Below are 144,179 nucleotides of genomic sequence, written 5' to 3'. Positions count from 1 at the left end.
GCTGCAAATCATAATAATATACATTTGCGTACATTTATGTCTACGTGCTTGTGCATTTTTGCTGTTGTAACTAAGAGTACAGTCAATGACTTACATACATTACACTGTATTTTGAAATTGTTCTTGCAAACAGCCAGCGCTTCCATGGTCAGGAGAGCTGTGCTCTGCTAAAGATACCTTCATCTCCCTCCCAGAAAGACCTGTCACCAGATAAGAATATCTCCACCTAGGATGTTAGTCAGATCTGACCCTAGGTTAGCCCAGGGGCTACAAACTCAGAATTAAGTGGTTATTTCTTCTGACACACTGCATGCCCAACACTGCTCTGAGGGGACTAGTCCCAGTAAACTGGGACTATTCCCCTGGGTGCAGGATGGAGGCTGAGGAAGGGATGAGAGAGTTACTACCGTCTGAATAATGTAATCCAAATCTTCCCAGGAGTGGTGGCAGATTGCTAAATGAAAGCAAAAGAAATGCCCTAGGCAATGCATCCTGTTGGGGCAGCTTGTCCCACCTGGGAGCACCAGCTAACCGGGATAGTGTTCTCAGCAGGGGCAAGGAAAAGGTTCAGAGCAGCTCCTGAGCTAGGGCTTGTGCTAATCCTGATGTGAAGACATGCCTGAAAGTGCCCACCCCCCTTCTCAAACGTGTGCTGCAAGGCTTACATTTGTGTTTGGATGGTAATCACAAGTAGAAATGTCATCAAAATGTTGCTTTAGTTCTGAAAATTCAGCATAATTCAAAGCTGTTTTTATGATGCTGCCAGCCTCATTTCCATTGATGGAAATTAAGGTTTCCTGAAAACCGAAGAGAGGAGTGACAGTGTGCCAGTTTTAGTCCTCCTAGGTGGTGACACTGGTTGCTGAGTCTAGTATCTGGGCATGCAGCAGATATTCTCCACAGCTTCACATTTGGCTCTTGTGACTGATGGCCACATCCTTGAACCCCACATAACCCAGTCTGCTAGTCTCTGATAGATCCGCATGATAAAATCCAGCTTCAGTGGGATTTATTTTCATCCTTCTAATGAAAGTGTTTTGATTCAGTTTGCAGCATGGTTTAGAGAACAGGAAATTTAAAACCAACTCAGTATGCCATAGTCTTGAACGCAGTGATATGCTGTCAGCCCACCCAACTGGGGTGCAGGCTGGTGAGTGATGGAAAAGGCAGTTTGGGGGCTTCAGAAAATCTTTCCTAACTATACTAGTGATTCACTCCTCAAAGTACAGAGAGTCATCTACCATACCTCTCTCTGTCTGTGAGTGAAAGCCTGTCAAGCAATTCAGTAATCCCAAAAACTTGACTGGGATACTACTACAGGCTCAGAAAGTACAATTAAAATGCAGCATTATGATGAGAGAGAAATTATCAGCTATGATTGCTTGAATAGGAAAATGCAGCATTTACAATATGTATCAAACAAACTGGTATCTTTTAAAACTTGTGTCATCTAATATATTCATCAGGCCTCCCTATTCAGTCCCTACATGTTATTCTTAAAAGATTAGCCTCAACAAGTCATAGAGCTGGGGGCATAGAGCCAAGTCATCACAGAGCTGAGTGGTGGTAGATGAAGGAGGATGTATAGGAGCTGGGTCTTCAAAGGGACATCTATGCATGCATTAGACATGGGTGCTGGTGCTGGGCTGTTGGATTGCTAAACCCAGCTTGCTTGACAAACAAGGGACTTCTAACCTGGGAATTATTTTCTGAATATGTCCTGCTAGACCTGATGGTACACAGTGAACTGCTAGAGAAGAGAGTCAAGAATGTCCCTGATTTGCTTAGTCACAGACAGACAGGAAAGTACAGCACAAATCCAGCTCTGCATCTGCCAGAAGAAGGATTTGGATCTGAATCCAAAACTGTGGGAACGACCAAGCTGTTAAGTGTAAAACAAGGGGCAAGATCACCTGCGAGGGGGAGTACGTCCTCCTGCTTCTGATGGTGTGAGGAAGGTTATATTCAGGTCCCCCACAAAAGGATCTGCTGATGTGGATTTCAGCTGCCGTCAGGTATCTCCCTCCAGCCCAGAATTAAGCACTTTGGCTCCCTGAGGAGGACAATGGTGGCATCACACCATGGCCACCAGCACATCCTATGGCTGGTCTGGGCAGCTCCCTGCCCAGCAAAATTGCACTGTGACCCTTGTTTTAAGGTGCCCAGGGCTCTCAGCACCTTATGCCTTTTTCTGGGGCAAACACATCCCTCACTTCCTTATGGGCAGGGGGGAAAGGTGGTATGAGCAGATCTTACTCTCCCATGCCTTTTCTCCCATCTCCCGGCCAGTTGTCACTACTGGTAAATGTGAAATAGCTTTTGAAATCCTGTTTTTCCCTCTCAGAGCATCAGCTGAAGTTGGATGGAGTTTAGAAAGCTACCAGCAGAACTGGTTTTAATTTTAAGGGAGTAAAAACAACCCTCCTAAGTTTGAATTTGTTTTCCAACTTCCAAGACAGAGACCACATCCTCCCTGTTTTACTGCTTCTCCTTATCTGACAGACGGGGTCATGCTGCAGGGGTAAAACAATATACTTTCAATGCAGAGGTCTCGCATGTTTATTGGGAACAGCTTATATCCCTAGCCTGCTCAAAGTGTTTTTGAAAACATCTCTTTTTTCAGAGTTTCTTTGATGGCTGGTATTGGGGCTGGGTCCCTTACTTCTTCAGAGAATAGTGACCTTTAAGTCTCCAATTTTGAAAGCTGTTCCAAACCATGGAGCACCGAGTGCCAAAACCTTTTCACATTCAAATCTCTTTCAAGCAGAACAGGGAGAGGAAGACCAGAGTTAGTGCACTCAAATGACCTCATTTGCCACATCAGAGCACAGAGCATTTATTCTATAAAGAGCATCAGTATGTGTGCAGTATCCAGGATGTCTTGTTAGCCAGTTTTTTCAATATTACTACTAATAAGCCAGCTTTTATATGGTATGGTTTGGCTGGGAACGAATGCATAAATTCTACAAAATGCAAAATTTTGAGGTCCCAATCAACAAAGCCACTTTAGCACATATGTAGGTTTAAGTACACAAATATGGAGATCATCAAAACTTTCCACAAAAGATGTTTTCCAGTGGAAAATTAGCTGTTAGGTATTTCGGGGGGGGGGGGGGGGGGGTGTGTCTCTCTTTTTTTTTTTTTTCCCCAATATTAACTTATTTGTGAAAGTTCTGCTTTTTGAGGAAAATGCCAAGTACTCCTTCATAATTGAAATACTTACTTTGAAAATAAAATGTTTAGATTCAGCTTGTTTTCCACAGCAAATGGTGAGGGTTTCAGATTCCTTTATATCCCCATTTTCTTTTATGGGCTTGGCCAAGTTTTATCTCCCAGAACACAATGAATTTTTTGCATCATGAGAGAAGACTGTGGTGTATCACAGAAAAGAGAATCTGAACGAGTCTGGTCAATTAAGGCAAATATGTGTATAAGGCACTTAAATGGCAGTTCCTGAAGGGTAGCACATTAGCATTTCTAACTTTAAAAAAAAAAAAAAAAAATTTAAAAAAACAGCTTTCAGCTGCATAAAAATTTGCCCTTTATTGAGGAAAGCTTAAACTTCCACTAAAGTGGAAAAAAAATAATGAAAATAGCACCGCTTTCATATTTGTTAAAACTCTCAAGAGAAAAAAAAAAGCATTTCTGAAAAAGTTCTGAAGAAGCAACTTCTGAAGAAAGTCAAATTGGGTCAAAGAAAAGGTATTTCTAGGTAAGTCAAAACAATCAATTTTCAAAATATGTGTCAAGCAGTGGCTTTGCCTCACAAAGTCACTCTAACAGAAGCAACTCACGAGAAATACACTTTTCTAATCTTTGAACTGTGCAAGTTCATCATTGAGAGTGTCAACCTAAGTGAGGAAGGCTTAACTATATGTAAGGGTAGCAATTCCTCATAAAATAACGCATCATGTGCTTTGGGACCATCAATGTTCATGAGACTGAGACTGCAGGACTATTAAATATAACCATGTGTTGGCCTACTGGTTGCAAAGAATACAGCACACTATGAATAAATCAATATCTGTGTGCGATGGGGTTGTACTATGGGAGCTGTTACTGTGAGAGATGTCTCACATTTAGTTAAATGCTGGCAGGCAGCTCAGTCCTGACCAGGATGCTATAATAGAGATAGCGCCATCTCCCAGGACTTGCACTATCCATGTCAGGCCTCGGAAAGGCAGGATGTGGCTGAGAAACCTGGAGGAGGGATTTGTTTGGAATTTTTCTAATTATTTAAGACTTAACTCAGCCCTTACACACACTCATTGCTCTGCAAAACATTTCATTCACCAGCAAGGCTCATTTTGGTGCAGAGCTCTGAAAAGATTTGACTCACCTCATGCTGCCCTGAAACATACAATTAAGGGTAGATAATGTCATCACCTTCTACCTGCAGCTGTCCAGAGATTTTTGTGGGATCCTTAGCCCTGTATTAGTGAATGGTGCACAGCCGTGACCTCAGTATATAGGAGACCTCATGGTTCACCTGGGAACAAAAGCACAAAACCAGAAATAGAAGCAGTGCTTATATGGGTGCTTAAAAGCTAAAAGCTGTATCTGGTCATAAATCACTGCTTTGTTTGGTCAAGAGAAATCCTAGCACAAAGCACTAAGAAAAACAAGCAAAAGTATCAACACCTGCTTGTATTTCAGGAGAGAGAGGGGAAAGAGATATGGATGGAGACACTTTTCATGGAGATCTGCGTTAGTGGATCTGCACTTGACCAAGCATAGGCAGGATCAGTCCCATTTCAGCAGCTCACATTCCCCAGTTGTCTCTGAGAAAGGGGCAGGGCAGATGGCAAACATTTCCCTCTAGGAATGATTGAAATCCTGGCTACCCCTCACTCTTAATGCAGGATTTCCACTGTATTTTAGACTTTATGATGATTTGTCCATATTTCTACCAACTCCATGACTCAGGACTTAGCAAATAGGGACAATAGAAAATTATGGCACCAATGTCTGGGCTTGTATAGCTGGTAAGCTGGGTGCAGATTGTTTTAGGGGAAGAAAGCACTGCTGGAAAAGTCTTCCTTTAATGTAGGAACATCTCACTCCCAGGATACGCTTGCAAGGCACTCAGCAATGCCCACTGAGGTACCCAGGCTGGTGGGTAGCCAGTGTGTCTGATACGAGGTCAAAAGGACATGGTTCGGCACTGTCCAAGTGGATAATATAACATTTTGCTTTTTCTTTTTTCATGTTTCAGGCTGGGGGAAAAAAAGCTTTTCCAGTAACTACTAATATTTGGAGCCTGCTGCTCTGTAAGCAGATGCACTGTACAGCTTTCCTGCTCTTCTGTCAGGGAGTAGGTTTACAGCAAGTGACTGAATTTTCTAGAATAGCTGATATTTATCCCAAGCAGTACTATACTCTCCTCTCCTCTAAAAGTCTAGGACACCTTATCTAATGCAAACTCTCACTCCATGGGGACACAGGAGACAATGCTGTCCTTTACTGGTTGCATCTTACTTTGCTGTAAACTCTCTCTGATTACGTGGTGTCTTAATCTTCACACCTCTTTCTACTGCAACTATTGTGCTAGCACAAAACACTTGATTTAATCACATCATGAAACACAGATGTGCGTAAGAAAAGTTCTTCATCCCTTCAAAAACACAGGTGTGATGGGAGCCGCAGACAGCCCCTCAGAGTAACCCAGAGGACTCACTGCTTCATCCCTGCCCTTGGAGATTGCTGGGGTATTTAAAAAAAAAAAACCACAGAGTGCCAAGACCAAAACCACCCCACACCTCATTCCCATGGTGTACAATGTACCTAACAACTAGCTCTTTCAGAGCAGAGCCATTAAAATAAAAAACCCTCATCAGCTTTGCTGGCACCAAACACAGTGTTTTCCAAGTATCACTGATAGCTGGCTGACATTTTAGCTCTCTGTGCTTCTGAGGGAGGAAACACTGGACTCCTTTTTCTTTAAATTGGAACTGCTGAAAGTTTATTTTGTTGTTGTTATCACTTTCTGCTAGGTGTCAAGTGAAAGGACACACAGACAAACAGAAGGGCTCCTGGAGAGAAGTGAGGACCCCAAATACCTTCCTCCTCTTCTGCTTTGAACCAAACTGAGCAGGAGACAAGGGGAGTTGCAGGGGGTACTGAGGAGATCACTAAATCCTCTTGGAGCAGTCAGTCATCTCCCAGGGTCACAGTGGCTCCATGCCCCCTTCCACATCCATTTCAAGGGGACCACAGGACCCATGGACTGTGCTCCTCTCCCTCCCCTTCCAAAGGATGGGTGGGAGAGACGGCAACCTTAGGGATGGAGGTGGTGACCTCCCTTCCTCTCTGTTACTCCTTTGCTGTCTGTAGGTGTCTTGCTGCATGGGTGGCATGTTCCCGGGGGAGCCATGCTGGAGCTGTGGGAAGCACAGGGGGAGAGTGGATGCTGGAGCAGGAATGGGAATGGCGGTGGGAAGGTGATCATCCTCTTGTAGGTTGTCACCATCCTACCTTCAGTGGCAGGACAGTCCTATCCCATGCACCTTTGCTGCAGGCTTAAGTACTTATGGGTATGTATTTTTAGGTATTTATCCTCAGCACCATTCAACTAGCCAACAATCTGCAAAACAGGAGCAAGTGTGAAAAATCAGGTTCCTCTGCAATACATCTAATTCAGGTGACAAGGTGGATTATCCCCAAAGCTTTTGGAGCAGCACTTTCTTCCCTTCTTTGACTATATAGGGAGACCTATTTTCAGTTCCCAAGTGTGTCAGGTTGGATCCAGGCCTTGAATTCCAGTTCAGCTGAGCACTTTGGCATGTGCCATGCTTTAAGTAGCTGCTTGAGACCCTGTAAAGTTCATAACACTTAATTGTGTATCAAGAGGTGAGTGAATACTTACCAGTTTTGCTAGATGAAAGCCCCAGCATTGGGAGCAGACAGCTACAAATCTGAGGTGCTCTCAGGGAAGAAGTGTCCTCTCTTGCTCTCTTCCAGGGAAGGCAGTCTCAGAAGAAAAAGTGGTATTTTACTCCATTCCTCTACCAATCTTTTGTCTCAGCCTCATCTAGGACCATTCTCAGGGGTGTGCAACTGTCTCTGAGAGACACATAGACATCATGACTGATAAAGTAGCCTGACTGATTAGCAGGGGGTGGGGGGTGGAGGAAATAAAAACAGAGAACCAATTATTAGCATTTGGGCACATAAACATAATATCTAAGACAAAATAGTTTGTTTCCACCGAGAGAAGGTTCACTTTTGCTTCTGGAATTAATTTTAATGTAATACATGTTCACTTATTTATTTAGCACTACAATAGTTAGTAGCCTGGTGATAAAGATCTTTAGTGTTATCCAGGGTTTTGATTTGCACAAGTTTCTTTATAGATATTTTTCTCAGAATCAGCATGATATAATAAACAGTACTAAATGTTATCTTTTTTTTTAATTTAAAAAGGAAGCATATCTTAGGCCAAAGTTATTTACAGAGGAAGGAGATAAAAGGGAGCTTTAGGGATTTCTTTATTCTATCAAGGACAAAACAAGGAGAGAGTCAGAACAGGACTGAGACAAACAATTGAGACTGCAAAGAATCATCTCTGTACTCTGGAAGGTCCCAATTCAGCCAGGTGTTGCAGTATGTGCAGGATTTTTAGGATTTTCAGGGGTTCAAGTCTGGCATAAATCTCAGTGTCCTGCCAAAGTGGTCTTCCATGGAGACTGGATGGTCTTTGCAAAGATCCTTTAGTTCAGATTTTCATAGTTTTTGCTTCTGTGGTCCAAAAGAGTAACACATACACACACAAAACCACAAGGAGTCATCGGGTTAAGTTTTCAGACCTGTTTTATATGGCAGATCAGTTCACTGCCTTCTGGAGATGCCTTTCTTTCTCCATCCTCTCCAAGGGAGCTCAGGTTATGTCTTTTTTTTTTTTTTAAAGTAGCAAACAATAAAAACAAAACAGACCACCATGACCTATTGGAAATCTTGCAATATCTTCTGTTCCCCCAGCTCCTAGGTGGGAGTTCCCATTAGGGCTGGATTAGGCTAAATCAGATTATGCACCACAGTCAATGGTGTCTGCAAGCTGCAGACAAAAGGTGTCAGGGCAAATCTCTCTTCAGACCTACTAATATTGTAGTGCAGCAGGACTGTGAAATGAGTCCCCTAAATCCATGCTCCTCTTGTGGGCAGACTGTAGTGTAACAGATCAGAAGCCAGCTGTGCATATTTTGTGTTAATTGAAATAAATATTTGACAACACACATCTGTCTCAGGTGAAAATGAATGACAAGTGCCAGCTATACCAACCAGCATCTTTTCCTGATTATTTTCCTTTATTTCATTTATTCTACCTTCTGTTGGCAACCATGGAGCAAAGCTGCACGCCAAATGCACATTTTGGGCAAAGTACTAAATTTGGCCAAGCCTCACCAAGACTGCCCCAACCTTTTTCAAGTTTCATTGGAATGGTGCTGGCATTATAATGCCTGGATGTGCAGTTGCAAACCAGCAGGAGCAATGCAGGAGGAACATTTCAAGACCCCTCTGTGAAGGGCTCTGTGGGGTTTTGTGATGCTGCAGCAGTTTGAAACACCAATTACCGGATATTTTTCCATGTCTGTGCGTGTACAAGTGTGTGTGTGTGTGTGCTGTATGCATAAAGTCTTCTTTCTGAAGCTCCTTAGATAATTGCAAAAAGTATGAAACTTCACAGGCCTTGTTGAATCAAAGCTTCTGATTTTTTTTTTTCCCCTTAAAGCATGGCTGTGGGTTTAGTGATTTATAGTTTCTCGTTAAGATAATCATGAACTATCTGGGCTGTTTTTTATGACTAAAGCCATTTATATATGTTTCTCCACTTTAAATCTTCCTCCCCCTAACAAATGACACTCCTGAGCGGGCATGGCTACTAGATTAAGCAGTTGAAAACTGTGGTCTTTAGCAGTGCCTTGAATAGAAAATCCCACTTGATTTAAACGTTTACAGTTGCCTAGTCATAACTGTTAGCATAAGAGTAGTTACTTTAGACTAACCCTCTCTTTAAAATAAGATGCCCTTATTAAGGCATTTGGAAGCCAGTACGGTCTTTTCTGTCCTCTCTCAGGTTTTGCACAGCTGAATGCTGACCTACATTACGTCACCTAACCTTGAATTTGATGTAGACCAGGATGAAATCTGGCTTATCGCCTGTCTTAGAAACATAGAAGGCCTGAGAGCATTTTTCCCCCTCAAACCTGGGTTGATGTCACTGTATTGTGTGCGTATTACTCATGTCAGAGACTTCTGCAAAGAAACTTGATGCCTAAGAAAACTACAGGGCAAACTCTACCAGTCACTGAATCCATCCTTTGCTGAGCGGTGCTAACAAAGTTCACAAGTAAAATGGAGAGACCATTATCACTATCACTCCAGCAATGCAGTCAGTACTCAGTGGAAAATTTGTCTTCCCTCTTGAATTCTTGTACTATTTAAAAAAATAAAATCAGCACAATCTTTTGCAGTAGAGCAGCTTTATATACTCCAGACCAAATGGGATCCACATACAATATATTTTTATTAACAGATGCCAGATTTTAGTTGCCCCTGGAATAATGATGAGAGATATCAAACCCTCCAGTGGCAAAAAAATGGCTGAAATAACTTGGCAAAATTTTCTTCACTCCTCTTTCTGAGATAGGAGGTAAATACACCATAGAGGAGACAAAGACATGGTCCTGCAAACCCAGAGGGTGTATTCCTGGAAATGTCCACACTCAAAATGCCAATGGATGACAAGCCTCCAGAGGTTGCTGAGAAAACATTTTTCACAGTTGCTGCTCACAAGTTTGGCTCAAGCTGACATAGCCAGAGCCATGGGTTTTTAGCATGGCATGCAGCACAGGCTGGCTAAGCTTCATCTGCTCCAGGTCTTCAGAGACTGCTCTAGCAATGGATGGAAAATGCTTTGGGCATCACCAAGAGGACACCATGGCAATGTCCATGCAGAGGAATTATCTCACCCATTGACTTCTCCCTCTGGAAACAGCTGGAGGCCTGAAGGAGCAGTGTGGGAAACTCAGTGTGGAGAATCTTCGCCCCCAGGTAGTCAGAACAGCACAACCGAAGCAGTATATGGACTAAAACCAAAATACAACAAAATAAAAACATTTATGTCCCAATTCAGCAAAGTTATTTGTCCAAGGAAGATTGTCCTGGTAATCTTAACTATACCTCAGTCTGTGCAGACTGTGACAGTGTGGGGTTGTGCCCTACCACCAGTGTAGCGCAGGGCAGAGGCAAAGGGACCCCATCCGAGGAGCAAAATGAGGGCTACTGCCAGCCCAGTGCCTCCTCTCTCCAGGTTGGTGTTGGACCTTTTGAGTTCCTCTGAACAGCCCCATCACCTACTGTCCCTGACCCAGGAGGTCGTCCTAGTTTGGACATTCCCACTACAGGAGTCGTCTGTGCATTAATGTAAAATACTTCACTTTGGCAAACAAAACAGCACATTTTTTTCAGCATTATTTACTCTGAAACATGTGCTTTGGCAAGGGCGTCCTCTTTATTTCTGCGAAATCCAACTGAAGAAACAGAAGATAAATGAGTATGTCTAATACTGCAGCACAGTTTAGAAATATGGTCCGGTCTACCCTCTGATGCAAGACTGCACCATTTTTAAACCTTGGCTAGAGCTGCTATATTGTCAAATACATGTACACAAAGGTCATTAGAGTTCAATCTGTTTTTTTTTTTTTTTCTCTTTTCTAGCAGCTATTTAGATTGGTGCTTGAAAAAATTTACTGCTTACATTTGAGCATAGAGTTTCATCATGGGCAGGGAAGGGGAGCATATTTTCTTCATTGCCAGTCGTTGATGGTTTTTCAAAATGCTTATTTCTCAGAAAATTTCCACAAACTTTCCATTGTGATCAAGGGACACTTATCTTAAACCACTTAGGAGTTGACATGACTGCACAGTAGGTCACTCTGACCACATAAGAATATGTAGCCAGGAAGAATAAGGGGGAGGATTATGACTCCATCTTTGGTACTCCTGACATGCTGGCGCTGAGAGTCGTGACTGCATAATCTGTCCTTCAGTGTATTTACATTCCTGAAAACACAGGCAGTTTAAGACGTGTTTTAAGCAATTTGTTGGAATCTAGTAAAAGGAAAATCTTTTAACAGATCTGCTGCAGTAATTCCTATTTATTTTATCTTCCATTTTCTTTTTTTGCAGAATTGTGAATGTTGAAGTTGAGACAGAAACAGGACTTTATTGGGACTGCCAGTGGTTCAAAGATGAAAAGGTCTCAAGAGGCTTTTTGTTATCAAATTCCACTTACCCTCCCTGTTGTAACTTTCATCACAGCTGAAAGGACAGTGCCAAAATCTGACTTCACTTCAGAAAGTGCCAGGATACGCCACTGGAGTTGCAACAGAAAAAAGAAAGTGGTAAGGAGGCAGAATTCAATGCAGGCTATGGCCCAGGAGAAGGGAAAAAGGCTGGGGGAGAAAGAAAACAGTTTAGTGTTGCTTCCCAAATCTTCCCTGAAGTTGCTAGGCAGGTGGGGGAGATGAGGCCAGCTTCTCTCTTTCCAACAAGTGCTTTTCAGACCATTTTTCCTGCCAAATGGGGAAAAAGGAAGAGTTCCCACCAAATTACTGCAAAGTCTGCCCTGTTTCCTGCCAGCTCCCTCCTCTTCTCTAAAACAGATGAGAAATTTCAGCCCAACAGCAGCTGAGCAGGTAGCATCCTGCTATTTTCCTGAGCATCTCAGAGCTGGACAAATCTTATTTTTCTTCACCTCACTTTCAGCCCAGTGTCTCTCCCACTGATTTTGTGTTGTTGTTTGGAGAACAAGCTTTTGGGGCCAGGGACCACTATTTGCCATATGTTTGACAAGTGTGTAGAGCAGTGAGAATGCCCCAAGTCTATATTTGCATACAACCATACTAATGATGCTAATAATAATATAAGCATGACTAGTTTATAAACCAACACCTTAAGGATTGACAAGAAAGTTTTGTTGCCTCCAGCCTTGGGTACCAATAGAGGACCCTTCAGAAGGTCTGGTTTTCCAAGTGTAGATGCTCACCATTATTTTAAGGTCAGACTCTTCTTGCTCTCCACTTAGGTTTCGCCCAAGATGGAGCATCTCAGATTATTCATAATTGTAGAAAATCATGCCTTACTGTGTTTGTTCCTCAGTTTTCCCTGATTGTGCAATGGAAATAAGACTGCTTACTCCACCGTGATTTCTCAAAGTACTTTCAGTGACTCCAGCAAAGGCCATTTGCGAACAAAACATTATTAATATTGTGAAATGATGAATAATCAACATGTGCCAGCTCTTACCACATAAACTTATGTCCTTGGACCCCTTTACACTTGATAGGTCTGTCAAGTTAAAGGTGAGGTGAATTCAGTGAGCAATAGCTATTGAATAACACATAGGTGAAGACTCTTATTTGGTAAAAAGAGAGACATTTTAGATTAGTCCACCAGCAGAAGATTCTGGTAACTGGGAATAACAATGTCCACACATGGAGTTACTCAGGGATAGTTATTTTGGGAACAGCTACTCCTTCAGGGCGATTCTGGAATAACTTCATGTCTACAGCAGGGGGAAGCCCCTGATTAATGTAAGACACCACAGCATAGAGCATCCTGAAAACAGCTATTTTGCAGGCATCCAGCCAGTAGTGAACATTGTGCTCCATCTCATTGAAAATAAAGCTATTCTTCTTTTCTATTGAAAAATCATGGGAAATTTTGCAAGAGATTTTCTGCTTCTATTTTGTATTCTGTAAGAATGGAGATAGAACAAAAGTGCAGCTCGCCTTGTGTCCTTCTTCAGAGGTGGCCAGGAGCAGACATCAAGAGAAGCCTCAAGCGGACAAGCATGACACCTCCTGCAGCACTTGCCTGAAGTTCCTGCTGGCTGTAGCTCATGGATTTCCTGCTCTCCTGAAGACAACTTTTTTGCATCTTTATATTTACTAGGTCTTGAAGGAATTTTCCTTCACAGTTTTGTCTAAATATTTTTGAATACATTTATACTTTTGGCATAACACCCCGTGGTGGTGAGAACTACAACGTTTGTGTCATCACTTCATTTGTAGGTGGTGGAGACTGGGTAAAAATGCCCAATTCTCTCCTCAAACTGCTCAAGTAAACCAGACCTTTCTCATTACCTTCACTGGGAATTGGATCATGCTCTAAAACTGATCACAGATTCCTGTAGCCCCTAGAGGAAAAACTCCACCTTGCATGCTCATGCCTGCAAGCTTCAGAACTCAGCTGGAAATGGAATCAATTCTCCTCTGACCCAGACTTACTTGTAATCACTGGGAATCTTTTACTACACTTTAAAGCAAGCTCTTACCTGCTAACAGCACTTTTCCCACTCAGTGTGTGGAATTAGCCATACAGTTTGTCAAGGAACATAAATAATAGTAAGATATATTGAGTGTCTAAAATGGGTTTATATCCCATGCTTTCCTCCGGCTCCCTGCTACAAATTTACCTGTTACTTTGTATTTCAGTACCTGACAGACTGAGCTTGTTTAAGGCAGCACCCAAAAGAGAGACAAACATCTTTTGTCTGGTGCTTATCTTCTTCGCTCTTGCTCTCTCTCCACCCCTCTCTCTTGCTTGAGATAAGTTCATCGCTAATCATGAGAGATGTCAGATAAACTTACTGTGAATTGAAATCCTGTAAGGCTGAAAGGAGCACTGTTGTTCCTTTCTCAAGCAGGTATTGTATTTATACAGTCAAGCGAACAGGCGATGCAAAAAAGATAATTCCCTGAAAACTTGGCCTGTAAACTCCCCAGAGAAAGATAAATGATATTTAATTTTTTTTTTCTCTTGATGTAGAGCCAGCAACATGCCCCTGGTGCAGCTATTACAATCTGCTTCCCTGGCCTTGCAAATGCCTTGGGTTTTGCTCTGGAGCATCCAGGTATCCCCCGTGCCCTGACTGGCTACTAAACAGCCACTGAGAGTGCCCTGACTGGCTACGAAACAGCCACTGAGAGAAGCCTGCAGGATGGGGATGGCAGCCCTGGCAGACGTCTGCTGTCTTCACTCTGGGCAACTCGCAAAGTTACCTAATGCCATCAGCTGCTCATGCATGATATATCTAAAATAAATGGGAGCCCAGCTTTAACCTCGATGTGGTAACCCACTTCTACACACACTGGGAATGAAATCTATTCCTGTCTTTTATATAATGACTACACTTCTTCTAGGGACACAAACAGTTAAAGGGATGTTGCTAATGTTTCACTCACTGATGCCTCTATAAACAGTCCCACTCTACTGAAACTGATGAGTTTTGATACTATTGTTTGGTGTACAACAATGATCTCTGGTTAATTAGTAATATGTGTGTTTTTCCTCCACCTATTTGCTCAGTTTGACTGAACAGTGAGGAATTGTTTAAATTGGAGACAACAAGATGAAAGAGAGCCCTGCTTTCGTGGGAACCCGTGGGTATTCCAGCAGTGATTTTGTATTCGTAATGAATAGTGATGGAGTGTTATTACACCTAAGCCCTCCCTGTACCAGCCACTGTACACAGAAACATGGCAAAACGTCCATGACTCAGATCTGCATGGCCAATGAGCAGAAATATATGGGAAAAGCAGAAATGCCAAGGGAAAGGTAAAACTCAAAACAGATTTGCATTTGCTCTGAGCTGGCATTTGCTCCAGCTTTGCTGCACTAAATCGTACCACTGCAGTTTCCAGCTCCATGGCTTTGCATGTTGTTGGGTCATTTCTTTATGGCCTTGTCTGCCTTTCAGCAGCCCTTTATTTTGCAATGTCAAATCCCTGTAAGCTTTACTAAAGTCAAAGCAGGTTCTTCCAGCATAAAATGGCAAGTCTCTACTCAGCCACAGACAAGGTTTCAGACCCTTATTGATTTTAAACTGTCCTTATCTCAGTACTTCTCCAAGTGTTGGAAAAATCTGCAAGCTGGTGTTCTCTGAGGGTAGATGGAGATACTGCCTGGCCAAATACTGTCCCCAGTCTGCATTGCAAAGCTTTCCTGAGATCAAAGCAAACAGCAGGACTGAAAATATAAATACGGTCATATTGAGAAATGTGAGGAAAGACTGCTGAGATCAGATCTAACCCCACACCAAACATGAAAACCTCCCCGTTCACAGGCTGATGGAATTTCACACAGGTACTCTGCTAGCTGATGACTGCTGCTCCACATCTTGCAACATGGCTGCAGCTGGAACAGCTCTGCGAGCAGAGGCTGCATGGGCCAAGCACGGCATCTTCCTCTGGAGCTGCCCAGTGGTGCTCTGAAAGCATCAATTCAACTTGTACCAGCCATCTGTAATAACCACTGCCTAGGTGCATCGTGGAGTTACTATGCTACATCACTTTATTTAGGATGTTGTGCCACAGCCAAGGGACAGAGCAGGGTAGAAATGCGACGTCTATTTTTGATTGAGCTGGAAAATCCCCTCTCACTACACAGACTTACTATTCCCAGCTGACACAGTGTGATGAGGTGAGGCTCCTGGGAGAAAATACTCGGATTGGGCTGGAATATGGCCAATCAGTAATTACTTGAGAATTATCTTTAGCAGACAGTTCCTGAGAGGTGCAGAGCACCTGCCCGGCCCATCAAAGCCAGAATGCACGGAGGCTCTCATCACCCCCAGGGGAGCAGATCCCCTCCTTCTCCCTGGGTGTAAACCCCCCCTGAGTGATGCTATCCTGAATCTGCCCCTAGATTTGCAATGCCAACAAGCTTCCAGTCAAGCATTACTCATTAAAGGCTCATCCCTTTTCTTTCTGACCACACTTGAGACACAGAGCTAACGCACAGAGAGGGATCCTATTTATAAGACATTGTGTCATATGGCTAATTTAAAAATGGCATTTGTCAGCGAAAGCAGTAATTTTTTCAAGATGCTCACAGAGGGCTCCTGAGCAAATAGCCCTGAAAATTACAGGCCTATAAACCTCACTTTGACTCAAGTAACTTGACAATGTTCGCTGCAGAATTATTTGGGGATGGCTATTTAAACACAGCGAGCAGTTCATTATCATTTGTGTTTTCCTGCTAAGCTTTCACTCTTTTGTTAAACCCACTTCAGTCCTGGATTGAGACATTCACAAACCTGCCAGGTCACTCCTGCTTATCTTTCCCATGACACCCCCCCGTCTCCCAACGAGCCGAGGGCCATGTCAGTGCATTTCCACATAAAGCAATTCTTCTGGCTGAGCGGAGGCATTTCCCCTGCGCCTCTTTTCGGGGCTGGTAGCCCGGTTTCAGTACAGACAGTATGACAGATGCGGGGTGCATTTCCCAAGCAGAAAAGAGATGGAGGCTACGGACTGAATGTTAAATGTACCATACGGCCAACATAAAAACAGACCAAACATGCTTACGAGATTTATATTAACGCTTACTTTCTCCGGCTGGTCAAAGGTTCAGGCTTTTATAATAGTTTCCCAAGGCACGTTGACTGTGACAGATTTTAAAGAAGAGACTCCTGAAGGAGTTCAAGGCATAAATTGAATTACAGTATGCTTGGCCTGCGGTTGCTAGGGAGATCCCAGAGCCGAGGAGAAAGTTCCTGGTGATTTTTCACTGTTGTTTGAAGGCTGTGAAATTAAGGCTTTGTGCGGCGCTCACTGAGACAAGGCTGTGGTTGGCGTTCACCATTGACATCAAGCCGGATTGGCCCGGAGGGGGCAAATTTTTATGAAATAGATATGACAAAGCAGCATTTTGATCAAGTCATCGCTCTCTTTTAAAAGAGCCACTTTCGCTTTTATTCACACCGAGTGATGGACGTTCCTATTTAAACACTTTCAGCTGCAGAGGCCTGAAGCTCAGCCCAGGAGCCCAGGCTGCCCTAAGCTTTGGGAAGAGTGTGGACTGGGATCAGGGCTTCACAGCTAATCCCTTTACCTCTGGCATGGGTGGAAGCAAATTCCCAGCATTGAATTCACTGAGCTCTAAGAGAATTCAAGTCTGGGGCTGTTTTGCAGACAGGGTCTAATTTCAGCTCATCACAGAGGCTTGGGCTTTTGCAGGATTCAGGAGGGATGAATTTCAGCTCTTTGGGATTACACAGGCAGAGGGAACCTTTCAAAGAAGACAAGGATTTCTTACAAGGGAACCAGTGGCTAAGCAGTGACAAATGTTCTTTTTTGAGAGATCATGCAGAGTCACCTACAATCTCTTGAACACTCTCCTCTGCTTGCACTAAGCTACCTGTGACCATCACCTGGACTTAGATAAGCTTTCCATGGGCTGTGCTTTCCATGGGCTGTGCTGTCGACAGCATTATCAAAGGCCAGCTTAGGCAGGAGGCAACCTAGGCAGTGGCAAAACATGGCCCAGGGCAACATGACCTCCACGTTTCCCCTCCCAGGGGTACACTCCTGAAATGGTCCCAAGTTATCAGGAGGTATTGGGTCACTACTACATTTTTGGTACCTCTTCCCAGCAGTAGGGCAATTACTATTTCCATCTCAGGACCGTGGAAATATATCTCCATGCTACAGAAAAGTCAGAGACTGAACAAATAAAACCAGATTAAGGAAATGGTGTACTCTCTTAGGGCTCCAGAGAGCTGGGCTCATGTCCTAGCTCTGCCATGGGTTTCCTGCATGAACTCAAATTGATCAAGGGCTACATGCACAGTCCTAAATAACACAGCATTGTGGGACAAAGTCAGGCCCTGGACAACTGATCAGCCACATGGCTTCATGGTTAGCAGGCTCCCTGGTTCTGTGTGGACCAAGCCCAGCCTTGGTTCTTGGGACACTTACCTCCCTGGACCATGTCGAGAGAACAACACTGCATGGGAGTGCAACAACACCAGGTTTGGATGCCACAGCCTGGCACGGTCCTCCAACCACACTTCGTTCTCTCAAATACACCCTCATGTCACGCTCCAGGGCTTGGACTACACTATCTCAGTATTATGCTATAAATAATACTACAGTTGCTGCCTCAGCTCTGCCCTTATATGTATTTGGACACCATGAGCTGGAAACACAGAAAGGAGCTATATGGCATAGGATGATGTGGAGTTTAGGGGAGACCCAAAGCAAAGAGCTATAAAATATGCAGTATAAAGTAGGCAGTATGGATGGAAACCTGTCTATCAAACTTGGCTTCAGAAACAGGGACTATTACACACACCTCTTTTTTGGCAATATAAGCATAGCCACACTCTGAAAACATGGTGACTAAACCAGCTGTGAATATGGTACCTTCTGTTTGATTTCTGGCCATAAGAGTGTTTCAAAAAGACCTGGCCTGGGTACGGTCAGCACATGTGTGCTCTGGAGGATATGTTCTAGCCATATTGTGTGACACCCTTAGACAGTAGAGATGTACCATCATTCTGCCTTTCAAAAGAGGAATGGGTTTTTTAATACCCTGGGACAGGAAATTTTGTTTGGGTTTAGATCCTTGTGGCACATTTGTCCATATCACAAGACATCAAGGTTTTTTCAAATAAGTCTTTCTTTACACTTGCAATTTTCATATGCTGCCAGTTTTATGTAGGGAATTGTTCATGGCAGCTTTTGAGGGCAAGGTACAATGGATGTTCATGCTTGCAAAGCAGGTGCTGAAGGCAAGTCAAGACTAAACAAGTAAGGGACCTGAATCCTAGAGCCATCCCCAGCAAGCCCAATCTAGTTCCAATATCCTGTGTTCAACAGGACATGCTGAAGGTTTCTCGGCCCTATATGCAAAGCTGAATGTTGCCAAATCATGGATGTCAAGACCCTCTCTGTGACCCTCTCATAAGAAGGTGAGAAAGAGAAAAGGGTAAAATTGGAATAGGGCACTTGCAGAGCTGAGTCTGCTGCTCCTGCTCTTACTGGAGGGATGTTACTTGGGAGAATGAGTGACTGTCCTATAGACATCAGACTTGCCCTTTCCCTTTCTTTCCAGCCAGCTTTGTGTCTCCTCACAGCCCTGGGCTGCTCCTGGTACCAACAAGCCCTTTCTCAGCTGTGGGACACCAAGAGCCTTTTTCTTGGAGAGGAGTCACCTTAACTGGGAAGGAGTCCTTCCCTTAGGATAACGTAACCCCCTACCCAGAGCCATACCTGGAGTGGCCTAGTTAAGGTGGTTTCCAGGACTATGAACCCATGGGTATCAGACCAGTTATAATGTCAGATGACTTTGGCCAGCTATCACTTGAGCTTAAGCAGCACCGGTCAGCATAGTAGGTAGCAGCTACAAATACTAGAAAGAGAGTTGGGATGAAAATAAAACACCAGGATTAAAGTAAAGGAGAAATCAGTTTAATAAATCTTAGCTGGAAACTTTATTTTCTCCAATTTCTCCTAAATCAATTTTTCTCCATCCTCTGATCCCATCCCAGAGGGATTAATGCTGCCCCTTAGCTAACAAGACATTTGGCATGTCACTGGTATTTGAGGCCCAGCTGGACTTGTCTTCATTTTATAAAATAGTAGGAGAGGTTCACAAACACAAAACCCCTCCCAGAATGAGCCCCTCTATTTCTTGTGTTGGCCTATTGTGCACAAAAATGTCATCTCTGTTTGCTGAGAGGAGCGAAGTGAGTAAAATACAGACATGGAGAGCTTGCTTTCACTCCAGCACTGTTTGCTCCGAAACATTATGCAATGCAGATTAATGTCTTAGCACAAGCGAGTTCAGATGAGATCCTGACATTATGCCTTCTCAAAAAAAAAAAAAAGAAAAAAAACAAAGGAGGAATCTTGTATGAGAGGGTGAAACACCTGCAAAAAACAGGCCACATTTTGAGAAGTTGAACCTGCAGCAAAAGGAAGGAGGCTTAGTGAAAATAAAGGAAGCAGACAGAGAGTTCTCTCAGGGTTAAACCCAACAATATCAGCAGCACACAGGGAAGCTGCCTGCTGTACGCATGGGCTTCACTGAGGTCTTGGTTTGCCAGCAACCACAGCCTTGCTCTGTTCTTGGTGCAAATCATTAGTGATGCCAACAGGATTAAATAGACGTGATAAAGCAGGCATTGTTCTTGACCATAAGTCCAGACTGTTCTGCAGAGCTCATCACTCAGAGCCTGCTGAGGATGCGGGCATAAGCAGGTAAACCTCTTCAAACGCTATTTTTAAAAAAAAACATCAGTAAGTATGCCACTGTAGTCCCCATTTCTGCCCTTCAAGATCCTTTGTACACAGAGATTTCTTACCAGGAGAGGCTGATATTGGTAATGTGAATTTCAGCAGCAAATCCATAATCATCCTTTGATTTTTCATCCTTCCATGGCTATATCCCTGCCTCTGGCTGCAATGTCTCTGCCAGCACCAAACTGTGTCAAACTGTCGTGCACTCCCTCTTACTTCACTCCCGAGTCAAATCCCTCTGGTGTCAGTTATAAGTTATCAGCTGCAGGTCTCAAAAGCAAGTGTACCTTACACCCGTGAGTGGTTAAAAATTTCCTGTGGAAGCATTTGTCTTGTTTGGAGGTGAAGAATAGCCATAGAAAACATTCATTTCATTCTAAGTAGTCATGTTTTGCTAGGAAAATGTACATATCTACACATATGTATGTATATGTACTTATATATGTGTGTGTGTGTGTATGTTCAAAGTTTTTAAACATTGGCAATGTTTTGCTGCTTTTTTGTTTCTAATCAATACCACAGAAAAAGGCAGTGAACATTTCTGGGGAAAGTTCTTCCCCAGAATAAGTGCTCTATTGATGAAAAATTCCCAGCCATAGCAGATTCCGCACCTCCCAGCAGAGGAAGCTGAAGCAACGAGAGGATGAGCAAAAGTCCAAAGGCAGGACCTGCAGTCTATGGCCAACAGTACCTTGGCACCTCAGTCCCCAAGCCATGCTGGCAGTCTGGCAAGACCTTGCCCACGAGGGCCATGTGCTAGTCCAGACATGGTGATCTCCACTGGCTGCTCCACCAAACTGCACAACAACCACTTTGATGTGAACAGCTACCCACCTCACTGCTATAAACCCTAAATAAATCTCTGCTTTTGGCCTCCCTGTTACACAGGTGGAGAAAGATCCCATTGCACGCTGCTGGGAACGGCTTGTGACTGAGTTTCTCAGTGCTGCAACACCTTTATGTCTCTTTCATTACTTTCTAATCTACCCCTTCCCCTCTCCACATAACTCTGGATGGGGAAACATCTGCAAATAAAGAGGGGATTTTCTCTTGTCTCTTAAAAGACCACCTCTCATTCATTCTCTCTTTCAGTTGTTATTGTTGTCGTTAAATGAGACAGATGCCACATATTTATGTTTTCTGATCCAGAGCATGCTGGCGACAGTGGAATGACTTCCATTCATTCCCATGCACACTGGATAAGTGGCAATACCTACAAACTTCATCTCCTTATACACTCCTTAATTTACATCATTTCTTTTTCCAAACCACTGAGTTAGTCCATGCAAAAAAAAAAATGAACAATATAAAATGCACCAGGGTTACTATATTTTTCCTTTGGGCATCTTTATCTAGAATTTAAAAGCCATTATTAAGTAATGCTTTCACTTTATTTTATGTTTTAAAATAATGAAGTCTAATAAAACTGATTTCCAAAGCCATTCAGTTTTAAATGTAATAAATCAAGCTGTAGAGAGATAGTGTGTTTGTATGTCTATATATGCCAAATGCAACTAAAATTAATACCTTGATGTTTTACGCTATTATAAATGTGGTTTTATATTTTTTTAAATGCCAGCTTGATTAATTGGTCCCCTAACTGAACATTCAGGCTGCTACTGTGACGAAATGTTTTGTAGGTTGACTGGGCGATGGATTACTATAAAGACCTGAGTAATTAACTCTATTGGGAGTCTTATATCAGGCATTGGGGTTCAAGCTAAGCCATGATGACTTGGTGTTAGAAATGAGCCAAATGCTAGGGGGTAAATTCATACCTGGTGTAATCCACTACGCAGTCCGCTGGAGTTACTGCAGGAAGGGGTTTTACTTACACCTTATGTTTTCACTTGCATAGAGCAAAGGTTAAGGCTGTCAGGCCAGGCTGTTTGAAAGCTTAACGATTAAGTATTATCACTGTTTGCAGAGTCATTCTTCAAATGTTTTCAACATAAAACAGTTTATTAAATGTCTGGCAGACTTTCACTGAGAAATGCCAAGATGTGATTTCTCCCCTTCCTCACTGTTATTTTTATACTTAACACCTCTGCAAGCAAGGGGAGAGAAAGAAAAGAAAATCCCCAAAATAAATAAAGCCTGATACTCAAAACGCAGCTACTCAGGACTCCAGGAGGGATCCAGGCCCCATCAGAGGCCTGCACTGGGAAGGACTGTGTGGACCAGGAATTGTCAGTCTGTGCTACCAGCCTGCAAAAGAGACATACAGATCCCACACACCGCATCCTCCTCTGGGCTTTCTGATAACCGCTGTCAGCTCTTCAGTGGGGCATTACTCTTTTGCATTACATTTCTTGGCATTTCACTGATTTTTTACAAATTTAAGGACAACTCTGGCCTGTGTGATGCACTGCCTGGTCCATCACCTTGGGCTGAGGGCACCAATGGAGCCAGCCTTGTCCCCACCATGTTGTGGGACTGACTCATTCTGTACGTGGCAGTGTCAAAAAGGCTTTCACAATGATTTCTAAGACTCTGAAATGCCAGCAACCTGAACACCCGTTGATTCTGGCCCATCATTAGATAAACACTTCTTGTTTCCTAGAAACAAATGATGATTTAAACTTTTAAGAACTCATGAAAGAGAAAGGGGATGCCTCTGTATCCCTAAATAATTCCCAGGAGAAGAGTCCAAAAGGAAGAACACCATAATGGAGAAATGTGGAAAGAGATTAAAGAGACCCTGGAGAAGCCTGAAACCCATTTTACAGATGTTGTTTTATTGTGTTGGAAAAGCTTTTTTCCTAAAAAAGAAAAGGCAGCATAACATGGAGAGATTAAAAATTTATAACTACAACAGTGTAAAGAACCTGGGCCAAAAACTACGCCTAAGTTAAGGCATTGCTCCCAGCCTTGGGAACAACAGGGGGAAAAAAATGAAGTGGGAAATTTTGGACACCTTCTGCATGTTGCAGAGTGGGAGAACCTGCTCATATTCTCCTGCATGGAGGAGAGGGGTGCTAGTAGGTGATTCTTACTGTGTTGGGACAGCAGCGATGCTGGGGGCTAACAAGCAGAGATGGGCAGCTGGGCACAGCAATGCAGGCAGCAGATACGGTACCCTCGGTTGAGGGTCTAACACCATAAAAAATAATGACATGAGGCAGAGACTGGCTTTCTGTATCTGCAGCCCCACCGCTGGGTCCATGTCCTTCCTCTGGTGCCTCTAGCTCTCAGTATGAAAAACTTGATAGAGATGCAAACAGCTTCTCCCCTCAAAAGGAAGAGGCCTTTCTCTGGATAAGGGGCACAGAATGGCCTCTCTTTTGGGCTGTTTTATGTTTTTTTCATTTTTGATGTCTTTAATTTCATGAAGACATAACATCCTATGCTGACGTCTAGCTGACATTCAACGTGTTGCTACTCGCTGCAAACTGGCACCAGTTGTTTATGAAGCAGTGGCTTTCTACTAGCACAGATATTTGTTACGATCTTCCAGGAATTTGATTAGACTTTTAGCATTCAGATAGCATACAAACAAGCATCTTTTCTTTCTTAATGTGGAGTATGATATAACATGGTTTTCCACCAACAACTTCACCAGGACCCTTCAGAAACCAGGGCAAAGTGAGAGGCCTAGGGATTCAAATACTGTTTTTTCAATTTGTTTTTTCTTCCAAAAAAAATACTTTGAAAGTTAGAAAAAAGCTTCTAGACACAATAAAGAAGTGGTAATGAACAACATAGATTTCCAGATCTGTCATGTAGCTTCATCTTCTGTATGGAGTACTGTGTAACAGCTACAGTCACACTTTGGAGTGAGTTTTCATTAAAAACAGTTAATTCTGTAGACTAAGGCCCACATCACAAAACTTTACACAACATCTTGCTGCAGGAGATAAATCAACTTTACAGTGGCCAGTAAATAGACTAAAATCTTTCCAGGCTAACCTCCCTTACTGTTTCCTATCACCAAAAGTACAAGCTTCCTAACACCAAAAGTACAAAATTCTGGATGCTACAAGGAGAAGAGGTCATTGCTATGCTTATTGAGAACACAGAGAGTTGGACCCATTTTAGTAACTTTGTCGGGTCTGTCTGAGACAGATTAAAGAAAACAATGATTTATCATCCAAAAGCCTATGCTTGTTAGGGGAGAGATGTTTCATGTTTTCTCAGAAGCATGCATCATTAGGGAAATATAGTCTTCCTCCATTAGAATAAATTACTATGCAGCAAACATATGCTACTGCTAATTGTACTGGAAAAGAAGAAAGCATCTATTGCTTCCATGATTAACAAGTTAAAATGGATACGGAAAATGAATTAGCTTCATAGCCACTCTTTCAGTTATGTCTTGAAAGCATAGATATCCATATTGGGTTTACAAAAGAAAAGAGAAACTTAATTTACAGGGACCGTTTGAATAATTCTGCCAAAGCCTGAGCAGGAAGAAATAATGAAGAAGGTAGGATATTTGATTACTTGTCTAGTCTGCACCATGCCAGCTAGAATATTTTTACCATGTCCGGTCCCTGGGGTCAAAATTTATTGACATACATTGATGTAAGTCAAGAATAAGTCTGAGAGGCACATGGACTTTCTCCTAATTTACATGACTGTAACAGCAGACTGCCTGCATACCTGGACAGCTTCGTCTGATGGAGTTACAGCTGCAACCACTGGAATCATAATGTGGCACCCTCTGCACATGGGTGGGAGAAGTCAAACCACACAGGAGGGCCTGAACCCACAGCTCTAAAAGTTGCTGGGGTCTCCATGGTGGGGGCACCTACGGCGATGATACAGATCACAGTGCACTCTGAGTCACCGTCACCAGTGCTAGGATCCAAGAAAAACCTGGGGTTTTGCCACTTAGGGAGAGCAAAGGGGAGCACAGAGCAACTCCCTTACCTTTCAGTGCGTCCCATAGATGCACCTTACCTTGAACAGGAAGATCTTTCATTAAAATAATCCTCAAATTGCAGAAAAGAGGATAAGAATGGTCTCTCCCTTCATCTCCTGTGTCTGTGAGCTAAAGCTCTGAGGGAAAGAAGATATCTAGGAAGGCTATTTAAAAATTTAAGGGGAGGATGTCCACTTAAGTGACACAGCCAAAACCCAAAAGCATTGCTGATGTTGCCATTTGGAAAGGCACTTTAGTGCCTAAATCTCAAGGAGTTATGCACAGACTGCTTATGAAAACCTGGGTTTACTTGTCTATCAGACTCTTGTTATCTAACCAGCTATGGCAGCATCCAGCCACCATTTAGTAACAACTTAGACAATCCAAGGCTCATGAAAACTCATTGGTGTATCTCCCATTTTCCCTTCAAAATATGCAAATATACAATATGCAAACATAAAATAAGCATTCATATGTATGCATACAAATTACTGTGAGTAGCAAGCACAGATGTTTAACTTACAAATTTATAGGTTGATATTATTATCTCATGTCAAATGAGCATAATTCAGAACTGGAACAGAGTCCAATCTACATCCCAAATATGAGAGTTTACATTTGGAGTCACTCTGGTGAAACCAAGGACTTTTCTCTTATTTACACTGAGGTAGTCAGGATCAGAATTTGACCCATTCATAGCATGGAGGAGTAAAAAATGAGATGCAAATCTTAGGTCGTTTCACTTCTGCTTGGATGCAAATGTCACATACTATGTTATGAGAAGTAAAAGTGCTCAGACATTATCCTGCCTTATCAGACCTCCATACAAACACTGGATTTATGAGCTGCACATTAAGTCCCATGATTTACGCTGTTTTCTCTGCTCAGGTTTGCTGCCTTCCCCCAGGGATTGTATCTGTATCCATAGGCACTTTCTAAGATTTCTGTGCACTACCTAAACAAAATGCCCTTTCATGAGGCCAAATACATCACATCAAGAAAGCAACTGTATTTCTTTCATAAAGGTTTAAGCTCCATCAGCTATATGAGGCTCAGTAGCCAGTTTCTGGAAAATAGTTAGCCCTGTGTGTACCAGAGTGATAAATTAATACAGAAATGTTCTTTTAATTTAAAACTGCCCGTGTTTCTGTCGCTGGCCATAGGGCACCCTGACAGGCATACAAGGCCCCTCTGTTTGTGTCACCATCCTTAATGTAAAGTAGGTAAACTCTGACGCAGGCTCTTTTCCAGCAACGTAGCAGCTTTTTCCTTTTATTTCACTCCTGAAGTGGCATTTTGATGTACTCAAAATGTGCAGGTCCAGGAGAAAAAATTCAAGGAAATACCAACTCCCACAGTTTCTTCTGTTTTTCATGCAATAGCACACTCTAAATGGACCTAGGAATTAAACAGCGTCTGCAGGAGAACTGCACCTCACTTGAGTTTCCTTAGACAAAAAATATATAGCTGGCAGAGAGAAGACCCTCTATCATATTTTCACCCACCACTACATGTAAGCAGGATTTTACTGGCATGTGTGCCACAGCTCAGGCTTTGTTGCAACAAGGCATCTGGGAAGTCAGGATTTTAATGTTAATAGCCAGGACTCTGCTGCTTTGAAATAGTATATGTGTTATATGGGATGTGCATGCCATATCCAAAGATGGAGGAAACTCAGATAAAAAGATGTGCAGCAGAAAAATGGTAAGGGTAAAGAAGGTTTTTCTGTCTCTAAGCACTGACACACCTTTTTGGTTGAAACAGAGAAATATAAATACATTTCTTTTAAAAAATAATCATCCATCTGGGCACTAGCCCAGTTTTCCAATCTCTCATATTTAGAGCTTGCCTTACAAGTTATTTGTGTCTTTTTTATTACGAATTCCCCAGCTTCTGGGGGCCAAAACCTTGACTAATAAAAATAACAATGATGATAAAAAGTTAATGATATGCTTATTTTCTTTGTAGACTGCATCCCTATTCCCCACCACTTGCTCATTCTAGGCAGCATCCAGAATTGCACTCAGGGACCTAAAATGTAGCTTAGGAAGAGTTTAAGCTCCTATATTCAGAAGAACAATCCAAAACCAACCCTCTGAAAGGCTTTAATCACTTTAATGGCCTTTATTTTCTGATTAAAAAGTTTTTAAGCTGTTTATTAAGGTGAAGGAGGTTCTAGAGATTGTGTCTTTCTGTCTTCATGGCCTGAGGAGCTCTAACTGGTAGCATAACAAAAATGTGAGCAGAAGAGAAAGGACCAGTGGTCTTTCAACAGAGAATAGGGATCCTGTCACCTGCACTGAGATATTTGATTTTGGTGCCTGTTCAAAGAACAGTTTCAGTCTCTGAACCCTTATTTTATGTAGGGGCAGAATGGGACCCCTCAATTATGAGCTACTTCTGGATAAGAGAATTTTTTCCTTTCCATGGGCTCATATGTTCTCCCGCCCACTCCCAGTAAATCTCTCAGCAGTAGAAACATGGGGATCACTCAGCCTTCCATGTTTTATCATTTTCAGGTGTTACAGCTCTAAATATCACAAATGCCTACATCTCTTGTTTGGATACAATGTCTACAGTGCTTTTTTGCTTTTTTCTTTTATTTTTAGATTGTAAGGTGAGAAACACAGATAACATCTCTTCTCAGGCATAGGCAAAGTGCTTATTCTTAGTGATACAAAAATTTACATAATAATGTAATGAGAGAAAGAGGAAGAGGAGCTGGTGGGTCTTGTTTGTTGCATTTCTGCTGCAGAGGCTAAGTAAAGCAGGAAACAGAGCATGGTCACCACCTGTGAAGGCAAAGGAAGCTGTTCTGGAAGTAGCTGCCTATGCAGGTACATATGCACAGTAACATGTTCAGCACACGATGCCCAGATCAGATAAGTTTGGTGTATTTTTCCCACTTTACATCTGTGGCACATGCAAAATCCTTGGGCTAGTGTATGAACCCTCTATCTCCAGAACGACTTTTTTCTCCCCATTGCCCATAGAGAGAGTCTGGACAATTAGTCCAGGTATGGATTCAGCATTGCAGATGTGAGAGTTATTGAGAGGAATCCTGCCCATCGTGCCTTCAAAATATTGAGTGTTCATCTGCAGCTGAAATGTGCAACCGGACATCTTGAGTTAATGTGTCTGTCCTCTTTCAAAGCAGTGCAGGATAAAACCTCTGGGCCAGCTCCTTCCCACTTTGCTGCCAGGGGAGTCCACAGTCCTTTGCACCAGCTGAAGTAGTTTACACCAGCACAAGCACCAGTGTCTGCTGCAGGGAGATAGTTTATAGGAGAAAAAGCTCTTCTGTGGTAGTACAAATGCCTGAAGTAAAAGAGACCTATGAAGGTGAGATCCAACTCTGCTGCAGAAATCCCAAGCAGGTACAAGTCAGGTCTGCGCTGGGTTGAACTGTAACAAATAAACAAGTTTTTCCTTTCTCTAACAGACAGAAAGCTTTTGTTCTAGTCCAGCAAAAAGGACAAGGAATTCCCATCATTGTTCCATGTTTCCCCTCCTCCCTTCTTTTTTCTTTTTAAGTCCATTTTTCAAAAAGTAATTTTGAAATGTTCTGGGAAATGCAGGGGGTAGCGGCGCTAATCTATCATCCTCTTCTGATAACATTTAATTAAAAAACACAGCTATTAGTCATCTGCTACTCCACCACCAGGGCTGACCTGACAATATCTTAACACACTGGTGAAAGAAAAATTGAGAAGATTCTTTTTAATTTTATTTTATCGTAACAGCAGGGGAGCATAAGCATATAATTTAAGGGAGGGCAAAGACAGCTTATTCTGCCAGTTTCTCAGGAGGTTAATCCAGGTTTTTTTAACATAAGGGGTTTTTTTCTGCTGTTGTAGCCATTGTGGTTGTTTTTTTAAAAAAATATCAGAAACAGCTACCATGGAAGAAAGCTCTTGTGTGACCAAAGCTACCACCGTTCCAACAGAACCTCTGTAACTTGCATTTTCAACCTCTGCAAGAGTTAGACTTTTCCCTAAATGGAAAGGGAAGCCAGCAAAAATCAGGTTTAGTTGTAATAGAGAATATTTCCCAGACCCCAATCACTGAGTTGGCCATGGACTAATGAGATCTGGGCTCAGCTTGGCCCATCTGCTCTCAAACATGTCTCTTCATATACTTGTTGGCTGGACACTTGTTATAGTGGAGAAAGCCCTAAGGTCACAGTACCAGGAAATGGGCAAAAGTCAAGACAGTTTTAATTTGCCTTTTCTGTGGTTCAGCTAAAAATAACCTAAACTGAAAGGTTCAGAATCACATTTCAGAGGTTGATGAGAGACAGCAGCACAGTTGATCTTGAGACTTAAACTCATGAGAAGTATAAAGGCCAATCATGACATTTGGGTCCAGATCCTGGTTGCATGGTAAGAGGGAGATGCAGGTATAATTTCATTCTTGGTCCAGTTTCCTGGTCAGATTTGAGTAACACTGACCTTAGTCTGAAGTTGGACAGAACGTCTATGGGTGTCAGAAAACCACCTGAAATAAACAGTGAACTCAATGAAGAATTAAAATTTCCATCACCAGATTGCAGAGGTGGAAATTGCCAAATTACTGAGCAGAAGAGATAAAAATTATAGAATGGATGACCTCAATTATGAAGTATTTAGATGTGTCTTAAAAAACCAGTTCTGGGTTCACTTGCTCATTTCAGACCACAGGTCTCCCCTCAGGGCATGAATGAAGAGATAGGAGAACAGCCATGCAATCCCAGATCAAAAGTCCATTGCTTACAGGATCTAGGTGCAGCTGCTTAGGGAACACTGCAAAACCAGACAAGTACAACACAAACCTATCCCCTCAGTACCTTCTCAGGGAATTTCAGTTTGCAGGTAGGTGCTTCCAGTCTCAGAGGCTTCATCCATAGCAATGTGTTTAGTGGCCTTGATGAACTTACCTTCCATTAAGGTAAGCTTAAATTGCTTTTCAGTTCACTTAATACATTGGGCATTTGCAACTTTCTGTGACAGGAGGCTCCACAACTCAATTCTTTGTTCCTTGTGGCTTTTTCCTGATGTTTGAGAGGGAGGTGAACACCATTCCACACACACATGAAACATGTGGCTAAACACTGTGAGAAATGTCTTCTCTGCTTTCTGTGCTGAGATGTGGGAGGAGGAATATATTTAAAATGCCACCTTTTACCATGCAACGTTTTTTCTGGCTACTTCACACATGAAGTTTGTGAGCCCAAGGAGGTATTCGTAATAGGTGAACAATCCCACTACTGTAAATCTTGGTGCCTTGGGATAGATGGAAGGATAGACAGGGTAGTGTGGACTTACAATATAAATATCTCCTTGTGTCAAAGCAAAACTCATACTAGTTCATGTTTCTCAGAGTGTAGATGACTCAACTGCAGGTAAATCACAGGTGGAGCTTCCTCTTGTTGGGCATGAAGAATAAACACTTAGACTTGGGAGACTGTTAAAATGGAAAGAAGGGGAATGAATCACTGAAAGCAATATTGCATTTTCTTTTTTGGGTGACTCCTGAGTAACCAGTGCCACAGAGAACTGACATCTTTCCTTCATTCAAGTCTAGATCAGAAACTACTTGCTGTCATTTTTCCTCTATTTCCATTCTTCCCCAACAAGTTATTCATGGCAGAGAAGGTGTACTCTTAAGTCGCATTATGCTAACTAGGATTACAGGAACAGTGAAGACAAGACCTTCAGCAATCCACATTTAAGTGGGAGTCTGAGGTTAAGTCTGAGCTGTGAAACCATACTAAAACTCAAACCATATTATCCTGTGTTTGCAGCCACTATTTCCATTTACTTTCTTGTTATCCTTTGTCTTAAAAAGTTACTGGAAAATCTTGCGCAAAGTAGAAGTTTAAGGCTAAGGCTCAGATGCTCAAAGGCATGTTAGATGCCTAATTCGCATTGCATATGATGGCAAGGTGCCTTTGTCAGACCAGAGTCAAATGGTTAATGATGGAAACAGCTGAATCCTTCAAGACAGACTCACTGGTCCCCTCTTTGTAGTATTCAGTGAGGTGCTTGGTCTTGCCATTTATGTCACCTAGCCTGGTATGTGGGTTTAGTTTGAGACTGCTATGAAAAGAAGTTATGGTTTTACTTTGCTCACATAATTGCCAAATCAACTCAGCACTCAGCTTTCAAGAAGCCGCCAAACCAGTCAGCAAAGTGTGGCCACAACCATGAATGCCCTGGAAGACTATCACTGCAATAGCTAAAATGAGAATGTGTAGCTACCTACTATTATTTTTATTATGACTCAGACTTGGGTTCAGGCTCTTCACAGCCGTTACAGTACTAACTGGTAACCTATCATTATGAACAGATTTCACAGCCTGCACACTCTACAGCATTAAATCATCACAGAAACACATGATGAAAGATCCTGACAGTGGCAGTGCTCTTGTTCACATCCTGAGACTTCATGAACAAATGGCAAAGCCCCTTGTTCCCCAGACACTGCATAAATATACTGGGCTGGAGTCTGAAGCTCACCTTACTTTCTTAAATTATCAGGGTAGTTTCATGAGCAGCAGAACATGGTTTCCTGGTATCTAGTCATCATCTGACTGGTGTATCTAAGAAAATGTGAGCTCTGACTAATGTCTCTCTGGTGTTTGGAGCAATCCCAGCCTTTCCGTCTCCCTCTGGTGAGGATTCCCTGGTGTGCAATAGAATTGTATTCATGCTACAAACTTCTCTCTGATGCGAAGATGATGAGGTAGCTATCTCTCTTTCTTCTCTACAGAAACATTGTTTTTTATGAAACTTCTAAGAATTTGGTATCTTCAAGACCTTTATGACCCTGTCAGCTTTGGCTGAAACAGACAAAAGGATTCAAAAGTTTTTATTGATGAAAAGGGAGTTAAAGAAGACCAGCAAAACCAAACAAGTTAAATATTAAAAAATCATCAGAGGAGGATGGTTCTGCCATTGTGGGGTTTCCTAGAGAGCCAGGAATGGTCATCTTTGTTTTGTATCTCTATTCTTCCCAAGTCTGAAATCACAGCAATGGACAGTTCAAATAGTGTGAGACCCACTAACCCACAAACCAAAATAGACCCTTCTTCTCTTTACTGATGCTGTTGAGAAAGGTGAGATTACAGCAAGAGCAGACTTCCCAAAGTCAGCTGGGACTGAAACAAAGACATTCACAACACTGGACTTAGGCAACTTGTGCATTTCCACAGACTGAGTTCTTCTGCAGCTCATGCCCACCTGCACGCTGCTGTAGCCACGTTGCTGTCAGTATTTGGGCTAATGCCATGTAAAGCTACCTCAGGTACGTGTCTCTGAGCTGTAGTCACACCTTTGACTCTAGTGTAGACACACCTGAACAGACTTCTGAAGCCTGAAGCTCTCATGGGCTGTTGCCGGTCCAGCCCACAGCATGAGGTATGCAGGGTGGTAACCCAGATGAAAAGTAACCCCTGCACCTTGAGCACATCACAAACAGGACCTCAACTTGGCTTTGTACCATTTGGGACTCCAAGCTCATATGAAGACATTCCACCTGTGGCCCTAGGTTTTTGTGTAAATGCAAAATACTAAGACTTGCATCTGCAAGTTGTTTTTCCATGTGGAAAAAGACACCTCCAATATTTGCATTTTGCAGTCCTCAGCTGCAAGTGTATCAAACCTTTCCAGACCTAGCAGACATATGAAGCGAAGGCTTAAAACTCACAGATCTCCTGTTATGGGCACAATTCTGGAAACATGGTAGCTTTCAGACATACTTCATTATTCTTTAACCAACTCTAAATTTTAAATGTGAAAAAGGTGAATTGATGCTCTGTGTTTATTTCTATTTTTCATTTGTTAGTGTGTGGTTTGGTTTGATTAAGAAAGTAGCTATAAAGAAATGAGACCATAGCCCACTGGTTAAAAAGTGAAGAATAATCATGCTAATGTTTTATTCATGTGGGAATGTTAATTAAGATGCAGCTGTAATTACAGTACCATCATCATCTAGTGGCCTGGAAGTGCAAATGTTCTTCCTGACATATGGAATAATAGAAACCAGCTCAGTACAAATGCTGCTAACCAATACCCGGACAAACACTCGGCTACACACGTCTCCTGCCCCTGGGGTGCTCTTCCAAAAGGCATCAGTCACTGCCACTCGCACAAACTGTTGAAGACAAAGCTGCATTTTGCATCTCCAGGCTTAAAAAAGATCACACAGCATTCCAAGATCGAAAACAAATAAACACGCAGCTAACCTCAAAGTCCTCACTGACACCAGAACAAATGTTGGGAGCAAAAGTTAGATGTTGGGGCGGTTTCTTTATGTCCACTTTCACTTGGAGAGTTTGTGGTGCTGATAAAGATGCTGGGCAGCAGGAGCTGTGTTTTCATGACTGTGCGGAGTGCCCCATGGCCAGACCTCACTGGCACATGATATTTGTCTGAACTGAATAGAGGTACTGACATTTGGCTGCACCTGGTATAACCTCTCCTCCCTCGAGAACAGCTCTGAGCAGCACAACAGGCATGAGCTGCTTGGCATCGTTCTTCTCAGCAGTTGCTTTTTCATAAATAGCAAGAGAGCAAGGAGCAGAAAATGCACTATTATTTGCTACTCTCTTGGCATTAAGCTGAGAATTAAATTAAATTTTACATTATCCTACAGTGTTCTGTGGATATATTTCTGCTTTCCTGAAGACCTGGCTTAAACGGTGACTGAAATCTAGAAAGGTCTGTGTAATGAAGTATGTACCTAGCTCTAAAATCTCTGTAAAACTTCATTTTGTCACAGGTGATACAGAAAACCCTAGCGATGCTTAGATTTCTGGCAAGCTTATTTTGCTATATACCATTCTGACCAAAGCTTTTTCATCTCTACACATCTACTGTCTTTGCCTTCAAATACATGTAGATCATAAAATTTCTTGTAGCGATTGTCTTTTTTACTCCATGTCCATGACTGGGATTCCATTCTTCAAGGAAAAATACAGTATTTCAGGGGAGAAGATCTAAGGTTTTGTCATTGTACATCACAGAAGTTAGAAGCCAGGCAGAGAGTTCAGGTTTGCACTGGAACAGCTTTCAAGGTCACAGCCTGGTTGAGACCCATCCATATTAAAAGCAGTCATAGCTGTTTGGGAAAACATATTTTTGATTCTACTACACATAACAACATATCTAAATTAGATTCTGTTACAGAATGGAAATAGTAATCAAAATAGTAAAAAAAAAAAAAAATCTCAAACCAAAATGTCAACTCAGGAGCATAAAAACAAAATAAAGAAAAGCACTAAATATAACAAAAGGTTGTTTTCAAAATTCTGAAATTATAAACAGTATTTTGTGGCAAATGGTAAGCCCAAACCAAATTTTTGTTTAAAATGCAACAATTCAGAAAACCTCAACATGTTATTTGAAAGTTCCCTGAAGAAAACATGTATGCTCACAACACTCTCTAGTGTTTCCTCCACAACGTATCAGCCAGGCACTGCCATATGGTCCAGCAGGAATCTTTCTATGAAAGATGTTTCAGCCAGTTTGACCAAATGTACAAGGGATGCTCCTCTGTGCATCAGCTGCTTCACTAGTATTTGCCAATCACCTGCTGTGCCTGAGCACTTTGTTCTTTGGATGGACAGGAAAACCACAGTCGTTCAGTTGTCACTGCAAATTTCTTGCCTAACGGTTGCAGGGTTTAATTGTCTTAATTTCTCAGTAGTAGAGGGCCAATACTTCATGCAACCAGTTGAAGGAAACAATTAGAATAACACTTGCCAATCATGAGGTGTGTCACATATTAACTATGGCTCCTGCCATAACACAGAGAGCTGCTTACCAGCTCTCCAGAAAGACTGTACCTGTTTCCATAACCAGAGCTCTTGAGCTCATAGACCCTCTCCTAAAGACTGCTGGTACTAAGGGGAGGGTAGCAGCTCTGGCCTTTACTGCAATAGAAATAAGAACAACAAAGAGGCCCTGAAACAGGTGAGAAAAATGATACAACAGGATGATGGTTTGGGGGGACCTTCTATGGGAAGACAAAAGTTTTGACTGTTTTCCTTACACATGTATTTAATAACTCATAATTAGCAGGTAACCTTCTTTGGGGTGCAACAGGGAACTGCTAATTGTGCCTCCGGCTGTTTGTTTAGGAGGAGAACATAGTCCTTCCTTCCACACTTCCAAGACTCAATGAGATATTCACTTCTTCTTTCATTTAGCGCTGCTGCCCTCATCTCCATGCTGAAAGGAATGTACCTCCTTCCCACTGCTGCATTGACCGACCCATTGACTCTCTTCTGAAATAGCCCTCTCCACTTCGAGGAAATTCTGATTTCTGTTAGAAAACACCACAGTGTTCATGAGAGTCATCTCCCTGGTTATTTCTGAGGTCCTGCTGAACTCTTCACCCAACATATACATGCAAGCAGTCTTCAGACACTTTCATAGGTGATCTATGAGACTCGCTGTGGATATCTTCAGGCTGGTATTTAAGTACCTGCACCCATACGGGCAGACTGAGCAGGGCATGTGCACTATTGCCTGATCATATGCACCATTAATTTGTTGGCACCCCTCCTGGTATGCTTCTGGCCTACCACTCTCCCAGATAGCACCTAAGTCCAGTTCACACAGACAAAAGCCTCACTGTTTTGGGAAGGGAACTAGTTTAGCTGTTAAGACATGAGCTATGCCATGTTATTTGCCTGAAGGCCAGGGAAACAGGCCCTTGTTCATTGTACTTACTGCTGGAGATGCAGCCTTGAGCTGGTGCCTGAAAAATGACATCCCAAGAGTGTGCACAGACACAGAAAATGAAGGCTGCTTTGGAGTAGCTGTTTCTGAAGGTAAATCAGCAGAAGGCCCAGGCGAGGAAGAAGCAGCACTGCCTGGGCAGACAAACTCTCAGCCCTGGCCTAAATATTAATCACATTTGCCATTTTGTGATTCTTTTGGCAGCTGGGATGAACTTGCCTATATTTTGTAGGAAGAAATGCGTGTGAGATCTTGGACCTGACAGTAACTGCTACAGTGTGATCGTGCTGTGCTAAAAACTCATAAAAAGACTCATCTCACCAGTCATCACTGTCAGAGCAGCTTAAGACTGAAGAACAGCCTGGCAAAGATACCTGAATGTGGAGGATATCTAGTTCTGAAGAAGAGCAGTAGCTTCTATTAGCTAGATGTTCGGAAGAGCACATCTGGCATGCAGCAGGACTGACCAGTGGAGGGGGAAATGATCAGGACATACCATCGCCCAAAGAAGAATCCCTCAGATCTCTGGCACAGCTTGGCAATACCCACCACAACCACTTAAAATCAGACCTTACTAGCATCAACCTCACCTATCTGTCCCCCAAAACAATAAGCCTAGTAATTAGCTTGATTCTTAATAAATGCTGAATTCTTTCTCTTCTTTTTTTTTTTTTTTTCATTTACTTTTTGGACTTACAGACCCTAAAATCCACTTAGTTTTGTTGCAGCTTTCCTCAACAACCTTGGCTGAACCAGCCAGCATGGACCTTTCTCCCTCCAGAGGTATGTGAGACAGTCACACACAAGCACAATTCTGTCTGCTGGGTTTCAAGCAAGGCATTCAGACTGAGAAGATTCAGATGACAACTTGAGGCACAAACATCTCCCTCTACTTGCCAGGAGTACTGTTTCCACTCTGAATACACAATGCACTTATGTTTAGCTTGCTGATCTAGTTAGAAGTGAGGGGAATCTTCTTTCTTTTATTTTTTACTAAGTTTTTTGTATTATTATGTTGAAAGGGAAAATTATACCAGAAGAAAGTCCTGAGCGATATTCAGACCTGAAAAATTTTGCAATTTCAGCTGTGCTACCTCTGGAATTTAGTTCCACTCCTTACACTCAAGTAATATCAACCCTTTCATGCAATCCCCATCCTACATGGGAGTTCAGGCTCCAGATGTTTTCATCTTGGTGCAGTTAAGCCCTTACTGTCTACTTGTCTCTTGGCCCAAGTAATTGGGAAGGCCTGGACCCGTCCTTGTCATGAGTCAGAGCATTCTCAGAGTGTTTTGTGTTAGTTCAAATGACTCTGTAGTGAGCCCAGTTGCTTTAGTGAGGCAGTCTGGATTCAGACTGAAGAGGAACCCACACCAACAACCATACCCTACACATATGTGTATATAGAATAGAATAAAATATTTCAGTTGGAAAGGATTTACAATGATAATCTAATCCAACTGTCTGACCAGTTCAGAGCTGACCAAAAGTTAAATATTATTAAGGGCATTTTCCAAATGCCTCTTAAACAGTAACAGGCCTGGGGTATCAGCCACCTCTCTAGGAATCCTGTTCCAGTGTTTGACTACCCTTTCGATAACGAAATGCTTCCTGATATCCAACCTAAACCCCCTCTGGCAAGCTTTGAACCATTCTTACATGTCCTGTCACTGGATACTGGGGAGAAGAGATCAGTACCTCCTCCCTCTCTGCTTCACCTCCTCAGGAAGCTGTATAGAGCAAAATATGTATATATGTGTAGTTATGTATATATAAAAAAATTAACTATATGGTCAAACATATGGACAACTATCTTTTGCAGTACTAGATGGGGGTTTTTTAACAGAAACATTTTCCCATTGACTATGGCTATGTAGCTCCCAGTGATACCTCCATGCTGTTAAGAAAGGTAGCAGTAGATATGGGAACTAAGGGAAAAGAGTGAAGGCTGAGAGCCCCGAGGAGTAGGACCTGACTTCAGCATCCTTTTCCTGAAAGCAAGGACAGAGTTATCCCATCCAACTCAATGTCTACAGTATCTTGTAATGTTGCCACAGGGAGCTCACCCCCTACAAGAGTTTCCCCCTGACTCTGGCCCTCCTTCAGCATGCCATCACTCCAGCTCCCGTAACAAATGATGTTCCCATTTATCTCTCACACCAACAGAGCCAGTGTCAAACTCCTTCTGGCTATTCCCAGGCTCTTTCTACAGAACTAATATATTAACAAAAATATTTCTTGCTGCTTTCATTTTCCCACTGTTACTTTCTCCACTGATTTTAATTAAACACTCCCTGGTTGTGAAAGTGGGCAGGGAGGGTTTCTTTCCCTTTCTGTAAAAAAGTCCACCAAGAAGATTTCCTTAATCTCTCACCGGCATAAAACAAGCTCTCCTTATGCCAACAAGTAAGCTTCAAAGTTTTAATTAATTTCTCTGCTTACATAAGTATAACAATATTAGTCATGTTGGCCTATAAATTGTAGCAACCAACCTGGGTTTTTAATTAAATTAATGCCACTACATTCAGTGAGATGAAATTCATTCCACCACGTGCCCTATCTAAGCAATACTTTCCCTTCTTCTTGACTCCCCCTCAATTCTTTGTGAACTACATAGGTGGGTTTAAAGCTGGGCACAGCAGATGAGCTTACCAGCAACCACTTATAAATTAACCACCGTGTTTGGAAAAGGTATTCCTTCAGAAAAGCAAGACTCATTCGCATATACTACAAGCCAAATGAAACAAGAAACTACAGGGATATGGGGATAGGGGGGAATAAATATGCCCACATATAAAAGATACTCCTAGCTGTCTGTAATTTGTGCAATATTGTACAAACACAACTTCAGTTTGCTATTGTAGCAATTTACTGGTGCCTAATAAAACATTCATTTGTGTGGTGACCTCTATAACAATTCATAGAGTCATTTAATCATGGAAATGGAGAGCTCAAAGGAACCTCAAGAGATCAATTACATCCCCTGGTCCTCTCTCAAGTTATATAATAAATAATAGCAACAAGAAGAGCAAAACCAAAATGCATAAAGAAAGTGGGTACAGTTTATAGTTTGGTCTCCTGCTGTGTTAACGGTTATCACAGATAAATTCTCCTTGGAAAATACCTCCTCTTATTTGCAACATGCTTTACTCAGTTGTAACTCATACCAGATGAATTAAAGTTTGACAAACAGTTCTGATGTTCTTCTTACTTAGGCTTGAAGAGTGTGTATTTAATGACTAAAATGTGTTTATTTAAAAATTACATAGCAGAGCAATGACAGTTTTTTGTATACTTCAACAACCAGTCTGTTTCGCTGCCTGCAGTTCAAAAAAATTGCCTTCCAAACCAGACAATAACCTTTGGTCTCTGCAGCCACATCCCACAGAACAAATGATTTTGCATTACATATGCACAGCAACACCACACCATAGACTCATTTACATCACTACTGCTAAGCCATTTCAGTCAGAGGTGCTATGGGTTCTTCCAGTAAGTTTGTACAGGGAGCAAAAATTCTATGTGTGTCAATTTCGAGCTCTTGAGGGTACACATTTTTATATTTGCTAAACCTGGGGCATGTCCATACAAAGGTGGAAAAAATGCTCTACAGTGTGTGGGCTGCAGTCCCAGCCTCATCATCATCCCTCTCACTCCCTGCCCCACATCTAAGGGGTGCAAGAGGTGGGCTGTTCACTGAACCTGAAAGAAAGTGGTAAAAGCCACACATACAGTGATCGGAGAGTACACAAACTGGGGACAGAGCCAATGAGGTCACCAGTCCTTGGGTGACATGGGTCTGTCCTAGTGTAAGACGTAGATATAAATGTAGATGTAAATAGATATGGATAAGGATTTGGTTACAGATACAGGTATACTATTATATTGTGGTTTCATTATTATTATTGAATAACTATGAAGATGATTCTTAATTGCTCCCTTTGCCTGTGTACACACCAGGCACCAGAACCAGCTGTAGTGTTGTATGACCCCTCGGTCTCCTTGTCAGTGCATGAGCCCAGACTGCAAGACTACCTGGAAGGAGCACTGGCTTAGGCTTACCCAGTAGGGACCCCAGGGTGTTTCTCACTGGAGGAGTAAGAAAGGCACTTTCCATCCTGCAACCAACAGTATGATGTACCAGGAGCAGTTTTGCTTTCTGTTCAGGCAGGAACAGCTTCTCCCCCAAGCATCCCCCATACATTATTTCCTGAGATGGAGTTCTTCCCAGCACCTGGGAAGGGATGTGTCTGCTCGAGTCTGTCAGTGGGAAGCCAGGAAACTTTTCCTGACCAAGCCAACAAAGTAACTACGTTCCAGCCCCTTCAGGAGCTAAACAGGGCTCAGAGTCTTGGGCTAGAGACTCCTTTATGGATGGGTGTATGGCTGGAAGATACTTCAGCCTTGCTGCAGCTCACCTCATATTTACGTATGATCTGCACTCTTCCCAACCCAGGTGCATGGGGCTCTGGTTTGGGGGATCATTCACCATGATGAAACTAGTAAATAAAATATTCATTCAGCTGGAGAAAGGCTGACTCCTAGTGTAGTAGTGATATCATCTACACCTGAAGGTGGGTGGGGAATCATCTAGGTCTGCCTTCTTTTGCATATTTAGACATTAAGATACAGAGAAGTGGCTTTAGCTAGAGAAACCAGGAGCAACCTCCCAGTAAGATAACAAATACTTGGTCCTGTCTCAAGGGGCAAGATACAGCTTAGTGCCCAGGAATGAGGCAGGCTAGGAGCAGACCAGAATCTGTGTTAAAAACCCAAGAGGAGTTTTCAAATAAGTAGGGCATGATGGGGAAAGAGGGACGAATATAGGGGTTTTTTTTCCTTGGTGTTAGGTTTTTCTTTTATTAATCATGAGTGAATGAAACATTTTGGGGTTCTTTAACTTTCCATCCTGCTCCCCCCCAAATGAAAACTTCCCCCCAAAAGCACTGGTAATTTTCCATTCAACTTGCAAACTGCAAAAAACATGGCCTTGGTGATGAGGGCACAGCACCACTAATAGAAAACAGGAGTTAGGATGCTATTTTAGCTGGCTTTTGCCCTCAAATCACCATGCTATGAAGACCAAATATCTCTGTATGACAACACTAAGCTATAAACTATCTGACAATTTAGTATACAAATAGTAGAAGTCTAATGGCAGAACTGTGAAGGAAAGGCGGGTTTGCTGAAAGATCCCAGAGCCGGCCATAACGCCAAACAAAATCAGCACAGAGCAAGACCAGCTCTGGAGTGTGGTGAAATAACTGCTGATCTAGCCTGTGCACTACATACATATCACCTATTCCTCACACATTGGAAGTCATAAAGCACTGCAGAGGTGGAAAAGTGGTACTTATCTGTGAGCAGAAGCTCTAAGCTTCCTTGACACTGCAGACTAGTTCTGTAAAGAGGTGATGGATGATCAGTCCTGCTAAGGAGAAGTGGCCACCATAAGCAGCCAGGGATTTCAGCTTTCTTGTGTCAAAAATGAAAAATCAGAGTGGAAAAAACAGGTACAGAGCTTAAACTGTCAGACTTGTAGGAATATTACACCATCCATTTTTGAATGGTCATCTTTGAGGCCATGAATCCTGCTATTGCTATGGTATAGAAGGATATAATATAGCAGCAGATGGTGAAACTAGGTCACAGTATTATAACTTTCCTGTGAAAATATAAAGTACAGGTAAATTTTGCTTTTTTGAGGGGAACATATCCATTGGAATGGTGGAGGCAAATCATTAACTGGAGCAAAATAATGCAACAGATCTACTCCAGTTTAACCCCACAGACAGCTGAGCTCAGACACATACAAACTGCTACAAACAGTTAAACTCTCCCTGAGTGAGAGTAATATTTGCAGAGTTGAGGTCAAATTATAAAACCGTAATCTGGATTTTGGCTGAAACTTTAAAGTTCAGGAATTTTCATAACAAAGGTTTTGCTTCATTTTGACATTAAATGGGGACATGACAACTCACTGAAGTGTGAAGCGGGAGATATTCTTGAGGAAATATTTGAGCAAAACAAATGTTTTCCAGCCAGACATCAGCTTTTCCAAAAAGTAGAGTATTAATTTTCAGACAAACACAAAAATTTGTGTCATTTTAAGTGTTTTTTAAGAAAAGTTTTAAGGCAAACATTTTAGAGAAAGCAGGACCTCTTCATAATATTATTAATTTAAGTGAAAGTTCAAATTCCCACTGGATAAAGAGGAATGTGAAATACTGAACTCAGTGGAGAAACCCTGGTAGATCAGGAAGGATTTGTTGTCTGAAGGTATGTCTGCACTGCAGCACAGAAAGAAATAGGATGAGATTAAGGATAATTTATCTGCAAGGTCTAGATTTGAGGGAAGAGCAATGCATTTGTGTCTACCAAGTAGAAAGACAAAATGGGACCATAAATTAATTCAAGTAACATATCTAAATGCAAAAATCCTTTCACTATGTAACTATTCTTTGGCCGTTACAGATCAGGCAGTATTTAGTTTGGCTGAGTCAAGAACTGAGATGACTACAGACATAGCGAATAAATAAATATACAAGGGCCTGACACTGTTTTCAACTGGACCAATTTAACTCAAGACCACTTGTTCTGAAATTATTCGAGTTCTTTCAACACACAAATGGTAAATGAGATTAAACCTGGAGTGCTCAGCATCAGAGAGGACTCTCTGTGAACTAAATATAACGATTCAATCCTTTATGTAACCAGGAGGTAAAGAGGGCCCACAGCTTGCTTATGTTCCTGAACAGAAAACAAGGCTCAAAGAAGCAGATCTGTGACTTCTGGTATATACTGTTGGGTAATTGCATCTTTCAGATGTAGACATAGGTAACAGCTAGAGAGTTTGTGATTGTTAGAGGACTGTGGAACATAGAGCAGATTTGTATAGAAAGTTTAATAGTATGATCTCAGATAGATCAGAGTAACTGCTGACGTGGAAAATTATCTCCATGAGTTGCTTTAGATAAGTGGGGAAGGAAATGAAGAAATTCAGATAATGGCTGCCCAAAGCCAAAGGTAATATATCCCCATGCAAAGGTAATGTATCCCCCCCAGTGTAAGAGAGACCAGGAGAGAGGAAGGAATAGGATTCTGAGCACTTTGCTTCCAGTGTGCTTTATTTACACAGCACCTATTGCAGTCACAACCCCATGAAGGACCTGGATTTATAGAAACTGGTGCAGTATGGATAGTAAAAAAAACCACTCAGAAGAAGGCTTTTTCCCTCCTCTCAGGTGGTATTTTGCAGCCCGATGGTGTGAATTACATGCCCACTCCTTGTCAATGCCCTCACGCTGACAGATGATAGGAAGCATCCACACTACAAATGGGAAACAGGCCCTAAATGCCAGAAAATAAAACTGTGGGCTTTTCTGAATGCCTCAGTAGTTGGTAATATGGAATTATGTAAATTTAGGCTAATTAGAAGGATATGCCAGTACATACACATTTTCTGAATCTAGAAAATAACATGTTTAAGAAATCAGGAGTCTGACTTTACTGGGGGAATGGGGAAAAAGGCCTGGGGAATCCAGACCCACAGGTATTTCACAATGATGATATGTTACAGTCTTTCACCTGTTTTCCATGTAAGTAACTTTGCCTTTTATCTAAGAAATTGTTTCCATGCTTTTCTTGGTTTTCCTTTATGTCTTTTTTTACCAAAAAATCATCATGCAGACATACTACTTTCTTCAAAATACTTAAGAGCAGTAGTGCATTCCCTAGACACTGTCTTCTTTGAAACTAGCAGTCACTGTTTGCTTTTTGGCATAAAATTCTGTTTATGGTGAGCTCCAACCACCTCCGGTCACCCTTCACTCACTCCTGACCAGGTCCTTAGCCCTGTGCATTGAAGCCACTGACTTCCCAACAGTTTAAATTAGCCAGATACCTGACGCTGTCTCCCCTTTGAACTCTTTTAGATGAAAAAATGTACCACCAGCACTCATGCTTTAGATAGATATGAAACTCATCACCACCAGGACTCTTTGCCCAGAGAATTATTTGCAATGTGAGGGGTTTTCCCCATTCTACAAAGTCTCCACCAGTAACAGAAAGTATCTGTGGATTATCAGTCAGACCAACATATTAGTAATTCATAAACTTGGCTTTACAGATACTATGCTGAGGAGGTCTTTGGCATAGGTAGCAGAGGACTCCTTCCTATGGAGATGGCTTCCCCATCTGCCCTCAGAAATACTCTTATGAAGATCATCATATCTGAGGAAATGAGCAAAATATGATAAATACAGTAGGTTAGAGTTGTGGAGAGTCTTTTGGATCAAATGCTAATAATTTAATTCCATTGAAAATACTCTTAATGATAGAGAAGAATTAGGTGATGCTTAGCACAAGGAGAAGTAGCTTTGCAGGGAGACAGGGCAACACTGGCAGGAGCCCAGCTTGGGCTGCCTGGGAAATCTGCCCCAGGCGAAGACCTTATCTCCCAGGTGGAGATTAGTTTGCTGTCTTGCCAGGGTTAGAGCCACAGAACAGCCACAAAAATTAAGATTTTTCTTTAAGTAGGGCTGCAGGGTTCATGACTGCCTGCTTCTGACCTAACAGTCCCCTGGGTTCATCTCTTGACAGAAATGGGGTTTTTTACCTATCACTCAGTGTTTTGACACTCTACAACAAAATGTTGAAGAATTTTCTGTCATAGTGTCTTCACTTGCAAGAAAAACTCTGAGGGTAACTTAATGACTTTACTTCTCCCTTGGTTGCACCAGTGCTCACACTGAGTGTGCATTTACAGACTTCTAGTGAACACAAAGAAAATTGCACTTCAGTTGGGCAATGTGTTTTTTTAGTAATTAGAAGAAAATTTAATTTATTAGATCAAAAACTGAAATATTCAAAAAAATCTAAGAAATTCCTAGGCATGGCGTCATTATGAGGAAAAAGAGAATTGTGCAAAACAAAACCACAGTGTACAGCTATTTTCTATGATTCTTGGCACAGTTTTTTTGTAGTGGGATTTTACACTATGGTCAGCACTGCTGTGCTACTAACAAGCATGTTATCTGGGTGTCTGAAGCTACCTGTGCATATAGTGGTTCAGATGGAGCTGTAATTGTTATGACTGCATGAAACAGTAAGGATAAACAGAGAAAATCACTGAGCTCCACCCTAGATGCAGAAAACCTTCAAAAAAATTTGAACTTTTTGTTTTTCTCACCTTCTAATTCAGACAAAAATGTAAAATCAGCCTTTGCCACATCAGCAAAATGAGAACTGATTGACTGCAGTGCTTATTCCACTTCCTCTTCTCACTAGGAGAGTAATGGTAGGCAGGACACTAGGGCAAACAGCTTCTCAGCAACCCCAAAGGAGCTACACTTGGAAGTTGCACTCTTGTCCTACCTTCCCCAGCTACAAGACTTCGATGTCAGTTGTTTCATTAATGATGGAAATGTGCAAGTCATGCATAACTGCATGATGACAGCTGGACAGCATGTGTCAAAGACACTTCAGTTCTAATGAACACATCTCCCTGCCTTTACAGGCAGATTAAAGGGAGCTCTGGGAGGCAGGTAGCAGAGGTTAACCCACTTCTGTCCTCAAGACAATGATGTGAGCGAGCACAGCATGGTTATACAGCTTTGAGATCCATAGCAAAGTGAAGGAGAGCTTGCATCAGCTTGTAGATATCCCCAAAGGGGACTACAGGTATACAGGTATGTTTGTTCATTTGTGTCCTCCTGCATGAGCCATGTATTCCTGACAGTAGGAGCACACCTTCAGCAGCAGTCATAAAACTTGCACCACACACTTGCCTAATTGGAGCTTCTGTTTTTCCACCTGATGAAGTGTTTGCATGTACAACACAGGTAACTGCAGAAGCAAATGTATACTTAATTATCAATTTGGCATAAACAAATGTGCTGTCTCTGCACAGGTGCATGTATTTGTAGTCAGTTACTGCTTAAAATATTATCCTCTGTGTCCTCGCCCCAGGAAATATGCAACATAACTACTAGAAGAAAAAAAAAATTTAAAAATTGTATATTTTGTTATACTTCAGAGGGTTACAGATCTTTCTTCAGTCAGTTTTGCACATGTCTTTTAGCCTAGCCCAAAGACCTACTGGGAAAATTGCCTTTAACACCAGGAAAACAGAAATTGTCACGCTTCAGAAGAAAAGCTGGCTACCATCTATGAATATAAATGCATTTTTCCTTTTCTGCTATCAAGTTGAGCATTAAAGGTGTTATGATACTTCCTTTGAATCAGGTTTTGGTAAAATTAAATGGATCACAACTGTATGTAGTTCACTGTCATACACCAAACTATTCAACTCCAGTCATGGATGCAGAGATAAGCCTGTACCACAATAAGAGGCTTGAACAACCACTTGAACTTCATCTTCTACATATAATGTTTTAGTCTAATAGCTTTATAATGAGCTCTGCAGCACTGAAGGTCCACTAGATCTATACCGGAATTTCATCACCCCAAGCTAAAAATGGGCCTTTCCAGTAACCTGGATCTAGATTAGCTCTCCTTCCAACGTATGTAAGAGAACATCTGAATACATATTTACAGTAAGACAAAGTTTCTGTAGATGTCATCATACAGCTAGTGTTAAAGGACATTAATTTCAAACACAGAGTTTTGACTCCCATAGTTTTAAGTTGTCCTACCGAGTTTGTTCTTTACCAATATGATGAGCCCTCAAACCTTAAATTGACTGTCCTAGACCTCTCAGTAATGCAAGGATTGTGGTTTCCATTTTGCTGAGGGATGCAAAGTGTCCTCTGGAGACCAGCTGTGGAGTTAGGCAGCTGTAACATGGTCAGCACCACCCCAGGAGGCAGGTAGTATGCCAGCAAAGATACAGGAATCTAAGTCAAGATCCTGCCTGAAGTTCATTCTATCTGGGCTTGGACCTCACAATCCTGGACAAACAACAGGGTATTCCTCTGCCTATTACAATTTTCTTCATGTTTCTCCCAAATTCAAAAAGTCCTTTCTGTAGGGCTTTTCAAACATCTAATTCTCCTCTTGATGAGGTCTTTAGGCTACATCATGTTGTTACCAATGCCTTTGTTTTCTTCTGAAAGGCCAGTAGAAAGGAAAAAAAAAAAGAGATAATATGTCCTAAGTACTAAATCCCAGGATGTCTACTAATTATATTAGAATCTCTTGTCCACTGGGGAGAGGACAGTGTCTGCTGCTGACCTGGGTCAAACTCTAGAAAACTTTTGAGAGCTGCTTGTTAACGACTCACTTCCTTCCATCAAAAGGAGGAACTGTAATTCAATTTTTAAAGGAAACAATTCCAAAGAGAATATGTGCTACCATGACTCTCAGGTCACATTTTAAGAAAGCTAAAATACCAGAGCTGCCAAACAAGAGCTCATCCAGACCACTAGAGAAAAATCAGATGTTTCCAAGCTCATGGGGAAAACAGTAAACCCAGCAAAGTATCCTGGTTTTGTCACAAGTTGATTAAGAAGATGCCCTGACTCACTGATACTGAGTTCTGCAAATCTTGATATGCCAGGAAAATCCTGTAGAATACCAAAGGCAGTGTCAATATTAAAAACAAGACTGCAGAAGGTCATCAGCCTGCAATTAAAAAATACAGCTGATATTTTCAAAAATGTTTTCAATACAAGAAGAAAAGCTCATACACTATCCAGTAAGCCATAGATCCTAAACTTTTCCTTCATTTGCAACCATGTCTTGCTCAAAGCAAACAGCATTATCTTAGTGGAGGAAGAGTTAACATTTTAACTATTTAATAAAAAAACGGCAGCAAAGCAGGAAGTGGTGAATGGTAATTGATGTATGAACTAATTTAGGCTACAAGTTAAAATAAAGTCCCTAACTGGAGGTCCTACTAGGAGCAATGACAGAAAAACAAAAACAAAAGAACATTTACTGGGACTTGATAAGTTTATGACCAAGACTATATAAGGCTGTTGTCTCTGTGAGCTGGAGCTGAACTCTGCTGGAGCACTTCCAGTCCTGTGAACTGTGTTCCCATGGAACAGATTTACCCTTGCATCCCGTTTCTCCCCACTGATGTCACCCAAAGCCATGTATGCTCCAGGGTCTTGATAGGTGTGCGCTGCACAACTTCTCTCTTCCTGCTGCAGCACCTCTTTGAACTGTCGTTTGGCAGAGCATGTATGACTATGAAGGAAGCCAAGGAAACTATACTATTAATCCATGCATATCAGTTTGCAGTTTACAACTACATGCTGTGAAGCTTCTTCCCCACTCTCAACCTCAAACAGGGCTCAAATTTCCCACTGTCACCATGTTATCATAAATATTCAATGAAAAGCAGTGATGGCAAAGACATCTTCCCTGAAATACGGAGCTAAGAATCTCTGTGAGGGATCTCCTACCCCTCAAAAACCGCTCCCTAGTTTTTAGCTTTTAGTTTCAGACAGGTCCGTTTCAAGCCCAGCCCCACATTGCTTCAACCTTTGATTGTCTGGGGTGTCAGAAGATAAAAAGCTTTTGTGCTTTGACATTATATGCAAGAGCAAAATTACAGGACTGTTACAGTAGTGAGGTAAATTTCATCACAACCTACCATGGAAGGATGAGATTAAACACAGACGATAGTGCTAGTAGGATAGTAATGGAAAAGACCAGTAATGTCATTGAGTGTTTAAAAAGGTAACTGGAAACACATATCAACAAAGTTATTTTTCATGAATAGTTGTATTGCTTATCAATTTGTAGTTGGATTATTACTCTGGTGTCATTGCCAATGCAGTGTCCAGCACTAAAATATCTGCTGTGGTTTGTACGGTACGAACAAGGGGCACAAAGACAGTCCTCTCCCCAAACAATTTGCAACTAACATGGCAAACAAAAGACCAGAAGTGGATTATGATGTAAAAACATGGAAACAAGTAGGAACATGACACAAATAATAGTTTAGGGAAATGATCATTGCTGGATTTTGAGGTTCTCCTGGGTGAAAGGGGAGTGTCACGAAAAGGATGTTTTTGAATGTGTGACTGTTGAAGAGTTTCTCAGGAAATGTGAGTAGAAAGAGAAAATGACAAAAAGAGAGCCCAAGAGACCTCCTCCTCACTGGTGGGACATATGCTGAAGGGACTCTAAAAGGACTCTACAGACATAACTCGAGTTGTCTTAAAAGATCTTTTGTCAATGGCAGCAAGGAGGAGGGTGTTCATGAATCACCATGGAGTCAGGAATTGCTGGTGAAACCCATAAAAGGTGAGCTGTCATCGCTGGGACACCTGTCCTTATGTCTAGAAAGAATGAGCATCCTAGGATTCTCATGAACTCTCCAGCACCTTAAATATCATTTGGGATACCCTTTGGGTCCTCTTGGTAGGGTTTTAACTTGGACCAGCCCTAAATCCAGGGCAACCCCAAGGAGCTAAACCGATTTTCCTTAGGCAAAGCAATGTCCTGTGAAGTCCAGTTACAGAGCCAAAGAGTTCATATTTTAATTAGACAGAGAGGAGAATTAATATGAATTGTCGATATGGACAATACCTTTTGATATGCTGCAGTTCAGTAGGTTTGGAAGTGTCACCATCATCACTTTCCAATCTCAGGCTTACATCGTAGCCCAGTGTTGTGTCAAAGGAAACAACAGCATGCTCAGAAACAGCCCAGATCTTTCATGCCAAGGGAACTGCTGAAAGTAAGAGTTAAAACATCAGACACATCCGGACCTAACCCATAAGCAAACTTTCCCCTGAATTTGAACTTGGATTCAAAGAATAGAGGGTGGGGAGGGAAGATATAAACCCTCCTGTGATGTGATAAGTGAGGGTTGTTCTCATTAAGGTGATGCTGTGCTTTTAATTAGATAGTCACTTCATTTGGCTCTAAAGTGTCAAGTATAATTAATACTACATTGATTACTCCATGGTAATCTTGGGAGTTGAATTTTTTTTTTTTTTTCATTCTTCAAAGGCCACACACTGATCTGATGAAGGGGAATGGTCCCTTTGCTACCAGTCTGGGTTATCTCTAGTGTCTGTGCTTGTATCTTGTCCTACTGTCTATCTTTTCTTCCTTTGCTGAGGAAGAACTTTCCTATCAAAGGCTTTGTTAACCTTTGTGTTGTTACAATACACTTGATTACTCCAAGAAAGCCAGGGACAGGCGCAGGCAACCAAGTGTCTAACTATCTGCCTGTCTAGACATGAAGACACTTGCTTACAGGGGTTGAGTGATGTAATTTCAACATGTGTACACACATACACATGTATTGTGGGACCAGCAAGATGCAATATCATTGCTGTAGTGAATCACAGCTGTGCCCACCCCTGTGTGTTCCTACTGTGGCTTTCACCTACATTTTTCTACACTACACTTTTCTCAAACTTGACTCATTTCTTTCTGGTTGTTCCCAGAGAAATCAAATACTGGTTTCTTTCCTCATACTCTCTCAGAAGGAAAGACATGCATGAATTCATACTTTGCATCCTTCCCCATTTTGTAGAGATGTCTCCAGGTGTGTAATGAGAGCTGGCTTTTGTTTTTCATCTCCATATAATGTTCCCGGCCACCAAAGTGGAATGTCATAACTGACCTGGAGACCTTAACACCCAGGTTTTGCTGTGTGAATTCTGGTGCCAGCTCTTCTCATTGCATTGCTAGACAGTGTGAGAAATGTGGCTGAGTTCGGCTCTGTCAGTAGGCTGTTCCCACAGAGAGGAGTTCTGGGTGCATTGCATTGAGGCCTTCATTTAGCTCCAAACCTCCCCGAGGAACCATGGTTCGATCTTACAGATGTTCTCTGCCTGATTTTCTTCCTGTGATATTTTTTACTCTGTTTCTTAAGGACACACCTAAAGCTGTGTTTCTCATTGATCTTCCAGTGCTTCATAAACATAAAACCACATTTAATAAGTACTACCTGTTGAATTGTAGGGCTCGTGGGATTACACAGCACGGACCAACGTAATCAAAGAAACACAGACCTTCCTAAATGGTTTATTAAGCCCAAACAACTGTGCCGGGCAGGCAGACCCACAGACAGTGAGCCAAGGCTTTCTCTCCTGCCCAAGTCCCAGCTTTGTCTTTGCTCACCAGAGACCCCAAGGTCGGTGGCCCCTCTGCGCAGCCCGCAGAGACATCTAGTGACTGAACCACACACTGCTGGCAAAAGCAGGATTGTGATGGGCTGCTCGGGTAAACCGTGAACTTCTTATTTTCTGTAGATATTTTCTAAATCTAAATATTTTAAAAATAAATAAGAAGAACGGAAGCCTCTCCTCATCGTGGCACAACAGGATGCTCTTTTACTGTTTATCTTGGTCGAGCGCAGGAAGTTGTGTCGTAAGGAAGTATTGCTCAGCCTGATGCAGATACAGCTTGTTAGTATGTTGTATTTGCCCAAAATGCCTGGATAGGATTCAGGGTAATCTGCAGACATTCAGCCAGATAGATGTGTTCCTTTGGGCTGGTATGAATCATGGAGCACTGAACTGCTGGGGACGGAAAGAGATTAAATAATTTACAGTAAAAACCATTCTGGTCTTTGTAGCTATGTGCACATGCAGACCTGCCTCATCTCAATGCACCAGAGACGACTCACAAGCTCTTCGAAGATTATGAGAGCTCTGATTATGGCAGGCACTGAGGAGATCATGGTGCTCCTCAGGGTTCAACAGGACTAAATGTTTCCAGTTGAATCATAAGATTAGGACCAAAGGATGTTGCTATTGCTGCAGGCGCAGGCACAGAAGCACGTTCCTCTGATTCAGCGGGAAATAAGCTTAGTTATGGTAGCTGAGGTAGGCTATCCTCACCCAGAAAAACTGAATTATTGCCATCTAGCTTAACCCAGAGTGAAAGGAGTTTAAGATAAGTTGCATTCTTTCACATTAGCCATGGGCTGAGAGCACACACCCTGACAGTTACTACATCTCAGCTGACATTCAAGCCTAAACAGGATTTAAGTGTAACACAAGTTGTCCATAGATCTTCTAGCAACCCAAAGACTCCAGATACCAGCTGTCAGGAGAAATGGTTACTCTCTATGTGCTTATCAACTCCATCTTGTATACACTATCACAGATGCCCGAGATCACTCAAGCTCATGCAAGCAATGCAAATCCATGGCACATACACATCAGGTCCAGGAATTTGCAGCAGACCTACGTATTCCAGACTGGCTAGTGCATCAGGACCTGAATTAGATGAATGTTGTTGCTATTCACTTGTTCATCATTTTTCTTAGACACAAGAACTTACTGGATCAGCATCCATGCAGTTTAGTATTCTACCTATGACTCATCTCTGAATGCTTGAAAGACCTAGAGCCACAGTGGAGACAGAAGGGAGAATAACCTACAGAGATCTGATTTATAACATTTAGAAAGAGTACGGTAAGCTCTGAAGCTCTAGATTTAATATCCCTCCCAAAATGCTTTTTATCATTAATTATAATGGGATAGTCTGGATGTGAATATATATTTAAGACCTGGCTACAAACCAGAGGAATAGAGGCAAGAGAAGATGAAAAATAAAGAGGGAGAAATATTGAACAGATTTTTTTTTTTATCTCAACATTTCTGACAGAAGCTTGAGGATGGTTTTCATTTCATCCCAATTAGCTCAGCCTACCCTAGTTATGGAAAACTGGAAACCACCCAAGCTCTTACCACAATTCGGTAACATTAAGAAATAATTTTATTAATAGCTTTTGTGTCTCTGTGTGTGTAACGTCTGGGCACATATAAGTGTTAACGATCATCAATGTTTGCTTCTCTGCTGAAATAACTGAAACCATGCTCAACGTGGCCAAACAACCTGACCTCACTTTTCTATCCCCACCCCAGTTTTGATATAAATGAGGTCATTATCACTGCCAGCAACTCAGAAAAACAAATCAAAACAAAAATGTAAGGAATAGATTAAAAACCACCTCCCTTTCATAATTTAAGGCCACAAGATTCTAAAATAAGCTCTTAAATAAGTCCCTGAGGACCATTTTGATCTGTTTGAACAACACAATGATTTTGTGGTGATTTGTAACTCTGTCTGCATATCTTGTTTACCAGGAGATGGCTTTTTTCCTATTCATCAACAGGACTAATAATGGAAAGGAAATAATCCATATAGAAAAACAAGTGTGGTCTCAGCTGTCAAGTACCCTACAGGCAAGATCATATGGATCCAACACCCAAACAGCATGGCTGACAAGTATTGCTGAGGTCACATCACTGAAGGTACTTGACCACCATGTGTTTTGACCTTATAAAAATTTTTATTTATTTATATTATTTTTTTTAATTATATGACAGTGTGTTGTGTGTCTTCCTTACTATTTTAACTTGCATTGGGACACTAGGAGAAGGAATTTAATCACAGGGATTTAATTATATTTTCAATTAGTTTTCTAGAAGCCCTAGTAATAATAGAAGTCATAACAATCCCAGTAGGTTTGGTAGTCATAAGCACAATACTAATTCTCTGAGATATTATGAGAAGTGACCTTCATGTGGTGGCTTCTCACAAGAGCATTGCTGAACAGGAATGATGACTCTCTTAGGAGGACCATACACTTTCAGAAAGTACATTTGCATCATTAATGTTAATGCAAATGCAGGTTTGGCTGCACAGTCGAGGCTAATGATGGTGTTCATTTCTTTATTCCAACTGGCAAAGGATTGAACGCATTGATATAATTTGAACACATTGCTCACCCTTGTCACCCCAGACTGTCCCACCTGCATTCAGAATGCCATTTCATCAGTCTCTCATATGTCTTCTCCCATATTTGTCAGTTCTATGTTAATGTCTCATATGGCACTGGATGAATTATCGCTCTAAAACAGGTTGGATGAAATGTGCCCCTTTCTCTTCAGTGATTTTAAACAAACTTCAGCTGGAGACTCTGGGCTCCTCTGCTTAGCCAGATGATCATAGGGAACAATCTACTTCTGTTTAGAAGTAGAGCACCACAGATAGAATAAATGCTTTCAACAGATATTTTAATAGAGAACAGATATTTTGAGAGAGAAACTCTTTAAACTAGATGCCCATCTGAGAGCACAGCCTGTGCCTGCACATGATGCAAATGCTGTCCATTTGCAGTGGTTCTGCAACTAAGTTCTTCTAAGTTCAGCCGCACAGTGATTTCTTCCCTTCAGGATATAGATAAGCCTCTTAACTTGGGGTGTCCAAATTAAGCAGTACTTTCCAGTGGTTGGAACACACATGCAAAAGACATTGTGCTTGCTGACGCCTTTCAGACACACAGACTGCCATCATAACTCTTCTCAGTGAGTGTGAAGGATCAGTCACTGAGTTATTACACAGAGCTGGTGTTGGGGCCCCTGAAACCATGCACTGCACTACAGAGCAGGGGCAGAGCACACACTGCTTCCTACCACTTATTTATACAGAATAGGCACAATTTGCCCAGTGGGAATGTTTGTGCAAATGGTCCATTTTACACCTAAACTTAGTAGTTTGGGGGTCTCTCCTTGTGTCCGCAGCTGAATATATGAACTATAGATCTATGAATTTTTCAGTTTGATCTGGGCTTTTTTAAGATGAAAACAAGATGTATGCAATAACTGGGACATGGCAGTGACAGTACCGTTCCAAAATAAACATCTTAACAAAAGAGCCTGTAGTCAATCATTATGCCATAAACCACAGCCAAATAAAAGGGGAAGACAAAACAGCGGAAGACTTTCCTTCCAAATCCCCGTTAGTTTTCTGATAGTTTCTTTGCCTTATGATCACCCGGCCATGATTTTCTCTTCTACTCACAAGTCCTCAGAAGTACCTTTGAGGAAGTCCTGTAGTCCTCTTTGGGGGGCAATGACACAGGTTTGGTGTGTGAGAACGTTGTCCTTATCTCTGTGATCAGCAGCTTCTCCACTTTCTCTACATTTCAAGCACAGAATTAATTCTGTGAAAATACATTATTATTATTGTTGTTGTTGTTGTTACTATTATTATTATTTCTTCTAAATCCTTGCACAGGATCCCTCCATTCCCCCTGGCAAGTGGGCTCATTAGCTTTCAAACAACTGGGTGGTGGCCTCCAGCTACAAGACCTCCTAACCAACATATACTGTGTTCGTAAACAAAGTTCACCGGATATTCAGCATCCAGCTTGCATGAAGCTCTGCCAAGTCTGTGAGCACTAAATGTTGAACTAATAGTGAACTTTCATAAAGCAGGTCATACAATAAACTTCCATGAATTACTGTAGTAAGCTGTTATAAATTGATCTGTGGCAGGTTCCAAGCAACGTTTTTACTGTCCTTCCACTAAAACTGCAGTAAATCCTTAGAAAGAAGAACCAAATAAAACGTGTTCTACCTCCAGACCTTGCAGCCTTGCCACACGGTTTCTAGCCCACCTTCAGTCACACAACACGAAAGTAGAGCCACTGTTTGCAGTGTTGATCATGGCAGTTTGTGTTAATCCTGTAGACAAATAAGAACAAATCTCTGGTTGTTTCAGAGTCAAGAACTTTCTCTGAAGAAAGTGGAAAAAATAGGTTTTATAAAAATTCAAAGACCTTGACTTTAGACAGCAGTTGTTCACCTCCAGCAGGAGCCACAGGTTTACAGCCTTCCTGAAACACAAGTTCAACAGTGCAAGGAACTTTTATAACATCCAACTATATTATCAATTCATCTGTGATATTCCTTGTCCCTTGGCTCTTCCACCCTTTGACCAACCCCAGACTCAAAGGAAAGAGCAGATCTGAGAATCAAGTGAATACAGATAGAGTCACTTCTCTTTTTTTTTTCTCTCCTCACCTTTCCCTACTTTCCTGTCCTAACTAGCTCTCTCTGTCAGTGACCTTCGTGGCTGTGTGCCACAGCTAGTATGGCATCCTCCACCCACCTTACTGGGACAGCTTCTCCAGAACAGTAACCTAACAAGTTCAGCTTCCAGTTTATTTCAATGATAAAATTAGTATTTTATTATCAGTATCTTTCACTGGGAAGTGCTTCTGTGTGCTACAGGTTAATGGGTGGGGAATCCTGCACTCTGTTTAAATATGGCCAGCAATGTGATATGTGGGCCTCAATAGAAGAAAACAACAATGAGGCCATGATGCTGTAGTTCAGCTGCTTGGGAAGTGATATAGCTTCTAATTATACTCCCCAAATTACTTCAGTCTTTTGTCCCAAACTATTCCATGTAAAACCCTCTCAAAGCAAAGTACATAAGAGTAAGTATTGTGATGTGTAACTTTGAGACACTGATGTCCTTTCCTGAACCTGTCACTAAATGTCCAGCCCTGCAAGATGTTGACTTCCCCTGGTTTTCACTAATATCAACAGAATTTGAAGGAATCTGGTGCTTTCTTGCAAGGACTAAGCAACCAGCAAGACCAGGCTCTAACATCTGAAATAGATGTCCCATCCCAACTATGTGTCTTATCTACAGCTCCTGATAGTAAAAATGTTCCTGGACAAAAAAGATAAAATCTCAACACAGCCAAATGTCTGTTTATCATTTTTCCCTTTCAAATTGCAGCCGTACTTTGATTATGGTTACTGCAGCCTCCCTATCTTTTCTTTCCCCTTTGCTTGGTGACATTCAGTATCATCTGTTATAGGCAGCACTGTTCACTCTGTTTCTATTCATGAAACATCCTTCAGTCCCAAGTATGAGGCTAAGAAATTTCGCAAAAACACAATTGTAATCTGTCGAGGAGGAAAGGAGATAGCTAGGAGCCAGGCAGGAGAGAGGACAGAATGTGTTCAGTCAGCAGGTCCCGTGGCAGCTGAGAGGAGAGTCCCTTTGAGGAACTCCATCCTGTTTCATATCTTTTCCAGACAATTAATTTTTTAGGAGTTGAAGAGGGCTGCCAGGTAAAAGGTCATGAACACCAAAGTCTTTTGCTTATCCCATGCAACAGAACAAGATTTCCTCCCAACACTGGGCCCATGGGCCCCAACCTTCTCCCAGAGGATTCATCTCTACAGAAGAAGAACTGTGTGACTCCCCTCCCCACAGCCTCGGGGCATGCTGCCAGCTCTTCCTGTGTGGAAGGCGCCAGTCCACGAGGAACTGGACAAGCATTAGCAAACTCTCTCCATGCTGACCACTCAAGAGAAATCACAAGCAAGAACTAACTCTTCATTTATCCTAATTACACGTGGGACAACTGGCATTTTCCAGGCTGTCAGACAAATGAATTCTTAGAATGAGTTCCATACACAAAGTATTTAGACAGTAGAGTATGTATGGACATATAAATCTTTTCTTATGCATTTCTGGAATGCATAGTTGGCAGGAAAACTGCAGTGTTCTTCAGCTGATCTGGAGAAATGTAAGGGTAGCTCATGCAGTCATTGCAGATGAATCTGCAAGTGTTAAATCACTAATTAGGAAAGTGTTGTGAAAAATACTGTGAAAGAGAAAACTTTTTTATTTTAGTATCTCTGCAGTAAAGGGATGGGCATAGGCAATGGGTAGGAATGACCTCTCCATAAGAAGGACTGGATCCAGCACTTAGCTCAGGTCTTGGAAAGCAGCAAACACAGGTGTAGCCATGCACTCAGTAAAGACTGCAGCACTGAGCACCAGGCATGCCAGGTGGCTATGTATTGCTTAGATCTCACCACCACAACAGGACTCGTAGGTGGGGAGGAACAAAGTTCTGGGTTGTAAGTGTGGGGAGCAATGATATCTTTGCCAACAGGGTTGAAGATAACATAGCACATACATCTTTTTCTAAGTCTTACTAATGTACGCAGACCTGCCCCAAAACTCACTGAAATCACTAGGAATTTCTCCACTGACCAACAAGCTCCAGATCCGGCCCATAAAGAGCTGTAGCAAGACTGCAACCATATGGAATTATTTCTGAGTCACAGTAGTAAGAGATATAATGAAAATATGTTGGCTTGTTTTAGTTGGTAAACATACAGTCTTGGCAGGCTCAGCAAAAGACCAGATGCTAAGTGGCCTGGAAACTGTCCTCTCGTCCTTAGAGGTGGCTACTTCAGATCAGGGTGAAGACCATGAAGAGGGCAGTGTGGGCATGTCAGTATTGCTACTGGCTGTTTTCTACCTGTCTTGTGAACATACAGGGCTCTCCAAGTCTGGCAGTTTGAAAGCTAAAAATTCCCTGTATCCAAACAAACCCATGGGAAAGAACATACTGAGCTAGATAAATTACAGTTATGAAATACAAGTATTTAATTAAATCTTGTCTGGCTGTATTTTGTACCCTCCCAAAAAAACGTCCAACTTCAAAACTAATCTGGAACTGACTGCCTATGTTATAATTTACTAGAAACTCTGTTGTCATCACTTCAGTTCATAGAAAGGAAAAATAAGAACAGCAACAGCTTTCATCAGTTCCTATTTAAAACCAAACTGCTGCATTTTAAAGGAAAAGAAAGAAATACAGAGATGGAGCCAAGTCCAAGTTTGCGGTAACTGCAGGGAGGTTAGCCAGGCCAGCCAGGGTGGAGAAAGGTGGGTCAGGTTAGCAGAGGGCAGACAGGTTTCCTAGTGTCCTCCCGTGCCTGGCCTGGCAGCCCTGGGGATGCCCCTCCTGAGCCTGCCTTTGGCTGTATTAACTCCTCTGGCTCCAGCTGAGACAGGACATCTCCTGACTCTCTGCCAGCAGCTCCATGTCTGCGTGATGGTGCATAAAACAGAAACTGCAGACAAGAAGAAGGTGTGGAGAGGCAGGAGGATCACACCATGTCAAAGGCTCTACCAGATGTGATTTGGCTGGAGGGGACTGCCACTACTGCTTTTGCTACAAATGCCCTTGGGGATCCTGACTGGTCCATGTGCAGGTTCCTGACTGAAAGGTGAATAACTCAACTCCTCTACTCTCCATCTGTCCTGTCTAGGAAGCTTATTTACATTTCAGATCTTCCTCTTAACAGCCATTTGTTCAGGTCCTACCAGAACAACATCCAAGGCTTGTGAATATATTTAAATAAGAAGAAAAATGTCAAGGGCAAAACAGAATTGCAGCTGATTTACAAAGTAATTTATAAAATCTGCACTGCCCAGTGGATTTTCTCAAGCATTGAACTGACATCTCAGGTGAAATAGAGATGGGGTGGCAGGGCTGGTGGCCTTAATTGTTGTGTAAAGGCAGATGCATCCCAGCTAACTTTCACAGAGCGTCTCTCTGGAGATTAACGTTTTCTGTGTCTGGTTTCAGCCAGCTGGTGAACTGTTAAAGGAAAATGTCAGCACACACTATTCCCCCACCAACGCACTGCTCAGCTTGGGGTGTGTCAGAAAACCCTGCTCACATCTTCCTGTTTGAAATGCTACTTCATTTTATGGATGGACCAAGTTTATTCGGACTTCGCTTGCTTTCATAAACGTCATGAAACAATGCACAGTCCTTGTTTCATGTGTGTGTGTGGTCAATAGACTGTTTATTCAAACCAAATAGTTAATGTGCAATAGGATCTTCTGTTTGTCCCTTGCATGCAAAAATAGCATTGTGTTGGTTTTGTTGTTTCTTTTTTTTCTCTGGAAATAGCAATGACATCAGGAAGAGCAAAACAAAGGTCATTTTTACAGATTTCATCTGCACAGGCAGCATGTATTCCTTGTGACTAGATACCTAATACTGAATATTTACACTAACCACCTTTCCAAAAGGCTAACATATAACAAGTCACAATTTTTAAAATAGATATAGAACATAATGTCAATCCAGCTCCTTTCCTGTGAAAGACTGCACGTGAGAGAAAATATGAGTTTAGTCAGATCCTGAGATTTCAAGATGCTTTTACAATATGGAAGATCTCTCCCAACATTCTGATTTTTTACAAAAAGTGTAATTTAGGGGCCATATGGAAAAATTTTCAGCAAAAATTATTTTCTATTAAAAACCACTTTATCTAATTGAAAAAATTTTGTCCACTCTGTTTGAAAGCTCAAAACAAGATCAAGGCCTCTTATTTAAGACACCATACAGACATGAGAGCAGAAAATTTATAGTCCAAGAAGGTGGTAATCTAGGGAAAGTAAATAGATAAGAAAGAAGCACCAGGACCATTCTCCTAAATAAAGAACAAAGATACAACAGAATTAATTGACTTACATAGAGTCACCCTAGAGAGAGAAGTGCTAAACCTCAGTCTCCTGACTCCAAGGCCAATGCCTTAACCACAAGACAGTCCTTCCACACTAAGAACAGGATTATTCTTTTACTGTTGGAAGCTGTTCTTTTTATCTTATTGGTGTTTAAGAACTGAATGTTTTGTCAACCATTAATTTTGGATGAGTTTGCCATCTGAAATCTTATAGCACTTACAGTAGTTTTTGGAGATTTCCCTTGTTGGACCATTCATACAAGTAGATATATCTTACTCTTTCCTTGGCTTCTTTCTGTGTTTGTTTTGGCTACCATTGCGTTCTACTTACAAGAAGAATAAGGGAAACCTTTCCAAAAAATTAGCACACTTACTTATGAGAGAGTCGAAAACATATCATGCCCTTGCAAAGAGTGACAGAGAGTATTCCTCTTTTTAATTATTTTTCCTAAGCTCAGAGGAAGCAAAATATTTGAGAGAAAGAAAAAAACTGTTTACCATACCCAAAATTTGGCAAATTTGAAACAGGAGAGGGCTGCACACACTTGTGTAAAGTATCAGCCTCACGGGCAGTACCAAAACTCATTCAGCACTTGAAAAAAAAATTTTCTTTAGTTGGAGGCCAAGCACAACAGCAATGAGTTTCCACACACACACTCACTTTGCTTTCATCTGACAAACACGGGTCAGTGAATTTGCATTCTAACTATTTTTTAGGAGAGTCAGTACTTCTTTCCACTTTGCTTATGGCAAAACAAATGAAAATATCCAATGGAAGAAGGGCTACACAACTCCAAAGTCCTACTTAAAATGAAATTAATTTGTAGCCTACATCCTTCATGTTAGATATTTGGTTTATTAATTTTCTTCCTTTTATGTCCATGCAGAACATTGTGACATGTTGGAAATTGGACTGGGACCTTATTTAGAAGATCTATTTCATCTGTTTTCCATTGGATATTTATTTTGTCAACCCAGATGACCCACCAGAGATCCTGGGGTGCCTGAAACCATCACTTGTCTCCAGGTCACCTACAAGCACTAGCTGCAGTAGCTGGCTCATAAACACATTGTCTTTGTAACCCAGAAGGCTGAAGGCAAGGGCTGAATGGGATCTGCCCCACAAAATTGCCAGCTGGCTTTTCAACTGTTTTATTAAACACACTGGTCCAAAGCTGCATTTTGTTGGGAACAGTCTGGATAGATTCTGAGGACTTTGGGATGAGGTTGCAACGAAAGGGTCCAAGACACAAACACACACAGAGTGATTCCCACCATGAGATGTCCCCTCGCCCACAGAGATACCTATGTCCCACAATGCCTTATACCTGCCTGCAGGAGCCAGCCATAGAAAACCTTCCTCCTTTCTTTGTCCTGACAATTTAGCCCTTGTAGCAGGACAAAACAGTCACTGATGAGTTCTACACAGCCTGCAGGGAATGTTCTTGGCTCATCTCCCTTCTGTTTTCAAATGGTTTCAGAGGCATCAAAACTGGATAACAGCAGACAAAGGTTTAAACTTCTTCAGGCATCTCCTCTGAAATGCCTCAACACTCACCCACCTACCTGCATAGCTGTGGACTCAAGGTGCACTGTCTCTAAGGTCAGCAAATCTGGTCTCGAAGTGAACTTCCAGGCAGCCCTCAAATGACATTGAAGACAAAAGCATCCAGTGCTTGTGGTCTAGCATTTACCAAGGGTTTGTCCTTGAGTCCTTGATTTATTCCCACAGTAGCTTGGTTTTCCATGCAGTCACCTGTCCAAGTATTATACAGCTCCAATGCTGCTTTGCTCCTTGGGACAAACAAGATGAGATGGGTTCATCCTAGGGTGGAAAAGTGACAAAACAGAGCTGTTTTCAAACAGTGGAAAACTTGCTACCCTCCTTACAGACAAAGTAGACCTAGATTAAACCTTCTTTTTCTCATGGTAGTGTTTAGCACTGCAATGGACTGACAAGCCCAACAGCAGGGAGTCAGGTCAGATGGGATCAACTCTCCACAAGGCATTAGCTATCCCTTCTTATTTTATTTTTGATCTATGAGAGGCCAGTCATAACTTTTTTGCATACCCTAACTAAGAAAGTTATTGGTGTATTATTCCCACCAGAAACAGACTCCTTTATCACTACTTTTAATTAATTTCAGGATCTTTAAATCAAGTCCATATGAATGGCATGTAGAGTCTGATCCTCAAATGCCCATGTGTATTAATTAAGTTCTTATTTTAATAAAAAGAATCCTCATTTAAGCTATGGGAAATTGCAGTGTGTGCATGAATGTGATCCTTGTATCCATGCTGCTTTTTCAAGCACGTTTACCTTGCACGCACACTCATCCAAAATTAAGTTAATGGCCCCAGTCTGCCCCTCAGGACTCTGCAGATGGCAGAGACTAGTCATAAACAATTTCTCTGAGAAAGTACTAGGGGAGCATAAAGAACAGACCTCTTGAAAAGGAGGAAGGATGAAAATATAATTAGGGTAAATTGTGTTACTCTGTGCTGCAGAAGGAGAGTAAGAGAACAAAAGTGGAAATAGCCCTTGTAAGGTTGTTTGCAGGTTACTTTCTGCACCCAGTGGATCTTCTGCCATTTGCTTCCAGGGTACCTTGGCTGCACACTGCATTATTCCACAGAAAGAGAGGTGCAAATATGAAAATAAATATTGCAATCCAGAGGAAATTCCTACAACAGAGAGCATGGATGTTGAAATACTAGTGGGATGACAACTGCACTTATCAGCACATCATTTGGCTTTAGATTCCCCCAGCTTTTCAAAAAGGGGAGGGAGGGATTTTCCACCTCATCATGACAAGTATCAAGTTAAAATAAATAGTTTTATAAAAAATGAGCACACAGAGAACTTTTCTTTTACATTCCTGAGTGCCTTTTTGTTTTTTTGGCCACAATCATGAATCTTCAAGATCCCTGAAGCACTATGTAAATCTGTTGCTAAACAGATCAAGAGAACTGTCTGCTTTGATGTATGCAGCAATGTCTAGAGAAACAAATAGAAAGGAACTGGGTTTGAATTCTTGAGTATGGCACCCTCATACAGTCCAGCTTATTTAGTTTTTGATTCATTCTGGAAGCAGGTACTTCACAAGCAGCAAAAAGTCAAGTCCAGCTTTGAGGGAGGTCAATAGTTTGCAAAATTGCAAACTCCAGTTTTTCTTTAAGTATGTTTTATTCTTCAATTTATGAATCAAAGCCCTGGTGTTTGCAATGTGGCGGTTAACCTCTATCACCCAGCTTTATGATTGTGAATTCTGTGCTGGACCATGAATCCATCATGTTTTATTGAGAAGGAGACAGTCTTGCATTTTAAAATGTGCAACAACGATCTTTGACTTTGTCCTTTTGATTTGGGTCAGCTAACAAAACTGGAGGAATGTTTATGATTAAGGAAACTTATAAATCAGAGAGAAAGGAGACAAATTCATTAGTTATTGGTTATGGCAACTCTGAAGTTCTGAAGTTCCTTTTTTTTAAAGTATTCAAATAAAATCTATAACGGTGTCTAAATAAAAAATTCTTCACAATAGATTCACAATGTAGGTTCTCTGAGATAAAATCCATATCTAATTTAGCCACATTAACTTCAGCTGACATTTATCTTTAGGAGGTAGCCAAGGCTTCGCTTGTTTTTTTCTGCTATTAGCTAGCATTTCTCTTGTATTTGAGCTCTTCTACAGAAAGCAAACAGAAATAATAAACTACACAGTGATCATATAAATACTCCCTGTGGAAAAGTCCTCAGAAACTCCTGTACTATGCAGCCTTTAAATTTTCCAACAAGTTTTGTTTGGCTAAAACAACGCTTTCAGAAAGTCATCCAGTTTTAACTGAAGACATTGGGAAATGAAGGAATCTATCAATCTTTCCATGGTTCACTGCAACAGTTAATCAACCTCACAGTTAAAATGTGCCTTATTTCCAGTTTGGAATTGCCTTGTTCTAGCTTCCTGCCCTGGATAGGCAGCACATTCTTCCTGAAGAAAAACAATGAATTACACACTACAGTGAAGTCCTCTTTCAACTTTTCTGATAAACTGAAATAAGGAATTGGAGTTCACCAAGGGGCTCACTGCACAGCATTTCCTGCAATCATCAAATCATTTGGGTTTGGGTTTTGTGGGTTTTTTTCATGCACCTGCTCCAATGTTTCAGGAAGGTTTTGAAAGGACAAACACCAGAGCTGGGTGAGTTTCTCTCCCAGGCTGGCATGGAAATGTAGCACTCCCGGTGCCATGTGGAGGTTGGGTTATTTTCCAGCATCACTGTCTCCCTCCTTTTCCCATGCCATGTCTGAAGGTGGGGCCCATCCTCTATAAATATTGATATTGGGTTTCTGCTCTCCATGGCATGGATTTTCCTAACTCTGTGTTGTGAATGATCCCAACTCTCAAAATTTCCTTGGTATTTGTGAGAAGTGGTCTTGACAAAAAGGCAGATAAATGACCTTAACGTAACCTGTTTCCCTCTTTCTTTATGAGAGCAGTTTCTCTGGCATAACACTCTGAAAACCTTAGAGATGGGGAGAGTCTCTGTAATTGTACTGTGGTGTTGTCTGCAAACAGCATTTGCTATTTTTGTAGCACTCAGGAGCCTCAGCCAAGTACCAGATTTCCATCTTCTCTCTTTGGGTTGGTGCAGTTTTTTGAGATGGAAATGGGGGCTGAGGCAATTGAGTCTGTAGTGTAAGCTCTTCCTTGACTCAGGACTACTCCACATCTGGAAAAAGGAAAACATAACTTTGTTGGCTGTTTCCAAAGATATTCCTTAGCAGCGGATACTTCATACACAGTCACTGAGACTGCCAAGGTGGGATGAATATCCCATCTCACCAACTTTAGGTGCCTTTGAGGTAAATGTCAACATCTGGGCTAGCCCCTTTACAAGATGTATAGTCAGTGGACAGAGGCATTTTTAGGGTGTAGTTCACCCAGCCTCTATTGAACATTTCTTTCAGAATAATATGAATCACACTTTGTAGGTGATTTTCTATCTCCCTTGACTATGAAGAATTTTTCTGTACATTAACTCAGACATAAACCCCTTACAGTCAGGCAAGATTAGTTCCACAAACTTCAATGGCCCCAGATGAGCAAATAATTTGGAATAATTTTCTATTTTCATTCAGAAATAAATTATTTATTACACAAATTACTTCTTTAAACATATTAGTAGACATAGGTGTCACTGATTTCTTTGTCAATGGTAGCAGCGGTGGGAGAAAAGGGAAAGAAACCTTCAGACCTGTGCTGTATCCAAACACGGGAGTTCCCCTTTATATCATGGGCATGTCTTAGCAAGAGTATCATGTTTTAGGGCTTACATGGACTCGGGTATTGGACATATGTTACAGCTTTGTAAAGGGTAATTTGATACGGTGTCAGCTCTGTGTTATCATTCGCCTCACTGGCATGTTAAGCCTCATTCATGTAGAGCTATTGAGGAGAGAGACAAAAATCAATATATCTGTACAATGATGAAGATACCAAGCCAGAAACTGAGCCACCACCACCTGCTTTACAGGGACCTCATACAGCAAAATATGTACATGTGCCCAGATATTTGAAATACTCAAAGAAAACTAGACATTATGTTTAATAAAACCACAATCAGGAAAAAAAAAAAAAAAAACATATTGTCATGGCTTTTATGTTACTCAGTTGAGCACAGAAATCAGGAGAACTGCATCTAGCCCTTGCTGTCTGGAGTGAAAGCTGCTGGCTCTGGGTTCACTGTAAAGTCACTCCTGCTGCCTGGGTACAGCAAAGCTGAGAGCATGGGGTGGTCAATGGCCCAGAGCAGACAGAAATGGATTTTCCAGCCAACTGCCCCTGGCAAGGGCATTTGACACAGTCTGGGGTGGGAATTAGTCTGTACCCACTACAGGAGTGAAGGTTTGGATGATAAATAGCCTTCTGCCTCTGCTGGGGAACAACAGGAAAGGGTCCTTTCCCTGGTAAAGAAAGGAAGTGTGTAGGATGGGGCACAGCACAGAACATACAGATCACTAGGAATCCCTCAGCATGCAAGGTTTGGCATGGCTGCTACAAAAGGCTGTATCACAAATTGAGGGGCTGACAGGAGAGTAGCCCAGAAGGGTAAGTCTTCCTTTGGGAATGGATGAGACCAATAACAACTGCTCTGTTTGGAAAGATAGAGCCCAGTAACATAATTCCCCAGGATGGTGTGTACCAAGGAAGCACCCTGCAATGTACCTGAGCTTGGTACAGTGCCACCAATTCCTCCATTTGGCATTCACTCACTCTAATGTTAGGCATGTATCACCTAGGAGTCCCCAAGTATGTCTAAGTTTCCATGATATTTTGATGGAGAGCTAAAGTGTGATTAATCTACCTAAACAGTCTGAAGCTGTGCAAGATGTCCTAGGGCATTCAAGACATCTGAATAAGCTTGGCAGATATGGCACAGGGGTATGTCCTATTAATTGTGCCTCTGACCCATACATGCAAATATAGGTACCCATAAAATCCCTGATCAAACCTGACTCACCCTTCCAACACTTGGATGGTGGGAGGTCACTCAGAATGTGGAAACCAAGGTTCAGTTCTTGTCCTTGCCTCAGAAAGATTAAATCCAAATTCCCTCCTCCTCTGAACAGTGCCCTAATTGTTAGCTACAAGCCAACTTGAATGGGAAGCAGCTTCCTTTTATCCAGTAGGAGTTCTGCCATTATGTACAAAACCGAAAGATTTCTGTGAGTATGTGGGAATGAGTAAACATGACATTATAACCTAAGGGCTCTATGTGGGAGAGCAAGACCGCGATGCTGACATTGCTCAAAAGACTGTTTCTGTACTTTGCCAAATGCAATGTAAAATACTTGAACACAACATCAAGCAAGTTTTGGAGCACTTACCCCACCAGTCACAGTCAGGCTCATCCATGTTCTTTCTGGTCTCATAAATCTTTTTCTTCTTCCCATAATTCACCAAGTGAGAAACCTTCAGCTCTCCTCTCTCCAGAAAAAGCTACAGCACTGGGGCTATGAAGTGGACTTGAACACCATGAGGAGGACTATAAGGCTTGGGCACTGATGAAGTGCAGGTCACCCTGACACAGTGATGTTCTGAAAGTAAAGACAAGTCCCTCCTTAGTTCTTGAAAGAAACGACACAGAAGTCCCTTTGGGGAAGGATTTGAGGCTATGAATCCCAGAGGACAGACAGAAACTTCCTAGGATCCTGGACTCAGGTGCATAAAACCCATAGAAGAGAGATGTTTAAGGTACATTCCTACCAGTATTATTCCCTGTGAGTAGCTGAGGATCTCTGTCTGGGGACCATGTGTTATAGGCAAGGACTGTGACTCCTTCCCTCTGGAGAAATATGTAAGGCTTAGTATGGTACTTGTGTCCCTCTGCAGCCGGATTTGTACTTTGGGAGCAAAAGCAATTGCCAAACCCATAGGTCTGTGTGTATTAAAGAGTCTGGTAATAGGGAACATAACTATACTACAAATTAACTTTGCCTTCCTTCCTTGCAAAGGCCAGTGAACCTTTTGGTACAGACAGCTTTGTTGACACTGTGCAAAATATTTTTTATCAGAAAAGAACACATTTGTCATGCTTTGCCATTGTAAACTCACTCAACTCTTCCTCTTCTAACCCATCCTTGAAAATAAGCTTCTTATTAGTAACAAAGAAGTGGAAATGAAATCTAGAAGGTTATTTCTACTTGTATCCTGCATGGGAATAAAATAGCTTTAAACAACACACATTATTTCTCCTGGTTCTTATCAGAGAAAGCAGAGCATGGATGGAAAAAGCTGGAACACTGGCCTTGTAGAACATGCATTGCTGAGCGATTTCACTTGGCAGTACTCTGACCATTATATCCTTGGCAGTCATACCCCTCTCCATCAAGGATGCCCATGCCATAGTCTGGGAAGCTGGGAGATTTTGGAGCCTGACAAAATGGCCCTGAGAGGCAGCACTTTCATTCTCAGACAGGACTAAATTTAATGTCTGTGTCCCCCCTCAGTATTTTGGCAATTTTTGATCTGCCAGTTAACATGGTAAATTGTCCAAGGGAGCCAATGGAAAAATATGTTCTACTCAAAAATGTGCAGAAAAAAAAAAGACAGCTGTCTTAAGTTTGGAAGAGATTGCCTAATACTAGGGTAAACATAGGAAACTACACTCCAGAGCTGTTTGAGAGGTTATTGCGGTGCTCCAGCCTCTGATCCTGCCCTTCACCACAAAGGTTAGTGTTGGAGTAACTGAGTAGTATTTGGGAAATGATATGAACAAATATGGCCCATTCCCATCCCCTTTTCTCCTCTTTGTTTCCACCCAATCACTCACCAAGCAGCTCTTCATCCGGAGATCTCAAAGCCTATCATGACAAAGGCCATTTTTATTACACTTTTAGTATTCTTTTTCTTTGCGAAAGAGGTTACCTGGGGCATCTTTCCTGTCTCAATGATAGACATGAAGAAGCTTCCTTGTGTGCCACATGTAGGTGAGCATATTTTACAGCTGCTAGACAGTGCTCAGAACTCATGCCAGAAAGCACAGTTATCCAAACTGGGACTAGAGAGATGTGAGGTTCATGTAATGCCACCTTTGTCCCACTTCTCCTCTACACTCAGATTATTTTAGGAGCAGCTGGGACCAAGCCCAAACTGAAAGACACCCTTTATATACTAGCAGGACAATCTGGGAGTTAAAAGTTTCAGAGATTTTCTCCTATAAACAACTCTGTGCCTTAAAATTAACATGTCACTTCATCTGTGGGTGTTCACAAGAAGCACAAGTTTCAGTCCTGTTTCCACAGACCAGAGGGATTTTCACAGCTAAAGATTTTTATCATGTAAGAAAGGTCTCTGATCTCCTCTGAAGAGTTGTTCTTCACCATTTCTTCATTCGCTCCTTTGTCATCCTGCAGGCTGAGAATAGAAACTCAGAGAACCACATTGTCATGTTTGTCTCTACCAATTGTTGCATCAAAAATAATTTTGTTCAAAAAAATGACCCAACTTCAACATGTGTCACTGTACAGAGCTGCACAATATGTGCTTCCTTAAAAAAAAATAACCCAAATTTTCACAGACAATTCATTTTGCCGTAAATTTTTAGACACATGATCTATCTCAAAACAAATCAGTCTAACAAAGGCTGTATCAGCCCTTTGCTTTACTGACAAAATCCTGTACACTAACAAGTCAAAGTCTTGGTCCAGAGGTAGAGCACATGCAAGTTTAAGTATATCTGAAACCCCTGGAAAATCAAGACTGCTCTTAAGATTGGCTGAACTAGTGCCTAAATATAAAATGCTGCATACTGAATCTTCTTTTCTTATCCTCTGTGGAGATCGCAGTATGTTCTGAAATGTCAGATAAAGCCAGAATCCAGAAAGCCAATATTTTGTTATATGACTTTTGCATGATGCTTTTTACAAGGATGCCTTGTGAGACCTATTCACCTTCTAATGATGGAACAAATCCATGGCAGCTCACTACAGCAAACGTGGTAATGGTAATGGACTCCCTCTTCCCTGCCTTCTCCTCAGCTGTGCCTTAGCTCCCTATATAAATAAACTCCTGCAGCAGCAATAGTACAATGAGGTTGACAGGCAGCAAACACAGTAGGAAAAAGGGCAATTATTTTGTATTTTCTTAACAAAATGCAGTAAAAATCCTAACTTCCACTATGACATTTTCCTTAGGGCTAAATAACAGCTGGGTCTTGGCTCTTAGTTTCTTTGCTCTTCCACCTAGGTCATACCACCAAGAAATACTGTCTTTATCAGTCGTTATTCCATAGGCCCATCACTCATTGCTCACCTTTCTCAAAAACTTCTCTGCAGTGGATAACTAAAAATATCAGCTGTAAAATGGTTTTGGCACCTTTAAACTCAATTTGTTTGGAACAATGTTGTCATTTCACTCTTCTGGACAAAGAGGACAAGTTCACTCCTGCAGAGAAAGACTCTGGGACAGCTTTCAGCATGAGGGTGGCTTTTCACTACACACACAAAAACAATAGCATTTTGCACAGATATAATAAGTAGAATAGTCAAAAACAGTACCCACAAAACCAGTCAACTCTTGAACATTTTTTAAATTTGAAACAAATATATAAATTATTGGGAGGAACCAATAGAAAATGTATCAAAATTTCTTCTCACTTGAAATAATAAATAACAAGTAGTGATGTGTCACCCAAGAAAGTTTCTTTTTCAACAAGAAGAAAAGCCAGAAGGCAGCATTTTAGCCTGTTTTCTCTCATATACCTTCAAAGTCTGCAGGGTGTAATCCTGAAAACCAGTTAGTAGACCAGGGTGAAATGACAGCCTTTGGGGAACAAGCAACACCCACATCCAGTTAATGTTATTGTATGATCTATTTCATGGTTTGGAATTAATTGCAATTGGGGCATGGAAAAAAACCCAAAGCCTAAAGTGGTTTTCAAATTCATAAGGAAGTATTTTTCTTTGAATAATAATGTTATTATAAAGTTATGATCTTTCTCTTTTTTAAATAAACCCTTTATTTTCTTTCAAATTTCTGTTACTTGTGGCCAGAGGCTGTCTGGTGCTCTCATCTTGTGGGAAATTGCTGGCTGGAAGCAGTATCGTTTCTGTAATTACCACTTTCGCTGAAATAGTTCAGGGCACTTCACAAATACCTTCAAGTATTTGGTCATAGGCATTAAAAGTTGGAGGGACAGTTAATAGCTGATGGTTCCTAAATGCTAGAAAAGGGTAAGCTCATTTGAAAACTTCTTTTTAAACATCTCAGTATGTCTCACATTTCTAAAACCAACTGCGTTTGTTCTCTTGCCTGTGCATAACACAGAATGGCACTGACATTTACTGCTTTGTAAATACTGATGGTGAACCTCAAAAAAAGCCAGGTGAAGATTTTTATTCTGTACTTTCCACCATAAAACCCTGCCTGTGGAGATTCCTCAAGCATTTTATACATGAATGAAGCTTTCCAGCATGGCCCTGGGTCAACTAGCCACCCCTCCTCACACCTCTCTAAAAGTGAGGAATCCAGCCCAACATCAAGGTTTCCCTTGTCATCCTAGGGAAGGATGGGTACCTCCAGAGAGAGATTTAGGAACCCTAAGATGAGTATACAAGGCAGATAGGTGTATCCCCTATCAAGATCCTTTGGCAGCACAGGGACCTGTGTCCCACTCAACATCCAGCAGCAAGTGCTGGGTGAACCTATCCCACCTTCAGGTCCAAACTAAGAATTGGCTTCTTCAGTCATCTGAGGCAAAACAAGGAGTTTAGGAGGGCAAATGGTTAGATCTGTGTGGGCAGTGGAGTCTCAGGAAGACAAACAAAATCCCAAACTTTGCATGCACAAACAGCAGTTCCCAAAGAGAGACCATTTTGAATCACCTGCCACATCATTGGGGTGTTATCTATGGCAAGGGTTGCATCCACAAATTTTCAGTCTTAGAAACTTATTTTTTTACCACATTATTACAAAATGTGGCCAAAATTAAAGATTAGGAATCTTGCTGTTGGCTTCAATAGAACCAACATTTAATTCCATTTTTCTTTTCACACTAAGCTGCATCCCAATCTGATTTCTGGCAAAAATACATTTTAAATAAATTGTTCTGTGTCCCCCTGCATCACACGCACTCACCCCAACTCTGTCCCATATCCCCTGAGATATGCCCAAGGATAAGAGGCAGGTCATGCTACGGCAGCACTGGAGCTACCCACATGCACCTTAGTCAGTGGTAGACATCAGCCCTTTTGTTAGTTGGATGCTGTCAAATAGAGCCACAAAGACTGAATCTTCTGTGCTTTCCCACAATAGGAGATGCAAATTTGTGTTTCTCTTTCCTCTCCACATGCTGATTTTTATGAAGTCTGTAGAAACATAATTATTTTTGTGACTCCCATCCCTCTGTCAAATTTGGTGGAAACAAGCTTAATAGTTACTGGAAAGACTAAAATGACAAGCAGGTATCAGCAGACACAATTCATACTTCCCTACAAAACCACACTAAAAGGACATATTTGTCATCTACTGAACACCAGGAAAGAGTTCAGCCCTGCAAAACACCAAAGAGATTCACACTTTTCGTTGGACCACTCAGAGGAGCCACTTCCCAGTGATGATTCAGGGGTTAGGGTCCTCACCAGCACAGAACACAGCAGCAGAGACAGGAGGATCTTGTCGTAACAACAAAAAAATTAAAGATTCAAAGTCCTTCAGCTTGGTCATTAGGCCAATAGGAAATTTTCCAATAGGAAAACCTGACTTTTTCTCATGAATAGAAGCAAATGGGAGAAATTAGCTGCTTAATATTAAGAATAATATTAATTCTTTGCTGAAGTGGTGACCCTGTAACCTTGGATTGTGGACACTGATGAGAGGAGCAGAGGGACACTTTTGTTTTGTCCTAAGCAAATTAGCCCATCATTAGTAATGGATGTAGAAGAGCTGACAAGTATCCCAGACATTTGATCCTATTTTCTCAGACATGATGCTTGAGATTAACCCTGTTTTAAACAAGATATTTTTCTTCTTTAAGTAAAACAAATTGCTATTTGCCTGGGTATTCCCTTAAGTAGTAGTCAGTGTAGGGCTATTTTCCATCTCTGGTTATTAGGGTCATCCAGGAATAGGCAGCAGATAAGAGTCCTCTTCCAGCCATCTCCTAGCTGTACACAGTAAATAAAATGTGTGTGCACAAGCAAAAATACATTTCCTAATTCCAGGTTTACAGGGTCAAAAAGAAGACACAATATTTTGACAGTTTTAACCTGTAATTGTGCATCCTTTTTGTCCTTGTCTCAAGCAAAGGCCACCTTCTCATGAAGTTTGCAAACTCTGGTTTTCCCTGGTGTTAAGAAACACTGAGACATTCCTATACACAGCATTTTGGGTATCTCAGTTGTTAAAGCTGTTGATCAATGCTGTTCCCCTGTTGCTGTTGCTCCTTTAAGAGCCCTTGTCCTTGGAAGTCAAGTTCATGAAGCTTAATTCAAGTTCTTCAGAGTCTAAAGTGGTGATACACCAATTAACCAAGCAGCACTAATTGCGAGATGGTGCCAAGGCGCTCAAGGGAAAACTGGGGAAGTACATGCCGTGAATCAAGACTGTGCTTTCATTGTTTGAGTTGCTGTTAGCTAGAACCAGAAAAAAAATCAGTGAAGGGCATCCCAGAGGTTAATGAAAAAGGCTAATAGCATGTTTCTTCTCTAACTTGGAAAGCTTAATTGCTATTTAAAAAATAATAACAATAATAATACACATTTAACATTCTGCATGAAATTGCACAGATTCCATAGGGGCTTGGTTTGTTTCTCCTATAACCTGTTTATCATTACACCCTTAAACAAGATGCGATTAGGACTAGATCTCACTGGGACAGGATCACAAATTATTTTCTAACAGGAATGTCCTTTACAGAAAAAAACCCCAACATTTTCCAAGGGGAGACATCTGTCTCCTTGTCTTGCCTTTTCTTGCCTTGCCTGTTGAATCAGGACATTTTCCACCTGCAATAGCAAACTTTGCCTTTGGAGTTTGGATTTCTGTTTCCAAGCAAACTGGGCTTTCTGATGCCACTGAATTTAAAAGTTCCTCAGCCTGACTTCCGAGCTTCCAACAGCATGTCTCAGCTGGGCCAGAGGACCTGAGCATAGAAGAATTAAACCAGGGTGAATCCTTGCTTAGCTTTTAGAGAGTCCAGTTTAAAATACCCCAATGCAGGACTTGTGAAAACTAGTCAGAAACTTGCCTTCTGGTCGCTTGACTCTTGAGATGCTCAAAATGATGGGAATCTTGTAAAATCAACTTGTGACATTAATGTTCTGACCTCTTGGTCCTACATGTGTGAGGTTTTCACTATATTAATCCCAACTTTTCAACTTCAATGGTAATTCATGAAGTCTACTTTGGGAACAGATGTAAACCCCTCAAAATCTCACACATTACTTTGAGCACTTGCATCTTCTCTGAAGGGCATTTTGTGTGAAAGTGAGGCCCGCATCCAGATCCTCACACATGGTCAGATGCCTGAAGAAATATAAGTTCCTGGTGAGGTGGGGGATTCCATTTTATGCATCAGTTTTGCCTTTGTTGAGAGAGATCTCTCCCATTAAAAAAGGATGCACCTCCCAAGTAACATTTACAAAACTGGTCCTTCATGTGCTTGTGGTTGGAAACCACAGCTGTGTGTCATGAGGAGCAACACGAAGGGCATGAACCCACTTTGAAGCAACCCACTGACATCCCCAAATTGCAGGCGATGGTGAGGAATTAGCAAATTGCTTATTGTGAGATGGCTTTGTTTAAATGCACTGATAGCTGAAGGGGCTAATGCACTGGCTGCCTCTGGCACTGCAGTGATAGCTGTCTCCCTGGCTGGGAGATCACAGTGCTCTGAAATGCCCTTCCTTCCTATGGAGATGAAAGGCAGCCTGGATGCACAGCTAATTTATCAAGCATACAGTGCCCAGATATAGTGCATTTATCTACTTCTAAGTGTTTTGCTTCTCCCACCACTCAGCTTAGCAAGATAATGCTGGTGGTCAGGGGGATGCTGTGGTAGGTGCAAGAAAGAATTCAATTATGCATTGTGAATAATGTCTAAGTGCACCTTATTTCCGCTCACAGATCCAAAGTTGCATTTTTCTAAAATATCTTGGAGATCAATAGTATTTGCACACTTACCACGTTTCAGTGCTTAGGAAACCCCCGTAGGATGAATCTGGTTTTCTTTTCCTGCCATGTGCCTTTACCTCCTGCCTTGATGCCAGTGGGGCTCATGCTGGTGCACACAGAGGCAAGGGGAGGATCCAGGGCTTCACTGCGTGTGTGTGCAGAAAAGGAGAGGTGGATCAACACATCAGGCACATGAATACCAAGTTTCTTTGGCCTCCTGTATTGCAGAGCTGAAAGTCTGTACTTTTGGCCCATTGCTAAAGTTGCATTGCATCCAGCAACCAAAGTTTTGTGTTTAGAAATGTGCAACTGGCTACTCTGCACCCCAGTGATGAGTGTGTTTTCTTGTCCGTGTGTCCAAACCCTTACAGCACTTGCCTTCACAGTGTCACACAGCTGCCTTTGCACATCATTTTATATAAATTCTACACACATCTGTAACCACACCTATCCAAATAAATTCATGTTCCTAACCAAATTTGCGTGAGAATAAAAAACAAACACACTGCTCCCACAGAGCACAGAAAAGCAAAGAAAAATGGTCATGAACAAGATAACATCTTGCTCTACACATGATGGACATCAGGAATAAAAAGCAGTCTACAACTTTTCCTTTTCTAGCAATGTTTTACACGCTGAAGACTGTTCAGGGCTGAACACAGTATCCTAAGAGAGGTTTTACCAATGTTAAGCAGAATGGAAGAATTCCCTCATGGATGTTTCATGCTTATATACACCTCCATGCCCTCCATGCCTTTAGGATAGCCTGACATTTCTGACTCTGATCAGCTTGTGTGTCACTACAGCCCCTAGATACTTTGTTGTCTAACCAGCCATTCTTGTATTTGTTTGGACAATTACATGTGCCTCAGTGGGGTGTCTTGTCCTTCCTGAGTTGCTCCCTTACTTTTTCAGTCCCTGTCTCCAATTTTTAAAGACAATTTTAAATTCTAACACTGTCCTCCAAGGAAAATTTTAACACTTTTTGCCAAGCCCATCTAATCTTGGTGTTCTCGCAGCATATAAAATGTCTGTCTCCATCCTGTTGCCTCAGGAGGCCACTTAGTACATCCTCCAATTTGAGTGCAAGCCATTTTTATTACTTGTTTTCTGAGTAAGTATTTCCAACCCATTTTTGCCCAGTGATGAGCATTTTCATCTAGACTATCCTCCTTTGGTTTCCTAATGAGAATAGCATATCCTGGCATATGTCAGACAGACTGCTTCTCCCCCACCCAAAACCCCTGTTGCCCTCTTATCAAGGGGAATAACTTCTGAAACCTGAATGGTAATTGAACATAAGCAGCTGTTACTGTTCATTTTCAATATAATGTCTACACCTGAGCACGAACATTAAAGTCACCATGAAACATAACTCAGGGCATTACTGGAGAACTGCCCGTCAAAAAGCTCTTGACAGAAATGGAAAAAAAACCTCCAACACCCCATACCAAAGCATGATAGACTTCTGTGGACTTTAAACAAAGCCCTGAGAGTGCTTTTGTCTCAACTTGTTCTCATGCAAGTCAGAGAAGACAGACTGATTAAATTAACCAGGACAAAAGAGTCGTCCATTGAATTACCAGGTCCCTGTACCATCAAGTTGTGCCCTTTTGGGTGCATACCACCTTTTTGACTCACTGCAGGCAAGATATCCTTTTGCATCTGGTCTCCATTAGATAGTAGGCGTCAGAAGGAGGTGAGGTCTGCTATGGCTTCTTATTTGGAGAGCTTGTTGCTTGGTAGTACAAACAGTGGGCTATTAAAAGAGCCAAATGCTGATATTTCCACAGCGCTTGTAACACAAGCTCCAGTTTGCTTCAGTTTGGTTACAGTGGTTTACACACAGAGCCGCATACATTTAAATATAATATTTATTAAACTTACTTAAGTTTATTCTGAGGTATGACTGGAACCCAGCTTATTCTGGCTGGGTCAGGGAGCCTGTGTCGGGTTTGGAAGTGTGATGCCCTACCATGTGCCCCAGCGCTTCTGCAGAGCTGGAGCAATCTGCTTCAAATTAGCAGCCCAGCTTATTTTATTGTGCTTGGCCTGGCCCTACTACCCAGTGACCCTGAGCGGGATTGCTCTTAAAGAGATAATATGGTTTGATAAAACATAAGAACCTTCAGAAAAGGGGAAGAAGTATCAGCCATCAGGGCCTAATTACAGCCCACGGTGTATTTCCTTCATTTCTTGGATGCCTGTCATATGTAGGCTGCAGAGGCAGCTCTATGCACCTGTATTTTGGCTGGCAATAGCCTCTTCTTCTTCCCACACACCAATAATCTGCTGGCAATGCATGCACAGCAACCATTGCCCAATCAAGGTGCACACTGGCAAATTCATGTGAAATGTCTCCCTCAGCCTCTCCACTGCTCAAAAAGCAAAGCCAGGCTTTCTGTGGGATATGGACTGAGCCAGAGCTGGAGCCAAAACCTTGCAACCATTTTCCAAAGGGTATCTAGATATAGTGCCCAGCTGGAAAATGGCCCTTTGTGTAGATTTGCTGAGTAAAGAGATTGTCTTGGGATGTGCTAAGCACATATAATTTTGATTATTGCATTATGATATGGGAGGCTATATATTCCATGGTAGAAATCCACAAACAATTGCTAACTTGTAATTGGATCTATGCAGCATATAGAGCATTTCCCCCAGACAAGATTCACTGGCCTTACTTCCAGCAGCTTCAGGAACATCCCTCATGTTCTTTTTCCATAGGCAAAAATCAGTCTATTGGAAAGCTCCTAAATAGCCACAGCTATTAGCAGGGAAGTCTGTGCAACATTAGTTTTCTGATAGTGCAAGCTCTCAAAACAATGAAGATAAGATAAAGGCTGAGGAAGAGAATAATGGAGAAAAAACAATTTGCTAGGCACCTTCCAAACTTAAAGGAAAAGTAGATTGCCTGCCCTTTCAAATTACCACAAACCTGCTTAGAATCATTAAATCTCAACAGTTAAGAACAGCTCTAGTTAAGCTATAGACACATGCATTTTCTCTTAGTTAAGTTTATTTAATTCCAGATATTTCACTTCATTGCCTGTGATGATTTCGGAGGGCAGGAGCGCATCACTAAGAAGTGGGATGTTTCAGAGCCTCCTAATACTGCTCTTAACACATCAGTACAGGATGCTGAGGATCTCATTTTACAAATTGTTGAATCACTGTTATTTAAGTTTTATTTTAACCTGACCATATTTTTTTCAAATTCTGTTTAGCTTCTTCAAAAAGATGCAGTTGTGAAACATTTTAATTTCAATCATAAAAAAGCTCCTGTGATACAGAATTTTTCCATTTTGGTTTTGATTCCTTCCCTATTTCTCTGGCTTTTACCTCCTTTCTCCTCACTCCATAAAAATGGAAACATTTTTAACTTAGATCCAGTATAATTCCAAACAAAGCATTTCATATGGTTTTCAATCTATACGAAATCACATTTTTCATTACAAACTGTTTTGCCAAACAATCAGAAGGCTCCCAAGGAAATCTGAAATGAATTTCATTATTTTCTCTGTGTGTTTCAGTCACATTTGGGGAGGTGGGGGTGGGGTGGAAATGTGTCCCTGTTTTTCAGTCTATTGGTGGGTAGAATCAAGAAAAAAAAAAAAAAAAAAAGATTGGAAAATACTACTTCTGTTTAAAAGACAATGGCACTTCTGGCTTTATGTTAAAGAAAAGCTTTTATATGGACATTTAAATTTTTACCTAGGTCCACAAAGACTTCTTTTTCTCCCCAGATTAGAAATGTCATGTGACTGAGTGCTTTTTCCCTCTCTCCATCTGTCTACGTGCTGCTCCTCCAAACACAGGCCACCAAAGTAGATCCAGTTCCATCAGACTCACCATACACCCAGCAACACACAAATATGAGACAGTGTCTTGGCTCATTGGGACTGGTTGGGAGGAGAAGGACATGAAGGGTGTAGAAATGCAGAGTTAATGTGAAATAATCCAATAGTATGGAAATTCCATAGTGTAGAAACAAATGTTCTTTGCAGCACTTCCACACAGGGTCAGAAAAACTGCATTTCTCTCATGATCTCTGACCCACATGCTCCACAAGTTCACACTAGCACCTGAATAATCTCACATGGTCCTTGATACATAGGTTTCTTGTCAACATTTTGCTTTTCTTTGAGGAGAGAGAAGAAAATGAGCTGTCTGCACCCTTCTCTGTAACACCTCAGAGTTTGGGACCTAGTGAGCTTCAAACCATCAAGAAAAGGAGTACATCCCTCAGATCCATTGTATTCAGGACTTTCTTGTATGTCTTTCTTATACTTAGGAATTTCTTGTAGCAACACATTTCCTGATATCACCTGTGGTAGTGCTGTCCCTGACATGAAGCACTCAATGGCACAGGGCAGAGGCTGCAGACCCTGCTGAAGGTGGGGCTCATGTCCCCTTGCAGCAGCAGGAGTATGTGTTTCTTCTTGGAGGCTTTCTTTCTTGTCCATCTTCCCTCTATCCCTTTTCTCCAACAGATGAGGATGGACCTCACCAGCTGCATCCCACTGGAGGGAGAGAACCAGTAGGGACCTTCATCTCTATAGTGCAAACCCATGAGTGACAGCCCAGAGCATGGGGAGCAGGAGACAGGGCCCAGTCTCCAGCTGTCACCTAGGGATTCAGTTCACCTAACATGAGATCCCTAAAAATTAGAGTATCTGGGTGAATACTTTGTCTTCTGTAGGCACCTACCCTGCTTTCTCAGTTGACTTTGGAGGGACATCATTTGCCAAGAGTGGGATTCAACACATCTACCTCCAGGTGTCTACATGTAGGCATCTACAGTGAGCTAAGGGCTCAGATAAGTTGCCCACCCATCTATGTCCAGCTCCATTTGTGATGCTATCCTTCATGGGACTGGGGTGTCTTATAGTCCAGGTCTCATTGGCGGAATCCTGAATAAATAACTCAGATGATATGCCTGACATTGGGGCAGCTAGCACTGAGACAGACCCATGCTCACCCTCACTGTGTGTGAGACCTGACAGGTCTGTAGCACTTGCAGCAGCACAGCCAGAGCAGATGATTTCACTGCAATCTGCCATAGCAATGCTGGTCCCTCTAAAAGGCAGGAGGAGTTGTGTGCTCCCATGGGTATCTTGGTTAATGCATTTATTTTCTTCTTGTGCTTCACTAGCATGATATACAAGAGGAAGGGCTGGCTCAAGCTAGAAAGTGCAATCTTGCTCTCAGTGCTCCTGCTCCCTGTATAAAGGTTATACAAATAAAGACCTGGGGAATATTGTCCTTCTGCAAACACTGCTAATTGCCAGCATCTATCAGTTGGAGATAGCTGACATGTTCTGCCGGGAGAGATTGCTTCAACAGCACAAAACAAACCACTCCTGCTCTTGTTAAAGCATGCGATTTTCTTGTCAAGCGTTTTGTCATTGCTGTGGTCTCACAGATAGGGCTGCCTGTTTTCCTAGACTTACTGCCTTCACATCAAGAAAAGTCCCAACAGAGAGATGTGGGGTAGGATGGCTATGGGAGAGCTCCTAAATCCAAGGAGTAGCAAGCAACAACCTTTGCTGTACAGCTCCTCTCACAGTCCTGGGGTGGAGGAAGAGAGCCCAGACCTCCGATAGCTCTGGAAGTCCAAGCCCTCCTTTGCCAGTGTGACCTCGTGGACTGTTTTAAGGCCAAATCCACAGAAATGCCCCAGTTCCCATTGCCTTTGGGACCCTTTGTGTATTACAGCCTCATTTCCTCCAGTTCTCTGCTGGGGTTTTCCTTCCAGTTTCACACCAGAACTTCGTTTCCCTTTTTCCCCTATTATAATGCTAACAGGCTGGCGGTGAAAGCAGGGGGCTTTGCCAGCGAGGGGAGGACAGCCAGCACTGCCCCTGTGCGCCAGCCCCGGGGAGGGCAGAGCAGAGGGAGCTGGTTTTGGTGTGTCAGCGCAGCTACGCGGAGATGACTGATGCTTCTGCCAACAGCAGCACAAGCTGATGCTCAAGGACAACCACCCTCCCCGCAATAACAGTCAATGCAACCCCCCTGAGGGTCTGGGGGAGGAAGGGGTGAGGGGGTCTCTCCTATCCTTGTGTTCTTCGAGTGCCAGTTTGAGCTCCATTGCATTCACTAGTAAGTTGTGGTAATAATGGGAAAGAATGGGAGCCTCTGAGTGTGGACAAAAAGTCCTTTAAATAATGGGAGCCCCAGAGTGTGGACAGCGGCTGGGGCACCCTGGGATGTAGATGACTCAGTCACAAAGGGCTTTTGATTATGAACAAAGTACCCAGGACCAAGCAGTTCCAGGTCCACAAGGTCTAAAACTCCTCAGAGAAAATCCCAGGTGACAAACCACCGGTGTTAGCAGCACACTGTCTCCCCAGCCCTGCATGCCCCAGTTCTGTATGCCAGCTGTTCCCAGGCTTGGAGGCTGCAGGAGTCTGCCCTGAGTGGGTAAGTCTCCCAGAGGAGATAACTGCCTCTGGAATTAGGGCTTTTTTATTTCTTTTTCTTTTTTTTTTTTAATCTCATGGAAAATATTCACGGCTCACCACCGGCTCAGAGCTGAGGTGACCTTGCCTGAGGCTGCGTCTCAAGCCAGTGGGGTGGCATGGGCTGCAAGGCTGGGAAGACGGCGTTGCCAAGCCTCCTTTGGAAGCAGCCCTTGTCGGTTTTCCTTTTCAAACTCTTTTGTTGAAAACTCTTAAAGCACCAAGAAAAAGGCCCTTTCTCACGACAGTTTCTGCAGACAGCCTGGGAGAGCCGGGAGCTCAGCCCATGGGTGCCAGCAGGCTGCTGGAGGGGGCCACTGCTGCCCATGGCAGGTCCATGGGCAAGGACCAGCCCTGAGCAGGGGGCAGGCAGACACAGGGGATGTCTCAGCACCTGCCCAAAGGATTCAGTCTTCCGTTTTTAACACTTTCTACCCCAGGCTGAGAGGATGTGCCTTTGTCACCCTCATACTTAACAGCAGGACTTGCTAGTATAGGACCCAGGGACACCTTACAGTGGCCTCCCAGTACTTAAAGGGAGCTACAGGAAAGATGGGGAGGGACTCTTGATCAGGGAGTGTAGTGATAGGAGAAGGGGTAATGGTTTTAAACTGAAAGAGGGTAGATTTAGATCAGACAGAAGGACGAAATTCTTTAATGTGAGGGTGGTGAGGCCCTGGAACAGGTTGCCCAGAGAAGCTGTGGCTGCCCCCTCCCTGGCAGTGTTCAAGGCCAGGTTGGACGGGGCTTTGAGCAACCTGGTCTAGTGGAAGGTGTCCCTGCCCATGGCAGGGGGGGTTGAACTAGATGATCTTTAAGGTCCTTTCCAACCGAAATCATTCTATGATTCTATGACCCACAGAAAGTGTCCCCTGTATTTAACACCTTCCCTGCCTAATTACAATAGGTAGTTTATACTGGTATCCCTGGAAGCCTAATGTTTGACAGACTTGTTACCAGGGCAGTTGAATGAGAAGGGCAGCTTGCATTACCCTGCTGCAAAACGATCTGGTGTTCAAGGTTTGTCTGTTCTGCTGCCTTTCTTCTTAATGCTAAAACCCCACTTTTTCTTTCTTGACTCAGTCAACATTTAAATTACAAGTTTAGTAATGGCAACTGAAACTGCTGTGTTGTCTCCCTGCTTTGAGTCCTGGATTGCAACATCTGCTGGGACAAGACTCTCCCAAACCTGTGAGATCAAGTACTGCAGGATGCGCAGGTTCAGACTGAGCTCCTTAAACTATCCCAGCACCATCAGCAGATACTGCACTTGAATTTAAACCATCCACAACCTTGCATGTTAGAGGCCAAACAGCCTCCATATGCTGAACCAGGGTGGCACTTCGAAACATCCAGGTGGCAAGAAAATGTATTCAAGCCTCTGAATTCTTTTATGAAAACACTGTTTTATGTACGATGATGTTGCACTCCTTTACAAAATCAGGTAGTCAAATTAATGAATCTGCTATAACTTTGGGGAAGTTGCAGGCACTGTTCAGACAGAGAAGAAAGCAATACATGGACTACATAAAGTTCCACACTGAAATAATACAGGAGAAGTATTTGCCTTTAAAAGCAGTCAAGGCACTGAGTAAAGCAAAACATGTCTCTGCATGGATAAATGACAGCGTAGCCTAATGCCAGCATGAGAAGCAGTGAACTACATCCCTTTCTGCATTGCATGGATATGGCGGGCACTCTCGCCAGCAATTCTTTTGGTTTCAGGGTAGTTAGTAAGAGTAGAGAGAAACCCAACAGTAATAAATGCGCTGTTGCAACCTGCCCTTTCTCCCCAGCTATTTCCTGTTTTTGTAAACAGGAAACACCGTACAACTTGGCAAGGACTAGATGTGATAATGCTGAAGAGTGATCAGACAGTCAACTATGAAACCACTCTGGTGTCTGCTGAGGAAAACCTACAAGCTGTCAAGAAAGCTGCTAGACATTTCACGATACAATCTATCAATTATCAGATGAATGCCTGTATTTATAGATGTTTTAGGTTTTTTTCTGTTGTAATTCCATGCCATCTCAGTCTTGCAGTAAGCCACCTGGCCAGTATGATTACACAGGTTAATTTCAAGGTAATATTTTATTCTATATAATAAAACCAAGTTGTCTGGTTGTTTTTACTGAGGTTGCTAAGCTTGTTCCCATGGGCTCCCCACCTCCCAGGGAGAAGTTGCAATCTGCTCTGTTTCATCATCACTTTTGTGGCATTTCCTACTGAGATGAGTGGCACTGAGACAATTTCCAGACGTGGTTATTTGTTCTCCTTGACCTGAGTGACTTCTGTTTTCTAAGCCATTTGCAGTGTCAGTCCTGGGACTTGACACTTAAACTTCTTCAGTTGGAGATTAAAATGTTGTATCTTTCCTTCAGGCTCCTTATTAATTTTCTGGAGGCAGTTACAATGGAGCTATTCCAAGGATTTATTCACTACCAACATTTAATTCTGCAAATCAGGCCAATTTCACCAATTTCTTATAACTTGATAAGCCAGTTTATAAAAAGCTAAAAACCTTTCCCGGACCTCCAACCCTGATTCTGCAGAGTGTTTAACAATAATGACTACTTCTAGGTTTGTCTTTTTCCCCATACCTAAGGAAGATTTAACACACTCTGTTCCCAACTGTGCCTACAACCTGCACAGGCAGACCACAAACATCTTACCACTCCAAATATTTCCCTCCTTTGAATTCTTTTTATTGTTTGTTTGTTGGTTCCTCTCCCAAAGTAAACAGTTCCATGAAAATTTAAGCAATCTTAAAAGTGTTGTTTGCAGTGACCTAATGCCTTACAAACAGATGAACCCAGAGATCATTGGGCAATAATTTCCTATTGTTCATATACAGTCTAAGCCTAAAAATGGGATACATGGCTCTAAAGCCACCTTCTATTGTGGTTGAGCAATGTGTTGTCACTCCCCTTCTTTAAGCAGCTGTTGTCTGTAAGCTCAAGAATAAACTCAGATGACCTAGGCAGTTCAGGTTCAGCAGCTCTTCAGAGTTACCCAAAGGCGTCAAACAACTTAAATAAGGCACCACAAAATGGTCTGAAAGTGAGTCTGGAGCAGTTTTGAAACTTTGCCCCACCTGGATGGCTGTTGAGCCACCTGGATGCTGTCTAAGGAAGATTGCACCTACATGTGCCTGGTCGTATTGCAACCCAGATGAGGCCTCTAAAATGCCAGATAAAAGCTCTCTGCACAACAGATAAGGCACTTGTATCACTACCGCACCATTCATGACTCTTTAGGGCTGTAACCCATGGAAGATCTACTCCTCTACTTCATCCTTTGCAGAGGAGGCTTTTCGTTGGAGCAGAGCAGGACGGAGCCCCTGAAGGAACAGTGTCATGAATCAGAAGTTTTGTTCACTTAGTCATTAAAAAATATTTCCCCAGGGCAAAACCATGTTCTGAAAAGAATGTCAGGAGAACAGTGGTCTTCCCACCACCTTCATCTCTCATTTTCACCCAAAGATACTGCCCCAGTTCACCAAGGCCACGGTGGAGGAGCAGAGAAAGATGGGGAAACTTCCTGTTGTTGCCAGCATGAAAATTCAAGCCAGCACTTTTTGTCACCACTTCCTCCCTAATCCCCATATTTCTCCTCTCTGTTCTTGAGGAGGCAATCTTGTGTTTGCAAATGCCAAGGAAGCTCAGCCTCAAAGTAAAAGAACAATCTCTTCGTGCCGGCAGCCTCTGAAGGCAAACCGCATCACTTGGCGCAGCACGGCTGGCCTGCGGCAGGAGGTGAGCTGAAAGCAAACATCTCAGTGCTGCGGCACGTCGGCACGTTGAGCTGGGAGGCGTTTGGCTTCGGGTCAGGAGACGAGCTTTCCCGGCACTGTTTGAACAAACACACCTACTCAGCGCCAGGTGTGCTCCTTCATAAACACTTCCGCTGGATGCACCCCGACAGTCGCCAGCTTGATTGACAGGCCTGCTACAGCCGGCAGCACCCGGCAGGGTTTGATGGAGCTGATAAGGATCTTCAGGCATTTCACCAAAGCGTAAGGAAAAAGCCCAAGTGAGTCAGCAGAAAGGTACGATTCCATATAGGGCCTCTGGACATGATTTGTTGGACTCTCACCACTGAACGAGTAGGAGTGTTTTCTTATTGTCTCTAATGAGTTTTGGATCAAGGTTTTATCACAAGGAAAAGAAAATAAGTAATGTTGATTATAAAACACTCTTCTCCCGCTAGCTTCATTTTTAACATGATTTAAGAGTGCCCAAGGGAAAACATTTAATTCAAAATCTATTTTGAATTTGTATTTTAGGAACACACAGGAAAGTTATGAGATGTGGCATGTTTTGAGCTTCTAGCAATTCAAAGGTAGATTTTCAAAGGTGGAATGAAGCTGGGCACATGAATTCCTTTAGCCGGTGTAGGAGGAATACCTGCATATCCTGTGTACCTCCATATGCAGTCAACAAGATGTAAGAGAAAGTAAAGCCATTATCCCATAATACGCATGAGAATACACTTACAGCACAGATCTATCAATGACAATTACTTAATTCTCTGGAAGTTAACTCAGAAATTTCAACACTGGAGCATCAAGGATGGGAATAAAAACATCATGCTTCCCAGGAAGCTGTCACATACTTGCAATTTCAGGTCACTCAGAATGATTGTGAAAAATGAATTTCAAATACCATCTGGTATAACTGTATGGCCTAAACGAATGACTTGGTGTGCTCCCCAAACAGCAAGGTCAGCAGCCTGTTGGGTGCTGCAAAGTTTTACGATGTAAAGAAAATTGAAAACAAAAGCAAGCTGGAGATCAAAGATGACCCTGAGGTTGACGGACAGTAGCATCCATATGAACAAGGGCTCCAAAGGACCTGGGGGGTGTCATCTGGTCCATCTGCCTTCTCCAGGACAAGGTCTGACTCCCCTGCACAGTCCCACAAGGACTGCAGAGAAGAAACCCCTTGAAACACTTTTCAAGTGTTCAGTCACAAAGAGATCTTTTTTCCTCTGGTAAGATTGCTTTAACGGAACACAACACTCCAAACCCCAAAGGATTCCTGGCTGCATGTACAAAAATGAAGCTTTGTGAGAGGAGGAGGCTGCCACACTCCCATTGCTCATCTAGCCCATCTGCACCAGGAGTGCATTCAGTTTTGCATCCAACAACACAGGACACAGAGAGGAACACCACCAACGACCCCAGGTCATGGTGGCAAGATCAAGTGAGGTAAAAGATGAGATGACAAATACGAAAATACACTGAGATGTTGCTATTGGAACAGTGGAATTATTTAGGAATTCACAGTGACGCAGCATCAGTTGAAATGAGGAGACACAGAATTTTTGATGGGCTCGATTTAAAGCCCAGTGTTGTGGATGAGGAATTCTGCTGCTGATCTCAACTGGTTTGGGGTGAAGCCATACACAAAGTGTCCTGAGCTTAGGTTAACAGTGAAGTCCAACTGCAGAAAACTGAAATCAGTGTGACAAAAAAATGTTAGTTACAATGTGCCACACCTTTCCTATTCTGAACTTCAGTGATTCTGGTCTCACTGACATGCTGTGGCCCACAAGCTAGGAAACATTTGTATATTAATATAGTTTTAGCAGTGTGCTTCATATGATGGCCCTCAGCAGGAGCAGAGCAAATGAAAGCCTGACTGAAACCAGGGACAAAGATCCCATTGACTTCCCTGTCATCTGCCTGAGACCATGGTTCATCCCCAGCTGTGGGATCCCACAGTACCTCCTGGACTAATGCAGATAATCCCCTCTTATCATTTTTATTATTTCTGGTTTTTTTCTTCCACACTGACGCATGTTATATTGACAAAAGAAAAGAGCTAAGGAGTGTGTATTTTTAAATGGCCTATAGGGACAGGCTGTATTTTTAAGTGGAGTTTATGTGGTTTGGATCAAAAATCAATGAGGCAAGTGGTTTTGAAATCAGAAAAAATTACTATGTTGCCTTAAAAAGTGTATTTTTCCCTTCTTTAAAAATGCGCTTGTTTCTCTTTATTGTTTTCCAGTTTTTCTCTTCTGAGGGTATAAGAAGAACTGACTTGAGATTTCTAGCCAGTATAAAGATGCGTTGTCCCATAAGGAGAATATTTATCTTGGTTTTTAACTTGGTCTATATTTACCTCCTGGGTCAGTATAGATGAGCACTGACCTCAACCACAAGTCAGTATGGGTTTATGCTGGCAACTCACTATAATATGCTTTGAATTAAGTTACTGAAGCACTTTTTTTTTTCCCCTGCAGTGAAAATTCAGGGGAGGTGTGGGTAAATCAGAACAATCTGGAATTACTTCAAAAACAAATGAAAATACTTCATGTCAGAAACAACCTCAAATTGCTTCACTACCTGTTGACTCTTTTGCAGGCAGAGACATTATTTTGGGAGAGCACAATCAAAATTCAGCCCGGTAAAGGAAGATATTCCCTATTTCTTGGCATCAGTTATCGGCATCACACATAGTGGTAGGGTAGGGACACTGCCAGGTTCAGAGGTGCCCCTTTCCTCTGCAGAGAGGTGGGACAGAGGTGCAGATAGGGACCTGATTGCTCTGTGGATGGCATTTTTGCCTCAACGCTGGGGCAACACAGCCCTTCCCAGGGGAAGGACAGCAGGCTATGCTGAATGAGTCAACTGGGATTTGAACAAAAGCTCTTACATTTTCTGGCTGGTGGGAAGAGCACTGGTGTGAAGTAGATGTGTGGTGACTCCAAAGCTGTGATACAACTTCCCGCACATGCACAGCTCTGGGCTTGCTGACCCATGTAGACCTCCTAGTCCTGTGGTCCAGAGTTGTCATCATTATAATACAATCCATGATCCGTGTTTCACTGATCTTACAGTACAATCTGGATCAGAAGGAGCTCTCAGGACGGTTACCATTAGGTGTTCCATAGTAGTGAATCAAGCTCAAAAGCCTATGATAGTAGTTAAATAGAATAAAAGGGATTTTTTTAACATCAGCTTTTTTGGTGTATGCCTTTGGGCACTTTTTGGTTATTTGTTTTAAGATTTTTCTCAGACAGCCTATGCATTTTTTCAATGAATGTTGAGATTTTCATGTAATTCTTTGCCCTCCATTGCTAAAGTTTTAAAGGAAGCACTGAATGCTGCATGATTTGTAAAAAAGGTACCAGAGCTGGCAAGGCCAGACCTGAAGACACATGAATCACCCTATCAAATACATGGGATTTATCAGCAATATCAGGGCACAACAAGCAGTGACAGACCATGACAAGCAGGAGCTGGGGGTGAAAACAGACTCAACAAAAAATCTGGGGAGAAGAGAAATTATATGACACAAAAACCCTGTCTGTGGTTGTAAACACACAGTAATCACTGCCATTAGCATCATAACAGTTTCCAGCCCCAGGAGGACGCAGTGCTTGCTAGTCTGATTCATTTCTCCCAAAAACTTCATCCTGCCCCTGCCAAACACCCCTGGCTGTACACAGCCCCTGAAAAGATACAATCAGAACAGGCCCTTATTGTATCCCAGGGCTGAAAGGCCAACTCCTGCTCAAGAGATGAAAAGCAATTAATCTTGAATGACTGTTTGTACAGTAACTCTCCCCCTTCCCACCTCCTGGCTCCGATAAGTGGCTTTGTGCTGAGCGGACAGGAGCACCTTTCACGCAGCCCATCAGCCCTCCGAGTTCCTCCTGGCAGCTCTTGGACAAGGAAAAAGAGTAGTTTAGTATTAAATCTGCAGGGCCTTCATGACATTTGCCTTCACGCTCAGTGGGAAGAGTGGGGGCACGATGGCGAGGGTCTGGCGGCAGCTGCTGGTGCTGGCAAGGCCTCTGCCACTGCCACCGGCATGGCCAGCAAAGCATGTCACTTCTTGCAGGGAAGGGCTCCTGGCTCCTTTTCAAGCCCCTGACATTGCTGACAGTGATTCTCACATCGAAGCGATCGCTGAGACTGACAATCAGTGCTCAGATGAGATCCCTCTGTGCGTGTGTGCGTTCATTTATATTTTAGCGTTAACCATACTTGTTCTTGCCTGGGGCCAAAAACTCTCTATAGACACACACACAGAGATACTGAGCGAAGGATCTTGCAGTCTCAGATTGAGATAGAAGAATAAACTTCTATTCAAAAGCAGATGGGCCCTGTGGAGCCGTCATTGTCATGCACTACCTTCTACATTGTTCATGCTGCTGCTTATACCCTGGTTTGGCCAGGACAATCACCATCAGCCCAGACCTCTCTTTCATACTGCTTCAGGACCAAAGGGTGACATTCCCTTTCCTTGTATCTCTCTGGATCCACGTTACCTTTTCTTGGGGTCTCAGGTGTTTGAGGACATCGGGACAGATCCATCCTAATGTGTGATACCAGTCTGGCCTCTTGGTATCTCACAATAGCCTTTTTCTTTTTTCAGAATGAAACTGTGGTGGTTTGACCTTGGCTAAATGCCAGGTACCCACCAAGTCGCTCTATCACTTCCCCCCCCTTCCCCTTTTTTTCTCAATAGGGAAAAGAGGGGAAAGAAAATAAGATAGGAAAAAAAACCCCGACCCTTGTGGGTAAAACAAAAGCAGTTTTAATATAAGCAAAGCGAAGCAAAGGTCCGTGCATGGAAGCAAAAAAAAAAAGAAAACAGATTTATTCTCTACTTCCCATTAACTTGGGCAGTTGGGGTCAGCTGTCCTGGTTGTGTCCCCTCCCAAGATCTTGCCCACCCCGTCCCACTGAGGGGGGAAATGTCGGAAAGAGCCTTGGTGCTGTGTAAGCACTACTCAGCAGTAGCCACAACACCAGTGTGCTATCAACACCCTGCCAGCTCCCAACATAAAACACAGCACCGTGAGGGCTGCTACAGGGGAAAACCAATTCCGGCTCAGCCAGACCCAGTACAGAATCATAGAATGGTTTGAGTTGGAAGGGATCTTAAAGACTATCTAGTTTCAACCCCCCTGCCATGGGCAGGGACACCTTCCACTAGACCAGGTTGCTCAAAGCCCCGTCCAACCTGGCGTTGAACACTGCCAGGGAGGGGGCAGCCACAGCTTCTCTGGGCAACCTGTTCCAGGGCCTCACCACCCTCACAGTAAAGAATCTCTTCCTTATATCTAATTTAAATCTACCCTCTTTCAGTTTAAACCTGTTACCCCTCATCCTATCCCTACACCCCCTGATCAAGAGTCCCTCCCCATCTTTCCTGTAGCCCCTTTAAGTACTGGAAGGCTGCTGTAAGGTCTCACTGGAGCCTTCTCTTCTCCAGACTGAACAACCCCAACTCTCTCAGCCTGTCCTCATAAGGGATCTTCATGGCTTCCTCTGGACCCGCTCGAGCAGGTCCATGTCCTTCTTATGTTGGTGTCTCTAGAGCTGAACACAGTACTCTAGGTACTTTCATAAAGCAAGAAAGGGAACCATGTTAAAAGTATACTTTTTAAGTTGTTGACCTTCATCACCCTGTTTCTAAGGCTTGGCCAAGGAGGAAAAGAGTACTGGAGCTGGCCTCTATGTCTCACACCTGGGAACAAGAAACCTAGTTAAAGCAAGGGATTTCACAGCTCAGATTTTCTGCAAATATTTCATTTTCTGAATTCTCTGCATTTTTAGCTCAGAGGCCTAACCTGAGTCCTCAAATCCTTGTTCCCACATTCCCTAGCTAACTTTTCCACCAATGATGCTCTCCTGATGGGAGGGCACAATACAACGTTGTCAACAGGCCATCCCACTCCTTAGGGCAGCCAGAGGTCAGGCAGGGTATGTTATTTGGGGCCTACCACATCCATTTCCATGAAGCCACAGCCTGGGAACTGCAAAGCACCAGTTTGCTGCCCAAGATTTCCCATGACTTCCACGTGCACTCAGTACATGTCAGAATTTGGCCCTCAAATACTCGAAGGGGAGGAGGTAATTTCTACTGCTTTTACCAGCATTTAAGTAGTGCTGTGAGCCCCCAGAAGAAAAATTCAGCACTGAATAGTCATAAGGACAGAGGACAGTAGAGTTAACCTTGCCAAAAGCTCTTTAACCCACTGATTGAACTGCATCTAAAGTATCTTAAAGATAATAAATAATATATGCCCTTGCTAGGTGAGTTCTGTTTCGCCAGTGAAAGGGACCCAAGCCAACAACATCCTTCTCCTAACAGATTCTGCAAATTCTTCACCTTTCAGCAATGATAAATCTTGATGGGCTTGTAGATTTTGTCACCCTTCTATTTGCTGATGATAAATTTCTAGAGGCAGGTCATTTTGCCACTGCCTGGATCTAAAGTGACTTGAGTGTGAACTGGGTAAAACTTGTTATTTTTAGAAGAGTACACCTCCAGCTATCATTTTCTCTCCAGATTTCTTCCCCCTGTATAAAGGAAAGCCAGGCATGCAAAGGTGGGAAGTCCCAGATGAGACTCCTCTGTAGCCTAACTGTCCAAGAAATTGTATTTAGAAAAGAATCAACAGCCAGCCACTGATAGGAATTGGGCTGCATCCAAACTCATTTATTTCCAATTAGTTCATCACAGTGTGTGGTAGTGTTCACTGTTGTCTAAAACTTATTTTTCATGCCTGTAGTCTGAGCCCTCTTAAACACCCCAAAAGAACGTGCTGTCAGACCTGCATTGCCTCTCCCACAGAGGCTGGGGACCCTGAACCTCCTGGGCTTTGTGCCTGGAGATGACAGTGGTCATAACTAGGGTGTGATCTGTGACGACAGGATCTCACCGGTGTACAGCCTGGGACATGAAGGGGAGGTTCTCTTTCCCTTGCTGCTGGTTTCCATTGAAGACTATTAAATACCCACAAAAAAAAACATGTCCCCTCCTGCACTACAGGCTTCTCAGGCTATGTCTTTGCCAGCATACATTCCCATTTACATTTTTCTTCTATTTATACTATCTTTCAGCAAACTATTACAAATTCACAGAAAGAAGAGATTCAGAAGGCTAGAAAGTCATATACGTAAATCTCCTTTCAGGGTCAGATTGCTTCCTATGACATTTTCACCATGGCTTTATTATCTGATTTCTAACTCCTGCAGCACTGCTCTAGGGTGTGCTTCAGCAGAGTCACTTCCATGCTGTGCTGATAAAACCTAGCTGAAGTCACTGGAATCCAAGTAGTCCCAAACAGGGAGGAATGGGGTAAATCTGGGGGTAATGGATTCTGCCTTCCTTAGCAGATGTACATTTTAGGTGCCAGGTAAACCAGGCTTCCTAAAGGAAGTGTCTATGCATCTACTATGGGGAGAGAGAGGAAGGTACTTTTGAAGTCTAAGATGCGAGGGTCTGCCCAGCTAAGAGAGGTAACTGTCTTCATTAACTATGCAGAGACATTTTCATCCAGTGTAGGAGGATTATTCCCCAACATATCTTAGGCAGGTGGACTGGATTCCTCCACCAGCGCTTCAAATGAATGCAGAATTTATTACATGTGGATCCGTCCAGCCAACAAATGTTACCAGGAATCACAAATTCTGATTTTATTTCTGTCCCCAAGATATGAGCAGGAATCTTTCCATCAGCATCAACAGATCTTGATTGTTATATATCCCCATAATGATCACAGTTATTTCCCTGAGATTCTGAACTAGAACATCACTTGCTGTCAGCTCTCCAAAATTTTACTACCACCTGCAAGCCCCTGCAAATCCCAGCCACAACTGTCTTTCACAACATCCATCTACGCATCAGTGAAACCTACAGGTTGTAAAGAGCAGATGCAGCTCAATAAAGGCGGCTGAGACATCTGCATAGTGCCCAGGGGCTCTGCCATTTCCAAAATGCCTGGTTTCCCTTTCCAAGAGCTTGCCTCTTCTGCACGCTCCCTCTGCGTGGGACGACTTCGGGGTGGATGGCTTCCAGCTCCTGCAGAAAACAAAGGGCAGGCACATCTGGTAGAGGAGCTGCAAGACATTCATAAATCATGACTGATCATGGTGTTTCTGTGACGTGCCACAAGGAACCCTTTGAAGAGCTGTACCCAGCTATAATTTGATAAACCCGGCACCGCTTCTGCCGCTCGCGAGCAGAGTAAGGGCTGTTTCGGCATCCCGCAAGAGCTGCAGCTTGCACAGGGCTGAATGATCGCGCTTTCCTCATTTTCCTTCTTTTCAGTTGAACTTCCCACAAGGCAGGAGAGGCTCCCTCCCCACCCACCACCACAAAAACATATGAGGTATCAAAAGAAATCAAGACGCCAGCCACACTAATAAACACTGGGGCCTTCTGGCGTCTCTGTAACCCTCCTAGACTGACGATCATTTTTTCTGACGCTCAGGCAGCCTTAGGAGACAAGCCACGCTTGCTCGCTGCTCAAAAATCAATGGCCCATTCTGCAAAATGCTGAAAGGAATGAAATATGTCAACAAGACACTCCCACCAGGGCTTCTGAGCTGGGACTGTCTCTGGATAGTCCAAAGGGTTGAAGGCATGAAGTGGCCCATGTTTATCACAGATCTTTTCAGACTTCATTTACATTATAGGAAAAAAAGATTGAATAAATTTGAAGCTTTGCTTTTGCACGAGTATTAGGCATGATCTGCCTGCCTTTTGTCAATTGATGTCAAAGATCTGTCTTTAAATGGTACTGACATGTCTCAGTCTTCTACCCCAACTGCATCCTGTACCTGGCTGGTCAAAAATGGAGAGGAAATCAATGAAAAAATGCCCAATTTCCTGGGATTTCTTGGAAGAAAAATTGAAATTCCAGTGATAAACATTATCAATATTTGGAAATCAGAAATATTTCAGCCATCCGTCACACCCACAGACTTTTCTTTGCCTGAAAATGAAATATTTTTGTTGTGCATAGTGATGAGAAGAGGGTACATGAAGAGTAAACAAAATAAAGGCAAATAAATAAAGGTCAGGGAATAAAAGATGGGTAAATATAGGTCATTCTCATGATTCAGGCATTTAAATGAGCACCAACAGGTGTGGTTCAATGCCTGACTGTGCTAAAGATTTACTGAGTAACTCAGGGACACCATCATCCTTTTACCAGGGACTCCATCCTTTGCAGCCTTTAGAAACACTTTTGCATTGATCAGGAGATGAAGCTCTGGAAAGACCTGGCAGCTGGGCTCTGCTGGCTCTGCACTGATCCAGCTTCCAAGGGGCTCTGTCCAAGGCTGCTCTGCCCTGCCTGAGTGTGGGCTAGGCCTTCCCTTAGTGAACTGCTGTATGAATAAAATAATTTTATTATAAGATGCTTAGGTGTTACAAAAGAAAGACACATAAGTATTTCTAGGGCTGGATGCTGATGTAGACACAATCAAGATGGTCATGAGAACAGAACTTGTACATAAATTAACATTTTTTCAATTGGAAACACGTCCTTTTATTTTCCCCCCCAGTTTAGCAAGGGTTGGGATGTTGCACTCTCTCACTGACTTTATATCTGTTTTCAGTGATCTACAAAACAGATCCGAAATTCAAAGAGTCAGTTTTCCTCTTCACCTCCACTACATCTCTGCTGATTTAATGCCACTGACTTCAGAGATGTTGCTCAAAATTGCATCCAGAGCAGAGAGAACTGAAAGTGGCCCACGTTTTAGCTGTGATTATTTGTCTTTACAGCTCTTGCCCTTCTCTAAGCAGTAACACAGTGCATGTCTTGGAGAGTGACTCCCAGACCTTCCCTTCACACATGAGCTTTCCACTCCATTTAGCTCTCTGACTTGTTTATATTTTTGTTCAGAGTCTGTTAAGCAAATATATATGGATAAACAATATTTTCCTCTGCACCAACAGTTGTATTTGGGTCATTGGTGCCTTGTATCTTGCCCAAGACAAGAATGTTAAAAATATATATATATTAAGAATGGCTGCTCTGTTCTGAGATGAGAGAAGAGTGGCTGTGCCAGTACTCCAGCTTTCCAAGTTTTATAGACCATGTGGGCTGTGGTTGAGATCAAAGATATAGACATATTTTCCCCCAGAAAGCCAATAATGGGAGGTTTCCATAGTGACAGAAAAGATAATTTGACAAAAAAATTAAAAAGTGGAAATCCTCCAGGTTGCATCCAACCCTTCCACTCACTCAGCTGATGCAAGAAAGAAGTCGGTACAGCTCTGCTGAGTGACACCAGAGGAACCGCTCAGCCATATGGTCTAATTATGGCTTTTTGGTGTACTTTCCATGTATAAATGACTTTCAGGATTGCTGTCAGGAATAAGCAGCGCACTACACTGTAGTGGTGCCAATTCTCATCATTTCATTATGTTTTGTCACAACTGGCATTCTTCCTAAACATCAGCTCTTTGACTCAGCCTATTAAGCAAGGATCTCAACTTTCATTAAAGACTCTCATCTCTGGCCTTCAGTCTTGCAGATCAAAGCTTGCAAACATGACCTGAACAGACCTCTTCAGGGCTCAAAAAATGAACACAAGTGAAAAATTAAGTTTTTTTCAGCGCCCATCTCATTGCAGCAGGAGACACGGCTCACGGGCTCTGCATGCTCAGGCGGGCAGCGCTGCTGCACACACACATGCAGTCACAGAAAAATGCCCCATTCAGGCAGCGTGCAAGGATGAAATCACATGTGTGCACACACACCCTGTCCACACTGGTCCTGCAGTTTCAATGTCCACATCACCTACCTTCTCAGTTGCTGAAAACAGCTCATAACTGCCGCTGAGGAAGGGTTTTCCAATTGCAATATTTTTAATTGAAAATGCTGATTCTAATCAACCAGATAATCTGGGAATGTTTTTTCAGTGTGTTGCATTCACAAAGCTATTGACAATCTGGGTTAGACACAAAAATACTTTATTTTGATGCTTTCCAAAGAGACCTTTACACAATTTTTGTTTTCAATGCTTTACAACAGATGAGATGGTTTATCCTTTGGAGCTGCCTATCTTTAGATGGACATGAAGAGAGTTTGTCTTTAAACAAATTAAGTTAAATGAAATTATTCTTACTCTGTAGCTACATTTAGACAATTCTAAAGATATTTTAAAGCCTAAACCACGATACTACATGCAAGCCAGAGCTGGTGCTTTGTCACAATCTCTTTTAAAAACAAAGGGAAAATTTCATTCAAATTAATTGAATGAAATCTCAATATTTTGTCTTGCCTGCAGAACAGAAAAAACATCTCATCACACAGTCCCTTTCTTTTGATGGCTATTGGCTTTATGCTACCTTCCATGCAATAAAGAATACCAGGAAAAAGGGCATTGATGTTAACAGATTGAGTTCCATTTCTTATAACAGACAAGCCTGACATCTGGTTGCCTTTTCCAGATACTTTTGACTAGCAGGAAAATAAGTTGGAGAGGCCAGCACTATTTTGAAAAACTAAAGGTCTTTTTGGACTGTTCAATGCATCTGTAGAACAGTTAGCTCAGAAGCGATGGGCTCAAATCTGAGCAGAAATGATGCAGTCAGAAAATTTTTGGGGCACATATCCCATACAACAAGATCTGCCATCTAAAGAGAGATTTAAAGTTTTCTGTGAGTCTTGAAATGAATCAGATAATCACGGACAGCTGCAGGGCACTGGTCACATCCAATACCGCAAGGTAGGTGGAGACCTACCCATGTTCGCTTCAACACGGCTGCAGATGGACAGGACAGCATATCCTGAACAACCAGAGACATCACCCTTCGCAGGACTTGTCCACAAGATAAACAAGGACAAAGATTTCTGTGCCTGGACACGCAGTGTGGACTCAGACATCTCACTTCAGATGTTGCCATGAATGTTACAGATGCAAAACAGCTTGCACTGAATTTCTCTGGAGCCAGAGGTTGCTCCCTGGCCTTAGTACCACTGACAGTAGAGATTAATCTTTTTTGAGAGGCTGACATCTGTCTCATGCCACATTAAAATATTCCCTGCATTTCCATCACTCAGTAAATGCAGAAATCTTCTTTGATGGAAGGCATAGCATTTAGGATTGATTACACAGTGTCAGTTGGGGTTTTTTTTAATTTGCAATTATGTAATTTTAAAAATCAAAATCAAAACATGATTTATGAACAACAAAAATCACGTTTTATTACGTTTTACTGAGGTTCATTTTGAAAATTTGAGAACTTTTTCTTTCCTCCAGCACAGGCTTTTTAAAAATACCTGCGTGACTTAGTGAAGTACTTCCATTTCAATGGGATTATATTTCCCAATGAGAACGCTCTGTTGGCATTTGTCCAGCCAGTTCTAATTACCTCTGTTTATATGTCTAAGGAGGAATTCAAGCCTGTACATCCTATCTGCAATGTCTGTCATTACCAAAGTTTAATCCCATGTAGTTTTCTACTGTTTACTATTTATTCACAGCCTATGCTGAATAAATAGCAGTGAAAAGATCTGTGGAAGAAGCGTGTTTTCACTGGCATTCCTTGGTATGAGCGTTTTACTACTCAAAGCATCAGACACTGTACTCACCGTTTGTTCTGCTTCAAAGCTATATTACCTGACTATAATTTGTTATGTCATTGCTCCTGAAATGAAATACCAGGCTACAAGGTATGACAGAAATCCTAACACGGCCTGTGGTGCTGCAGGATTCCTCTGCTTTCATTAGCATTTAAGTTAAGATTTGGTGTGTAGTTTCCTTTCACCTTTACCTCCTTGTTAAATCATGCGTAGAAACAACCTTGCTTCCAGTTCCTCTATGAAATGAAATATTAATCAGTGTTCAGTTAACAATTTGCAAACTGTTTCAAACCTTCAGTAAGGTCTGAGCTTCGTTTTAAAGCATAAAGACAGGGGAAGTAGAACTCAGCCTAATTTCTGCCCAGGATTTGTCCTCTGTTGCAGTCCAAGTCTCTGTACCTCAGATTCCAAATCTCTAAAACCAGGATAAGTATTAGACCAAGATCAAAAGAAGGGGAAAACATTTAACAGAGCTTTTCCTGGCTCTTTCCAAAGCAGAAACTTCATCATTTTGGGTGGGATGGCAACACCTGAAGCATGTCTAATACTCAGTGATCTCATAAGACTTGGTAAACTTCAGCCCATTGATGTTGCTATGCTGCTTTATGAGTTGTGAAAGAGCTGCTGAGGAGGTGTACAGTCCCATATCAAACCTTAAACAGATTCATCATGAATAAATGTTTCAGTCATATAAAAGGCAATTTAAGGATACTTCCTACTGTCTCAATTGCTGTGCAGTAAAACAGTTTCTCAAACTGCAGGTCAAGACCCTAGGGAGGCTGGAAGAGGCAGGGAAAGGACAGCAAAACATTAGGAGAGTCGTAACATGATGGCTTATCTAAATTTTTAAGCATTTAATTGAGTATTAGCTGTGTTAATCATAAAAAATAATCATTTTAGGTAGAAAAAAAACCCCAAACAGTAATCACTCAGACCTCTTGCCATTCAGGGAAGTGGGACAGCTGAATTTATCAGCTGCTGCTCTCTGCAGCAATTGAGTTTCAAGAGACAAGTCGGGAGGTGCTAGAAGCTTCTGAGCTCAGGAGTGGTATATGGAAGCTCAACCATAAGTAGGTGCTCACTTTCCCTCTTGATAAAAGAACAATTAAACACTGCACAAAACCAGCAGGTTCAAACACAAGAAGAGACTTCTTTGTTAAACTGTGGGACTCCTCAACACTGGATGCTCTGGGTATCAGACAATTGCCTGGCTTCAAAAAGCCACTAGGCAAATTCATGGAAAAGGAAGAAACATAGAGCTATTAAATACAAGAGACACCTTGTAGTTAAACTGCAAATCACTGACAGAAAGGAAAATATTCTTGAGAAGCAACATCACATTCGTCATCTTCACATGCTCTTCCCCAGATCACTAAGGCACAGGCTCCTAACCTGAGTGGATGCTCTCTCCAACCATCTCTTCCAACTACCTTTTTTCACCAGAAGCCACTCCATGCTTCCTCAGTGTGGGGCTGAGAGTTTGCACCTACACACAAGAATTACTCAGCTCATGTCCTTCACCCTGGGATTATTATACTGCTACTGACAATCAGAGGCATTTAGCAGTTCTTGGGGAACGTCAAGACTTTTATACCTGCAGAGGAAACAGCTGTTGCTGCTCTGGAGGCAACGAACAAGATGATGCTAACAGCAAACAGAGGAGTTGATGTTGATAACAAGCAAAGTGCATCTGAGTGAAGTTTAGGTATAAGCTGGGCTGCATTCAGGAAGGCTGTATGAAGGCAGGTGTGTGTAAGTGGAGAGGCTGGAGCAGGTCCTGCTTGCAAAAACAAACCAACCAAACAAACAAACAAATAAATCAACCACCCACCCTCTCTTCCTCCCAGTGATGGAGGTATGGTTTCATGGAAGAGATCACAGCGCAGGAAAGTGGGGAGGCCTGTGTGCAGGGTTATGGTTTCATTTGGAGACAAATTTACAGAAGCTGCTGTGGGTGAAACAGGTGGTGCAGTGGGTGCTAGACCAGGATTCAGCACAGTGGTATTTAATACCAGTGGTATTTAATGCCAATCAGAGAGGGACCTGGGGTTGTTGATTGACAGCTGGCTGAACATGAGCCAGCAGTGTGCCCAGGTGGCCAAGAAGACCAATGGTATCCTGGCTTGTATCAGAAATAGCATGGCCAGCAGGGACAGGGAAGGGATCTTACCCCTGTACTCGGCACTGGTGAGGCCGCACCTCGATTACTGTGTTCAGTTTTGGGCCCCTCACTACAAAAATGACATTGAATGACTCGAGCGTGTCCAGAGAAGGACAACGAAGCTGGTTGTATCGGGTCTGGCTGAGCCAGAATTGGTTTTCCCCTGTAGCAGCCCTCACGGTGCTGTGTTTTATGTTGGGAGCTGGCAGGGTGTTGATAGCACACTGGTGTTGTGGCTACTGCTGAGTAGTGCTTACACAGCACCAAGGCTCTTTCTGACATTTCCCCCCCACAGTGGGACGGGGTGGGAAAGATCTTGGGAGGGGACACAACCAGGACAGCTGACCCGAACTGACCAAAGGGATATTCCATACCATATGACGTCTGCTCAGTATAAAGCTGGGAGAAAGGAGGAAGGGGGTGGGGTCACCCTTGGTCCTCTGAGGCAACCACTACGCGTATTGGAGCCCTGCTTCCTGAGAAGGCCCGACATCGCCTGTTAATGGGAAGTAGAGAATAAATCTGTTTTCTTTTTTTTGCTTCCGCACGCGGACCTTTGCTTCGCTTTGCTTATATTAAAACTGCTGTTGTTTTACCCACAAGGGTTGTTTTGTTTTCCTATCTTATTTTCTTTCCCTTCTTTGCCCTATTGAGAAAAAAAGGGGAAAGGGGGGGAAAGTGATAGAGCAACTTGGTGGGTACCTGACATTTAGCCAAGGTCAAACCACCACACTGGTGAAGGGTCTGGAGCACATGTCGTACGAGGAGCGGCTGAGGGAACTGGGGTTGTTTAGTCTGGAGAAGAGGAGGCTGAGGGGAGACCTCATCGCCCTCTACAGCTACCTGAAAGGAGGTTGCAGAGAACTGGGGATGAGTCTCTTTAACCATGTAATAAGTGATAGGACAAGAGGTAATGGCCTCAAGCTGCACCAGGGAAGGTTTAGACTGGATATTAGGAAGCATTTCTTCACAGAACGGGTCGTTAGGCGTTGGAATGGGCTGCCCAGGGAGGTGGTGGAGTCCCCATCCCTGGAGGTGTTTAAGAGTAGGGTTGACATAGTGCTTAGAGATACAGTGTAGTTGGGAACTGTCAGTGGTAGGTTAACAGTTGGACTAGTAGATCTTCAAGGTCCTTTCCAACCTAGACGATTCTGTGATTGTGTGATTCTGTAATTCCTGATTTTAACATGACTTTTTGTTTCAGTGTTGCTGAGTTGCTTGATCTTTCGAGGCCACAATTTCCAAATGAGAAAATGAGTCTAACAGTGTGTTGAATGGTGTCCCAACTATTAAGGCAGCATGTTGCTTGTAACGAGTTTTGGCTGCCACTGTATCTCTGTGCAGTGCTCAGCACAGTGGGGACTAAAATTTATCTGGCATAGCTAGGCGCTGTTGCAATAATAAAACAAATTTCCTACTGTAGATAGTTCCTCATGGTTGTGGGTTGTTTGGGGGTTTTTTTAATTTCACTCTTTCATTGTGGGACATGCATTTTCATTGATTTTTACATGAACACCCTTGTAAAACCTAACATCCAAAGGAATGCTAAGGCAAATTATACCTATTGGTTGTCTATGTTTTAAGCATTTCTGTTCCCACTTGAAAACCTTTGCAAAACGTTCTTCTCCCACACAGGAAATAGAGTTTTTCAGCTCCTCAGAGGCTTAAACTTCTCAAGAGCTGTGCACCTGGGTAAGTTATAGTTTCCATATAGCTCATGCATTTCCAGCATCTCCCCAAGGCCTTTTCCCTGTGGTCATCAGAGATCTCATAAGAAATGTACATGTGCATGCTCAGAGCTGCCAACAGACTGAGCACGAGGGGATAGACCGTAATAGAAATTAAAGTGTTCTTCAGGAGACCAGTCTGATTTGGGGTTACACTGAGCTAAATCAGAAGGTGCTCCTGTGAAATGAGTGCACAGGTCAGAGAAAAATTAGGCCTCCACAATGGTGCAGGCTAATGGGTTTAAGAAAAATGAAGTGGAGTCATATTAATGACCTGTTTGGCCTCGTGGCTCTACATGGGGATTCTCTGCAATTTCATCAATCACACTGATGAAGGCGTCACATCCCAAATGCTTCTGTAGACAGAAACTTCTGCAGATCAAGTCTTATGTTCATCCTAGAGCTAACTCAATAACGGTTTCTTTTTGTTGTTCGTTTCAGTGAAATTGCCTTAAGCTGATCTGATCCTAAACTCCTGTTGGTACAACTTTGTTTTCTCCAGTAAGACTGCTCCTAATGGATGTGGGGTAAGGGAATGCAGAACCAGCTCCTACTTTGGTTGGGTGAAATTCCAGGTTCTTGGCAGCTGAGAGATTTATAATCAAGGGAGGCAAAAAGTTAGAAACCACGTGTTGGAACAGGAAGTAAACATCCTGGATTGTATCCGATCACATAGATGTTGTAGGGGCCTGGTCCATGAGGGACTTGGAATCAGGAACAAAAAATGAGCCCTTAAGTCCACAAAGCACTGACATTCTCCACCTATTAAATTAAACAGGAAATTAGTATTGAGGGGAACTTGCAGAATCATTAATAACTATTTTGTTTTGTGGGAAACCAAGTGGATATCCATCTCCCTCGCTCTGTGCCGTTCTCCTGCTTTCATGAAAACTTTCACACTGTGGTCATGTCAAGAGCTCAGCACGTACATTCCCATCTAGTGCTGTCTAGTGCGTGATGAGATGGTCTGGTAGGTGTTAGAGTAGAGTAAATATTTTGAGGAATAAAGTAAATGGCAGCCTGTTCTCCCCACAAGGCTTTCTGTCTGAATTTGCAGACACACACTAGAGAGCGACTGCGTAAAGAAGACGCAGAGCTGCCACCTCTGTGTTTCTTTCACAACTCCCATGTTGAGAGCTGGGCTCTTCCACCCCTGCTCTTGGAGCAGCATCTTGCTCTGGGAGCGGTCCCCAGATTTCAGTGGTGCTATTCATGCAGAGTAAGAGGGCAACATCCGGCCTTATGTTTTACAAGGTGTTTTTTGCTTTGCCCATGCTTGCAAACAGCCCAAATACTGAGAAATCAGCCTCCTACAGCAACAATTCTGCAGTTTCTGTTAAAATGGCCCCTTGCTCATTCTCAGGCAATCTCTGTAATATTAATGATTCATGTAGTCACTTGGAGGAGAAAGGGACATGAGTCTACTCTCTTTGGATGGGGAGTAAACAAATTGCTATTCCATAGCCAGACAGATTGGGCCCAAAGAGACTGAGTAACACAGGAGATATGGTTATAGTTGTACAAGTGAATGGACATGGTGGGTGTCACAACATTATCTGAGACATTTGCCTACCTATGTACAACTGTAAAACCATCACCTAGCAAGAAAAATGATTCTTAATATTATTCTGCTTCTCTGACCATAAAAATGTTATAAGGTTTGTGAACCTGATCTGTGGAGCAGAGAAAACAGATAGCAAGAGTCCCTAAATAATGGCACATCATCATGAAGACATTATTTCTCCAAGTATTTTAGAGAGGGTTATTGTAGAAAGGGAAGTTCAGCTCTATCCCTTCCTTTAGTTACACAACTCCAGTGACTTAACGTCAGCTCTTAGCTCTGGGAAAGCGCCTGCTTTACATGGGTCTAGCAGAGCTTTATTAATGCTTCATTCATGCTCATTTTCTTCATGCAAACTGTCACTATTAATCAGCAACTGGTGCAGACACGGGACATTCATCAGGTTCAAATAGGCAGAAAAAAATTAGTTTGTTTATCAAACCTGGTTCTTTGAAGCTCTGTGAAATTAAGTTGTTGCCACCTTGGGGAGTTCAGAGCTGCCATGGCAACATCCTAAAGTGCTGTGGCTGGCTGCTTGCTGAGGTCCTGCAACACAAGCGGTGCTCCTGGCTGCAGCAAGGGAATGTCATCTCCTCCAGGTCCACCATGGTGCACAGCCACCAACGCTGCTGTCTGCAGCTCCTAATCCCTTCCTGGCCCCAGTGGGTCACCTGCAGCTTCTGGGCCAGTGAGCCTGACCCTGCCTCAGCAAGGAACTGAAATGCCTCGCAGCAACAGTGACATTTCACTGGGCACTCTTTCCCTTGAGTCAAACTGACATTGAAAGATGAGAAACACATGACTGCAGAAGCTCACTGCGTGCATTACCAGCCCACTCTGGTTCTGGTGTTTCTCTCCTTCTCCTGCTTAGTGAATGTAGTCAGAGATCTATAAACAGTACCACTGGGCTAGCCTTTATGACCAGGGAAAGGATTAAAAAAACCCACCCTACTTTATTCCTAACCTTAGGTTTCCTTGCCCCGGGCAAGGCATACTAGGCATACCAAGGCAAGAGCATCCAAATAGCTAGTGCTCTCCAAATCTAAGTAGGGTTTGCCAGCTGGAGCAAAAACTAACATCTCTTTCCTGCTCAAGCCACCCAGCTGACCAACTGGCTCAGCAGCTGTTTTAAAGCTCTGGTGGAAGCACAAAGGTCTGAGCAGCGAGGTGGTGTAAAGAACTGGCTTTAATGTGCAAATGCTCACCTCTGTCTGCATCTATGGAGTATCGTCTGGGCTAGGCCAAACATGTCAGCCAGGAGCAGAGGCAATGTCAGATGGTCACAGTACTAACTTCTTGCAGCACTGCTCAGGAAAAAAGGCAATGTGGGATTGATTAGAGTATAAATCCTCTGGCAGAACTGGCCAGGAAGAAGAGCAATAACAGATGTGTCCTTAAATTCACCACTGAATCCCCGCTGCTATGCAGAGCTCATCTCTCGGTTGCTGCCAACACCTCTGCAGACAGCAGGGGCTGCACAGACCTTACAGGTATCTGTCTTCCAAAGCCAGCAGGATGCACCGTGATCACTGTGATACAGCACAGGCATATGTATCTCACCCAGCAAATTCTGCATCTATTAGTCCCCTAACTGAAGGGTAACCTGGTTTCTTGAGTAGGTTCCCAAGGCAAGAGGGGAAGTATTATTTGTATGGGAGACCCATAGAGTAAACCCCAGAAACTGTAGAAAACAACAAGAGGAACCTTCTCCCTGAATCAATGCTCCTGCAGTCACCCTGCACAGCGTTAACTTGGAGACCAGCAGGCTGCCAGAAGTGACAACTTTCCTAGGAGATTTAAAACCAAAGTTCCCTCTGACAGCTTAATCCCTTGCATGTATATAGCACTTCACATGCCCAAATATTAACTGATTCATGGCTAATTAACTTGTGGTTATAAATTTTCCCTGGCACTTTTTGCAAGATTCAGGATGTAAATGTTAAACCAAGTGTTCCAGGCAAATTGCAACACTGTAAGAAAAATAATGGGGCAGATCATCACCTGGTCTAGTGCAGCTATGTAGATTTACTCAAGCCCAGGGCCTGACCCAATGGTTCTTGAATTCATTAAAGGAAACTGCAATGAATGAACGGCAGAGCTCCTTCTTATACCTAACTCCAATAATTAATTCCCTGCTAAGGCAGGGGACATGGTATAAAATAGTGTGTTCACATTTATTCAGATGAATATTATGGCATACTACTAGAGGAGCTAAAGAAGACAAGGTGGTTCAAGGCAGTGGAATTGAAGGGGTATTGCAAAAGAGGCCACTCTATAGGAAAGCTGATGTTCATAGCACAACCTAGTCCTTTGTCTGAGCAGGATGTAAAATGAAAGGAAAATTTTGCCCAAAAAGAAACACTACAGGGTAGCTCATTCACCTCTGTTCACCCTTCCCAAAACTGGTGAGACATTCCATTGAAGCTCAGGTCAACTCCCTAATGGCCTCTGAGAGGCAACGTGTATGTCCTTAGTGCCTCCTGGGAGGACTGTGAGCATATCTCTTCCCTCTTCTGCATTGCTTCATGTCAAAATCTTTGGAGACCATCAGGAATTTTCCAGAGATCTAGTTTCCCTTTGACAAGTGCCAATCCAGTGAAACCAAAATTATTCATAAGGATTTCCAATCCATGCTTTTTGACCTGGGGAGGAAAGTTTTTGGAAATATTAGACAACTACATACACACATATACCCTTCTGGATCTCTGCATATCAGCCCCAATTTGGCTTATACCTCTACACTATCAAGCCTAATATTTAATGAACTTGATAAATCCTTTCCAATAGTTCAGCGGTTTCTCTTCCAAGCATAATTTGTGGAGGGGTCTGATAAGTACTTCTGGCTTTCCCAGGCATCTAGCCCCTCTGTAGAGTGCTGCTACAAAAAACTGAAATAGTTATATGCAACCACAACACTGCTGAATTTGATCCTTGGGAACAGTCTCCTTTCTTTGTCATGATTTCAGTACAACTCTGAGGCTGAGGCACCCTTTGGGTAGCCACCCTGACATCAGGACACGGCACTGGCTTCACAACAATTTTTGTCACAGAGGAAGAGTTTGAAGTCTATCAGGTGCCCTCAATGACTTAAGACTCCTTTAGTGAGGAATGAGTTTCCAAAATCATGCCAATCGTTTCACAGGGCCATGCGGCAAACTGAATACTGTTGTTCTCGATTATGTTTTATTCCCTTTGTATAGTACGTTTTGCACAATATTTCAGCCTAAAGTCTCCCCTTGAAATAGCCTTCCTTCTGTGTCACCCACCTGGAGATCATTGCAAAGCCCTTGCTTACTGAGAACTGCTTACTGGGAATGGCAGTAAGGATGCATATAGAGGAACTTCAGGGCTTCAGACCTGCATAAATTACTAGAAAAACAGAGGAACTTTTTTAATAACAGTGAAAAGATTTGGGGTGTATATTTTACAGGGGAAATACATGGAGTCTGGCTAGTTTCCATACTGGGGTAGTTGGGAGTAGAAGAGAATTTTATTGGTCCATCAGCACAAATCCCAGTTCAGGTGCAATTATGCTGGTATAAAGATGTTTTAAGGCAGAGATGCGTGTTTGCTGAAGGAGGAACAGGGCCTGTGTAAGATGCTCCTTTGCATCCGCTTTCTATCACTCCTTTTATGAAGATCACATCAATAGCAGATCTAGCAAAATAGACCATGTGGACTGTGCTCACCTGCTTTGTCTGCAACAACTTAAATAACCATTCAAAGTGAGCTGACCTGACCATGCTAAACGAAGGACCTTCGTATACTGATTTGCACCAGATTTGCTAATGGAAAGACTTTCCAAGGGGCAAGAAGTCTTCAAAATAATAGTGTTGCCATGGATGAACCCTAAATTTGGACTTGGACCTTGTGTTAGTTGTTGTAGTAAAAAAATACAACAGCGCACTAGAAAGCAATCTCAGCATGTTAGTACTCACCAGCTATCAAATTCTTTGGAAGAATCATGGCAAAAGTGAGTTTTAAGGAGCAATTTCAGAGATAGCTATAACAGACTGGGCACCACAGCCACCTCCTCAACAGGAGAAGGAGGATGGCAACTCTGCAGCACTGACAATAGTGACAAAGCTGATTGATAACAGTTCCCTTTTTGTGTGGAGACAAAGCATAAAGGAATATGATACAAAATAATGAACGATACAGAGATGGCACACACACCTAACCTCTCTCAAAGTGCAGTTGAATGAGAATAAGACAAAGGAAAACAGAGACCTTCAAAGGAGGAAAAGCCATCTTTTTATATATGGGTGTTAGTAAACTGAGGAACTTGTGTGGTTTCATGAGTTAAGATATCCAGTGTTGCTGAGAAATGAAATGGTATCAACTAAGTATCAGCTAAGATATGTCAGGAAGAAACACATCCTCAGGGCAGCTGCCTAGTTCCATGTAAAAGAAAAATGCCTCTTCCTGGACATGGGAGAAAGGTGAACACTGTAACATTTAATAAGGCATAAACAGGAATGGAAATGTCCTCTGCAATTAAAACAGTTAATGGACCATGCTTGTGTGATTTTCAAGTGTCTAATAAAGCCTGAGCCTATCAGTAAAGGCATTAACAGAACCTCTCTTCTCCACCTGATGGCTTATTTACAGTTATAGGGACTCAATATGTTTGAAATCTCTACCTTTCTGTTATGCTTAGTTGAAATTGGCTTGTGACTTCAAAACTAGTTAGGGAACACACATGCTACATAAACATACACACATGCGTACACAACATACTGTGCGATGGCACAAGTCTTGTTCTGTTATGAAACCAGGCTAAAAAGCAGCATTGGCATGGGAACACCACCCCTTTGACCCCTTCCCAAAATCAGGACCTGAATTCACACCAGCATTTTACACTTAGGTTCCCAGAGGGCATCCACAGACCTGCTCAGGACCAGGACCAGGATGGCAGGCAGGGGCCAGATGGCTTCTGATGTCCCAAACCACAGGGCTGGGAGCGTGAAAGACATACTCATCTCCCTCCATCCACACCTGGGTGTTTCTTTATAGAGAGCAATTTTAGGGTGAGGGACTTCAGTCATCTCCCAGATCCCCAAGAAGAACATTTTGGCCCCATGTTCTTGGGGGACATGTGTTGGAGACACAGACTGCAACTGCCAAACCCTCAGACCCAGGTGGACGCCAGCGGTCCCTGAGAAATCCCTCTTGCCATGCTGCACCGACAAACCTTCACACCCATCAGAGCATGTCGGCTCGTTTCCCCACTGCTTTCACAACAGGGCTTGCCAGCCTCCACTATGATCTACGCTGGAGCCATCACTCAGTGATTTGTGATGTACTGAAACACAGTTTACATTGCAAAAAGCCCTAATATGTCCCTGGAAAGCAATTAAGAGAGTTGCATATGAGTGTTAAGGGTTTTGCTTCACGAGCAGATGTCCTCTTGGTGGATGCACCGCCAACCTCTTGCTCCAGCAAGCTTTGCTCCACCTCGGAGCCACAGCAAGGAGAGGGGCTATCTTGCTCCTGATCAGCCAGGCTGATTTTTATTAGGCCTTTCTCCGGAAATAAGAAGCATGGTAAAGCAAGGTGATCTTCCCCCACGGCTGCTGGTGTGGATTATGGAGCTGGCAGCAGCAGGAACGCATTAAGGAAAGCTCCCAGCAATGGGTAAGTTTTAAAATGAAAGCTGGCTCAGTGTTAATGCGCAAGTAATGTGTCCCAGCTGTCTTTAATAAAATAGCCAGCTGAAACTCAGCATCATAATAAACGGAATAGGGATTTCACAAACATCCTGGCTGCTCAGAAAGAGACTGTCTTTTTTTTCGGGTTTTTTTACTTTTTTTTTTTTCTCGGAGCTTGATTAAACATTTCCTGTTTTCAGCTTTCCAGAAAGGTCCTCAGAAGCCTCCCCCTGCTGCTTGCATGCTGGCAGCCTCATTTTTCAAGGCTCTCTCCTGGTCCCGGTGTGACACAGAAATGGGAATATTTGTGTGGACCTGGTGCCTGGGCAAGAAATGACTCTGCTGCAGCTGCAGCCCCATCGGGTTTAGTGCTGTCCCTGCAGGCATGGGGTGGCACAATGCTGACAGCAGTCCAAAACATCGGGTAGTCTCGCAAGAACCCAGAGAGGAGCCTTATGACCTGTTGCATTCTATTTGCAGACAAGGTGCAGAGGAAGTTGTCTACATCTGGGAAATAAACCTTGGAGCATCAGTGATTTCTGCTTTTTACACTGATTCTGGCAAAGTCACCCTAAGGCTTGACCATCAGAGCTGATTAGGGTTCAGTAACTCGCATAGGAACAAGCCCCTGAAGTAGAACCTGATGAAGCAGCTGGGCTGGGTTTCATCCCATTGAACTCAGGTCAGCCTTTAGAGTCTGTCCCAGCCAGCGGAGCAATATAGGCACTTTTGGGAACAATTAATCTGAATTAATTTGAGTTTCTTTTTAAAATAAAATTTAGCACATCCAAGAAGCACGCGGATGTGACTGTGCACCTCTCTGGTATCCATAGCCAAACCTCACATCCATCCCATGGCTGCATCCAGCACAAGCCTTGAGGAGGAGAGGAGAGTCTCCTGGCCATGACAGTCCTTTTGATCATTCAGGACTTCTACAGCTCTTTCCACAAAGTCCTCTGAATCAAGAATTGGAATAAATAATGTGCTTTTTCTCAGCTTTTTTTCCAACCTCTAAAGACCAATCAGAGCTTGAAATCCAAAATGAGGGATGAAAGCTGCCTTGAAATTCTCACATGCTCCTGCCTCTTGCTTGCTAGGCCAAGCAAGTGGTACGCCTGATCTTCAGCTGAGGTGCACAGGCATTTTGCCAGCCAATAAAATCAAGTTTCACCAATTAACTTTCAGTAGTAGAGGGTCTGGCTAGAAGTACTCAACTTTAATCCCAGATAATGCGTGACAACTTTCAGTGCGCTCATTACAAATGTTTAATGGGCTTCAGTATTTCCTATAGCTCTGTAATATCTCCCACAAACATATAAATCATCTCTGTGGTCCAGAAGAGAGAAAAGGCTCAAAATGCTGACTGTAGCAGAAGTAGAAATGTCTCCTCATCATCTCCTGTGGTATGTGTCCAAATATCTCTAGAATTCAAGCTTCACCTATTATTTAGAAATGCCTATGATTTCTATGTTGTTATCTTGATAGCCAGCTAGGGATCCCTTCATCATTTGGAATTTAACAACTTCTTGCCTTAATTTTCCACATCTGACAAGGGTATTGCAAGGATTAGTTAACATTGTAAGGTGGTCATTAATGAGCGGATCTTTCAAAACACAAAGAGCAGCCTGATGCTGAGGATTTTCGGGTGAGTTTGAAGAGTGGCATTCCTAAGGAGCTAGTCTGAACCTGACCTCTCTAGATCATAAAATTATCATACACACCAACATGAAATGGAAATATTCTCTAATGTTCATTTTTGGTAACAGGACGGTGAATGGTGAAGGCTTCAGTTGATGTTTCTGGCTACCCATAAATTTCTGCAGGATTTTCAACATTCTGAGGGATGTTCCAAGAAAACAGATTAATTTTCTTTCCCCCGCAGTCTTATTTTACTTTGAATCCTCAGCATTTTCTTTTCCTAAAACAAGGTATCAAAATATCTTGGATGGAATTATTCAATACATACTGTGAAACACCTTGCCAAAAAACATTCACTTCAAACAGTATTTGTTTGGAGTACCTGAGTTTTACTTCAGCCTCAGGAATTCTGCTTAGCACAACTCCATAATATTTTAAAATGGAAACAAAACAACATTAAAGTTTATCAGCCACATGCAGTGCTTCTTTAGACCTTGTACATTGATCTTGGGTAACTGAAAATAAGTTTTTCTGGAGTTTTCTCAATTTTCTTTACATGTGTTCATCCTTTTTTCTCTTCTATAAAATCTTCTTTATTATCCTCTTACAAGTTTTCAGAAAGGTTACCTTCAGGCTGTGAACAGACTGAAGATAAAGTGTAAGCACATAGCTCTCCTCAGTAACATATGCCTTGCCTATTATCCATATTTCTAAAATAACTATGAGTGAAATATTTCATATTTTCAGGATTTTTTCCAAACACTATGCCACAGAGGTGATTTAGAGTAGCTCATACTCTATGGTTTTGTAGTCCATGCAATAAACGAACCCACAAATGCAGAAAAAAGATATATTACAACAACCAGCTAAAAATATTTTCCAAAAAATGTTTCTACCTAAGAATGATTTTATGTCAAAAATGTGACATTCTTTAAGGAAAAGGAAAAAAAAAAAACAAACACTTTTGAGAAACTTTTCCACTTCAGAATTTAAAGACAATACCCTTTCTCACTGTTTGAGCTGCTTCCATTTGAGGACTAAAGAAAATAAATATTTTTCCTGCTGAAAAAGCATTGGGGGCAAAAAAATTAACTCTTTGTTTGTCTCTACCCTAATGCTCCCACCTTAACAAAAAAATACACAAAATCAAAATGCAATAGAAAGTCAAGAATCAGAAATCACCTTCTCCGTTTTCATTATGTCACATGGCATAAGTTATCTTTCTGATGAAAACAAGACCTGGACAAAAATGACTTAAAGTGAAATGCTGTCCCAGAAAGAAAGTTAGATTTTGCTGAGCTCGAACTTTTCAGAGATTTGCCAATCAAGCTACTGCTTTGCTCTGCAAATTGCCACTGAACTCACATCTCAGACTGTAGGCAAAGTAAAAAACATTACAGTACATACTACAAAATCAGCCTAGGAGCCTTGCCTGGGACAGGTGGACAGCTTGACCTTTGGAACAGTTGAGTCTTTTCATTTCTGTTTCTAAAGCCTAGGATTAAACACTGGTCTCAACAAAATAACCTTGAAAGAGGCCTTCAGATAACACAACCTGTGTCTCTTGTACTATAACACTCACAAGCCAGAAAAGGGAACAAGCCTCTATTGTTTTTGATGCTGCCCCTTCCCCCAAGATTTCTGGTCTGACACATACAAAGCCAGGATAAAGGAAAGGGGCATTATTATCCTCCCCCACATCTCCATTTTGTGGGCTGAGAACCAGGGCAGAAGGTCCCATGACTTATTCTTGGACGCACACCCAAAGTCTGTGCCAGCAATGGTATTTAACCCAGCTCTTTGTCCTAGGCCAGTGTTTTATCAATAAGACTCATTTTTCTCTCCATAGATTTTTCCAAACAAATACACATTTTTAGACTGTCCCTGCTCTTTTGCTATGGCGCATCATCCCTGTCAGCCATTCTTGGCATCTGCTCAACCCATATGGCCATCACTTGTTAGCAGCTTTGTCTCCCTGAGAACATTGTTATTGTCATGATGCTCCACTGAGATCAAAGGTCCCAACCAAGATGGAAGTTTAGTTTTTTTAAATATCACCTAAAATTAAATTTCTATAAAACAAACCTTTTCATTAAGTGAAAACTCTTCTAACAGAGCTGACATATAATCAGCTTTAGGTACAGCACATCCTTGGTTGTGGACGAGCAACTGCTATTCACACAAGTCATCATTTATGGGAATGGGGAGACAATTCCCCATGGCACCAAATCGTAGCTCTTAGAAAAAGTGCTATTTGTGACTGGGACAGACAGGTTCCCTTTTCCAGGTTGGAGACAAGACTAGTACGAGCACATCCATCTAGTTCAAAGCACTGCAAAGAACAGCCGTATCATTCTCTAGTGGAGATCTGCTTTGGCAGAGCCAAAGATTGAGCTGATGTCTCCCAAACCTGTACTAAATAAAGACAGACATGAGTGATGGGAGTGCTTGCTCAGGCTTCATGATGATATAACATGGTTTTTATTGCAGGAGAGACTGCTAATTTTAACTCCATCCATACTAATTAACAGCCAAACATTCTTTTTCCAGATTCTCCAGCAGTCTAAATGGGAAAGCTTATGTTTGTTTTCAGGAGATTAAAGAATGAAATGTCCATATTAAGTGACTGTTTAGAAACTTCTACATTCATGTGTGTGTCTTGTCACAGTCTTGAACTTTGTCTTTCATAATAGCCATGCTAATATTATTAGGATAGAAACTGGCTTGGGTCCTGCCATAGGGGCTGTGCTGCAATTATATCAATAAACAAGCCCATCTTTTGTGACTTTTTTTTACATTTGTTTTTGTTCTACAACTAATTAAAAAACAAACTTTCTAAATTTGTTTCTCTCACAGGAAGAAAAGATACGACAGGCCATCCTGGACCACAAAAACCTTCCTAATAAGAAACATAGCTTCAACAAACCAGCTTTTACCAACCTAAAGAAGAGGAAGATGTAAAGAAGCACAATGAAAGAAAGTTTGTTGGAAGACTTCAGACTAGCTGAAGAGGTGAGACCCTTCATGAATACTTCTGGGGAGGATGGTGCCATCACCGCATCATCACTCCAGCAGCACTTGTGACTTTTGGACCCGTGTATTGGGGTCCAGAGGAAAGCCCACTTCCATTGGTAGGGGCAGAAGACATGGGGAAGGAAATTTCCCCTTGTGCCACCCATATTTAGCCAGGGACATAGTCTACTCCAGGGGAAAAGTCACAGGCACTGTACTAGCAACATCCATAGCAGGGACAGGGTCTAGCTTCAACACTAAGGACAAAGAACTTCAAGTAGACCTTTCTGTAGACTCTCAGACTGACTTTACCTGAAGTGTCTTGCTATGAGGGCTTTTATTTTTGTTTGTTTGTTGTTTGCATGGTTTTGCACTTCCTATGGGTTGGGCCAGAAGCGGAAGTGAGGAGACATTACACACAATCCTTGCCTCACAGCATTTCCAACAACCAGCACAAGGGACGGCAGGAAAACTCACAAGAAGCCCAGTTTTTCAGAATAGAAGTGTTCTGATAAACACTGACTGCTTTAAGGTTTAACCACTCTGGTGCAAAATGGGGGAAACAAGAATGGAAAATGCTTCTGAGATCACCCATGCTCATTGCCTGTTGGGATAGGATTATGCCTCTGGTCTGTCCTGTCTAGTCCTGGTATAAAATTCCTTACCAAAGAACCCGCACGCTTATTTTGGTAGGGCAGCAGAAGTCCTCATCTTGTCGAGGAGGGCAGCCACTCAAAGCAGTGGGGTTTATGCCTTTGGGGCAGCAATTAGTGCTGGCAGTCCAGCCTCAGAGTCCCCTCACAGGGTTATTTTCTTCTGGAAAGGGACCTATGTTCTATCTGATTTCCCCTGTGCTTCCTAATTTTACACCCAAGTGAAGACAATGCCCATTGAACCGAGCAGCCTTTTCGATTACTTCGCCATTTCCGTCTCTTTTCTCTTCCCTCTGCATGTTGCTGAGAAATTATCATCATGTCCTCATGGGAAAAGCTTAACACCTCACTTTACTAGCAGTTGCCTGAATTTCCCTTTTCTAGTTTTTTCTCATTGGTCCTCCATGTACCTTCACAGCTCCTGAGGGAAGCTGTAAAGAGAGAAATGTTCTTTTCCTTCCAGAAAGCAGCTCAAACTAACATTTTCGTTTGTCTATATAACCCATTGTCCAAAATTTAGTTCAGATTCTCAGCTGATACAAAGCTCACAAATTCGTACTCTCTATCATTTCATGGCAGCTGAGAATTGTTATAAAATGAGTCTGAGAAAAAATTATAAGCCTCTGGTTTTGGACTGTCCTGGCTGCACAGACCAGCCACTTTCAATGCTGCTAGAAGAAACCATCTCTCAGGTAACATGGGCAAAGAGACTGTCCGATGCACAAACCAGGCATTATATATCTATTAATATGTCTCTAGACAACCGAAGTAAAACAAGATGCTCTTGTAGACAGCCTAAAAAGCTCTAGGGTTAAAAGAACAAGTAATCAGTCTCTCAGAGATGTTCTTTTCTTTTCATAAGAGTCTTTGTGGCCACATTTATCCTTACAAACTATAAGGCCATTGACATGTACCAAAAGCATTTCCTGCCCTTCTGTCTCAAAACACACACATTTCTGCCTGAAGGGGAAACCCTGCGATGAACATGTGCTGCCCTGCAGCAAATGTACTGAGGGACATATAATACATATAAGCAACATGGAAGCCAAGAAACATGATGGATGAAACAGGCTGGATTTTCATCGCTGGTGGCCATAACAACACATGATAGAAAGTGTAATAAGTACAGTGTTTCCGAGAGGATGTGAGGTTATGGATCCAGCAATATCGGTAAATGGAGTCTGCTCTTCAGTTTGACCACATAATAGCTAAACTACTGTATTTTCCACACTGCTCAGCTAAACAGCTTAAATTGGACCCTCTGAAAGGCTAAAAGGAATCAGTTTCATCCTAAACAATTCCAAGGCCAACCTGACCAAAGCCTTTAATTCATGCCAGTTAAAGTCAAAAGCCTTATGGTGCTGGTTATTGTTTAATATTCACCAGTGGAGTGAAGTGCAATGGCCTTGTTCCCCTTGCCCTCCCACTGCAGAGGTGACCAGCAGCTGATAACTGGGATTATTCAGAAGTAAGGAGCTCTCTGGGTCAGTCCTCCATTACTGATTTCATTTCAGTGCAGCTCTGCACCCGTCTCATTACCTGGAAGCTATTAACTTCCTGGTCTGTGCTCCCCTTTCAGGGGCCACTCTGCCGAGCATATTGCTGACCGGTTCCTGGTATGTTCTTTCATCCGATGAAAGAGCTTATTTAAACAGAAATTTGAACATTTCTGCTCTGCCAGGCACTGGCTGAAAATATGTTAGTATATGCTTTGTCATGAGCAAATCCAGGCCAGAGTTTCCCTCTAGGTTCCTCGAGTTCCAGTTATGAGGTCCTAAATTTTCAGCCAGGTAGGTAAAAATCATTCACATTTTACAGATGGGGAAACTGTGGTGGAGCATAGAGTGTAAGAAACGCACCCAAGATCAACAGTGATATTTTTTTGTGGCGGAGTGAAGAGTCGAGCTCAGATCTCCTGCCACCCAGTGGGGTGCTTTCACCACACCACCCTCCTTCTTTGCAAGCCTGCTAGAGCTGGGTTAATGAACAACACTTCAAACCCAGTGGCACCAGTCATCCCACAGAGAGCAAAAGAGTGCCCAGGGTCAGCGGCTGGATTGCTAAAATGCAGAAGAAAGACACATCACACACATCTGCAAAAAGGCAAGCATACAGTCAGAGCTGGAGTGTCCCACCACCACCTAAGGCATAAAAAGCTAAAATTTGGCTGCAAAGGAAACGACACAGAGAGCTCATGGAAACCACTTGCAAACAGCCTTGTCATCCAGCCCAGGACCTGATAGATCAGACCACCCACTCCAGCGCAGGCATTAGGCACCACATACCTGATGATCAGTAGGGGAGGAATTAATTTCACCTAATTTCAGATGCCTACAAGGTAGAGCTGGCCACCCTCATGCTCTTCGATAGATGATTTTTAAGGAGACACTTGTCTGACCTACTTTAGAGGTCTATTTTAAGAAAAGCAGAATTATACCTTGGATATAAAAAAATAGAAAATGCAGCTGCAGAGTCAAGCTCAGACGAAAATATCTATGCTCCATGAATCTACTTTTGATAACATGTATCTCACCCAACATGACAAATGGGTATAAACTCAAATTTAAGTAGAATTCTCTCAAAAACCTGTGAAGCAATGCTTAGTCCAGAGTGGCTTTCTTTCATTTCAAATACATATATCTTTCACATACTTGCAAGTGTAGTACAATATCATTTGGCCACAGTACAGAGCTGACACTTAGGATCATGGGGAATGTTTCCATTATGAAAGATGCTAATTAAGTTGAGTGGTTTTGATGCAGTCCTGTTTATCTGCAGAGAAAGTTCATGTTCTCATTTTCCTCTGGACACAGTGGGAATCAAAGAAGAACCTCTCCCTATCTTCTTGTCTCTTTTTCTGGTCATCTCTATACTCTAAACACCCTCTTTGCAGTCAGCTGGGTTTACACGCAGAGCTGATTTGTGGCAGCTCTGGGCTTTCGGCTACCATCTCTTCTTCTCTGGTGTTTCTGGCACGTTTGCTTTTACACATGCAAAATTCAACCAAAACAATATCCTGAACTCAGGTTTGCCTTCTGCTGCCAGTGAAACACCTCAGGCAATACAGCTGGGTTTCTGAAAAGCCTTGGTACAACTTCTGTTTTGGGAAACAGCTTCTATTACTTAAACTCAGACCTATCTGTCCGGAGTGGAGGATGGCTGTAATAGCCAGTAATTCAATGATATTTTGCTGAAGTGGACAGGCATGGGTAAAACAGGTAGCAGAGCGTGTCCCCTTCAGCTCTCAGTCTCCTCCTGGAACAGATTCTACTTTCAATCACTTCCTATTTTGCCAGACTTTAACTATGTGAGCTGAAATGTTATGCTCCGGATATCTGCTGCAGGCTAAATGTTTCAAGTCAATTTGAGACAAAACGTTTCAGGAGATTTTATGCACAAGGCAAGGGAAAAATACATTCTTTTGCTCACATTAAGCAAGCTGTTCCTTGAACAGTGTGACTGGGGAAATGTGGTTTTACCTCAACATGCAGCCTTTGGCTGCTAACATAACCCCCCCTGCAATCCCCCTCGTCCCCCCCATGCCTTCTGCTCTGCCCCGCGGGAGAAACAACAAAATACACCATGGTTTGTCCTGAGCCATGTGCTTACAGACAGACTAGACATGCCGAAGTTTGACTTCTCCCCATTTTCAGGACACTTACATGCATCTCTATCCTCTTCTTGGCCATCAAGTTTCACAGAACTTGCAAGAACTTTATTGTATTGGAGATCTTCCACCTTCTCTCAAAATTGGTTTGCAGTTAGTCAAGTGATTTGGAAAAATGAAGATGGACAGACAGAGTGAATGATCACATAATCCTTTTCACATAAATTAAAATCATTATTGGACCTTTATTAGTGGCATTACCAGCTCTGCTTACAGCCCATTTAATAGCACATCTGTGTATTAATGAGTACCTAAATACTGAGGAGAAATGAAAATTAATAAAATACCTAATCCAAAGACTTTTGGGCCAAGGGCAATTATTTCAACACCTCTGTGGAGCTTTAGATCAGGACCAGAAAGAGGAACAAGACTTGGCAGGTACCTTTAATTTGGGATTTATTTTGAAGAAACAAAACAAAAAAAACCAAATGGCATTTTCTACAAAGACAGTGTTCCACAGTGTTTCTAGGCTCATCCTTGTCCCTTGGGTACAACCACTCTGTGCAATGCTTTTTAAAAATCCATCAAATTATCTCTACTTGCATAATGAGTTGCATTAAAGCGAGCAATGTGTACTGGGACAATGTGGAGAAGGTGCTGAGGTGAATGCATTTAGAACAACTGTAAACAAAGATGTTAAAGGTCTGTAATAGATTTCATGTTTACAGCTTTGCTGGCACCCACAAGAGACTGGGAGGATATTCTTGACAGTGAAAGAAGAGATAGTTTCTGGGGAAAATCAGTGTATTACCTTCCAAGTTTAGTGGTTTTAAGGAGTCCAGCCTAGGTGGTCCTTGCAGGGCATTAATCTGACACATAAAAACACAGCAGCCTCCGCGAGTCTGCTGCACACACTCACCCGGTGACTTGGGGCAGGACAAAAGAGCCAGCAATCTGGTATTGATTTTCATCTGGAGATGCTACACTGGATGTGACAACCGAGGCTGAGAGTGCTGATGGGTTGAGGGAATGTCAGAGGAGACCTCAGCTTTGCTTAGAGGTGGGGACCCACTTTGGCATTTTTGATGTTTGCAGCAGAGCAGTAGGAGCAAAGCAGGTATAAGATGCCCTGACTGCCCAGGCAATTGAGGATGAGGTACAAACACAACACCAACTTCTGCTTCACTTCATTGTGAGGAGAAGGTGGGAAGGGTCACTTTTCCAATGTTGAGGTTTCCTAGCTTTAGCAAGCTATGTGTTGTTAGGAATAATTAGGTCTCATTAAGAGCTATTGTCACTTACATCACAGCACTGGACTTATACTGTACTTTACAAATAGTGGGAAGGATGTGTAACAGGTAAAAAGCAGGACTAGAGAGAAAGCAAGGATTTTTTTGTTTATGATTACCTGCTGTTTGAGTTTCACCATATGAAAATCTCTTCCTATGCTCTTCACCTGAGCATCTGTAGGTGATTCAAAAGGAAACTCCTTCCCACTTCATCTCAGAATTTGGCCTACGTTCTTCATATTTTTTTACAAATTTGTTTTCAGCAGCAGCAGAAAAGATGATATTGCTACCCAAGGACTTGCAACATCACCCTGTGCTAAGACCAGCAAAACCCTTCTTCTTTAGTCACCTGGCTGCATCTGGTCCTTTCCAGCAGTGCATGAAAATTAAAAAGTCAGTGAGAGACTATAAACTCGTTTGAAGAAATGTTATGTAAACTATGAAACGCCTAGTAGCTTAGAAGAGAAAATTAGTGGACACTGCTCAGACCAGATACTCCCGTGTAAGACACCGACTAAATGATATGTTTTGGACATTCAGAGAGGAGCCACCGGTACAAAAATAATTTTTAATCATTTCTCTGATGTGGCCCTTTGGGTTCAGTTGAAGCAGATAGATGAAGCACCATGGAAAAAATGTGTATTGACCACTCTTCCCTTTGCACTACTTGTAAGTGATGCCAAGAAGACAACAAATACCAGCTGGTCATCCAACTTGGTTAATGAGCCACAGATTCACACTATGCAAACCCATTGCTCTCAACACAGTATTTTGGCTGATGAAATATCAGCAAATTAGTTCATAAATTCTCAGAGAGCAGAGCTGCAGTGTTATTATCAATTCTCCTTCTACCAGCCCTTCCGCCATCACAAGAAGAAACACACAGGCAGGCCTTTTCATACGCCCCAAACTGTCTGAGATGCTCAGCAAAATGAACAATTAATCCTCCCGCTGTTGCATGAAGAAGTCCCTGCTCCTTGGTGACTGCATAAACTTCCTGAATACAAGAACATGCATGTAATTACCAGCAGCCCTAAGGTTAGCATAAATCAAAGTGAGAAGTCAGCTGCCAGTGGCACTTCAGATGCAATGCCCACGTCTCGAATGGAGCTGAGTTAAAGCAATAACCCCATCCAAGTCCCTGAATGGGCCATGGCTTGTAATGGGCTGGCACAAAGCTACATTATGCCACAAACTGCACCTGCTTCTAGAGCTGCTGTAGCAGTAGCAAATAGAGATGCCACCTGGCAAGATGGCATTTCCTGAAGCCTGCAATGACGGAGTGAAAAAAAAATTCCCAACAAACAGATGGTGCCTACAGAAATGGGAGCTATATGGAAACAACAAAGGGCATTACAGCGACGACTAAAACACTGCTCTCAGCCCTCTCTAAACTGTCACACACATCCTTAGTGGGTGGTAAAGACAGGCCTAAATTCAGGTGCCTTCTCTTCCAGGAGAAAGGGATCTTGTTTTTCAAGTTCATTGCTCCTCAAACTGTATGAAAAAGATTAGAATCACAAAGACCCACTGAGCAGTGTCTGTCCCTCAGCATAAAGACAGCAAAAAATAAAACCCAAGGACTGACAGTGCTAGAAACAGGCCATCTGCAAAGGGATGTAAATGTGACTGTGCCCTCAAGTCATGGCTTACGGTCTTGGAAAGCAGAAACACACTGACTGAAAGCACGCAATTAGTGCCAAGAAGAATATAAAGTATGGGAATACAAGAAGTGGGGAGGTGGTCGAATTTGCAAGAGGAAAACAAAAGTTTGTTTATCCCAATGAATTCATTGCAAAACTTGGAAGTAACAAACAATCAGAGGTGCCTCTGCTGTGGTTTATTGATTCTGACGGTGTCCAGCTCCAGTTGCAGCCACCAGTTACAGAATAAATGGTCTGAAAGGAGAATTACTTCCTGACCCACAATAGTTATGCTCTGAAACATAAGAGTTTATGTCCTTCCCATAGCTCTTGTTTATCTAGTCTTTAAAGTGTTATGATTACAATGCTGGATAGTCCTGTCATCTACTGAAATAACTCATCCTTATTTCCATATGGCCAATTATTTCTTGAGTCATGACCCTCAAGATTTCACAATAGTGTCGAAATAATAACTGCATCTTAAGGATCTGAAAGAGCTTTGCAAATCATGAACAAGATCCTGCCTCCCTTGGCAAGAGATGCCCCAAGTTTATCCTGATGAAGCCTCCAAAGTAGCAGTCTCCTTGGAGACTGAAGTTACCTTCCCATGGGGAGGGCTGGAGAAGGAGAGACATGGCTCTCCAGGTATCCAAGGAGCAACTGGAAAATCTCATGTGTCTAAAATTATCCACAGAAATATTAGTATCGGCTCATAGGTGGCAAGATACTCTAGAAATTATCCCTGGTCATCATCCTGAAGAAGCAGTCCATTACTTCTTAACCCCTATTAGTGTCATTGCCCTACAGTCCCATGGAGGTTCACTGCCCCACACCACACACTTGCAGGTTATGGCACCAGGACCTTTATGCGGACAAAGCAGAGGCAGACACAGCTCAGCTCTGTTCACCTTTTGATCCCATTTCCTGAACTGTAGTAGATCATTTGGGAATATGGCAAAGGTTGCCTTCCTTTTTTTGTCTTATGTTCTAGAGAAGGAAAACATCTCAAAATGAAAAGTTGGAGCAGCCTGGCCAGTTCCAAGGGCTGCAGGTTATGTATCCGTGGTGGTATTAGCTGTTTAGAGGGGTCAGTATCCCTACCTCAGGCAGAAGCTCTTTTTTCCCTGACATCCCTTTAGTGCAGCAGAGAGGAGCAAGAAGACCCAGCTCCCCTTCTCATGTGCCATGACACATCATTTTGCATCCTGGAACATTATGGTTTTGCCCAGCTGGCTTTAAATGCTGGGAAGTGCCAAACTGGGGAAAACAATGGCAAAAGAAGCAGGCACAACTGTTAGGCTGCATCCTGGTGAGCGAGGCAGACAGCGTGGTGCTCTGGTGATAGCTGCATGCTGTGCAGGGAAGGGACAGTAAATCCCCAAAGTCCAGGACTCTGGCGTCACTTTGTGCTCTGTTGCCCTTTTGTGATGACTCCATTTCCAGCCCATTCTGGCCACTGGGCATTCACTCTGGATGTGTCGTGTCTGGTTTCTGGCTCTGTACTAACCACAGATATGTCTTTCCTGAAACAAAAAAAAAAGGTGAAACATCTATGCCATCATCTCCACAGGCATTAGCTAACCCCAAAGGCATGAACATAAAGGTGCAAAGACCTGATCTAGGCATTTCCTCTTTTTTTTCCCAGTGCTCTCCCCTTTTGTGCTATGGTTCATCCATTTGCCATATGCCCAAATATCACTAAGAAACCATCCAGCCCTCTCTTTCAGCTTCTGCCTTAATCCATGAAACCAGTTAAGTTTTCTTCATCCCAACATCATGGGTATTACCAGTGGCCTCCTTTTGGCTGGATGACCCCGGTGTCCCATTAAAGAGACCATAAGGATCAGTGTGATACTTACACATCCTGTTTCCATGTGGCATGCTACAGACTATGCATAATAAATAGAGCTACATATATTCTCATGTATATATTTTCCTCATCTGTTTTTCTTTAAACAAGGAACATACATTTATTGATGTCCTCGCTCCCTCCACATGCCACACATAAAGTCTTTCCGCTCAGCATTCACACAGACCAAAGTGAGCAATCATCTACAGACTGGGCTACAGCTTCAGAGAGACATCTCATACTCGTCTGGGTAGAAGACCCAGCACTGAAGCGTTGCTCTTCTCAGAACGACACCAAAGTTTTCTGTATCAACTCAGTATACATCCTTCTTGTGAAGTTTCATGTTGTTCCAGAAAAACTTCAGAGTGCTGAAATCTCTGTGTGATCAACAGGTGAGCATCTCACCCGGGGTTTAAGCTTCTCTTCAGTCAGGGCTAAGCTTAAAGACAGCCTTTGTCTTCTTTTTTTCCCTAAAGCACATCATGTCCCACTGCTGCTGTGTGAAGGCTCAGCTCAGCTGAGCAGGAAGCTCAGCTCAGGCAGCCCCTATTTTGAGACCAGAGTGAGCAACCCAGTAGAAGTTAACAAATGAAAGAGTCAAGAAGATGTAGAAGCAGAAAGATGAAGAAAAGAGAACAAAGCTTCAAACGAGAAGCACTTGAAATGACAAAAATCAATCCAGTTCATGGAGGGGAAAAAAAAAATCGTAAGACTTAAAGACAGAAGAACTGGCACAAGGGCAAACGCAAAATTATCACAGCCCCAAAAATGGATCCAGTCACAATGCCAGATGCAACACAGGAATAGTTCAGATCCAGAACAGAGCCTTCCAGCTCCTATCTATTTCTGGGATAATCAGTACCATGGGACAAAGGGAAATAGAAACACTATAGTTTATCTAAGGGATGGAAACACACCCAGCATTTGACGTGAGAAAAGAAAATGTGCTATCATCTAGCATGTGTACTGCAGGAATGGCCACAGGGCCGGGCTGGGATCAAGGTCTATTACGCTGAGCTGCATGAGTGCACAGGGAGAGGCTGAAGTGAAAATACTCTCTCACCATCTGCTCTGACAGCATCTGAACTGAATATGCAAAGACTGATGGTTTGGGGTTTTTCCCCTGAACAACTCAGAAATGAATAAAAAGCCTCCTATGATGCATAAAGCAAAATTCAGAAAATGTTTTCATGTTTTCCCATCCTTGTTCAAAGCACATCACAGAAGATAAAAGGCTGCAGCCTCAGCTGCTCTAAAATATTATTGAGCTCAGGTGAAATGTTCCAATTTACTATCATTGGAGAATTAGGTTTCTAAAACTTGGTGATCTGCTCCGAAGATGTTGGAAGTTAGGAAAAAGTGTCCTGCTAGAGTTTTGGGCAAAGGCTGCAAGAGAGAAGAGTTTACACTTCATGTAATCAAAACAACTGAGACAGTGAGTGAGAGGAGAGAGGGGGAAAAGAATCAGAGCGAAAACCAGATAGACCAAGATTTCAAGAGTGGCTGATGACTTTGAATGTCTTATTTCTAAAGACCTCAGCTTGAAGAAAACCAGATTGTCCCACACATGAATCAGTAGAGATTTACCACTGGGATCAGCATCAGGGAAGTGGATAGTAAACCTGAGAATCAACATGGCTGGTACCAACTCCTGGCTCTGCTGGCTGGTCTTATCTAAACTTCACTGCCCCTGTTTTTTGCATCCCAGCCCAAGCTGTCTTGACTATACACTATGACAACCTCTTTGAAGAAGGAATTGCCTCCCATTCTGGATGGGACACTTCCTACTTAAATTTGGATGACAATAACACAGGTGTTACTCCAGCTTCCCTTGCAGCTGGTGAAGAGAAAGAAGCTTTCTCAGGAGATCAGTTTGAGGTGATTATTTCATGATGTCCCACTCTCTAATGAAACTCTTGTCTGTACTGTTTCTATTGTTTATAGCTCCAATGTAGGCACCCACACTGCAAACTTCAACACTTGGCCACCTAAATCCCAGCCTGTATGTCTCTGTCTCTATTTCAAAGAGCCAGATTCCAGCCAGGACCTCAGGATACAGCAATAACACAACTAATGTTAGATAGAGTTAGATAGAGTCCAGTTAGAGGCACTGGACTCAGAGACAACAGTTATTTAAGGACTCATCGCCTAACCTGCACCATAGCTAGGAAACCACTGGGAACCAGGGGCCTAAATGCCTTTGTGGATCAAGATCCAAATTCCTGACTTACTGGAAGTGTAACAGCAATGAACTTTATCCACCTTCCAAGGGCTTCATCAGGGTTGTTGTGGTTTCATATTCCCTCTAATATCCACTGTTGCTGATCTGCTGACCTCAGGGGTCCTGGGATACAGCCCACATCTGGGGCAGGATGAGAATTGGTACTATGGCCTTTTTCCCATTCCCAAGAACCAGCCTATAATCAGAAACCGGCAAACCTCAGAAAGTTTGGTGTGCCATCCAAAAAAGTTCATAAGAAAACGTTAGGGACAGGAACCAGGATCCAAATTTGCTGAGAGGAAACAGGGCTTCTTACCATAGCAGGGCAGAAAGTGCTAGTAACAATAGGCATTTTGTGGTGTTTCACTTTGAGCCCCAAGTGGAGCCAAGGAGCGCACACCATCTGCAGACGTATATTAGACTGCAGTGAACCTTTTTTTTTTTCTACCTACCAGGGTGGAAAAAAAGGCTGGGAAAAGGCTCTGGGTTGTCACTTGCATCTATTCAAATATAGCTAGTCAGTCACTAATGACAACCTACATTGAGACATGTCCAAAACACAAACCAACCCTTTGATGGAGGTTTTTAAAAGTCTGAATAATAAGGATTTGGGGCTTTTTCCTCTTCTCTTCTTTCTTTTCCCCTCAGTTCTTCAAGGTCCCCAGATCAGGAGCAGGAGTGCCAAGATACAAGGGGAACTGCCCATCCTGCCAGGTTCCCTCAAAGCAATGAACTGTTATTCTCCATGTCCTGCAGTGTGCTTTCGCCAAGGTCTCTGCTTGCTTTAATTCCTTGCTGTCTGATGGGGGCTGCGAGCACACGCACCTCTCCGGTGATCAAGACAACATGCTAGTTTGTCAGCGTGTTAGTTGTCGTATCCAGTGATGGGTAAACTTCAGAAAGGTAGTAACTAACAAAGGTGGAATTAAACATCAGTTTGCAGGACACACAGCCCTTGTTGTACAGCTGACACAACATGTTTTGGAGTCCTTCTTCAGATCTGCAGTGAAGAGGGACCTGTGTGTCCAACTAGTTGTTGATATATTTCTATCTAGATAATCTAATAAAAAAACTTCCCTTTACCCTAAAAACTTGTCTCTTCTTGTGACAACTAGACTATCACCTCTCAACCTTTCAGGCACATAGGGACCCTGATTTTGAACCATAAAAGCTATTGAGGCGCTGAAGGCTGGGGCACTCCACTGGTTGCAGTCATGATTTCTCTTCTCTGCTGCCAGGTCTTCAGTCCAGTGAGAAAGACACTGGCATGTGTCTAGAAATATCTGAGGATTTATTTTTTTGCTTTTCATAATCACGGTCACACTTTGATGCAGATACAATTCAGAGAAACACAGAGTTATCACATTGTATGAGACGGTCCTGGATGTGAGGGGAGTACTGAGCTGGTGCTCCTGCCAATGGATCCAGAAGTCCCCCACTGAAGTCAGAGAAAACCAAAATCTTCCCCTCCGTGGGCCTCTAGAGAATAAGGATCACATTCAAATCTCACCTGCATTTGAAGTTGAAAACCAGAAGTGAGGCAGAGGGGAACTGTAGGGTGGTCTTCGACGGCCGGCTCAGCTAGTGACTGATTCTGGTAGGATCATCTCAGAATTTCCACCACTCTGATCGTTTCCTGTAGTTGTATAAGGAAACACAAACAGAGACAGCAGACGCTCTGGCTGGCCTGATAAGATTAAGCAAAATTTTAAACAGCAACATTCCAAGAGAGAATTTAAAATGCCCAATTTTGTCTTCTTCTTATGCCCTCTCCCTGAGTCTGAGGAGGAAAAGCCTCTGATATTTTTAGTTCGTACTTTAAACCTTTTCACTACACTAGCTAGGAATGCTGCAAAACTGCTCTAGATACTAATTGAGCCAATGTGTGCAGGAGAGTTCACTGAACCAGAGTGATCCAAGTGACAAATTATAGCCTACGTGACCTAATGAAGAGTCCTTTCATCTTTATCATTTTAATTCCACTCTTCCTTTTAATTAAACAGTTTATTTTTCAGGATAAAGAGGAAATCCCAAATACTATTACTTGGGACTTTTCAAGCAATTATTGTCTTTCAAAGTGTCTCCCTGGACACTCCTTGTCACTGGCTAATGAACATTTGTAGACCCATTTGTAGAACAAATATAGGTTTGTAAGAAGGTCCTATGGACCTGAAGGAAGGCCTGTGTGGACACCGGATCATTTGAAATCAGTAATAAGTGGACTTCAGCAGCATCAGGATTAATTCCACTGTTTTTTCCTGAGAACATAGAGCTTTTCTCCTCCAGCTTTCCATAGCTGTCACAATCTCATGCTGCAAGGATATCACAGTAGACAGTTAAAATGGCAGTTGCGTAGCTACAGTTAATAGCAATAGTACAAATAATTCAGACATCAAATTACTCACAGACTCATAAAAACACCTCTCAAGCTGGAAAACAACTTTACACGAGGCAGGTTAAGACTAAGAAATATTGTCTGTTCCTTTGTGGCAAATGTTCATTAATTCTGATAAACATGGAAAATCCATCATAATCTGGGTAGTGGTCATAAATTCAGACAAGCAGAGCTTTGGTATAAAAACACACAGGAGTCTTGACAATTCAGCAAGAGGTTTTTTCCTTCTACTCTCTGTGCTTCTATGTCTGTTGCTTTTTCTCTCTGCTTATATTTAGCACACTTAAAAGAACTGCAGAACAAGCTTTACATATACCCATGAAATAAATCCAGAGGGAGTCAAAGGGCTGATGAAGAAAGCTGCACAAGGCTGCAAAGGCAGAGGATCTCCTTGAATGTTGTGAATACAAATCCAGACTCAAGTTTGTTAGGAGCAAACATGGGCACGGCATGAATGAACTCCAAAGAGTACAGTGGGACATCTATGTGTTAGGCACAGAGGATAATAAATCATAGCTGTACTTATGTCATTATGGTAATCCCAAAGGAATTCAGGATTACAGATAAACATATGGAGATATTTTCACCTTCCTCAGAAAAAAAATTGCCTCAACCTACATTGTGTCAAGAGAGAATAACAGAATCACTGGGACAAGTAGAGAAAAAACTTGCACCCAGCTGAAACTAGGGAAAAACTTGGTACAGAATCATAGAAAAGGGCAAAAACAATCCCATGAGTCATGTACCATCTTCTGCTGCCCCAAGATAGCAGCCCTGCAGAGAAGGACTTGAGGGTACTTGTGGATGAAGAGCTGGACCTGAGCTGACAGTGTGCACTCCCAGCCCAGAAAGCCAATCATGTCCTGGGCTGCATAAAAAGAAGCATGACCAAGGGAGGTGATTCTGCCCCTCTGCTCTGGTGAGACCCCACCTGGAGTACTGCATCCAGCTCTGGAGTCCTCAGCACAGGAAAGACATGGACCTGTTGGAGCAGGTCTAGAGGAGGCCACAAAAATGATCAGAGGGTTGAAACACCTCTCCTGTGAGAACAGGCTGAGAGAGCTGGGGTTGTTCAGCCTGGAGAAGAGAAGGCTCCAGGGAGACCTTATTGTGGCCTTTCAATACTTAAAGGGGGCTTAGAAGAAAGATGGAGACAGACTTTTTAGCAGGGCCTGTAGCAATAGGACAAGGGGCAATTGCGTTAAACTAAAAGAGGGTAGATTTAGACTAGATATAAGGAAGAAATTTTTTACAATGAGGGTGGTGAAACACTGGAACATGCTGCCCAGAGAGGTGGTAGATGCCCCATCCCTGGAAACATTCAAGGACAGGTTGGACAGAGCTTTGAGCAACCTGATCTAGTAGAAGGTGTCCCTGCTCATTGCAGGGGGGTTGGACTAGATGGCCTTTAAAGTTCCCTTCCAACCCAAACCATTCTATGATTCTAGAAAGTCAAGATCTAAATCTGTTGCCACAGATACCCACAGCAGATCCCACAGCTAACACTGTCAGTGTTTCACTGCCTTTCTCGCTATTCCTAATGTCCAAATTGATTTTCTGCCATAATTTATGTTCATTGATTCCTGTCTTACCTTCATATGTAGGCAACATGTAATTAAGAAACCAAACCTTGAGGTGTCAGGCAGCCTAGATCTGATTTTTTTTTTTATTGTGGTTTAACCACAAGCTAAGCTAAAAATTAGATCTAAATGTGTCCACTTCCCTTAAGGGAATGCAGATCTGGGGTCTCAGGTTCGTAGCAAGCAGTCAAGCAACTGGGTGACTCTTACCTGTCTTTATTCTGGAAGGAACCACTGTGGAAACTTGAATAAATTGCACTCTTGGTTTTGTATTGCATAAGAAAAGAACAAATACGGACTGGCTCAGAAGTAAAAGGCTTCAGAGGAATATTGCTGGGCTGAGGGCAAAGTCCTGAGCAAATATATCCCAGGACCTGAAGGGGAAGGTTGTTGGTGGGAGGGAGGAAAGGTGGGCAGAAGAGGAGCTGAAGCCTATTCTGTGAGGCCTGGGACTTTTCCCAACTCAGCCAGAATACCCTTTCTGCAAATATTTCAGGGCCTCAGAAAATGTTGGATGATATCAGTTTAGCCCTCCATAAATATAGCTGAAGCAAGGGGTAGGGAAGAGAAGGTGCTGCTTTGTTCAACTGTGCCTTTGCATTTACCTGGCAGAGTCCTGGCCTGACTCTTCTCCAGGATTTGGCTCTGTGGATAGTGACAGCAAGTGACATTTTGATAACATTCCATATCTTATTATCTTTCAAGGGTCTGTTATAGAAATCTACCTTTTTTCTGCTTCAGTGTTTTAACTCCCCTATGAACTCTGAATCCCCAAATTGTGAAATTGTAGACAATACAAAAGGAAGTTTATGAACCAACAGCAGTATTTTGGTTGCTCCAGCAGACATGCATTTGGACCAGCAGCTAATCCTCATAATAATTTCTCACCACTTCATCTACTGACACGAACAGAGTGTCTGTGCACTTCAGAGAGCCTGTAAAAACACAGTGGTTTAATACGCTTAAATCCCCTGCAGCTGAACAGAGAGCTAGAGAGACATCCCGTGTCACCACAAGAGCCCGTCTATTTTGATTGAGACAAGAGCAATGACTGTGCTGCATGAGTGCTCGTCAGTGCCTGTCAGGGAAGGTTTAGTAACAATTTCTAACTCATGCAAAAACATTATTCATCTATTTTAGAGACAGATGCCTAGCATAAAAGTCAAGGCAAAGTTTCGCTTCACTTGTCTAATCCAAACTTCCCACCTTCCCCCTTGTATTTTGGCTTATGTGTCATTCCCCAGGCCAGAGATGTTCCTTCAGGAACGTGATAAGACCCCGGGGCTGCGAGGCTGTGCTGGTCGGATAGGGCGGGTTTGCTCGGCTCTTGGTTTGAAGTCTGCAGCACGGAGCAGCAATCACTGAGCCCAGGCAGAGCGCAAGTCCCAACTTGATCTCAGCACAAGGCCAAGTTGGGAGAAGTGAATCAGGAGGGGAAAGGTTTGGAAAGGAGTAAGCAGAGGCTGGAACCAGCTCTCAACCTCTGTTTACAAATGTTGCCACTTCAGTGGATTCATCAGGTACCACTGATGTCCACTCATCCCACTCCATCACCCTGGGTCCAAGCTTCAAAATTGCATCAGCCAATTTTGCCTCCCCAGTTCCTTCTGGGAATGCTAATGTCAGCGAGAGGTCATGCCTTTCCACCAGGGTCTCAGGTACCTCCTCTGGAAGAAGCGACAGGACCCTGAGCAGGCATGAATCACTAATTTATTGATTCTGCTGTTTCACCCTTCTTTTGATACTTCCACCTGGGGAAGCAGTGGGAATGGTGTATAGATCAGGTTTAGACCACAGTGCCTCCATAGATGCCTGTCTTTCACAGTGGCCAATATTCAGCCAGTGATGGGCAATTCAGCGCACGTATTACCCAGCTTTTCTGCCTCAGCTCCCTATACAGATAAGCTGCTACAATTCTAAAGCTGTATCCTGTAGCTAGACAGTTTGAATATGGCCCTTCATCAAGAGTGTCTGGAAGATGTGATGCTCCCTTCAGTCTCTGAAACAGGAAAGAAATTTTTGAGCTTCTCTACAGTGGCCTGTGTACCAACCCCCTTCGCATCCAGGGCAGTAAAATGGATCAATCTGCACCTTTCACCTCAGCCGTCTGCTTTTCATTTTCTCCTTTAATCACAAGCAGATTTTGGCTATCAAGTGTGAAAGTTTAGCAGACCCCGAGACCCCTGCAGAGGAGGAGATCCAAACTCAATGCAAAATTCATTTTGTGCCTGCTGATATACCTGATCCCTGATTTGAAAAAGGGGATTTGCTGAATGTTTTAGCCCCATAGAGAGAAAGAAAGAGGAAAGATTTACACTCACAGGAAGGTAGTTAAGCAAATACCAGCAGTACTATAGACAGTCTCCCCCTGCTTCAGGAACAAAAAACACCTTCTCTGTGATAAAAAGAAACACAAACAACAAAGAAAAATGTGCACGGTTACTGATTCACCCAGCTCAGTGCCAGCTGACCTCTGCTCATTTTCCTGCGTGTTCTGCATTTGCACAGCATCTTGCACCATGAAAAAAAATAACAGCTTCACTCCAGCTCTTACAGGATAGGTACCAATGGCTTAAAACCCCCCAGCAGAAGAAGGTGAGGGAGACACAGGGACACACACTGACTGCACGGGAAGGCATGCTCCAGGTGTGGATTCACATGGAGGCTTCTCACAGCAGGGTCTGTGAACCCAGGAAGTGTCTCCAGCTGGACAATGCACCTGTGTAGTCAGTGCAGTCTTTAAGAGGCAGTGGGTGGCTTCTCAAAGCTAAATCTAACACAGGGAATGATGCAGAGCTTTCCAGCCCAGGAGGAACAGCTCCCTGGGTGGGACAGTCTCTCCTGGAGTTGTTTCCATCATCCCACAGACTGCTCAATCCGTCAGGTTGGAGTAGGGTGAAGCGTACGTGGCAGGACAGGTCTGCTCTGAATCATGCACCAGAGCACAGCGGGGAAGCTAATGAAGCAGGGAGCAAATTCCTCAGTGCCCGAGGGAGGAACAGATATGTTGAAAGACTTCCCCCCCCCCCCCCCCCCCCCAAAATAAAGTTTCTTTCACAGTCATCAGTGTCAGCTTTGCTTTCTCCACTCTTACATATTTTAGTCAGTTTATACAGCTCCATTCAGCTGGGCATGTCCATACACAGGGGAGGAACACACATTTTCAGGGCAATGCATTTGGTCACAATCCCTGACACGCACACCTTGTGCCCGTGAGAGTGGGGGAGGCAGAAAGGCCATCCTCCTGGGAAAGGCTTGTGCCAGCAAGACTTTGAGGAATCACCATTCACCTCCCAACCGTCTGGCCCCCTTAGGAAAATCTCACAGACAGCAATAGCTGCTGCTACTTGTTTTCTCTCACCATGCCTGGCAGCATCCCATGCATTCACCTTTTGAAGTATGTGATCCCAAAGCTATGTTGGTCATATCAGCCATCCCCCACCTGGGCTCTGAATTTGCTGACGAGATTTTCGTGCTCAGCATACCAGTATCTCACAACTTCCATCCAGCTTAAAAGCCACTTCTCCATTCCTCTTACTCTTGTAATGTGTATGCTGTTCTGATGCTTCAACTATTTACTACTTTTGTGTCTGGCAAATGCACTGAAACCTGAAATCTAGCAGTCTCAAGAAAATCACGAAAACAAATATCTTCAATAGTGTATCTATATGATTTCTATTAATCTATAGCCATCTTTTCTGCAATGTGTCCCTTCTCTGAACCATTAGTTAGCATCAATATTATTGCTGCTAACATTATCTCTCCAGGAGTCAATCAAAATTAGGGTCTTATCATGTGAGACACTGCTTTTTGCACAGAAAAGCAACTAGCTCTTGGACGCTGAGTAAAAAAAAAAAAAAAAAAAAGGAAAAATTGAAGTGCCTTTGAAGGGACTTGGCACAATCACTTCTCTCACTGGCTGGACCATGGCAGCAATGAGCTCAGGGTGTGTGTGAAGGTGCTGTCAGCGGACACAAGTTTTCCCAGGATCACTCGTTTATCAGATCTGCACTTCTGGCTCTACCACGCTTGAGCTGAGGATGAAATCTCCCCATGCATATGGGATCTCAGAGAAGTATGATTATTCTATCGAAAAGTTTTAATTATTTTGTGCTTAACACGTTGCATTTTAATGAGGATCAAGGGTAAAAAAATCTAACAGTTTAGTAAGCCTGTGCCTCAAGTTATTTTACCATGCAGTGAAATAATCCCACATGACTAAATATTTTTTGCTGCCTGATATTTCCTACAGTTAACTCCTCCTGAGAACCAAAGGTATAGAAAAAGGCAGGTTTAAGCTCATCACTGGTGTAGACAGGAAGGATTATTGTAGGAAGCTGAAGTGGCAATGGGGAGGGGGTCATTTATTACTGAATTTGCTGCTCTGGCTAATAAAAGTGCTGAGACATCATGTCAGTTGTCAAACTTACACTGGTCTCTCAGTGACAGTCCTGCGTGATGTGCACTTCTCAAACCAGCACCTTCCCTGTGCACAATGGCATTTATTAAAAACAGTGTTTGCTTGCTCTTCTGCAAAGACAAGACAAATGGCTTGTCTGCATGAAAACAGCTTTGTCACCTGCTGACGCGATGGTCCTGAGGGGACACTGGTCCAACTGCTCTGGGAAAATAGACTGCAATTTGCTGGAGAAGGAGGATGCTAGGGAGACCTGAATGGCAGACATCACCGTGAACCATCCACCCCTGTAGCTGCACTATTGGCAGAGGCTCTGACTTGCAGCTGGCATTGCCCCTGCAAAAGAGACTCTCTGGCTTGTCTCCTTGGCTCAGACACTTCACTTTCCCAGCTTTTCCCCTAAATAACTTGTCTTTGCAATGGTCAGTTTGTCAGCAGCAATAGCCAACGTGAGGGGCTGCAGTCAGTCCCCTATCAGTCTGCAGAGAAGGGCCCAAAAGCAGCTGCGCCTTCTGGAGCCACCCCAGTTCCTTCAGAGGGACATACACCCAAAACCACTTGCTCAAATTACCACAGTATTGACCCACTAATCTCAAATTAGATACACAGGAAGCACAGCAATTGTCAAGAGAATCTGTGTCTGCAAGTGGATTGAAAGTCACTTGAGAATGTCACCTCTCTGGACCTGTGCTGGTGTGGGGCCACGGCCCCACCAAACATACAAAGAGCCTTAAGTTCATTTCCCTCTGTGTCTCCCCATGCTCACCACACTGTAAATATTGTGTTTATACCCTGCAGCTATTATGAACCTGGGACTTTGTTCTCATATGTAATATTTTCCTTTCCAAGGAAAAACATAACAAGCAGGTTTCTAACATGCTGGAAATGCTCGGGAATAATTTGTGCTCAAGATAACAGTCCACTTGTGTTGAGTGCTGACCATCCTAAATTGCTCCCTTGGCTCCAGGCTGGGAAACATTTGCTGATGCTGGGGAGCTCTCATGCTGGAAGAGTGGTGAAAGCAGAGGACCCATGTGGCATTGATCCACCCCAATAGCACAGACATCCCAAAACTTACCCTGTTCAGTGGACCACCTGCAAACTCCAAACACAGCAAAGATGCAGAAGTTTGAGTGGGATATTGAAAGATGGAGATGCCATGACAGAGACCCTCCCCACCCATGTGACCATTCAGTAAAGATGTAATCAGCGGATGAGAGTATCTGATGTATGTAGAAAAAGGCTGGCCAGAAACAACTGGGGTGCAGCTGCCAGACAGGCACACACTGCTAGTTATGACATGGCCAATGACATCCCTCTGTTATATGCTTTTCTATTTGCTGCATGGAACAAAGAGGGTAACAGCCTTGCTGCTGAGTACTAGAGAGGTTAACAGCCCTTGGCTGATGGGAAAGGCATATTCTGGAGTAAAAGGTGACATCACAACTCAGTAATATTTGTGAACACTGAAGCAGAACAAAAATTGAAGTTTAGACCTCAAACTAGGAATTGCAGGGGGCAGACTAAGCGCCCCAAAAATGCCAGTTGCTTTGTAAAGCCCCAGTCTGGTGTTAAACTCTTGCCAAACAAGGTAGTAATAATCTTACCGGCCATCGTCACTTGATCTGGGGATCGGGAAGGAGAAGGAAGAGGCCCACAGATGAAGGCTGGGGCTGGCGAGCACCTTGCTGGCCCAAGGAAGCCTTCCCTCACCCCTCTCTGAAATGTGAATTCTGCCACTGTGCAAGGCTTCAAATCTGAATGTTTCCTGACATCCCACACTGCTATTAAAAATAAACCCAAAAGGTTTCCAACAAAGCAGCACATTTTATATATGCCAGGAAGAAAATGAATTAAAAATGCATATCTTTGTTTCTTTCTGACAGTATCCCATTGATGCAAAGCAGTGAGCAAACTAGAGTAACAATCAGCACTCTGCAAAGAGGTGCCCATAGCCACTCAAGGAGGAGGCTTGTTCCCCGCCCTTGGATTATGCTCACTAATAATCTGGATTTCCATGCACATGTCCCTCCCCACCATGGGGAAATCTCAAGGCCTATTTGCGTGCAATGGCTCTTGAAGGGAGTAAGCTCTTTAAACCATCCCTGACACTGTGGAAAAATCAGGAAACTTTAATTAAAGGAGCAAAAACAGAAAACCACCCACAAGGCATTTTTATATTTACTTTCACTAAGTGTAAAAACGAACTTCACAGGAATTTCATTCCACAGGAATTTCCAGTATTTTAGTATTTGTTTCCGTTATGACTTGGGACAAAATGTTGAAATATCAAAGCATTTTCACAGAATGAAATGTTCTGGGAAGCAATATTTTGTACATCATTGTGATGTGTTTCAGACTTGAACTCGCACCAGGCTGAGCTGCTGAGAGGTCACCATACAAGAGCCTCGTGGTCCCAGGCTGATTTATGGACCAGCCTTAGAACATCTGAGACTTCCCACCCAAAATACATTGCCAGGTCCCACAGCACAGAAATGCAACAAGGCAGAAGGCAGTGGTTATCATGGGATATGTAGTCCAGCTAATGATTTGGTCTGTCTAAGAGAACGGGCCATCAGATCTCAACCCTGTGTGAGCTGAGCGTACATAAATGTTGAACACAGCTGAGCCCAAATGTTTCATTACAGTATTGTTGGGTTTGTTTATTTTTTAGCATAAAAGATGAACAATTCTCAGCCAGCTGTAACAGTGTATGGGTCTGTCAGCACTCCACCTCAAACTGTGTAGCTGCATAGCTGCACCCCTGCTGTCTTCTTCATGACGCAGATGGGCAGGAGAGGGGGGCTGTGGTGGCCAGCACCGGGAACGCCTGTCCACAACAGCATGTCCCTGGCCTGGATCTGTTCTGGGGGCTGGATCTGACCACCTCTTCCCTGCATCACCATCTTCAAGAGACCAAGCTTCTAGCTTAAGTTTGTCGCTTAAACTCTCTCACTAATTCTGTCCTCCTTTTGTGATCATTTGTCCCAGTCCAGCCTCGCAGAGTTTTCCAGAGGAGATCAGGGCCAGGCAGCAGAGCAGCAACTGGGGCCACCAGGAAGAAAGTCACCTTTGGAGAAAAGGGGAAAAACCTCAGCACAAAGCTGTAACAAAACCTCCCAGTAGTACAGGGGCACTTGTGCCTTTATCTGTTGGCCAGTCTTAGCATCAGATTTCATATCACCTAGCAGAAAAGGATGGCAGACCTGATTGTGAGTTTTAATTTTTCAAACATGTCTGGCCTAGGAACTGCTATTGTACATTTTCCACGTCTGATACTTTCTCACACATTGTTTTGTGCTCTCCAACCATTGCCTTTCTGGGAACTCAGGTGACCTGTGGCTTCTGTAGGAATTTCCTTGCCAAACTTCATTCTTCCAGACATTTTTGGTATCAAGAAAAATAAGCCCCACTCCACACACACGCCCTTTTTACCTTTGAAACCTCAATTTCTGCTGGAGCAAGCATGGATCAGGAGCTGGCCAGGACCACACACAGCTCTTCTAATATCCCAGTCTGATGAACAAGAGGGGGATGGAGGAGACAACCAGCATACTATGCAGAAAGGAAGGAGATGAAATCCAGCCATCAACAGGAAAGGACCATTGAAGCCCTTGCTTGGATCAACAAAACTATGAAAATGAGTGGAACTTTTGACAGAATAAGGACAGAGGCCCATGATCTGCATCCTAGAGCTGTGTATGAGATTCCTCCAGGCACAACCCCCATTATGGGCAGACCATGCAAGCTGGCATGCCCACTGCTTCCCCTCAGATCTCTTCATGGGTCAAAGTCTTATGGGCAGCCAGGGACAAAGGTGGGCTTCTCACTGCCAGCTCAGTCCCAAGGCTGGTCCAAAACCCTTGTAGAGCTCCTGATGGGGTGGGGGGACTGTCCCCAGAGCTTGGTTAGAAATAAATAAGTGTTGCATTCCTGTGGGTTTCCTGGAAGGCTGAGCACTCACACCCTGCTGAGTTAGGATCACAACCGTTCATTTACTGTGGACTTACCTTCTGATGTAACGGAAGGCTTGATTTCCACTGTAACTCATAAGTCAATATGACACTGGTTGTGAGGATGCAGTTCTTGCAGAAGGGGATTGTTTTGTTCCGAAGGCAGGTCTTCACCCAGCAAAAGATGTTGCCAGTAAAAGCAGCTCCGTCTCGGAGCCCACAGGCCTCCATGCGTCTCTTGCAGCAAGCACTTTCTCTACTTACAAAAAGGTCTTGCTCTTCCCAGTATTTTCAGGGTGTAGGAAGATCAGTCTCCATGGCCACAAACACACTGTGCATGTTGTGGGCTTAATTAACAAAGAGAATTTGTTATGCTTTCTATCAGATCATTTTCACAAAGATATGACACATTCTCAGGTCCAACCAGTGGAACTTTTTACTTAAGAAAAGACTGGAAAAGATGTCTGTTGTAGCAAATATCAGTTGATATGAATTGGGAGAGGGCCTTTATCTCCTCTAATGCTATGCTAATTCAAACCAGATCAGATTTCCTTGGACACCATGGTGGCAGGCTCTGTTTGTTACAAGAACCAGGATTGCTCCTAAGAGCAGACTCGCCTGACCAGACCTAAATCCTAGAAATGCTGTAATCTGTCCAGAAAGCACCTGACTCACTGGCAGGATAGGTTCAACTGGTCCCACTGCTGTGAGGACTGCTCATTCAGATGTCCGATCCTATGTCAGGCCAGGACTTCACCTCTTTTTCCTTGCTGCAGTGCCAAGAACACTCAGTCCTCCACGCTGCAAAAGGCTGAAGCACGTGGCTCTTTTTCCAGCCAAGCATCAAGGAAATCACAAATTCTCAACCTTTCAGTAACCTTTAAATAATGCACAACTTAGCTAAGTTGGGACAGATCCTGTCATTTTGCATCACTGCAAATTCATCCTACAGCTGCCCAGTAGGAACTGACGAGGAGTCACTCCATGTGAGGAGTCATTTTCTGGTGTCAGAGCAAAAATTAATTACTTCCCACTCCTGCAAGAGCATAAAAAAATGTACTTGTGGCATTGAGTTCAGGGGTTTAGACTCCAAAAAACTCTTGTCTCAGTTTGCCTGAGACACAGGTAGTGAGTGAAGACACCAGAGGGTCAAACGATGTTTCTGAAAGTATGTGATTCCTCAGGACTGTGGGAATCGGGATTTCCAGATGCAAAGTCCCCTCACAAACTCCAGGAAAAAATGTCCAAACACAGTTACAGACAGGGACAACAACAGCCTGAGCAACCCTGCCTGCTGACTGCTGGCCCCAGCTTTAGGTGGGGGTCCCCTTTGGTACCCAGCCATGCAGAGAAGGGTACCATGTTGGCTGACAGATCAGGTAAAATCACTCTCATGATCTGCTCCCTAACTACACTTTTCCAGCATAATTTTACCTTTCACCTTTTTTACTCTCTCCCTAACTAGTTTGTTAACTACACAGTTGTTTCCTACTTCTGCACCTGGACCTTACCATAGCTTCCCTTCCAGTGATGCTGAGTGTCTTCTTTGATGCTCCATGCTAAATGAATTCTTTCCCTCAAGTCCTAAATGACACTAGAAAAAATATTTCCTCATATCAGTTTTCTGGATTGCCACTTTACAGATGTGCTGGCTCCACCACCATATGAAGGGTCAGCCTGAAACAAGGAACACCTCGTTTGCAGAGGCAATGCTGGGAAGCAAGAGCAGCATAGCTGGAGGAGGAACGGGGAGACCTCACAGAAACACTGCCCAGTGGTTGAAGGTGGCACCAATGCCTCGCAGCAGCAACTTCCACAGGTCAATGACAGCATTTGTAAGAAAACTTTGCTTCCCATGTATTTGTCACCTCTGAGTTCAGATATGTTGGAGATGGCCACAGTATTACAGTTAAATAGAACAGAACATACTCCAACAACTTCAAAAGTGGAGCCCTTTGACTCAAATATCTTTCTATCTGTCATGTCTTTCTACATCATCTGCAAAGCTGCAAGTCTGTATACAACAGCATTTACCCACAGGTGGGTTCACTCTCTCTGCATCTTCAAAAATGAAAATAAAAAAATAAATTCCCAGCACAGGCACAGAAGCACCAGAACTAATTTTCCGGCAGATGCAAGAGACCGTCAACTAATGTAGGAAATTAAATGTTTAAGGAAATTATAGAATGAAAATATAAACTCTTGAACAGGAGCCAAAAAATACAAATTCCATCATTTATCAAAAAAACTCCAAAATGAGCCTGCAATGGCGTGGGGACGGCTGAATGAAAGGCTATATTCAGGCAGCAGCACTGTTTAGCTTACTTTTTGGACCTTTTCCCTTTATTGATGCTGTTGGGAGGCCCTCATTCCAAAACCTCTAATGCCATCGTGTTCTAGGATGAGTTACTAAAAGCAACCATTCTTCTGCATATGAAAACATTCGATTATTTGCATGTTCGGTGTCTTTAATGCCTCTTTTGTGCCTCTGTTTTTTGTGGGGGGAGGCAGATGAGGGATCTTGAATTTCAGCAGTATTCTGATATAAACTTCCTCTGAAAGAGGGAAGGCAAAGAAGAAAAAGTCTTTGCAAGCCTGAAATGGAGTCAAGGAGGGCTGGCTTTCTTGATTTACTTGAAGGGACTGATGAAGGTGTTTATTCAGGATTTGTGGAATCCTGCCAGCTCTTAAATACTCAGCCCTGAATTTTCAGCATTGCCTAGCATTCCTTGAGCCATGTGACAAAAAGTGCCCAATCTGAACCATCCCAAACTGTTGCTGTAGTGGCACGAATACCAGCGCGGTGCATAGGACAGATGAAGGGGTCAGAAAGCTGCTCCATAAACATCTCCACGGAGAAAGGGGTGAGGGTGTGCAGTGTTAGGCAAGAGTTTTGGGGCAGAAAACCTCTTGGCAGGACACAGCAGTCAAGTCCAAGCCTCCATGTGGTCATCTTGGCTCTCTCTTACATGGACTTAGAAGGCTACAGGAAAGCTGGAGGCACCTGGCCAGCTGTAGACATGTTACCAGCATTAGGAAATACTTTAAATACTGTCCAACTGACCTGTGAAACTCACTGTACAAGGCATTACCAAGACTCGCTATACGCAGATCATGGCTTGTTCCCTATTATGTTGGATGATGTTGAAACAGTGTCTGGTGCTGGGAGAGATCCTACCCTTCTGTAAATGCAGGTTAAATCTCAGTCAAAACTGCTGCTGAGCTCCACTGTGCAATTGCAAAGGGCTAAGATCTCACAAATGGCCAGTGGCCACAGCTCAGTGGAGAAGTGGTAATTCATTATGCCGTGATAATTCAATTGCTTGTGATTTTCTTCCCATAACCAACAAATCTAGCAGGAATCCAAAAAGATAATTTCTTGCATTTATGGCTAACAAGATTAGCTGGTCAAAAGAGCCAATATTAAACAAACAAAAAATAAGAGGTTTGGAAGAAATAAAAATCCTCAGGGTTTAAACCAGTGAATGGGGATTAAGAAGAAATTTCTCTGAGGTTCAGTTATTCCTGATCTTTTGCAGCTTGTTACATCTCCTGCCAGAGCCTCTAGCCTTTGCCCAAGAAATACTGCCCTAGACAAAGCACTATCCTGCTTCACAGTAGGCAGGCATGGATCTGCAGAGGACAGCTGAAGAACACCTTGTCCCCATGAATCCCGTGGTGGTCCTCGATCACACAATGCCGTCTCTCAGAATCCAGTTTTTGACTTATCAGCATTGGGCACCAGAGCTCAGGATTTACCCGTCAAGGTGCTCCCACACCTCTGAGCCACCCTGGTTTTCTGTCCCTCTGACTTGCATATTTAACACTGCTTTTATTGGAGCTTTTATTATCGGCAAATAAAGAGTCCAGCTTTGCTTTCCTGGGCCAGCAGCACCATCTTCAGCCTATTCTGACATGTGCAGTCTGCTTCTGCCTGTGGGAACTTACCTCCTCCTTCCATCCACAGCTGCGAAAAAAGAGACAAAAATAATTTACACATGTTAGGGTGGAAAAGAGAAGGTGGCGACTGAACAGCACCTCTGGGGCTGGACAAACTAATATACAGTCATATAGAGCTGGTGTATTACACTAAAAGAAGGGAGGTAGGCTTTGTACAGTTAGAGGCAAAAAGAATGTGATTTGTAGCTAAACGTGTTGTCTGCTGTTATCTTATTCTCAGGTAGCACTGTATGTATTTGGAGAAGAAAGGTCTTCACCCAGGGGGTATATGAGCCCTGTATACCACTTCCACAATGTAAAATGGAGGAAACAACTTGGACAGAGTTATAAAAGCAGCTGGTGACAGAGCCAGGACTGGAGCCTGTGGCCATTGCTTAGAGTCTCCCAGCCAACAGCAGGGTCATTGCTACTTTTCCAAAGGCAAACAAAGAGGTTCACTGCCTTCAGTGTCCTAAAAAACATCCACACAGTTCAGAACAGGGCCCATGGCACAGTCCCTCCATGAACCTTGACATGCAGTGGTGCTCTGCAGTGTTTCCAAGGGCCACTTACAGGGCAAACTTATAACCTGCAGCAGAAAACCATGTGAAATCACTCTAACACACCACTGGAAGAGAGTGGGAGAAACCCAGCGTGTAGCCTCTTGCAGCTCTCTGAAATAGGAATTTGTAAGATAAAGCTCTGAGATAATGCTGACAAGCAGAGTGTGCCCCATGGTCACAGAGGAGAGCAAAAGTGAAAAAAAACCCTACTTCCCTCTGTCTTCTGGTCCAGGGGAAAACCCTTCCTCATGATCCATCACTTTAAACTCACTAGGCTGGCCTTTGAGGGATTCAGCTGGATAGGGGACCCGGTACCCTAGAAATGAGTATGGGGTAGTGTGCAAGTTTCATCTGGAAACATCATATCCTGAAAAATGGGTTAGCTAAAGCACCGAGGTTTGTACAGGAAAGGACAGTCCTGCATGGACGCGGTGCTACACGCCACCACTGAGGACATTACAGCAGCTGTGTACATCTGCATCATGATACACACAGAAAGGCGGGAGGAAGATCTGGGTGCACAAAAAAATGGAACATAATGTCCTAATTTATCCATCTGTTTTTGCAACAAATCTGTATTTTGCTTTGCTGTTACAGGAGTCATGGACCGGTGAACCCAAGGGAACAGATAGATTTCTCCCTTGTCTCCTCTTTCTTCCTTTCCTCCGCAGAAAGCAGGATCTGCTGTACTGGCAGCAGCTGAGTTAGACCCCACCGGCACTCGCTAGACAAAGCTCTCTGGAGCACAGATTGTACTTTGTGGCTACATCCATACCAGTAATCTAGATGGGACCAAAACACAGTCCGTAGTCCCATGGGTGTCCATGGCCTCCCACAAGATGCTGGGCACAAGGCAACATGGGCCAGGAACTGCTTTCCCAATAGGTAGTTTGGATGGAACCCTCTGCCACTCCTGAGGAATCGCTTTTAACACTTTGCGAAAAGCTGCTATATGTAGTAGGACACCACAGTCTTGGGTAGCCAGGAGTAGCAACAACCAGGTCCCAGAGCCACAACTGCAAAGCAGAAGCTCCTGGCAGGAGGCGGCAGAGATATCCCAGGAGATGCTGAAGTTCCCGGACCACGTGTCTTTGATCTTGTTCACTCTGTCTCTCTCTCTCTGAGTAACAAGGGACTGTATGGGAATAAATCAGCATATTAATGGGGATGCTAATTGCAGCTGAATTGGGGACGGACTAAAATCTGCACTTTCATTTTAATTATGAATTCTACAGCCCAGTTTGAACCATATTTGGAACAATTCATAAGAGCCACTTTTATTTTATAGATCAAACATCCTTTCAATGGTTTTGATATTTAGATTAAAATATAAAGGCAGATGACAAGCAGATCCCAATCTCTACATCACAGCACAATCCACACTACCTCCCTTATAGTGCAGGAGCTGTTCAGAGCAACTGAGGTCAGGATAGGGCCCTGTATTTGAAAGTGTGCTTATTTAATAAGAGGCAGAAATACACTTGTGTTCCCATTTCTCCTTGGCTGAACAATGTTGCAGTGATAAGTAATTGGCATTTCAATGACTGTGTGCAGTGACCACATTCCTGAGTGAGCACAGACCTATGAAGTGTCTGTAACTATGACCCCTACATATCAGTGTATATATATATGCTCCTTTATTACTGCTCCTCCTTGAGCAGAGGAATCTGGGCGGTAACCAGTTTTCCCATTCCAATTTCCCCAACCCAGGAGGGCTTCACAATTAAAACACCTTTAACTTTTTCTTTTCTTTTTAGGCAGCTTCATGAAGGACATTTAAAAGAACTGAAACTTTCCCTCACACCCACAGTATTATACATGGCCCAGAGCCTTGTCTTGCATCTGGTACCACTGAAGACAGCATGAGCAAACCAGTATCAAAGATCTCTCCCTCATGGGAGCCTGTCTCAGGAGGGGATGATCTATAGCCACAATTATGAAGGTTAATGTCTCTTACAGGGCTCTTTTGAAAGCAAGAGCAGATGTGAGAAACCACGTTCTGGACCCTTCCCACCTTCCAAGATCTGCTCATTTGCTTCTTGTGTCTTGCTGCAATGAGTTCCACAAGTCATACCAGAACTCCTCACTCAGTCCACTACTTTGCATAAATTATCCCCAGGCTTTGGTTACTTAGTGTAGTCTAAGTGTGCAGTCTGCTTTCTCCTGTCAGGCCATCCTTCTGCCAGTAGCTTTTTCCCCCACTTTATTGGTTATGGTCGCCATTCTCCAAAGAGTGAGGGTGTACCCCACTGGAGACCAGTCAAGCCAGACGACTCTCATCTGTCAATGTATAATATCAGAATTTGCACTGACTGAGTATTTCTTGAGCTTGACTTATTTCCAGTGACAGAGAAGCTGTGATAGGCCTTAGGAAGTAATTTTAATTAATCTCATGGTTTTCTCTTTTTCTGTCTTTCCATTAAACCCTCTGTAGGTCTCAAAAGTACCTCACTCAGGTCTTTTTCAGCCTTTGGCTGCCTGAGGTCTCAGCCCCAAGGCCAGACGCTGGTCTCACTAGCACAAAAGAATCATCCAAAGCTATTCCCTCCGATTTCTCCAGAATGCCACCAGCACGAGACTGCTCCAAATCCCTCCTTCACCTGCACGTGGTCTCTTCTTCATGGCTTTCCGTATGTCCCAGACACTTCATACCTTCATCCACCCCAAAACGTTTGCCTGGAAAATAAGCAGTTTGGCAAGTTTCCCTGTTATAGCCTATTCTCCTTTCTTTCTGGGGCTTTGGTCAGGAGAGTGGAAAGCTCCAGGAGCTTCTGTCTTAGGTCACAGCTCAAACCTGAAGATGATTTAACTGTGGCAAAGCCCAGAGTCTTATAGCATCTTAATTTGGGATATTGCTCTACTCCTAATAGAAAGGCTCAGAGACTAGGTCCAGCTGTGCACATACTTCCTTCTATACTGAATTTAATTTATGGTGTGTTGTCATACAAAGAGCTGTCAAATGGAGCATTTATCTTCTTATTTAAGGGGGAGCTGTAATAATACTGGGGTATGAACAGGCTTGTGCACTTGAATCAGCTCAGTTGCATCTCTGCAAGCCTTTTCCCCTGTAGAGTCAGGGTGGGAAGTTACATCACTGATGATGTCAGTGTATGAAAATACGTATTTTCTGAT

This window comes from Strix uralensis, chromosome 4 (genome assembly GCF_047716275.1).
Source record: "Strix uralensis isolate ZFMK-TIS-50842 chromosome 4, bStrUra1, whole genome shotgun sequence".
Taxonomy (NCBI): Eukaryota; Metazoa; Chordata; class Aves; order Strigiformes; family Strigidae; genus Strix; species Strix uralensis.
This window is presented reverse-complemented; position numbering follows the sequence as displayed.